Source organism: Apus apus, chromosome 4, assembly GCF_020740795.1.
Source record: "Apus apus isolate bApuApu2 chromosome 4, bApuApu2.pri.cur, whole genome shotgun sequence".
Lineage (NCBI taxonomy): Eukaryota > Metazoa > Chordata > Aves > Apodiformes > Apodidae > Apus > Apus apus.
In genome coordinates, this window is record NC_067285.1 from 41,426,315 (window position 1) to 41,567,998 (window position 141,684).

Sequence of the window (141,684 nt, forward strand, 5' to 3'; positions counted from 1 at the left end):
GCATTTTGCTGGAGCTTTTTGAGACCTCTTTCAACACCAACAGGAGGCTTAACAACCCGAATTCCCTGCAGCAGAGAACCTTCCATCCTCTGCTTCTGTAAGCCACGGGCCATTAAGAGTCTCCACTCACTCAGAAGCTCCCCAAAGCAGTCTCCCCAAGAAACTGCACCAGCTTTAAGCAGCATTCTATTATTTTTTTTTTATTATATTGGGTTTTTTTATCCTGACCACCCCCATCCAGACGGCTCGACACACAGCCTTGCCTGGTGAAAGGTGATGCTGACATCAGCCATCTCTCAGCCTCACCAGCCCTGAGACACCCCTGCACGGCACCGCAGTGCTTTGATGGAGCTCTCCTCCCAGCACCCTTCCTTTGTGGGGGGGGGGGAAAAGAAGGCCCTCCCCGTTAGGATGGAAGTAAAGAAGCTGTCTCTCACGTTCTCTTTCTCAAAGCAAACCCTCGGCGCTGCACGGCTGGCAAGACGACAGGCACACCGAGCCACCGAGCCTCGGGAAGCAGAGCCGGGTTTATTTCCTTTCTCCAAGCTCTTCCTCGACTTTTTAAACCCTCGCTAGCGAGAATATGTGTCACCTTGCCCGAGGGACGAAGGACGCGGGGATTTTTCTGCTCCCGACCGGGGGAGAACGACGCGGGGGCCCCTAAAAGTAACGCGAGGAAGCAGCCCGGGGAAGGCAAAAAAAAAAAAACCCAACCCTTTGCTGTCAGGACTTTTTACAACGAAATATCGGCTGCTCGACTTTTTGGTTTTGAAAGGAAAAGAAAAAAAAAAAAGAAAGAAAAGAAAAAGAAAAAAACCCCACCCACACACACAAAAAAAAAAAGAAAAAAAAAAGAAAAGAAAAAAAAAACCCAAAACACAACCAATCCAAACCCCAACAACCTGATCAACGCACCCGGAGGCGGAGTGCCTCTGGTTTCCACAGCAACCGAGGGCCCGGCAATGGCATTCCCGGGAGAAAGAGGGGGGGGGGAAGGGGGATGAGGGGGGAAGGGGGATGAGGGGGGGGGCGGGTGGGAAACGGGACTGGGGAACAAAAGCGGCGGGGGCTGCGGGGCAGCGCGGGGGGGGTCCCGCCCCACGGCAAGCCGAGGGAGAGGGGCTGCCCAGACAGAAGACGAGCCGCGGATCAGCTCCTCCTTTCCCTTTCCCCACCACCCCCCAGCGCCAGCCCCCCCGGGGGAGCAGGGAAACCGGGAGAGGGGGCCCCCCTCACCCCCCCACCAAAACCCGTTGCCCCCCGCACTCACCCCACAGCAGGGTGAGCGGCTGCGCCCGCGGCACCAGGCTGAGCGCGTAGACGGCGCCGAGGTGCAGCAGCCCCATCAGCACCACGTTCCGCCAGACGATGGGCTGCCCCCCGCCCGCCTCGCCGCCCGCCGCCCGCCGGGACGCGGACATGGCGCTAAGGGCGGCGGCGGCCCGCGGGCAGCGGGGCCGGGTGGCGGAGAGGAGCCAGCGGGCCCCGCCGCTTCATCTGTTGCTGCCTCCCGCTCCCGCAGCTCCAGCGCCCGCACCGCGGCGGGGGCCGGGCCGGGGACGGGGCCCCGCTTAAGCCGCAGCCAATGACCGCCCGGCCCCGCCTCGGCACCGCGCCCGCCCCGCAGCCCCGCGGGGCCCCGCAGCAGCCCCGGGGCAGCTGCCCCGCCACGTCCCGTCCGGGCGCGGGGCCGAAGGGAGGGGAGCGGGGGGTGGAGGGGCAGCCCCGCCGGCCGGGTTTCGGGGGGGGGGGGGCTGCGGGTGAGGGGAGGGTGGGATGGCAAAGAGGTTGGGGTTTGGAAGGGCCGGAGGAAAAGATGACGCCGGTGACACGGGAGGAGCAGGCGTTCAGGAGGTAGTTAATGAAGTTTATCTGACTGGGAGCAACACGGTGGGCATTGAAAAGACAAGGAAAACAAAACAAAACAAAAGATGGCAGGGTTTTCACCCGGAATTAAGAGCGTGACATAGTTTTTGTCTACTCCATCCCACCACTGTGGTTTTAGTGTTCAGATCACAGAATCGTGGAACCGTTCAGGTCGGGAAAGCCCCCGGGGATCCCCGAGTCCAACCATCATCCCTACTCTACCCAGTTCTCCCCTAAACCATCTCCACCAACACCACATCCAAACGACCCTTCAACACATCGAGGGATGGTGACTCCACCACCTCCCTGGGCAGCCTGTTCCAGTGTCTAACCACTCTTGCTGTGGAAAAATTGTTCCTACTGTCCAGTCTAAACCTGCCCTGTTGCAGCTTGAAGCCATTCCCTCTTGCTCTCTCTAGAAAAGCAGCATGTTCAGATGTTCAGCTGGAGTGTCCTGTCTTGTCCCCCCCCACGGCCTCCTTCTCCAGGCTGATGCAGGAGAGGAAGGACCCTCAGGATGCCATGGTGGGGTTTGTTATGGGCAAGTTCACCCGTGTCAAAAGGATGACCCAGATCCACGGAGGAGTGGCAGGCAGAAAGTAGTTCACTGTTACTGAGGTGCCTCACCAGCTTACAGAGCAGGGAGTATCTTGCACGAGCCGTGTATGGAGGGGTTAAGTCATTAGGTGGGAACCACGGGCTGAGTTCAGATAAAATGTCCACCCGTGGTGTATTGTGTTTGGTTTTGAATGTTTCTGGGAGGACAGGAGGAAAGGAGGGAGCTGCACAGGCATTTCAGCAGGCTGGCAGGGGCTGGTTCCTCCATGATTTATAGACCCCAATGTCTTCCCATCGCTGCACCAGGACTGCAGAAGGGGGGCTATCTGACTTGTCCTGTGCTTGCCTGCTCTGACTTCCTCTCCGAGCCCAAGGTCAACCTTTAGGCTAAGCTCAAGCGTACCTACTACCAATTTAATACAATGATATTTGCTTTCCTTTTAGGACCCTCAGAGTGACAGACCTGTCAGGGTTGGAAGGGACCTCTAGAGATCATCTAGTCCAACTCCCTGCTAAAGCAGGATGGCCCAGAACACATTCCACAGGGCTGCATCCAGGGGAGTCTCGAATATCTCCAGAGAAGGGGACTCCACAACCTCCCTGGGCAGCCTGCTCCAACCCTCACCATAAACAAGTTTTTCCTCATATTTAAATGGCACTTCCCATGTTCCAGCTTGTGCCTGTTGCCCCTCGTCCTGTGACTAGGAACTACTGAGCAGAGTCTGGCTCCATCCTCCTTGTCCCCACCCTTCAGATACTTACAGGCATTAATAAGGTCTCCCCTCAGCCTTCTCTTCTCCACGCTAGAGAGTCCCAATGACAATAAAAGTATATGTTTAGGCAGCTGATTTTCTTCCCGGGTAGAAACTTGGAATGAGATGAATGGTTGTCTATAGAGCACTGATGATACTAATATTTGCATTAAGGTTCCGTCTAAGATGCCTTATGGTAATGGAAGCATCAGCTGGGGCTGGCAGACACATGGGGAACTGGCACTGACCAGTGGAGGTGGCTCAGATGTGCTCGCAGGCACATGCAAGCGTGGGACTCCCCCTGGGACAGAGAGCATGCCTTTCTGACCCTGGCTGAAATGCTGCACCAGGCTGCTTAACCTGGTTAGGCACAGGCTTCAAGTATTACTTTGGTGCACCCTGCAAGTGAACGCACGTCCTCTTGCAGCCTTGCCAGCCCGAGAGGGCTCGTCCATCATCTGCGCTGAGGTGAGAAATGCTGCCCCTGACAGGAATCTGTGAATATCTCACTGGCAAACTCCTACTGCTGACAGGAACAGGCGCCTCCGTGCCACGAAGACACTTCTCTTTTGGTGGGAGGAAGGAGGTGGCAGGTTACTCTCCACCAACACAACCGTGTGTCAGATAATGCAAGAACAGGGGGCAAAGACCTACATCTTGTGGGGCTTCTCATTTCAATTGAAAACATCACGGGCTTGCAGGGATCCAGTGCCACTGCTGGAATTAGGTAACTGCCCCACAGAGAAAGCATGTTTTTATTTCTTGCTTTGCAAGGGCAGCACAGGGGGGATCCACTCACACTTGTGACTGGACCGTGCCTGTTGTGCCGTGCTCTGAGGGGCAGGGTCTGGGCAGACAGCAGCACCTTGTCGGGGTGATGCCTGTCCCACCAAAAAGCTGTCCTGCCAACTGAGATGAGGCCTTACTGCGGTGAATTAGGCTGGGGAGGGGTATCTCAAGCTGAGGCTGCAGAAAGGCTTTGCAATGCCTTACGACAAAAAGTTTTGCTGTTGTTTTTTTTAATCGGAAAGGTCTAAACATTTAGCAAAAAACCCCCTGAGCTCAGATGTTGGTGTCGCTCCAGAATTTACATGTCCTTCCTGAGGTCTTTGACCTGAATGTGTGACCCTCAGAAAGTTCAGAGGGAGTCTCTTGCCAGAGGCTGAGAATCACAGAAGCATCATGGTTGGAAAGGACCTGTTGTGGCTTTGGGCCTAACACGACAACAAAGAACCCTGGGGTGGGGAGGAGGAGCCAGCAGGCCCAGGTCAAAAAACCCAACTAGGATCTCGTAGGTTGAGACAAAGGACAAGGAAGGTTCTTCACAGATTAAGGTCATGGGCAAAACAGACTCAACTTGGGGAAATATAATAATTAAACACTAATCAAACACACCCAGGACACAGACACACACAGAGCAGGGCTTGCATATGTTACCCCCACCCCTCCCTTCTTCCCACCCAAATCACTTTGTTCCTGGTTTCTCTCCCTCCTTCCCCCCAGCAGCACAGGGGGATGGGGATGGGGTTTAGGGTCAGTTCACAGGCTGGTGGGTCCTGCTGCTCCTTCCTCCTCAGGGAGAAGGATTCCTCACAGTCCTGCCCCGCTTCCCCACGGGAGACAGTCCCTTCCCAACCCCTCTGCCATCAGCCCCTTCCGTGAGATGTGATCCCTCAGGAGCTGCTCACAGAGTCACTGCTGCTCCGGGAACAGCCACCTCCCCTGCTGTGGGGTCCTCCACGGCTGCAAGTCCAAGTCCACAAGCAGCAAATCCAAGTCCACCCTTCCTGGCGCCTTCAGGGAACGTTCCACCACGGTCCTCCATGGATGCAGGGGCACAGCTGCCATCTCGCTACAGGCTGCAGGGGAACTTCTCCTTCTCCTTCACCTTCTTCCTCACCAACCACCAGCATCACTCTGCCTTTCCAGCTCAGCTCCTTCTCCTGCTCGCTCTGCTCAGCTCTTACCTCAGTTCTTTTGTACTTTAATCACTGAGGCGCATCCATTGTCCCTCTGATGGCTCCTCGGCTGGGTTTGCATCAGGGGAAGCTTCTCAGCTTCTTGCCAGAGCCACCCCTGTGGCCCTTTCCCCCTGCTGCCAAAAACCCGGCAAAACAAACCACAACCTCCAAGGTCACCAAGTCCACCAACACACACAAAAAACCCCCACCAACCCTTGACTTCGGCCACTAGAATATGTCCTGAAGTACCAAATCTACACGGTTTTTAAACACCTCCAGGGATAGTGGCTCCACCACCTCCCTGGACAGGCTGTTCCAGGACCCTTTCAGTACAGAAATTCTTCCTAATATCTCAATCTAAACCTCCCCGGCTGCAACTTCAGGCCCGTTTCCTCTGGTCCTGTCATTATTCACCTGGGAGAAGAGGGGATGGTGTGGTAGGGGAGGGCTGGCAGGCACCAGGTCACCCCCACCCCAAAAGGACACAGCCCTGGACCCACAAGGAGAGGGGGTTTACAAGAGATACTGGCACAAAGCACATTAGTCTGCTGCGCTAATGAACTACTGCACTACCCTCCTGAGGCAGGTGAATCAGCAGAGAGTCTAGAATTAAACCCAAGATCGTTCCTGATAGATTTTAAACATTGTTCTGGAAATCTCCACCCAGAAGAAAGGAAGAGGGTGGCAGTGATAAAAGGCAGTGACCAGCTCATGAGAACACAGGTACCATTTTAGTGCCACTGCTGCCTGTTACCATCACATTTCAGTGCAGAGCTATTGAAAACGTTGACCAAAGTGGCCATTTTCTTAATTTTCTCTTGCCGTGACAAATGAAGCCATGGCCTCAGCTCAAATGGAGGCCTTCAGTGGTAAAGAAGTAAACAAAGCCTAAAACGTCAGGGGGACGAGAAACATGTGCTCAGTGTCTATGTATGGAAATGTCTCCTGTGTACATGGCAAAGAAGCTGAACAGGGTTGCCAGGAAGTCTCCCCTGGGCTGTCCAGGCAGGCATGGACTTACTGGTGAAGCCAGCTGTAGTTGCCTTCTTATGGTGCTGCTTAATAAATTCTCTCTTGATTAGAGTCTCTTCTGGCTAACTTGCAGCTCTAAAGCATGTAGGAATTTTAGCTTTTCCTGAGCAAGGGTTGCATTAAATGGATCCATACATCCTGCCTGGCCATTTTGTGGGAAAATAACTAAGTAATGTAGAATGTTGTGGTTATTTTGTGCAAGATGTGCTCTGTGTGTGTATATATATATACATACACACACACACACACACACTCACACACAGGAGTTAAAGCTGCAGTCAGAGGGGCAGACCATTAGTGCCAGAGCCAGCACTGGGCAAGGACACCCTGCAGGAACCAGGCCTTGAGGAAGGCAATTCATCAAGAGGTTCAGAGGGTGTCTCATGTAAAACACCAACTTGGCAGAGACCTGAGGTGTGTGTGGATAATTGGGCCTAAGGAATGCAGGAGGTGATAAAGAAGAACCAGAATCAAGAAGACTGACAGCTAAGCCAGTCTGGGGCAGTTGGAGCTGTAGAACTTGTGATATTGTGTCCTTTAGGTGAACGTATATAATACTAAAAATCATATCTGTAGGTCAAAAAGACCCCTGCCCAGGTGAAGACCCTTCCCCTGAGGGTGCAGGATAGCAGAAATAGTGATGTAACCATCTGATAACTCTGTGTAAATCACTAACCAATCACTATAAGGAGGATGGACTTGGGAGCTTGCTAACTTGACAGTTTTGTGTATAAATCTGTCATGGAAAATCATGTTGGGTGTGCTTGATTTGTGGGGAGGCACCAAGCACCCAGCTTTGTACAAACCTGCAATAAAAACCAGTGTCTCCTCCCTAAACATAGTCTCTTTGTCTGGGTTTTGGGAGCCAGCTTGAAATGGTAACCATTTGGTGGCTTATCTGTCTGATCTGCAGGACCAGCAGAGGAAATAAATGTGGGAACAAATAACTCAGCATACAGCAAGTCAAGGCTGGGAGATTACCCTGAGCTTCTCCATCTAAGATTGGACGTGCTGAAACTGTCCCTGGTGTCAGCACATGATTATACTCCTCAGTATACCCTGACAGTGGCCTTGGCTCTGGTTCCAAGGCTTTTTTTTGCCTTCTCCAGCCAGGCTAATGACACAGTGGGGCTTTGTGCTGCTGAAGCAAAGGACCAGCATGGTGGTGAGGGTGAGAAGGAAGCTGAAAGGAGCCTGCAGGACTCAGGGAGCAGTGCCACTGCTCTGCCAGCTGTCTCTGCCATCCTTCCCAAAACATGCTCCTTCCTTCCCCCCCGTGTTTTCTGGGGGAAACAGCTATGCCAGCAACAGCCCCCCTCCCTTCTCTTTCAATAGCCCAGCCAGTCTAGCACATGAAAACACAGTTATTAAACAGTAAACCCACATTCCCAAGCTGTGTGTTAGGGAGCTGTGTCATCAAGATAGGCACAACAGGGGACAAATCTGATGTAAACATTGCACAGGCCAGAAATGCAGCAGAGATTACAAGAAAATCTCCAGCCTTCATGTCGGATGCTGACCTTGGATTTCTGCCAGCACAAAGGAGGTAAATCCATGTCAGAGCTTCACGGGTAGAAAAATGTTTTCACTGAAGTACCTAACTGAGATGTTCTGCCCATAGTTAGCCTGCTCTGCAGTGCTGACCCTGTCACATCCCACCTGCTTGCTTCAGCAGCAGGAGAGAGGCATGAACAGGTACAGGCTGGGTGGAGAATGGATTGAGGGCAGCCCTGAGGAGAAGGACCTGGGGGTGAAGGTGGAGGAGAAGCTCAACATGAGCCGGCACCGTGCGCTGGAGCCCAGAAACCAACCCTGTCCTGGGCTGCAGCACCAGCAGCGTGGGCAGCAGGGCCAGGGAGGGGATTGTCCCCTCTGCTCTGCTCTGGTGAGACCCCACCTGGAGTGCTGTGTCCAGCTCTGGAGCCCCCAACACAAGAAGGACATGGAGCTCCTGGAGAGAGTCCAGAGGAGGCCATGAAGATGATCAGAGGGCTGGAGCAGCTCTGCTCTGGAGACAGGCTGGGAGAGTTGGGGTGTTCAGCCTGGAGAAGAGAAGGCTCCAGGGAGACCTTAGAGCACCTTCCAGTGCCTGAAGGGCTCCAGGAAAGCTGGGGAAGGACTTTTGGCAAGGGCTTGTAGTGAGAGGACAAGGGGGAATGGATTAAAACTGGAAGAGGGGAGATGGAGGTGAGACATCTGGAGGAAATTCTTTGCTGTGAGGGTGGTGAGACCCTGGCCCAGGTTGCCCAGGGAAGCTGTGGCTGCCCCATCCCTGGCAGTGTTGAAGGTCAGGTTGGATGGGGCTCTGAGCAACCTGGTCTGGTGGGAGGTGTCCCTGTGCATGCAGGGGGGTTGGAACTGCATGATCTTTAAGGTCCCTTCTAACTCAAACCATTCCATAATTACTGCCCTTTCCCACAACCTCTCCTATTGGTGCCTTTGCATGGATGGTGACACCTGAAGTAGCAAGACCCCTCCTCGTGCCAGGTGCTGTTGGCCAGCACCCACATTGCTGCAGGTTACATATCTGAATTTCCTTCTATCCCTTTTTACTACATACGTAGCCTTGATGGGAGCACAGAGGAGTAACTTGGTTGGTGTTAATGCTGTGATATGAATCTCTTCTCACCCAGTGAGATAAAAATTAGGCTATTTCGGGCCAAATTCCTTTACCAGCATAAACTGGCACAGCTTTATTGCCTTCTGTAAACATCAGATGGGTGGTTAATTGCTTGGCATTCCTTGGAAATATGAACAGATGGCAATATAACTGATTAACTATTATTCATCTCAGCTGCTCTCATAAGTCACAGATTTTCACATTCACTCTCCTTGTCTTCTTGGGGAGTGCAGTTTTCCAGGCATGAGCTCCTGAGGACAGCCATGGCACAGGACAGCCTTCCACTAAGGGAGAAGAGTGAGACAACTCCATTTCTGATGTACAGTGTCCCAGGCTGGTGGGAGGGGATTCTCTCCCTTTACTCAGCTCTTGTGAGACCCCACCTGCAGCACTGTGTCCAGTTCTAGGGCCTCCAACACCAGGACATGGAGAACCTGGAGGGTGTCCAGAGAAGGCCATGAAGATGATCAGAGGGCTGGAGGAGCAGCTCTGCTCTGGAGACAGGATGAAAGAGTTGGGGTGTACTGCCTGGAGAAGAGAAGGCTCCAGGGAGACCTTAGAGCAGCTTCCAGTGCCTGAAGGGGCTCCAGGAAAGCTGGGGAAGGACTTTTGGCAAGGGCTTGTAGTGAAAGGACAAGGGGGAACGGATTAAAACTGGAAGAGGGGAGACTGAGGTGAGACATGAGGAGGAAATTCTTGAGTGTGAGGGTGGTGACACCCTGGCCCAGGTTGACCAGGGAAGTTATGGAAGCCCCATCCCTGGCAGTGTTGAAGGGCAGGTTGGATGGGGCTTGTGCAGCCTGGGCTGGTGGGAGGTGTCCCTGCCCATGCAGGGGGGTTGGAACTGGATGATCTTGAAGGTCACTTCCAACTCCTACCATTGAATCATTCTGTGAAATAACGCAGAGTTTTATGCCACCCATACAGATATTTTGTGTGTGAAAACAAGGTGCAAATTGTTTTTTGCAGCCCCCTGGACCTGGAGATTCTGCCTCTGCTGCCCTGCACCCCGTGGGGAAGACTTGCTGCTCTGCTACTGCTGCCCAGGAGCAACAGGGGTCAAGTGAGTTTCACAGCACACGGTCCTTTCCTGTGGCACAGCTGGAGGTGACTCTAAGTTTAGAAGATTTGACACAGTGTGCCATGAACAGCAAGAATGTCTAGGAGGAACAGCATTTCAAAGAACTGTCCAGGCTTAAAAAAAAAAAAAGGCAGTTTTGTCTGAAAACCACCTAAAATATCCATGCCTGGGGAATGTAGATTTGGCAATACATGCTGCAAGAAGTTATTATAACTAACAGTGCAAATTACTGCTGAATGTTGTGACTTGATCTGATGAAATGACAGATTTGTCAGGCAAAACAGTTCTCACACCTAAGACACAACAGAAACACCCCACTGTACTCCAGGTTCACAGTATTCAAGTTGCACTTTCAAGGCATGTTTTAATAAATTAACTTTTATTGAAAATATCACATTAGCCTTTATTTTGCTTATTTGCCCCAGTGCAAAACGAAGCTATTTAACATGAAAATTATAATAGAACTACAAGCAGCTTCATAAAATGAAAGACCAAATACACTTATAATACAATCTGATGTATAAGGAATTGTGGGGTGGAAGGGAATAAATCTTGTTTTAGGGTCTGATACAACAACCATCTTGTTTTAACACGTCTCTCTGTTATTAAAAAGCCACATGTTCAGCAGTATAACATGCATCTAAAAATTGACAATACGGGGCATCATCCATTAAATATACTATTTGTAGACAAGAATCTTAAGGGACGGGGACAAGATTAAAATAAAAAGCACCAGGGCTCCACAGCCCTCTGGGAACAAGGGGTTTTGCAGGGAGAGTGTCATGCCATTTGTCAGCAGCCGACCCCGCCATGCCGTGAGGACTGGAATTTGGTCCATCTCCTGCAAGCTGGCTGTAGAAATGCACTTTGGAGGAGCAGCCCCAGGGGGACTTCAGACACCCAGCTTGTTGGCCTGGGTGAGGACAACTTTCAGCACAGGCATGAAGGCAGAGGTCTCGCTGAAGTTGCTGGTGCTGACAATGTGCGTGTGGATGTTCAGACCTTCCTGGTAGTTGCGGGTCTCGATGCTCTTCACCATGTTGTGCAAGCCACTGATGATGGCTGGAGAGAGCTGCAAGGAAGCCAGGCAAGAAACTCAGCAGAGAGAAAAACCAGCACAGACAGTAGAAAAAAACCTGAAATCTTAAAGTGTAAGGCCCTCAGGGAGGTGCAGCAACTGACTCCTGTCTTTAAAAGGCAGCCATCCTCAGGGCTCCACAACACTGGGAACAGTCACTGGAATTCTAACTTCAACCAGGACATACCTTCCCTGCAGGACTGCAAAGCCTTCACTGGCAGCCCCTGGATGCAATTCCCTGAGGTGGGAGACCTGCAGTGAGACTGTGGCACAGGGAAAACCTTCTGAGCTTTGATGCCTTTGGGGTGAAGTTACTTGCTCAGCAAAAATGGCCTGACAATGAGAGGCTTAGATCTCTCTTAATCCTAAAATACTAAGAGATCCAGGCCCAGTATATTCTGCCTCAGACCTCCTGGAAGGATTTGGAAAAACGCTTGAAGGAGCTGGGAATGTTTAGTTTGAGGAAGAGGAGGCTGAGGGGAGACCTCATCAGTCTCTGCAACTGCCTGAAAGGTCATTGTAGAGAGGTTGGTGCTGGTCTCTTCTCACAGGTCATTAGCCACAGAACAAGAGGGAATGGCTTCAAGCTGCAACAGGGCAGGTTTAGACTGGACAGTAGGAAATTTTTTTCCACAGCCAAGAGTGGTTAGACACTGGAATAGGCTGCCCAGGGAGGTGGTGGAGTCACCATCCCTGGATGTGTTGAAGGGTCGTCTGGATGTGGTGTTGGTGGAGATGGTTTAGGGGAGAACTTGGCAGAGTAGGGATGATGGTTGGACTCGGGGATCCCCAGGGGCTTTTCCGACCTGAATGGTTCTGTGATTCTATGATCTACCTTCCATTCAAGTCTGTGGGCCTCCAATATCTAAAGCTTCTGTTTTGCTTTGTTTGTTTTGTTTTTTTTTTTTACTCCAGGCTGTTTGCTTCTCACTTGCTGGGAGTGGGGGAACTTGATATGTTGGCCTCTTCTGCCAGCAGCTGGGGACAGAGACCCCTCCTCTTAATGCAGTCACCCAGTGCCTGCTGAAAGAAGCTCTGCTCTTGGGCTCAGCCTGGTCCCTGCACAGCACCAGGAAGCTCTTTACATGTCCCCAAAACACTGTCAAGTCTGCACAGGCAGTTGGGGCCACAAGTTACTTCTGGGAAATGCATGGAAACATAGGGAAGGATTTCAAGCATGCTTCCAAAGAAAGAACAAGCACCTGCTACATCCTGCAGAGGGGTTCACAACACCCATCAAGTTCTTCCCCATACCTACAATGTTTCATGGGGGTGAAGAAGAAAAAAACAGCACTTACTGTCTGTTCCCTAAGTTTGTCATATAGAAACTCCAGGCGTTTATTTGCATCATCTAGTTTCCTCTTGGTTTGCTGCAAGAGAGCACATTTGAAGAGTGGTTTTGATGACACCACACTGATCTGATACCATTGCAAAAAGGTCCACAAAGCACATGAAATGCCTTTTCTTAGCCTCTTCCTAACCCATAATTTGAGTCCTTTGCTCTGTAATTTTCTCTCCTCAAAGCCTACAGCCACAGCTGCTAGAGAAATACATTTTTAATCCACTTTTTTAAAAAAACAGCTACAGAAATGGAAGATTTCAAGCCAGAAAAATAAAACAGTAATCAAGCACCAAGGTTACAACTATAGAAGCACAAAAAAGAGTGGGCAACAGCAGTAGAAATGGCATTAATGCATAAGAGTAAGGGAACTTCTTCCTAAATCAGTATGCATATCCATCCATCTTCACTTAGAAGAGTGCCATTTCTCCTGGCAACTGGATAAGTTGACCTGGATTAAATAATTGCCCAGAGAGAAAACAACAAATCCAATGGGAATGCTCCAGCTCAGGGGTGAAGACAGACTAGTGGTTGCCTGCTGTGCTAAAAACTAGAGAAACCTGTTTGGATGGCAAAGGGTATTAAGGAAAACACAGCACATGGATCTCATGTGGAAAATACTTAGCAGTACTTATGTTGTCAAGGAACCAAGACAAGTAAGGAAAAAGTACCCTGGGAGGGGCAGATAAACTGGCTTATTCTTTTGGACTGGCTCAAATCTCTCAGATCCATGACTTTGGAACTATTTTAATTTCCCAGATGGCCAGTTAGGGCAAAGAGGAATAACTGGTGTTTAATAAACAGCAAGACATCTCTCCAGCCACAGGAGATCAGGTGGAAGAAGTGCAAACTGCTCATTCTCTTCCCTCTTTGCTTCCTGTTCCCATTTTCCCCTTCAGAAAGTAATAACTGAAGAGCTCTGCATTGTAAGAGGAAGCTAAGCTCATGTCCAGGGAACGTCTCCACAGCAATGACCTGACATCAGGAGGGGCAGCCCTTTGTGGAGGTTGCACAGTTTTTATTTAGTTCTTTAAAAAACTATACTGCAAGAGGCTGTGATGTCTAGCTGTGCTGCAGGCACCAGTGCATTCCCCCAAATACAGGGAGGCCTGTGGGGACACTGCAGAGACCTACCGGGTCAGAGGCAGACAGCAGGCACCTCTGGATAAGAGCTTCAAATGTGGTCTTCAGAATCAGGTGCTCCTCAGGGATGGGCTTCTTGGTTATCTTCTCTGTTGGCAGTGCCTGCACATGCTGAGACACAGAGAACAGGTGAGGCTTTTCCAGGTCACTGTGATCCCATGCTCTTTTCAACTCAACCAAGTGGCATCATTAGCCAGCTTGACACAACTCCTATTTCTTCCCTGTGGATGTGTGGAGGTGACACGATCAGCATCTGCTGTCCCGCCAGCTGGGACACTGCAGAAGGAAGCAGCTTGTTGGTCCATGCTGCCTAGACTATTAACTGCAAAGAGGCAGTGTCTAGGTGGAGATGGCAGTAGCAAAAGGCCAACAGGGTACAAAACTAATGCCTTCACAACCCTGCAGTACACTTGGAGGCCAAGAGGATCCCAGCCAGCAAAGCTCTGCTGGGAATTGTGCAACACCTGGCCTGTTACCTGGATGGCATTCCCAATGGGGGCCCCAGGGGCTCCCTCTGTGCTGGGCTTGGAAGCAGCAGGTGGCAGGATGCAGGACCCCAGGGGCTGGGGAGCAGGAGGGTAGCCCCCCTGCAGCACGGGCTGCCCTGCAGGCTGGTGGGAAGGCTGGAAGCTGGGAGTGCCTGCGGATGGTGCCGGAGCCGGAGGCATCTGGGACTGTGGATCCACCAGGGGGTTCATGATGGGGGAGGTGATGGGAACAGGAGGCAGGAAGTTATCAGGGACCTGGGGAAAAAAAACAAACAAACAGTGCATTTATGCTGCTGTGGCTGCCACAGGCAGAGTACAAGCCCCTGCTCCTACAGACTTCCCAACCCACAGCGACCGAGAGCCCCACCAAGCTGAGCCCCCAGGATATAGACATCAGAGGGGCAGGCAGCACAGGATTCCACTCTGGCTAAACAGTCCCATTCCACTGGATGCAGCTGCAGAGTGAGAAGTGCTCTGGGGCAGTAACACCCTCCAGAGTTTCCAGTCCTGTGTGCTCTGACTGTCCTCCTGCCCAGGAGGCAGGAGCAGTCTGCCCAGCCTGTCCCCAGCCACGAGAGCTGAGTGCAGCCACCTCAAATCACAGCCACTCTCCCTCTGCCAAGGTTCAGCAGAGCAGCTCTAAGAGAAGAAGAGTTGCACTAGTGAAAACTAACCCCCACCTAACATCTACTCTTACTACTGAGTCATTCTATTTACATTTTTGTCTCCCACTTTCAAGGGCTCATTTTTGTCCACTCATTACGTAGGACAGATAGCAACACACACCAATAAAGCTTCTAAAAACCTTTAAAGCTTCTGGAAAACCTATTTGGACCAAAATTTTAAGTGCATTTCAGATTCTTCCCTAAGCATCTGCCAGTCTTTACACAGGGGGGTTTTCAGGAACATGTTTTAGAGGAAAGAAGCTACAAGATGAGATACTGGTCTCTGCTGCAAATCATACAGGAATAAAATGCAGTAATAAAATGAATCACAGCAATAAACTTTTGAGTGGTGGCTAAGTTCTGAGTCAGGGTGGAGAACAGTTGGCAAATCAGGCTGTGGCTTGAAATGCCAGATGGTTCTTCTATTTTACAACAGCCCATAGTCTCCTAAGCCTCAGACAGTGGACATAAGGGAAACAAACACAGGGACACTGCTGACAGAGGTTTGCTCCAGGCTCAGAGAACAGTGGATGACAGTGACTGCTGTGGAGATACACAAGGCTACAGCAGCACCAGGGGATGAAAAGGCTCAGTCTGCTCTGGGGCAACTGTCCCCAGTTATTCTGTCCTGCTGCAATCTCAATCTCTTTTACAAAACTATGTTTTCTCCATCAGCAAAATTGCCTTCCTCTCAGCAGATCTCTTGGGGGTCAGACCTTTAATCAGGATAAAAAGCTTTCAGCTCCAGCTGAAAGTCAGTAACCTATAAAGCTGAAATCAGTAATCTATAACAATCTTCACAGCCTCATCATTTCATCGCAGTATCATCTCCTGTAAAATTCATCTGCTTTACTGCAGCTGAAAACAAGTCTCAGGTACTTTCTTCCTTCAAACCAGGACCAGTGTTGTTATAACAACCACAACTTGAGCAAAAAAGCCACCATCTCTTTGGAGGATTAAATATTTTGAGAGAGAATGCACACTGGAGAGGCATAAAGACCATTTCTGCTCACAAGGTGCAGCTTTTGTTTGCTGCTAACCCTTCCTTTTTTCTTCTTCCACCAACCAGTTTCCCAGGAGCAGCATAAGTGGCTGCTTTTCAAGTGGTCAGCACTCAATTGTGTCAAGACAGGATTTCCTAGAATACCTTCTTTTTGGCAGCTCTGTTCAAGGCAGGAGGGTCATTCCAGCCATTCTGAGGCCCTGGGAAAGAAAGAAAACAGGCCGTAAGTATCTCAGAGGAGGGTAGTGATGCTTTCCTGAGCTCAGCTGGGCCAGCTCCCCACTATGGCTCTACTGGCAGAGCCTGCCCTCAGCTGTCTGCTCTTCTGCCCTTCCCTGGGGGGATCAGAACAGCTCCTGTGCCAGCCAGAGCCTCCCAACACACCAGCCATCAGGCCCTTCAGGCTCTGTACCCACTGCACAGGCCTGGCATCTCAACCAACTGTTCTCAAGTTTGACAAGAGGTTCAACCCTTTTTATTTTTTTAATGCATCATTAACATGTTATTGCAGGAAAACAAAAACACCACAACAACCCACAACAACTCTGAGAGGACATGCCCTTTGAAAAGGCAGGCAGCTGCTCAGTGTGCCCAAACCACAGCTCTGCTACACACTGTGCAAGTCAAGATAGAAAGGAGAACCTGTATTGAACTTTTTTTCTTCTCATGGTCACCATAAGATTATTACACACGTTAATCAGCAGCAGAGGTGTCAGAAGCTGTGGGTGAATAACACCATGAAGCTGCATCCATCTCCCAGGGGCTGCTCCTGCAGCTGTGGAGTGTGATGGATGCACACATGGCAGTTAAGACATTCCCCAGCAACACAACACAGAAGAAGGAATAAGAGGCAACAGAAGCCTTAACCATTTCAGGCCACATTCACCCAGCCACCCTGGAGACACCAGAGAGCCATAAAACCAGGTTTCCCCTGCCAGCTACAGCAGGTTTATGGGTGCTGTGTGCCCCAAAGGCAGCTGGAAGGTGGCAATATCTAGCTTTTTGCACCTAGGGCAATTTGTTTGAAACTGGAAGAAGCACAGAGGATATCTGAGCTGATTCCCTCTGAGTCCAGTTCTGTATCAAACTTTCTGTCCTTCCCAGAAAGCATGATCTGTGCAGCTCCAAGATTGGTCTCCCAAAGCCCACATTATTGCATTAGAAACAGATCCCCATGTCATCACAGAGTGTTGGAATCACAGCATTATATCTCAGCAATACCACAGCCTCACGGAGTAATTAGGATTTGCTGCAGAAAGCCACAAAAAGCCAACAAAACCAAATATTTGCTCAATGGACTTTTTCACCACAGTATTTTTTTTTTCACTTAGCAGAAGAATTCACTAGCAGAAGAATTCAACTTAACATCACTGCAGAAGAATTCAGCTTAACATCACTGCATTTAGCTCAAATTTCACTTGCTCCCCAACTTCTATGGAAACAAGTTTCACATCCAGAGCATGTTAAAAGGGGTAAACAATTTTAAGCCCTTTTCTCATCTTCTCTCTCTTTAACCAAAGGCCATCTCCCAACAGCCATGTGCCCCAGGGGCTCCTCTGTTCCTCCCTATCCAGAAACCCCCAGATGATTTCTGATACAGGAAGTCTTAACTTCTGCAGTGCAAATTGTGGAAACATGTTAAGAAAAATCCCCTCAATTGTTACTGCTGGTAATTTCCTGGAATAACCTGCTTTAAAAAAGGAAAAGCAACATTTGTTCCTGTGGTTAAAAACTCCAGATACCTTGTTATTTGTTGAAATTACAGAATTAAAAATCAATTTAAAAGCTAATTAGCAAACAGCATCACAGGTCATGTTCTCTGCAGAACACGACCATTACTGATGGCTGTTCCATGTCATTCCATGTATAGTGGCTGTGATTATTTTCAGGTGAGGTGGTACCTAGATCCTCTGCGAAGGTAGAGGCCTGGTCTTGAGCTGGGAGGCTTTCTGCAGATAAAATGCAAAGAGAACTAAAATACTTCCTTTGAACATAAAAGCCATTTTTTTGGTTTTGTCTAATGTCTTTATTACCCATTTAGTTTCACTAAGCACCAGAAGTCAGGGAAAAAAAAAAAACCCACTTAATTACAACACCAGCCTAGAGACAAGTCAGTTGTTCAGACCACCCTGTGGAATTGCTTTTGCCTGCCTGAGCCTGTTGCTCCTTCCATGCAGTGGATCATGTTTCTAGTTGCTTCTAACCAATGTTGCAGAGTTCTGGCCCATTTTCTTATCTCTTCCTGTGTTCTCAATTTCTTTTCTTACCAGCCAGACTAATTAGAGCACCATTGTTTTTTCACTCCTGAAAGCTTTTCAGGAGATGTTTAAAATACTTTATTTCAAAGGGGACATCAAGGGGCACACTTTTAACTGCATCCAGCCCAGCAAAAAAAAAAACTCAACCAAACAACTGAACAGTATGTTCACACAGCAGCTTTTTGGCCATCTGAAAAGACACATTGCCTGCTCAGAATAAGCAACAAATCCAAGTGGCAAAACACAGCCAAAAAAGCCTTTGCCTTTTCAAGGAGAAGGGAAACACTGGGGATGAGAACTCCAGTCCCTGGAGTTGGGTCTGATGCTCTTAAGAGTTCTGGTGCAAACCCTTCCCTTGGCTAAGAATTGCTCTATCACCATTTCAAACAAGACTCAACTCTGAAAATTAAAACTCCATTGAAAGCAGGTTCACAGATCTATCACAAAACAAACAGGGACAGGTTGAAAATGAAATTAAATGTGGGCTTTTCTTGCTTCCTGGAGCTCCAAGCACAGCTTAACATGCTGATGCTACTATACATATCTGCAAAACCAGAAGATCTTATTAGCACCCTTCCTTTTCTTTAAGGGCATCTTTAAATCCAAGCCAGTCAAAGCAAAGTGCTTTTCAAGACTTGAAACCTGAGATACTTTTCCTTCCTCCCCTACCCCTGCCTTTAAATGAATCAGTTTTGCAAAGTGAAACATGATGTTCCCAGCTGAGATCATCCCCACCCTTCAAAGCCAAGATCAGCATCACTATCCACCCTGCACTGGAACATGGAGTTACAGGCAAGATCTACTTCTGGCTGCAGATTTCTGTGGTTCTGTGGGATCACACACTCAGGCATCCTTCACTAAGCAATGTGGCTACTCTGGAAAATGTGTTGGTGGTGAAGCCTATTAAGCATGTAAATGACAGTGTACAAGGCAAGGGTTTTTTTCCTTATTTATATATGTTGTTTGGAAGAGCGTAATCTAAAAATTGGAAGAGGTCAAGAACATGCTCTTCAGACACCTCTTATCTTTTCCCCACATCTCTCCAGCTGCAGGCAGCAGCTCACAGGCATGAGCCATCTGGCCTCTCCCTGCCCTGGAGTTCAGCTCTGCACTTCAGCCACAGGCTGGTGTTTCCCAGGCATCAAGAGATGATGCCCAAGTTTGTGTTCCTGAAAGTCTGACACTTTGCACTGGCTGCCTTCTCACCTCACAGCTGCTGTGAGGAACACAAGCAGCAAAAACACAAGCTCTCATAAAGTTTTATAAAAAGTCTAGTAAGGACAACCTTTAATTCCGAAAGGAAACCTGGCAAGGCCATGCAGGTAACAGCTGCTTCAATTCCCCTTATATTAAATGACAGACAAGATCATAGAATCATCATAGAAGGGTTTGAGTTGGAAGGAATTGTAAAGATCAGCTAATTCCAACATCTCTACCATGGCCAGGGACACCTCCCACCAGACCAGGTTGCTCAGAGCCCCATCCAACCTGCCCTTCAACACTGCCAGGGACAGGGCTTCCACAGCTTCCCTGGGCAACCTGGGCCAGGGTCTCACCACCCTCACACTCAAGAATTTCCTCCTCATGTCTCACCTCAATTTCCCCTCTTCCAGTTTTAATCCATTCCCCCTTGTCCTCTCACTACAAGCCCTTGTCCCAAGCCCCTCCCCAGCTTTCCTGGAGCCCCTTCAGGCACTGGAAGGTGCTCTAAGGTCTCCCTGGAGCCTTCTCTTCTCCAGGCTGAACAGCCCCAACTCTCCCAGCCTGTCTCCAGAGCAGAGCTGCTCCAGCCCTCTGATGATCTCCGTGGCCCACCTGTCTCTATAGATCCCACAGTTCCATAAACTGCCTGGTATTGTCACTCATGTCTGTGCTTTCTACTGTCCAGAGCTTCACCCACTGTCACCTCATTGTTCACACAAGGAACTTGGCATATGACAGATCTGAAGTGCCTGCCAGTGACACAAGCAGAGTAATTAAATGCTTAACAAAGAACAATTTCCCTGTTCCTTGCATTTATCTGGAGGTGCAGAATCTATGCTGTCTACATTATAATGTGCTGCTCCACATCCCAGATCTAAAGCCCTATCCAACACCTCTTCCTCTGTCCTATTTAATAATTCCTCTGGCTTAGAGATCCAAGTTTGACATGTCCTGTAACATGGGGTTAGGAGAGGTCACAGTACAGCATCTGCAAGAACAGAGGACGTGAAATCTGGCTGCAGGATGAAGGGAAAAGGCCTCTTCACCCCTGGCAGCCACCCAACACCAGCCCTCCCTACTTTGCACAGAGGAAAGACCAATTGCCTGCAAAAGATGAGCATGTGTGTGTGAAGGTAATGCCTTGAGAGGTGTGAGCTCCCAGCCTCACACATGCCAGAAGCACCTACTCATAGGATTGCTGCAGCCAAGACAAAGGCAAAAAATGTGCCTTTCCTGCACTACATCACCCCTAACAGACTTTTAAATAAAGAGAGGGAGTCACTGAGGGGTTCTCCGGGCTGTCAAGCAGAGTCAACACCCCTGGAACATCCTTCTGTTGCTCAGATCTGGTCCTTGACTCTTCAGCTGGACCACCTAGCTATGTATGTTTATGGCCAGGTTTAGGAAAGAACCTCTCATACTTCCTGCATTGCCTGATGCATGCAAAGTTGCTATTTCACAGGCTGCTGAGAGACAGGTTTGTTACCACAAGCAAGCTCACTGTCCCACAGTTTAATCCAGACAAGTCACAAGGAGACCCTGAGCCCCATCTCAGTGCATGCTCTCTCACCATGCATGCTCAAACATGCTCTTATGTGTCAGCCACTCGTGCATGCTTGATATTAATATCTTCAGGAAAGATACATCTCAAAGCATTTCTAAACCCCTTCTGATGATCTTTCAAGGCCTCCACAGCTACAGTAAATTCCATCGCCTCAAGTGGTTAGGAAAAAAATAAGGGAAGTGAGCTGATGTCACAGGAAATGCCTGAATTCAGAATGTTGCCAGTCTTGGGCTTGAAATACCACTCTCAAACCAGGGATGCAGGGGAAAAAAACCAGAAAAAACACATTTGCAAAATTTTCGGTGAGAAGTGGGATCATCTCTGCAGTCATTAGGAAAACTTGGCTCATTTTTGTATTTTGCTCTCCAGCCACACAGCAGGTCCTGGTGTCAGGCTGACAAGGTTACAAACTGTGCCACCATCCAGCCACAGCCCATGACAGGCTCACAAGTGTAGCACCCAGCCTTGGACAAGACATAAAGCTCTGTGTTTGTGACAAGGTCTGGTTGGCAAGAGAAACAACGACTGCACAGGGAAGCTGGTGTGGTTTAGAAATGCTTTGAATTCACTTCCAAGCACAAGCAAACTCTTTATGGAGAGGTTCATGAGAGGAAGGTGCATGTTTAACTGAGTAATAAAGCAACCCCCCACCCCCAGCCTGTACCCCCATCCAAGTGCAGACCTGTTCTCTGGGATGCAGGAAGGTCACTGGCTGCAGGCAGAGTACCTGTTGGTCCAGTAGGCAACGCATAAGCCACAGAAGTTGCTGGAGGTCCTGGCCTGCCATGCTGAAAGGATGCACCAGAAGGAGGGAGAGGGAAGGAAGAGGTGGGATTCAGGCTTGTTGGGGAGGGTTGAGGCTGTCTGGGGTAGAGTGGGGAGGGCACAGAGTGAGCAGGAGCAGTGGGTGGGTAGGGAGGGGTGGTGTTAGGGGCAGGGTTTGGGTAAGAGGCTGAAGCAGGGACAGTGACAGGCTGCTGAGGCTGATAGAGAGCTGGTCCCCCTGTTCCACAAGAGTACTGCTGTGTGGCCTGATATGCTACAAACAGGGAGAAAAGACATTCAGTGAGAGAATTCATAACAAAGGAGCAGGTTTCCTCTGCCTCTGCTTCCTTCTCCACCTGACTCTCCTCTCTTCCCACCCTTTCCCCTTCCAAACCACTTACCTGGCTCCCACAACTCTACTCTGCCTGCACTTGCAGGACTGCTCAACACCTCAGCCTGTGCCACTGGGAGTGTGGAGGCAGGGACAGGACTGTCTTGGCTGTCAGAAGTCCCACTGACACTTGGGGCAGGGACTCTGCTGCTCTGGTTTGGTTTTTTTTGACTACTGCAACCCTGACAGTGTCTCTCAGGGAAGGGAAACTCCTGTCCCAGGTTTGCACAAAGGGAAAACCTAAGCCAAAGAAGTGAATGGCAGCCTCTGGAAGTGAATGTAAGCCTTTCACTGCAGGTCCTGCAGCTGAACTCCACTGGAAATGGCAGGAAGATGTGCAGGAGGAGGTTTAGCTTGGACATTAGGTAGAGGTTCTTCACCCAGAGCACTGGAATGGGCTCCCCAGGGAAGCAGTAATGGCATAGAACCTGACAGTATTCAAGAAACATTTGGGCAACACCCTCAGGAACATGGTGTTCTGGGGCAGGAGTTGGACTTGGTGATCCAGGCTGTCTGAGGAGGTGGTTTAGCCACCATCCCTGGAGATATCTAAGCAGACAGATGTGGTGTCAGGGGACAGGGTTTAGTGGTGGACGCTGCAGAGTTAGGGTGGTGGTTGGACTCAGTGATCTTGAAGGTCTTTTCCAACCACAATGATCCTGTGATACTGCCTCTTCTCTGCCCATCTACATTAATTTTTTCTTCCTTGGTGCCTGTACTTTCAGTCCCCTGCTTTGAGTGTGTCAGTGCCCTGCCCCCTTTCTCACACCCCTCTACTACTGCTCATATCTCCTCATCCCCTTTCCCATCTTTATGGAGTCCCAGTGGGAAATGGATGGCCCAGCCACACACAGATGAGTCAGGCCCCTCCTTGCCAGGCCCACGCTGCTTCTCCAGGACTCACACTGAGGTGTTTCTGACCCCAGCACACCCTTAGGAAGGGACAACTGAGGAGTGAGTCTCAGAGCTGCGGGCTGACCCCTTCCCAGCTGAGGGAAGAGTGCCCGTCGTCTGGACCCCACCAAGAAATGACAATCCTCAGGAGCTTCTTTCCTCCCCCAAGAAATGCAGGACTGGCTTGGTCTGAACCTTCCCAACCCCAAGGAGGGGACTGGCTATCCCCAGGTAGAGAGGCTGGATAGGAGGGACAGGGGAGCTGCTGCTACTCACTCTGTGCATACACGGGGCGGGCCCCTGCTGGGGGGTACATGCTGTAACTGGAAGAGGTGGCTTGCTGGGGTGGCATACTGGGATTGACAGCAGCTGGCATCACAAACCCTGGAGGAGGCGGGTTGTCTCCCTGTGGAGAAAAAGAAACAAAAAAGGTTGCAGGAAAAAGGGTAGGGGGAGATAGGATTTAGTACTGCAACAGAACCGTAACAACATGATCAGAGGGTGTTTCCAGGCCTGAAACCACTTTCCCTGGCAGAGCCACCAGCACAGGGGCAAATGCCTCCAACCACCCCAGCGCCTTAGCAGTGTAACACTGAAAGCACAGCCTGTATGTGCAAGGACTTCAGCAGCAGCAGAGCAGCACACACCTTGCTGCACAAGGAAGAGGTCCCTGCCAGTGCTGCCTGCTATTCAGGCAGCCCGAGAGCACCACGCCATCCACAGCTTTCAACTGAACAGCTTCATCATTCATTCTGAAGCTTGGAATTTCCATGGCAAAGAGGAAAAGGTATCATCCCACTTCAAATATTCCAGTGTGGGGCAAGGGTTGGGAGGGCTCAGGTCATACTGAGCTCCTACCTCAAGGCTTTCCAGAGCCCCTCGTCTGGGCGTTGGTGGAAAAAATCAAGTGGTAACATGAAACACAAAGGAGCAAAACCTGAGCACAGAGGGAAGCTGCTCCTTTCACCTATCTGTAGCAGACTGTGTCAAGCACACAGACTACACCAGGGGAATATATACTGGGGTGGAGCAGGGGCTCAGAGAGGAATAATGAAGGTTATACCTGTGAGTCAGAGGGACAGCCTGCAGGAGGATGTCTGGGAAGGGCAGTAGGAGTTTTGTTACTCCAGGTAGTGACAGTAGGGGCAATTCTAACCTGAATTGAACAAAGAAATACCAATCATGGAAAAAAACCACCATTAAAAAGTCTAAAGGGCTTCACAAAATGCTAAGCAAAAAAGTGAACACAAAAAGGTTTACATGCTGGCACTTGTAACACAGCCATAAAATCTCAGAGGGAGAAGAAAAAGTGTATCTGAGACAGATGAAATCTCTGTGCACTGGAGCCAAAGTGAACTGCAGAGTGAAGACAAAGCACAGCAGAAAGGCACTTGCAATAGGCTGTGGAGTGAGTGCAGTGTTACACGTGGGAGTGAGCTGGGTCTGCCTCTTTCACCACATGTTCCTACTGCAGAAGCTCCCCCCAGGCTACTACATGACACCAAGCATCACTAATCACAGCTGGAAACCCCAAGTTCCACGTTCAATTCAAACATGCTGCCTCACACAAGAGCAGTCTGTTTTATTCAACTCTTGCCCGTGTCAACTTCATGCTAATTGTTTCCCATCTCCCACAGCCTATCTTCCTTCTCTATCTTCCTGTCTCCTACTCTGTCTTCTTTCCTGGTCACTCCAAAGCCCTTTGAGCTCCACACCACCTCTACTACCTTTCTGACAGGACAGAAATCAACAACCCCTGATGCCTGTGACATCCCACAGCCCTGAGCAAGGAGAGGGTGTGCTGCCCAGCACTGGAATGTACAGCTGGGGTCAGGAGCTTGACACCCCACCTGAGCACAGGCAGAGGGAAAGCTGTGGCACTCCAGTCCTGGCTGGCTCAGCTGGCTATCAGTCTACCAGTTTCTAACCCTGCACAGTGCTGGGCTAATGGTGCAGTCAGCCACACAACCACCAGTGTTCATGTCTGCATAACTCATCACTGGAGTAATCTAAAAGACTTTTCCATCCCCTTCCATGCCTGGTCCTTTTCAGATGAAAAAGAAGGTTCAAAAGCCTAGGCTGAAAGGAAATCAAGCTTGAAGAACATGTTGCTATTTAGGACAGCAATTAAACAAAAGCTGCCTCAAGCCCGAATGAGTTCTGTGTATGAACTTTCTTAACAGGAAACCAAACAAAACAAGTGTCCTTAGTGTCAAATGTGTTATTTCTTTCCATTCTGCTTCATCAGTATACCACTGGGCACTTGTCTGACATGGCACCTGTCCTCTTCAAACCCTTCCTGATGAGGATGAGATCCTTGGAAAGCCAAGTACACAGCAGGTAACCTACTTGAAGTGTGTTCATGGGGTTATGATACACCTGGCCTCATTAACAAGCAGGCCTTGCTTAAATAATAGCTTGAGGCATTCCTGAAGCAGTGGGAGAAAGAGGAAACTCTGGTTTCAAATGCATTGCTAAGATCACACCATGTAAAGGGCACCTGCTGTTTCTCACAGTCTAACTGAAAACTTGCAGCATTGCTTCTCAAGGCAATTCATGGGTTGCAAGGAGGAAGGTCAAAGACAAAGGGAAGAACAGCAGAGTTAATTATTGACAATGATGCATTTAAAATCATGTGCAATGGCATTAGCAAGGTAAGCTTGTATGAACAGGAAGAAGGCTTTGTCCCTTCTGAAATCTACCTGGTTAGATAGGCAAAGATACCTGGAGAGAGGGCCAAGGCACACACAACATTTGCTGTCAGCAGGAAGAGAACAAAACCCTACTCATCCCCACTCTTCAGCCTGCCTTCCTTCCTGCTCCCATTTTTCTGGCAGGCAGTGCTTGGAGGGCAGCACTTCCCAAGACATGGCTCTGCTTGTGCTCATCTCCTCTGTGTGAGAACACCTGCTGCACCAACACAACTCCACTCTCAGAAAAGCCCAGCCATGAAGAGCAGGGCAAAATGAGCTCTGGTGCTGTGCTGAGGGATTAGAATCACAGACTGGTTTGGGCTGGAAAGGACCTTCAAGATCATCCAGTTCCAACCAGACCAGGTTGCTCAGAGCCCCATCCAACCTGCCCTTCAACACTTCCAGGGATGGGGCTTCCACATCCTCCCTGGGCAACCCGAGCCAGGGTCTCACCACCCTCACAGGAAAGAACTTTTTCCTAATGTCCAAGCTGGTGCTCTTTAAGCATGCAGACAGCCAGGGCTGCCCACTGCACCACATTCCAGTGATGGCCACTGTGGGCTGATGGAGCATGGTTCTCAGGCTAGAGATAAAACTAGGGCACCTGCCTCCTCCATTTCTCCTCTTCATCTCTGCAGAGCCTCCAGCTCCCTTATTATTCCCATACTCACTTGGCCTTTTCTTCTGGCACAACTCACTCTCAGGCCAGGCCTGCCTCCCTGATCCTGTGGCACCCCCTGCCCGTGCTTCTTCTGCCCCCCTCCACCCAGCTGGGAAGGTATTTTCCTTGTAGGCTGTACCCACAACTGCTCTCAGTTTGTCATTGCCCCTGGTCAGCAACTTCTGTAGCCAACATCAGAGCTGGGGGGAGGAAATAATCAGCACCAGAAAAAACTGCTGAGCAGCATGAGCAAGACCCAAGGCTGGGATGACATGAGGGACTAGGAGAGCACCAACAGAAAAATCCTGCAGCACTCTTCCCACACAGTCATTCCCTGGCACTGAGAGCACCTTCTCAAACAAAGAGGGAAAACACCTGATCTTCAGAAGGAGACTGCTTGGCAAGCTGTTTCAACACATTTCCAGTCAAGAAATAAAGCAGGCATCTGCACTGATTGAGAAGCAGCACCCATGACTTGCACCACCAGGCTCTGGGCAGAGGAATGTCACACAACCCCAGATCAGATTGAGAAAGGAGAAAAATTCCTCTGTCCATCCAGAACTCAAGCACCATATTCCTCCCTGACTGCCAAAACCCACTTACCTGTTGGTAGTACTGCTGGGCTGGAGCCTGGGGCACTTGCAGCTGTCCAGCCATGGGACCAGCTTGTCCTTTGGGCATGGGCTGTCTTCCAGATGGTGCCTTGAGGGCCTCCTGTTCCACCAGGAGCTCCCCCTGGGCTCTGCAAAGCCTGTCCCGCAGCTGCACGATGTTTGGCTGCAACCAGAAAGAGACAGCAAAGGAAGGTTAACTGCACTGCCTGTCACTCAGGGCATCACCACCAGAGACTGACTGGAACACACTGGTGAGCTCTCTCTTTCTCAGAAGCCTGTTCTGCTTTATTGTCTGGAGCAAGTCTTTTCTGCCTGACACGTGGGGCTGTTGGAACCACCTTACGTGTCCGTGCCTCCCATCTTGGTCTGCATCGTTTTCAAGTCAGTCTGTCTACAAATGCCAGCTGATGGAAGATGAGAAATCAGAAGAAAACAACCAACCAAGTGTCAAGGAACAGGCAGGAGAAGAGCAGGTTTGAGACCATCTAAGAACGTGAAGGTGAACAAGTCCATGAGACCTGATGAAATACATCCAGGGATCCTGGGGGAACTGGCTGATGAAGTCGCAAAGCCACTGTCCATTGTATTTGACAAGTCATGGCAGCCTGAAGAAGTTGCCACTGACTGGAAAAGGGGAAACATCCTCATTTTCAAGAAGGAAAAAAAGGAAGACCCAGGGAACTACAAGCCAGTAGTGAGTCAGTCAGTCTCACCTCTGTGCCTGGCCAGATCACAGGGCAGATCCTCCTGAAGGCACTGCTAAGGCACATGGAAAATGAGGAAGTAGTCAGTGGCAACAAACAGGGCTTTACCAAGGGCAAGTCATGCCTGACTAATTTGGTGGCCTTTTACCATGGGGTCACAGCATCAGTGAACAAGAGGAGAGCAACTGACATCATCTACCTGGACCTGTGCAAAGCTTTTGACACTGTCCTGCACAACATCCTGGTCACTAAATTGGAGCGAGATGGATTCAATGGATGGACCACTCGGTAGAGAGGAATTGTCTGGACAGTCACACTCAAGAGTTGTGGTCAATGGATCCATGTCCAAGCGGAGACCAAGGTCCAAGGGTCAGTACTGGGACTGGTGCTGTTTAACATCTTTGTCAGTGACACGGACAGTGGAGCTGAGGGCACCCTCAGCAAGTTGGCTAGTGACACCAAAGTGTGCTGCAAGGTTGACATGCTGGAGGAAAGGAGGCCATGCAGAGGGACCTGGGCAGGCTGGAGAGGTGGGCCCATGCCAGCCTCATGACGTTCAACAAGAGCAAGGTCCTGCACCCGGGTTGGCGCAACCCCAGGAACAAATACAGGCTGGGGGAAGAATGGCTGGAGAGCAGGCTGAGGAGAAGGACTTGGGGGTGGGAGTTGATGAGAAGCTCAACATGAGCCACCAGTGAGCACTGGAGTCCAGAGAGCCAGTTGTGTCCTGGGCTGCATCAAAAGAAGTGTGGCCAGCAGGGCCAGGGAGGGGATTCTGCCTCTCTGCTCTGGTGAGACCCCACTTGGGAGTACTATGTCACTCTGGAGACCTCAGCACAGGAATGGCAGAGCTCCTGGAGTGAGTCCAGAGGAGGCCATAAAGATAATGAGAGGACTGGAGCAGCTCTGCTCTAGCAGAGAGAGTTGGGGTGTTCAGCCTGGAGAAGAGAAGGCTCCAGGGAGACCTTAGAGCACCTTCCAGTGCCTGAAGGGGCTCCAGGAAAGCTGGAGAGGGGCTTGGGACATGGGGGGACAAGGGGGAATGGATTAAAACTGGAAGAGGGGAGACTGAAGTTAGGAAGAAATTGAGTGTGAAGGTGGTGAGACTCTGGCGCAGGTTGCCCAGGGAAGCTGTGGCTGCCCCATCCCTGGCAGTGTTGAAGGGCAGGTTGGATGGGGCTTGGAGCAACCTGGGCTGGTGGGAGGTGTCCCTGGCCATGCAGGAGGGTTGGAGTGAGATGATTTCTAAGGTCCTTTCCAACACCAACCTACAATTCTATGTTTCACCTTCTTGGAGGAGGGACAGCTGCCCCTTAGGCAGTCACTGGCTTCAAGGACAAGGGTGTGAAATAAGACAGAAGAACAAGGTCATGTACACTCTGCCAGTTCAGAGAGGCCAACACATGGAGAGGGGAAACAGCTGGACCATCACATGCATTTCAAATGGCAGCCCTACTGGCTAACTGCACCACGCAGAGACCTTTGCTCAAAATACACCTGTTGCTACACAGAAAGGGAGTATAAAACCCTGAAGGCCCCGTACCTGGTTGGTGTTTGCAGGGAGGAAGGTCAAAGCTGCAGCAATGCTGCCCTGGGCAGCCAGGAGGTTGGCATACTGGCTCATCTTCTCAGCCAAAAGTGCCCCCACAGCATTGGGGTCCACAGCCTGGGTGAGCTGCACAGCTTTGCGCAGGATTACGACCTTCTCTATTAAATCCTGGACAAGAAAACAACAACAACCCACAAATGAGAACACCAGGGTGTAGCAGGCCCTGGCTGATGACTGCTGTGGAGGGCTGTTCCTCAGGGCAGCCCTGCAGAAGCTCTCCCACTCAATGGGAAACCCAAGCCAAGCGCAGGTTTCCTGGACAGCTGCACCAAAAGCACCCTTCTCCTGGCAGGAGACATGACAGAACAGCAACCACACACCAATTGGCTTCTAACAGCAAAGCCAGCAGCACATCAGGTGGAGTTCAAAGCCAGAACAACTGTTTGTATTGACCCAAGCCCTGAGAGTGAACAGAAAACACAATGCCCATCACCACTACCAGTGCTGAGGTGCTGCATGTTTGTTTGTACCATTTTCTCAGTTCGTAACCATCCTAATTAAATGGATCTAACAACTCCCTTGGGAGAGTTGTCCATGGTTTTCTGGTTGTTGCTGCAAAGATGGTTTTCCTGATATTCCCCAGGAATACTCCCTATCTTGCCTTCCTTGCACATCCTCAAATATCAGAGCTGATCTGGGTTGGGTTTCTTCCTAGTGCTAAGCTACACTTAGCAGGAACATTACAGGAACATTTTCTGGTAAGTTTTCTCATGTTTTTCTGACTCTCCCTATATTATATTGGAAGATACTACAAATCTTCATTTGCCATTCTTCTTTAAAATCTTGTGACAGATTCAATGCCAGTATATGACACACAGGATTTTAACCATGTATCACTAATAAGACTGTTCACTGACAGCTCAATAATCCAGTTTTGGTTTCACCCAACAAATCAGCACTTCATAAAAGTCAAGTAAAAAAAATAAGAGAACAAACAGAGTTTCATCAGTTCCACATCACAGAAAACAAGCAGCCTCATTATGACTCCAGCAGTATTTTTCAATTTCAGTATCCAAGAGAGCAAAGGAATTCAACCAAAATACAAGTTTAAACTGAAGGTAAATCTGTAAATGAAACCCTTATAAGCAAGAGACTGGAACATAATTGTGATTAATTAAAAAATTGAGAGAGTTAATAACGTGAAACAAAACTCACATATACTCCAGTTCCTTGAGTTAACTAAACAAGAGACTCACAGCACTGCCAGGAAATATTACTTTTAGTACCTTCTAAAGGTGGTCCTTCAAAGGAATGATGGAAGAAACTAAGATTATAGTATAAAGTAAATTATTTCACAATTGTTTCATCTCACTGTCATCAAACCTATTCCCCCAGGATACTTGCTATTTGCCACACATTTCACTGCTGGAAACACATTCACTATGTGCAACACCCTGGAGAAAGCTCTCATGAGAGCCTTCATACAGTTTTCTTTCCAGATCTAACTAATTTATTAGACTTCTTCCCCTGAACACCTAAACCACTCTTCCAAAAAGCAAAAACGTTTAAGTATTCCTCTACTGCAAAAGATGCAGGCATTCAAATCCCCTTCTTTACACTGAGCCCTACAGCTACCTTTTTCCACAAGAAGCTTATTAAAATGACTGTCTGAAGGCCAGAGCAGACATGAAGGCCATTGTGATCCACAACAAATCTTCCAGGATAATATTTGTGTTACTTCTACAGAAGCCACCCATTCCAGAAGGTATCCTGAGATTCATGCTGCTATCAGACAGCACTGAAGATGTACACTAGACCATTTAAACACCAAATGGTTGCAGTGTGTTACTTCCAAAATCTCTCTTAACAGAATTACCAACCTGAAGGGACAAGGGGCTGTTTCCATCCTGAGCTTTGGTCCAACAAGCAACAAGTTTCTCCACATTGCCAGCACAAATGTAACAGAGACAAGCCTGTGTCTGCAGAAGGCTGTCTCCCTCACTCTCCAGCCTGTTACCCAAGAGATCTAGGAAAAACATCAACAAAGATGCTGGTGAGTCACTTCTGTGATCCCTCTACCGCTGCCTAGGCTGGTGAAGCCTGTTGGGTCTCAGCTCAGCACAGTGAGGAGGCACATTGCCTCTGGGCTCCATTGCTACAGAGATACTTTGGTGTCCAGCACAGATTATCTCCAAAGGGCACTTCAGAGACAGTCAGCATCATGGCAGCAGGGGCTTGTCCAACTCCTGCCAGACTGAGATGTGTCAGAGGGGACTGCTGACGTGACAAAACACTAGGGTTGGTTTCTCCCCTCTGCCACTTGCTTTTTGCAGTCCCTTAATTCAGGGAGCTGAGAGTCCCATGGCCAAAGTACTGTGACCAACCAAGCCATGACCCTGTTCTGGGCTGGCATGTGCTAAAGGGAGTCACACAGCTCCAAGACACTGTGGTTCGTGGCACAGGGCTGTTGGGCACACAGCTACTGGCAATAGAGCTACCCTGTGAGTTCAGTCCAGCCAGGGGTCTGCCACACAGCACACGAGGCCAGTCGGGCTAAAGGCTTGAGAAAGAGGACTCCTCCAAGAAGCCAAAACTGCTCTTGGGGAAGAAGAGCAAAGCACCTCCCTGGAGCACTTCTCCCTGTGTCCCATGCACAAGCACTCCAGGAGACCAGTTCCTTGGCTGACACACCTGTCACATCAACATCACAGTTACCCATCTGGAAACAGTAAGGGAACAGCAGCTGTTCACTACACAGGCAATACAAGGACAAAGCTGCTGAGAAGGATCTGGGTCCTGCGCCCAGAAAATCAGAGAAGATAGAAGGAACACATCACCCCAGGGATTCCTCTCCTCTGCAACAGCACTGAAGAACTGTATTATCCATCAAAGCAGCTAGTGAGGTATTACCATAGTTTCCTGAGAAGAGAACAACTGTGGCCAAGTGTAGTTTTGCTGTAGGTGGGATAAACGACACCAGTCTGTCAAGCGTCCTTACCACAAAGGGCTGCAAACTCATCTGGCCTGGCATAAGTGAGCACAGCAGCCAAAGCCTCCCTCCAGTTCTGCAGGTCACAAGACTGTACAATCTCTTTCCAGTTCTTCGTTACCACTGCAGTGATGAGCTAGACAAGGAGAGAAACCACAGTTAAGAGCTTTGTAGGATTTCCATTGTTGTTTAGGATACAGTAAAATCGGTGTCTATTCAAGTGTACGTGTCCCTCTGCATCCAGGGTCACAGCTGATCATAGAGCTACAGTCTGGTTTGGGTTGGAAGGGACCTTCAAGATCATCTAGTCCCAACCCCCTGCATGGGCAGGGACACCTCCCACCAGACCAGGTTGCTCAGAGCCCCATCCAACCTGCCCTTCAACACTGCCAGGGACGGGGCTTCCACAGCTTCCCTGGGCAACCTGGGCCAGGGTCTCACCACCCTCACACTCAAGAACTTCCTCCTAATGTCTCACCTCAATCTCCCCTCTTCCACTTTAAAGTCATTCCCCCTTGTCCTCTCACTACATGTCAAGAGTCCCTCCCCAGCTACTGCCTTACTGTGTTGTCCCTCCAGCAGATGTTGGGGTGGTTGAAATCCCCCATGAGGACCAGGGCCTGTGAAAGCAAAGCTGCTCCTACCTGTCTACAGAGGGCCTCATCCTCTTGGGTCATCCTGGTCTGGTGGCCTGGAACCCCCCTCATTCTGAGATCACCTGTCCCTGTCTTCCCTTTAATCCTGACCCACAAGCTCTCCATCAGCTCTTCATCCATCTCCAGGTGGAGCTCCATGGACACCAGTGGGTCACTGATGTGGAGGGTGACACCCCTTCCTCTTCTCCCCTGCCTGTCCTTCCCAACAAGCTTGGACTCATCCCTTCCCCTGCTCCAGCTGTAGGAGTCATCCCACCTTGTCTCAGTGATGCCAGAACAGCCTAGACCTGCAGATGCTGCAGTGCAACTCAGTTGCACAGGAGCACATTTTACTTCTAAAGAAGTTCAGTGAAAGCCACAAAACCAGCTCAGGTAACAGAGATGGGCCAATTATTCTTGCTACAAAGCACACAAAAAAAAGAATGCACAAACCTCTGCAAGCTGGGATTGCTACAGGTGGTTTTCAGCCCAAAGATGTTCCAGCACAAAAGATGTTTTTTGCAGACAAAGACAGCATGCTAAGTAATTAGCTATAAATCTTCTACACAATGCTTAGCAAGGGGTATGAATTTTGCTTGTCAAATCACCCATGCACACAGGCTGCCTGTCCACAAGCCCTCAGAACCAAATTCCAGTTTCTTCTGTCTCAAACTCTACCTCCAGATATTTTGCTCCACACAAAAGACAGACTTGGCAGCTGTGCTGCAACTTAGTGAACAAAGTCCTTGTTATGCCAAGACTTCAAGCTCAGAAACAGCTGAACAAACATTAAGTGTGCAGTTTGGGTCCAGGAAATAAAAAAACACACCTGAACAAAAGAAAGGTCCTAGCCACAAGCTCCACAGTCCCTTTTTAGCACAGGAACAGAGAACTGCTCAGGTCACCATAAGAATACCTTTTCCCAAAGGATGAACTTCAGTGATTTCCCACACAACTACAAAACTCTCCTTCCTCTGATTAGACCAGTGGCAAGAAAGGAGCTGGGGGCAGGAGAAAGAATCCTGCAGAGTCTTAACATTTGAGATTTTCCTCTTTTCACTTGTCCACCAGCAAAATCCCACTTACAGACCCTAGCCTGTGGTGCTGCATATGCTCTAACTCACCAGGTGACTGTGCTTTGTGGCCTTCAGTCCTGATCCAGGAAAGCACTTAAGCACATGCCCATTTTACAGGCTGCCTCCTGCTACTGTGTAACACACTCTTCTTTGACAATAGACAGCTAAAAAGTGACCACGAGCAACTTTCTCCCCTCCTCTATAAGTGGCCATCCTTGCCAAACCAATTGTTCTGTGCTCTTTTCAAGTCACTTCTCCTGCTTCCCCCTCCTGTTGCTACCTTCTTATGTCCAAGAAGAAAGGGCTGAATGAGCAGCATAAGAATCCCTAGCTTTACAAAAAGCTGCAAAGAATAACCAGCTGGCCATAGCACACTTCCTCCTAGACAACAGATCAGTCTCCCCTGGGCACACTCTTCTGTGCATGCAGAAGCATCAGCAAAACCTGCTAAGACTGATCACAGAACCATAAAACAGTTTGGGTTGGAAGGGACCTTAAAAGATCATCTAGTCCTAACCCCCCTGCATGGGCAGGGACACCTCCCACCAGACCAGGTTGCTCCAACCTGCCCTTGAACACTTCCAGGGATGGGGCAGCCACAGCTTCCCTGGGCAACCTGCGCCAGGGTCTCACCACCCTCATACTAAAGAATTTCCTCCAAATGTCTCACTTCAATCTCTCCTCTTCCAGTTTTAATCCATTCCCCGTTGTCCTTTCACTACAAGCCCTTGTGAACAGCACCTCCCCAGCTTTCCTGGAGCCCCTTTAGGCACTGGAAGGTGCTCTAAGGTCTCCCTGGAGCCTTCTCCAGGCTGAGAAAGCCCAGCTCCATCAGCCTGTCTCTGGAGCAGAACTCCTCCAGCCCTCTTATAATTTCCATGGCCCTTCTCTGGACTCTCTTCAGGAGCTCCATGTCCTTCCTGTTTTGGGGGCTCCAGAACTGGACACAGTACTCCAGATGGGGAGGCAGAAATGAACATAGTGCCACTGGCACTGATCATGGCTCACGTGCAACCCTTGAAAAATGTGCTAAGATAAGCTGAATTGTGTGCTGCTTAAGATATTTATCAGTGAGAATCTACTAGTGTATATGAAAGTCAGACACTGGAGACAAGGTAAAGAAGACTCTTCTTGTGTACTGATATCCTGGCAGCATTGTTTTCCTCTCCTTAACAATGGATTAAAAAAGAATAACAGAAATCCTTCTGCTCCAAGATCTTGTGGATGACTTGAATACTTAGTAGCGTCTCACAGAAATAAACATACGAAATGGCAAGACAACTTGGGAGGTGAAAAAGGGACTTGCCAAAGGCCTACATGCATGTTGTATCATAACTGAAAAACAAACAAACCAACCACCCAAAAAACAACATACCCTGGTAATTTTGCTCTGCATCCTAGCAAAGTACTTGTCCTGTGTCCTAGAAAGCAGGTCCTGCCCGCCTGCGATGGCCAGGATGATGGCATCGGCCATGCGGTTATCGTGCAAGCACAGATCCACTGCACTCTCAAAGTTCCCCATCAGCAAGGCCTGGGTAATCAAACCATCCACATCTGCAACAAGAGAGCAGGGCATCTTCAAACCACGGCACAGAAGTCACCTCAATATGACAACTGCAGGTGATGTTGTTCAACCACACAGCAGAGCTCCGCGCTCCTGGCAAAGCAGCTCGCTCCAGGCCTACAGGGATTTCATCCTGCCAGGGATGCTCAAGTTCATTTCCAGACTCTGGCACACTATGGTCACAGCCACATCAGGTGGGGCACTGCCAAGCATCACTTACCTGGCTGCAGAACACCATGCTAGAGGTCTAAGTGACCTCTGAAACGGCCACCCTGCATACACAGTCCCAGAAATGAAGTCTAACCTGCACAGGGAGTCAATGGCTGCTGTGTTATTCAAGATCCCTTGGGAATTTCTGTACAAAAAGTGATATTAGCACCCCATGCCTGATCAGGTGTGTATTCTTTTGTACCAGAAACGTCCCAGAGTAACTGCATTTCACCAATGGGGTAGACAAGTGCTACATACTTCCTTTCCTTCCCTAAGATGATGCATTTTCAAGTGCCTCGAGACTGCTGTGAAATTAATGGAGTTAGAGGCAAGTCAGGATAACCCTTCACAATCCATGCAGAAATTGCCTTCTCACTGGAACACTAACTAGTATCAACATCAGAACTGAGAAGTATCAGCAGATAGAATGAAATCATGATGAAGGTCTTTTTTACCTCCACTAACAGAGATATTAAATGTCTTCTTTGCAGATTTCAAATCTTCCGTTTCTTGTATATGGTCCTTCATCCCCTGAGAGGAAGGAAAAGCATCATTGTTGAGATTGTGTAAGCACTTGGAATATACACACACACACATTTAAAAAAATACAGCTGTTGCATTACAAGTGAGTATCATAGAATCATTAAGGTCAGAAGAGATCTTCAAGATCATTGAGTCCAACCACAATCCAGCTACCACAACCACTAAACTATGTCCTGAAGGGCCACATCTAAATGCTTCTTCAACACCTCCGGGGATGGTGCCTACACCACCTCCTTGAGCAGCCCATTCCAATGCCTCACCACTCTTTCAGGAAAGAAAATTTCCCTAATATCCAACCTAAACCTCTCCTGGCACAGCTTACACCAATTTCCTCTCATCCTATCACTAAAAATAGATCCTCACACTACCAGTTGCCAAGGAGATGGAGATCATTAACTTAGAAGGAAGGAGTATCCCTGTCATTTGTTAGAACACTGTCAGCACAGGATAACCAATTTCCCCCAGTGCCTGCACAAAGGCACCTCTTCAGCACACCAAGGAAGGCTTGGGCTTATCAAAGGTGCATGGAAACATGCTATGATAAAATCCTTGTTCTGACAGACCAGAGTGGGCCATTTTATAAAATGGATGCCAAGGGGAAAAAAGCACTGGAAGCCCCAAATTTCTACCTACCAGGGAAGCTTTATATAAGCATACATGTATACCTAGAGATCACAAACAGCTGCAACCAGATGCCAGGATCCTGGGTACTGACTTGCATAAGCAATTGTACACACAACCCCCTCAAAGCAAAACAGCCACAGAATCAGAAACCTTCTCCCTTCCCTCCTCTTTCAACTTCAACCCTCACAAAAAAAAGTCTACCATACTGCTACCTAGGCTTCACTTTGCTCCACTAAGACTTTCAGCTCATCCTTGAAACTCTCTGCCCTAGGCATACACCCTAGGTAAGCAAAACACATGAATACGTGCTTAATTTTCCACACAGAAGTTCAGTGTGGCTCACTGTGGTGCTCTGGCAACCATCAATTTTCACAGCACAGCCTACAAGCACAGAAATGGTCCCCCAAGCTGCCTCCTCTGTCATAAGCCAGTGCACTAGCACGTGCAGTGGGAGTCCTAGAGTCTGCTGCACACCCTGCTTATCTGTGAAATTGTACTTCAGAGGATGAAGAGCAAGTACACAGTTTACCAAGAGCAGGCATTTAGGATGGGGAGGCAAATCTGAAAGAAGCTGGATCTTTGTCTTGGGAAAGAAGGCAGCATCTGGAAAATTATGCTGTCAGATAATGCAAGATAAATATTTGGTATGAGTTGAGAGCATGCTGATTCCTGGAAGAGTCACATGTGCCCATCCAGTGGCTTCAGGACCACCTCAATTTACCACGCGTGCTGGTAGCTTGCCCCTCTGCAAAGATCTACACCTAGAAACAGGGCAGGAATAAGCTGACAGCTTTTTGATAATCAGCCAGAGGGAGGGAAGAAAGTTAGGAGGAAAGGAAGAAGGAAAAAGGGGGGGGGAAAAAAAGGAATACATTAGAGCTGTGGCAGGAAATCATTTAGTACACCATGTTAGGGAAACTCCAGAGTGAAAATTACAGCAGAATAAAGTCCTTGAGGCTGGTGCCAACTGGACTGTCAAAAAATGAGCTTCTTCATTGTCACCAAAACCTATTCACATGAAAATCCCAAGCAACTTAACAGCCCACATTTTACTCATTTTAAGTAACTCCTTGTATTTCTCTATATCCCCAGCACCAGGAAAAGCCAACAAAAGAAAACACTCGTAATAGTAACAACGTAAATACCCAGGAGGTCATCAGGGTTAGTCTAGAGGGTGACAAATACCTCTCCCAAGAACTGCTCCTCTGTAGCAGGGCCTTCATCCCCCTCGTTCAGCACAGATTCATCAGAAGCCTTTGGCAGAGAGAAGATGCCATAAAAAAAAAAAGCCAGCAAAAGAGGAAGACACAGTTAGTAGAGCACAGCCCCCTTCCCACTAACCATGGCCAGAATCAGGCTGCAGATCAGAAATGCACTGGTAATATATGCTTGAGTATGACCCACATGGCAAGAGCCTCTCCATTCCCTTGCTCTTTGTCATGACACAACAACCTTGTGCTGTCCTCACCTTAGCTGCCTGAAAACATGCAGCAAAAACTCTTCTTCCCCATTAGGCAAGTACAGATGACACCCAAAATGTCCACTGCCACAAGAGCAATGCAGTCCCCCCACTGCAGACTCAGGCCATTGCAAGTACAATGGGCAATGCCTGAGCTGAATTGATCCCTCTTCCTGGCACATCTTAGAGAAACACACTCATTCCTGCTTTTTTTGAAGCCTGGGGAAGGTGCTGTTTTTCAAACCAGCTGCCAGGCAGTAAGGCTCTGTCCTACCTCACAGGCAGCACCAAGTGTCAGAGTGAGCAAGACACAGGCTGAAAAAAGAAAAGATGGAGGGACATCATGGAGACCCTGCACTAAAGCCTGTAGCCAAGAGCCCTTCATTGGGAATGGAAAAAATTCTTCTCACTTTGCACATGAAGAGGGCATTATAAAGCTAATCACCAAGCTGCACACCTGTGTTTGCTTACCTCTCCCACGCCAGCATCTGCAAGACCCTCTTTATTCATAGTGGATGTAATCTAGGAAAGAATCACAATTTCAGTGACCTTTTATTTTAGAGAGGCATAATACCTGTCACTCATCTGTCAGACTACAAAACTGGCATGTGGAGCTAATATGTTGCTTACAGAACAGTTGACATGAAACTTAGGCCATCTCCTTTCCCAGCCTGGCTATGTCTCTTGCACCTCAAGCTCCAATGGGTACAACAGCTACTTTAAGCCTTTAAACCTTGAATTGTTAACTCAAGAGCCTCAAACTTCACTAGAGCTGATGGAAACCAGAGTAATAAAAATAGTGCAAGAGCATGCAAAACAAGACACCATCTGCTCTGCTTGGGGAAAATGAAGTCATGACAATCCTTGTGGAGGAGGAAGCCTGTCAGAAAGCTGTGGTTTCAAGCACAGCAGTCAGATGGCTGTGGGCTAAGATCTTCCAGGGTATGGAAGAGTTTAAATACTCAGCTTTTACTCCTTTGCAAAGAAAATAATGACTCCAGATTCAATCAGGGCCCTCAAAGACACAGATTCAATGTACAGAGTTTTGAATATATGCAGAAAATAGATTAGTTTGGCATCTGGGAGCCTGGGTTTCCTTATGCTGCTCATTTTATCTACTGCTTTTAGTATGGCACTCTTTATTTTGCCCTTGTAGTCTGCTTTTCACTAAAAACTGAGCTAAATGGCTGGATTAACTTTTTCTTTTTTTATTTTAGTTTACAACAGAAAGAAGAAATCTAGGACTTGACTTACATAAGACAATCACAGGTTTTAAGATAATCAAAACTAAACCACCATGTTCTTAACAGCTTATTCCAAGAAGCTGAAAACTTGTGATCCTTTTTTACATACCAGTAACGTGAATAACAAGTGGCTTTGTGAGTTTATCACAAAATATAGTTAACAGCTACATGAAAACATGGCCTAGCAGCTTCCCAAATCTCTTCCTCAAATACTGAAACAATGGGGTAGAGGCCCAGCACTTCAGGCCACTCAATCCAGCTATGTCCATTTTCCCAGCTACTCTCCAAGCACAAGGCCTATCAAACCCTGAGCAACAGCAGCAGTCCTAGGGGCAAATAACTATATCAATCACACAAGGCATCTTCATTTATGGCAGCTCTCTGCAGCTACAGCCATTAGTAAAGCATTTAACACAAGCATGGCTTCTAGGTACATTTACCTTCTTCCTCAGATCATCCTTCTTGTATCCCAAGAGCCCGAGGTATTTAATACGTGTATCTTCTTCAAAGTTTGCCTTTACAGAAACAAAAGTTTTAAGAATATATTGCAGTTCACCATTTTTCATTTTCTTCCTCACTGGCTTTTTACTTGATTGGTACAAATGACTCAGTGAGAGCTCCTGACTATGGAGACTGAGTATAATCAAGGTAACTGAAAAGGTCTTCAGTGACTTGGGCACCCAAGGCTCAAATCTGGTTATTGTAGGTGAAGAATCTGCTTATCTGCTTCACTGTGAAACCTCTCAGTGTTCACAGAGAGCAGTGAAAAGCACATCTGAGGCTGTCCCAAAGCTTTATCTCTTTTCCCCAGCGCCCTGTACAAAAATACAGATGTAAAAAAACCACAGGATACCTGCCCCCCAAGCCTTGGCTTCTGCCATGATTTCCCACAAACACCCCTGGTCCTGAGGACCCTCTTTCTTCTGATGGGTCACCTCCAACAACAGGGCCTATGGGCACTATTCCCACAGCCTACACACTTTTGGTTCCCAGGATCTCTTCTGCTAGAACACTGCAATGAGCAGAAGGAACCATTTCTGCACTGTCTTTCCAACTCAAGAGGGGATCTCCTGAGCTGCTGTTATCTTGTTACCTTTAAGAAGGCCCACACATTTTTCTCAAAGTCAGCTGGGGCCATGTCAATTTTCTTCTGGCAGTAGCTGACAAAGCCTTCAGACTGCACAGCCTCCTGCAGCTGGTTGGAGCGGGCCAGGAATTCCTCCTCCGTAACCACCTGGCTCACATAGACAAGGTGATGCTGCTGCTGCTGCTCCATGCCTGGCTGCTGCTGAGACTTGGCATGCTCAAATGTAACCAGCTTGCCTCCAAACTAGAATTGAGGCACACATGCAGGATGTAAGAACACAAATACAGACTGCAGAGTACATAAAAAGCATGCTTCTACACGTGTGTACAAGATTTTATACAGTGCTTCTTGCCCAATGGAGAAACATTCCTAACATCAAGTCCTTGATTTCTTTTTTTTTTTCCTTCACTCCATAGTTAGATGCATGTAAGGCTGGATAAGTGGGTGCACATTTCATAAGACTGATGAGCAAAGTTACTGCTGTGCCTCTTTTTTCTCAGGAAACTGTGAGCTGGAGCTGTGGGTCCATATAGTGCTCAGCACAAATGGACTATCTCATGATATTGCACTGTAATTACCAAAGAAACATATGCACCATTAAATAAATGCTCCAGCATGACGTCTACCTCACTCTTGGCAGGCTGTGTAAAAGTTAAAAGCCTACAGAGAAATGGCCAGTAGGTTGTGTCATCATTTGGAGCGCAGTGAAATCAACAGAAGACAAAAAAAATAGAAGGGGGCTTATAATACTGCTTCATTCTATAACTCAAAGTTAACTTACACAGGCCAGATCGATAAATTACACAGTCAGCATTCCAAAAAGCACAAAGCCTAGCCAAGAAAAAGACTGACAGCTGGGTCCTGGCAAACCAGAACAAATAAAGGAACAAACACTACTGTAAAATGACACATCAGTGTCTAGACAACATCACTTCTCTTTGAGGAGGAAGAAACCTGCATTTAATTTGTGTATCAGATTGTGAGTAAGCAGACATATGATGCTGAGAAGCGAGCCAAGAAATCCATTTCAAGAGGACAGGCTAAAATATTCAGGATTCTTTCCTGAGAAATGGTTTGTAGGTCTGGAAAATAAGCCAAATGTGGAGCCAAACAGCAGATAACTCTGCTTTCTCAAAAGCACAACCTTGCCGCCCTCTCAGCTGGCTCCTCTGCACATCAACCAGCCATGGAGGAGTCCAGCCATGTGCTGCTACAGCAACTCCTGCTACCTCGATCAGAGCTGAACTGAGTATTCTTCAACACAGTGATTCACTTAATAGCTTCAAACTGCACTCAGTTCTCAGATACTTGCCCAGTTTGGTCCTGTTTCCCCCTCTGCAACCTATATCTGTTTACTACAAAGCACTGCATAGAAATGAAACAAAGCCCCAGTCCTCTAACCAAGAGAAAAGTGCCTGTAGGCAAAACAACTCATTATTGTTTCCTCATCCCAGGGATCTCTGTCACACATTTGCTGGCTTGCTGTCCCAAAAGCCCAGTCTGGAAGCTACAGCAAGCATCTCCTGCCATGACAAGAAACAGGAAGTTCTCCCAAGGTGGAGCACAATGTTGAACTCTTTTCTGCCTCCAGTGTTGTGCAGGTTGCACTAGTATCTCCCTCCCTGCCTGGCCAACCATGCCCTGCCTTGTCTCCTGCTTACCGAGAACGACGCTCCCACAGGTCGCCGGATCCATTTGGGTGGTTTCTTCAGGGGCAAAACAACTCTCTGTGGGGTGGTCTGCTGAGGAAGCTGCAGGGGTGGGAGGGGCTGTCCTGTACCAAACGGATCAAGGTTCCCAAAAGATGATGAAAGCTTTGATGAAAAAAAGGGGGCAAGGAGGGAAAAAAAGTTACATATCTACAATAAACTGAATATAAGCATTTATTTGCTTAAGACTGGTACTCCTGCAAGCAGGGCTACAGACAGCCACTGAGGACTTCCTGGGAGCCCATGTTTCTTTCCTCCCACCTTTCTGTCCATATGCTTAGCTGAATATTTCTCAATACCTGGTCAACTTGCTTCTGCCTCAAGCCATCTGTGCTGCCTCCCATGATGGAGTAAATGCTGATTCGCCCATCAAATGAAGCTGCAGACAAGACAGCAGGGTTCCGAGGACACCACTGGATATCAAAGCACCACTGTGTGTTGGTGGGCAACTCATACAGCACCTGGGCAACAAAAAACAAGTCCAGTGAATCAGGGCTTTTATGAAGCATCACACTGAACAGCAGCAGTTCTCCTGCCTGCCCAGAGATTGGTCTGCAGGACAAACTACACAGGCAGGGTATGTCTGGGCTGTCCCACTGCAAGCTGCTGCTGTTCATCACAGAATCACAGAGGGGTTTGGGTTGGAATCATCTAGATCCAACCCATCTGCATGGGCAGGGACACCTCCCACCAGACCAGGTTGCTCAGAGCCCCATCCAACCCACCCTTGAACACTTCCAAGGACGGGGTATTCACAACTTCCCTGGACAACCTGGGCCAGTGTCTCACCAGTTGTACTGAGTCACTTGTCAGTCTCGCCCTCCTGCTGAAGCCAAGCAAGCCTACCCATTCAGGACTATGTGTAGGGCACAGGAAATCATAACACCAGGTCATGAACGAATCCTCTTTTTATGGGCAAATCTCTAAGAAAAAAGGCTCCATGTGCTGACTGCATACCAGTGCTTTGCTTCAGGAAGGCAGCAGCTGATCTAGAGAACATTTCCATCACAGCAGAAGCTACAGATTTGCTCCCAAGTGCATTTTAGTTTCCCCTTTTCAAGTGCCTCCTTCCATGTCTTGTATCTCACAGGCTTACGGAGGCACAACTGACCAAGCTCACCCCTCCTATTAACCCCACTAGAGACCTACAAAAAAATAGGCCCAGCTTCACCTGCCCAAAAGAGGAAGATAACTGGAAGAGAATTCAGAACCACAAACAACTCAGACGTCCTGCACCATGCAGCAGGCTGCTCCAGGCTGCTATCCATGGCAACACAGAGTCAGCAGGCAGTGGGGGCCAGCTGAACATCAACTCTGTCTCCTCAGTTTTAGCACAGGTCATCCTCAGGGAGCCAGCCTGAAAGCCATGGTAGGCACCTAATCAGGTCAGAAATTGCTTCCCTGGTGCTACTATGCTTGCTCAATTCAGAACTAGTCTTGGTATTTCTATACACAACATGAAGATGTGTCCATGTGGGAAACTGTTCTTTTCTTCCAAAGTAAGGGGTTTTTTTTCAAGAAAACTGGTCAAGTTAAAATCTGCACTCTGGACAGACAGCCTCTCCTGCCCTGGAACATAAAAGCCCACCATTTATGCAGCAGACATTTAGGTAGGAAGTAAGTAACATTAAGTGGGGTCATTCTTATCCCTTACAATGAGCAGGGACCTCATTAGCAGGAGAGAAGCAGAAAGGACAAACATGTAATATTTGCAACGCTAGGAAGGAAACCTGCACCACCAGGACAAGCTCAGAAGGTGACATGCACCAAACACAAGTACATGGGATAGAGAGAAACATCCCACAGAAGCATCATTCCCAGGAATGCAGGCACACCAACACCTGCTTTGCACATGTCACTGTGCCACCCCTGAGCAGATTTTTAAGCAGTGTGAATACAATACCTCGCCTGTGTTAGGGTTGGAGCAGACAATTTTAGCATCCTTCCCACAGCTGAGTAGCAGCTCTGAATCTGCCATATTCCAAGCAATGGCCAATATGCCCCTGCATGAAAAGTCACAACACAAATGGTGAGAAATAAAGCACGTTCATAAGCTGAGTTTCTGCATGAGCTGAGCATTCCACCACCTAATGCCCAGCCCAGCCCATCCTTTTACAAGAGAAGTTTTTCAGTCTTATCAGCACTTTATTTACTGAAATAGATGCTTTCTGTTTTCTGTATGAATAAGTATAAAGGTGTAGCCATTGTACCTGAAAATTAAGTGCTCCAGTCATGCAGGAGAACCTGGACACCAGTGTAACAAAATGGTTTGTTTGCCTGCAGTACCATTAACATACTGTGTGAAAACATGTAGCTAAGGTCAGTGACTACAAAGTTTGTCAGCTCCTTTTAATTAGCAGGAGATTCAAGTCAGCAGGACCACTGGCAGCAGTTTTAGTAGAGGCTGCAACACAAACTTACTGCTGTTCTCTCTTCCCTCAAATCAAATGCTGTTTTTGGGCAATAAGGAAGTTTCACTAACAACTGAGGAGCAACAAGAATTTAACAGAATCTTGCCTTGTACCTGAATTTAAGGCATTTTGGGGACTGAGGGGCAGAGAGACTGTACATGTCCACATGTGAAGATGTGCCCAGGTGCACCTTCAAGCTATTATTCAGGAAGAATTAACTACAATACTAGTGCTTTGCACCTCAGCTCCTCTTCCAAAAAAGCACAGAAAGAAACTAGAAACTTCAGTGTTTCAGCATGATCGTGTGTGTTGTTTTTCCTTGGGGGGTGGTGAGGGGGAGAGGGAGCAGAGGGACAGACAGGGCAGTTCCTTCAAACCAGAAGGCCCCCCAAAAGGCAAGTCTTTCAGGTCAAGGGGCTGGCTAGTCAGCAAGCCAGCATGTAACACTGCCTGCTGCTGCAATCGCTGCCTCCACAAGGAACTGAGCCACTGAACCACTGCTTAGTGGTATGAAGAAGCTGAAATGCAGTGACAAAGAGGGCAAACACTGTGGAGCAGCAGGCTACCTGAGACTCATACCTTGTGTGGCTTTCTAGAACACGAAGTGGTGAGGAAGCAAATCTCAGGTCCCACATCTGGATCACAGGCAACCTGTCATCCTCCGAAGCCAAAACCATCTGGGTAGCAACATCAGGGTGCCAAGCCAGGCCTGAGCAGTGCATCTGAGGGGCAACATGGAGCCACAACGTAAAACAACTTCAGCAGCAGTAAAGGACAAAGGACAAATATGTCTGCCTGCACAGGAAAACATGGTTGTGACACAACTTGCAACAGTTTCTGGGCACTCTTTCTGACTGCATTCCGATAGGGATACCCCCAGTTTTCAGAATGAGGAGACCTGTAGCTCGTTTCCCAAGGTCCTCTCTCAAAGAGATAACTTTGAGCTGTCTTGTTCACAGTTCTATGTCTTACATTAAAACTGTAAAGCCCCCTGTAGAAACCTTTTTCTCTAGTATTTTTGATATTTTAACAAAAGCAACCACTAGGCAGATGTTATTGCAATGTGAACACTGACATCACTGGACTACAAGCACATGATGAAGACCACCTACTGAGCTGATTGTGATGTTAGGCAACAAATGCATATAACAGTGACACAGTTTACCAGATTCATAGCACAGTAACCAAGCAGCTACTTGGTTTTGAACTCTTCAAAGTTTTCTAGAGCAATATTCAAATTAAAATAGATAGAATTATACCAATATGCTACTCTCCACAGGCTGCTCTTCACATTTACACTGCCTGAGGAGCAGACATGGTGGCTGTAGCTACACAAGGCAGTGTCCTTGTGTCCCCCACTCCTGTGGTGCTCTCTATCACAGATCATGATTTCTCCAAACTTAGCTGCAGCCTGCCCCTGTTTCCACACCCAGACCAGCAAGAGCTCAGACCCCAGCTCCATCAGTCACCTGTTCTGCCAGGGCTCAGCCCTTGTGCTTATCCCACCTGTGATGCCAAGAAGGAAGCCCCCTCTGCCCATGCACTAAGTCATCATGCCACCTGCTCTGCAAAACTAAATGTGCTCACCCAGAGTACATCAGCTGCAACCCCATCTCTTCAGTAAACAAAACCAGGTAATTTCTGACTAACTGAATATACGTATTTCTGTGGTAGCCACTCCTCCCCAAGCCTGTAGCACTGCTGGGTGTTGTTGTGGCCCAAGTGCAGGACCTGACATTTTGGCCTTACTGAAACTCATGGCATTGGCCTTGGCCCATGGATAAAGCCTGCCTAGATCCCTCTGCAGAGCCTCCCTGCCCTCAGGCAGATCAACACTTCCACCCAGCTTAAGTGTCACCTGCACATTTACTAAGGGTGCACTCTGTCTCCTTCTCTATATCATCAATAAAGACATTCAACAGGACTGGCTCCAGCACTAAGCCCCAGGGAACAGCCCTAGTGACCAGCTCCCAACTGGATTTAGCCCCAGTCAGCACAGCTCTTTGGACCCATCATCCAACCAGTTTTTAACCCCACAAAGCGTGTGCCCATTCAAGCCACAAGCAGCCAAAAGTTTCTCTAGGAGAATGCTGTGGGAAACCATGTGCTATCACCTGTCCCACAAGCCAAGAGGCTCTCCCCATCTCCCCACAAGCACTCAGGCAGCTGCACGAGCACCAACTTACCCGGTTATTGTGGTCGCTGACTTTGATGATGGGCTCATTCTTCCTGAGATCCCACACGGTGGCTCGGCCACTCGGGCTGGCAGATGCCAGGATGTGCTGGACTTGCCTGTTCCAGGCGATGCAGCTGATGTCCTCAAGAGGCTGTTGCACACACAGAAAACAGCCTGTCACCAGCTTTCCAAATCGAAGACTCAAAACCTGTTATTTTCAGAACTTGCTACATGACCCATCTGCTAGGAGACTCCCCCGAGGCACTGCACAGGTGCTCACACTCTAGGGTGGAATACCTGAAAACTCTGATTTACAAGCTGCTAGTATTTCTCTAATATCTGCATCTTCTGCTTTACACACACTGGTCACTTGAAGACTAAGCACAACTGTTTTCAAAACCAGAGAATTACTCCATGAAAGTATAACCAGGTATTTGAACTGCTCTTTTGCCTTGGATAATTAGGTTTTGACTTACAAAAATGTTTGCTTGGAAGAATTTTGTGAGTCTTTATATTCCCTCCCAACTGCTACCTTAAGTCTGAGAATTAAAAGCAATGTCAGCCCAGTCCTCGTTGCACTGTTGTTTCAAGTTGTAAATTAAGCATCTGAACTGAAAAGACTTCCCAGCCTAAAAAATTACTATTAAACATAAAAACTCTTACACAGGGATCTTTAACTCAGGTGAGTGTCCTCCAAAATGCTCAGATGATAATAAACAACTCAAACTAAACAAAGTAACCAGACCCTCAGAGTTTAAACTAAAAGTCTTTAAATTGAATCCCATTCACTTCTAATCCCATTTCCTCTCTTGGCTGCCCCCAAATTATCACGCAGTAATAAATCCATCCTCTAGTAACCACAAACTTCTTGTACAGTTTTTTAGCAGCTACAGAAAGGTACAGGCATTGAAACAACTTCCTCCCATTCTTCCATCTCTTGCACAAAGTCCAAAAGGCTATTGTTTTTCCCCCAGAGATCTTTAAGAGAGACAAGCTTAAACACTGGCCCTGAAGGACAGCAATTAAACACTCCCTGAAACCCATGGAGGTAACTGCCAAACCTACTGCCTCATCTTCTGACTTCTCAGTAGCTGCTTTTTATCTTCCTCCTATTTTCCTCAATCTGAACCTTCACAGTCTTCTTTCATGCACGCAGTGAAACATGCAGAGCTAGACTAGAAAACATGCAATGGTTATGGATACTTGAGAGGTGCTGTAACCTGGGAGGCTCACCTCATTCTTACTTGTTGCTCGATAAAACGCAACATTTCTCAAAGACTAAGGGGATACTTGAGCTATCCCTGGCCAAATGCCATTTAAAAAAAGGAAACAAAATCCCACCACATGAAGGAATGAATCAACTGCTTGTGCAGCCAGGCAGAACTGCAGGTCTGTTGTGAATCAACACGACTGCACATCCAGGGCTGCTGCATGGGAAGCAGAGCAAACCACTCACTGCACGTGCACGCTTGGACTTAAAAGGCACAGCCAGAAAAAAGGACTGCAGGGGCTAGAAAAGCAGCATCATCCAGTCACCCTTGTAGGGAACAGGTCATAAAGTCACAGCTAGACACAGTGTGGCAAAACTGTGCTGCCACTACTGCCTTCCTTCCAAAAGCCTTCACTGAAAGCTACCTATGCTGCCCCTCAGTGACTACCTTCCTTAAGGACATGGGCTCCTGCTTGGATGCTCTGAGTTGAAGGCATGTCACAAGGCAAAAAACATCCCAAACCCCACAGTCTAATAAGCATGTTACAAAAAATAAGTACTGCTAGAAGGCTTATTTTTGTTGGCTTTTGGGATAGCCATTGGAGAATAACATGCAGAAAGAGATTTTAATAAAATAGAGATAATTAATATAGAGAGATATATAATATGTATTAATACATTATACTATATTAATATAGAGATATAAAATATAGAGATAATTAATATATATAATTAATAAATAATAGAGAGATCTGCTTCAGGATCCTGAAGATCCTTTCAGACTGCATCTAACATCGCCAGAAATGTAGCTCATCGTTAAGTATAATTAACTGCTACCCAAGTAGATTTCAAAAGGCTTTCCCCCCACCCCAGCCTTTAAAAAAACCCAACAACCTTTGAAACTGTAGGATTAAGTGAGCTCTCAACTTCAGCGACATGCATAGTTGTCATCAGTCTGCTCTGCAGCATTAAACAAACAAAGCCAGTACCTGTGTCTTCACTCCAGGTGTCATTGGTGTGGCAAAATTGTTCAGGTCCCAGATATAGATTTCAGACTCATTAGCACCAGAGGCCACCAGATTAGTCTGTAAGACAGATTAGTAGATGTTAAGACTGTTCTCAGCACCAGCTTTCACAGTGTCAGCTGCTGGGAGGCATCAGACAGATGGGACCACGCTCGTTTCTGCTCAGGGTGCAGCCTTGGGCTCACACAGAGCAGCTTAGGGAAAACAGCAAGTATTTTTGAGATTGTAGGCAAGATGGAGTTAATTTGAACAGTCCATATACTGCCTTAGACTGGCATGCCAAGACAAAAACCCCTGTTTTGTAGAGTGCTCCTCCAGTGCATGCCAAATACATCCCCAGGCTGGTGAAAAGCAAGTCCTTATTCCATAATGGGCAAGAATGGAAATGAAGTGATTCAGAGAGGACACAAGGAACACAGGCCTTGCTGAAAGCAGGCGTGTAGAGACAGAAGTGCACTTAGGAAACAAAGTCAACTGAATTCTCACACAGCTGGTGGTTAACAAGGCAAAAACAACCCACTGTATCTAAGGAGGCAGCAAACACTCCTTAGTGATGGAGGAAAGCTGTCTGGTTTTGAGAGCTCTTCGGCTAGAGAAGCCACATCCCCATGTTCCCTGTTGTCTCCTCTTTCTAAATAACAAAACTTAGTTGTCTGGAAGAATGATCCTACCCAGCCCCCAAAAGAGATACTTAAAATCTCATGTCAAAGGAAGCATGAGTGACAGCACCTAAATATTCCTTGTGTGGCAAGAAAAAAATTAGCACAGTACACAGGTGCTAAAAAAGGAGACTGGCTAGTAACACCACAGGAGACCACCTCTACAGGCAAGCAGAGTTAAAAAGACCCACAACGTAAACTGAGTAAGGGAAGGAATGAACCAGACATCTTAAACTCTGTCATTCCTCATCCTGAAATGCCAGGAACAGGACAGATTTTTCCTTAATAAAGGACTCAAACACTGCATTCAGTTCACGCTTTTCAGGGGAAGTGAAGGAACAGAAACATTTAGGGTTACAAGTTAAGACAGGCCACTTGTCTATGCCAGTATGGCATGAAGAAGAGCAGAAAACCAACCTGGAACATGTTGACGTCGAGTGCTCTTACTGGTCCTGTGTGCTTGTCCTTCTGAGCAATTATTACTTCAGTGTCTCCAGCCATGATCTTGGCTGGGTCATACAGAATGACATTTCCATTTTCACCCCCAGCAATCAGGACTCCACAGACTCTCTCACCCGAGGTCACGCTGTGCGGCCCCCAGATCAGCTTGTGGTACCTGCAAGACACAGAGGTCCCCACTGTCTACAACCATCCACCACCAGGCTCCACATTTTGCCCACCCCAGCTCAAGTTCCAGCCCTGCTGCTAACTGAGCAGATGTGTCAGAAAAGCTCTGCCTGCGTTTCTCCTTAAGAATATGTCTCCCTACTTGAAAGCCCTTCCATCAGAAACACAACAGTCACCCAAATGCAGCACAACCAGCAACATCTCATCTCCCAGCTGCAAGTACAGGCTTTATGTAACTTTATTTCTATTTAAATGTAAAGCTTTAAAAATGGCAGAAGAGGAATTACAACTTATTCCCTTCCTTATAAGCGAACACTAAAACCTGAATAATAAATAGACTGTGTATACTTTTTAGTACTGACTAAACCTTGTGAATGGCTTACTTAGCAGTTAATTTTACAAATGGCTGTGAACTGTTCTGACCACATGGTGTTAAGGCAGGATGTGAACATCATGAAACTTTGTTTTCCTTGCAGAGAAATAGCTAAGTCAGGAACACAAACAGATTCATAAGAGTACATGGAGAAACAAGTTTTCTTAGGCCTCTGTGTATTGCTGTAGTCTTGAGGAAAGTACTGAAAGCTGTTTTTATACTGCTAAGTTATGTAAATCTCCTTAAAATTTTCTTTGTAATACTAGGAACAAATTTGTTTTGAATAGTTGTATTATTTACAAAGCAGTAACAAGGTACTATGTAGTTATGTTTTACAATATTGTGTTCCTTGTGTCCAAATGAAGAGGTATTGTAGGATGATTAAATAAGAAAGCTAACTATTCACTGCTTCAGTGCAGTAACTAATCTAGGAGATCCTGGTCTAGCAGGGGGGTTGGACTAGATGGTCTTCAGAGGTCCCTTCCACCCCTCACCACTCTGTGGCTCTGCAATCTTGAGCTCACCTTTGCAAAACAGGAGTAATCAAAGTAAGGACTCTAAGCCCATCCAATCACAGCCTGGAGGTAAACCTTTGCTGTTTGTTAGCAACTCTCCATACAAGAGAAAAAAAAGTAGAAGTAGAAAAATTCCACATCTGTGCTTCTGGATGTGCATTTCATCTGCTGCACTGGAGGCTCAGCAAGTAGCTTATGCACATCACAGACGTGTGTCTTGGACCACAATCTATTTTCCAGGCTAAATCAAGAGGAATGAAACATACTTCCAGAAATGAAGTATTTTCACACCACTGTGTCCACCTGCAGATACTCAAATTGCCTTCAACTCCAAGAACTGCTGCATAAACCGAACAACATTCCTGTGCATTCAGCCATGCAAAGAATGAAATTCTTCTACTTAAAAAGACACCCTCCCCTTATCTCTTCTGCAAGCAGAGAGCAAACCCACATAAACTGGAAGGTGGCAAAGAGTTAATTTAGCATTCACTGTGTTACTAATAGTTTTATTATTTCTGGACAACCTTCATGTAATTTCTTTAAATCCCTGCAATGTCAAGATGATAAAATACATCATGCAGACAGGCAGAAAAAGAGAATACACTGGGAGAGAAATACTAGAACAGCCAAGTGCTCAGTCTCCTGGTACAGTGTTCAGATTTCAGAGAGCCTTTACCAAAGGACAAAGGTGCAAATGGATATTGGTCTGTGATATCAGACAGACCATTTCCCCGGGTATGATTTTTAAACTCCTGCACCTAACAACACAAGGTTATGAGATATGGAATAACTGACAAGAGTTGTCCAGGCCCTAGTATTACAGCACCTACAAGATTAAACAGTACTTCAGATAATGCCAAAAAAAGGCAGAAAACGCTGAGGAACAAAATTTAAAAAAACAAACAAACTAGGAGTTAACTGTGGAGTTCCTTTCCTCTTGTCCTTTGCTCTTGCCAAGATAATGTGTGGCTCTAAAAAACTTGCAATGCAACACTTGCCTTGAAGGACAATTAACAAAGCTTGTTGCAGATTTATCTTCTGTGGGTTTAATCACCCAGACATTTTCACTTGCTGCAAATCAAACTAAAGCTTGACTGCTACCTGGAGCACTTATCTTTAATAAATAAATGAATAACCAACCTCCTTTATAACACATGTTGTGGGGTAAAATAAAATTCTAGTGTTGCTCACCAAGGGAAGGACGTTCAAAGTGTACTTTCCAAATACTTTCCTGGCTATAAGAAGTGTTTTTTGAAATTCAGTAAGCAAGATGTCACTTGGCAAGCCTTGAAAAATCTGTCACAGTTAAAACAAGGCAACTGTAAAATGTCAAACATTACATCCCATTCTAAGAAGGTCAACAGGAATCAGCTATAACCCTAGTGCAGGGCATTAAACAAAGACTGTGGCTGGTTCTCCCACCTACTAAACCTCAGACAACTGCAGGGCAGAGATTGTGAGCTGCCCACCAGCCCAACTGCTCTGCCAGCCCAAGTAATCACCACAAAGCTGACAGGGCACAAAGCCAGCAGCCTAACACCTCATGCTTCCTCCTGCACAAGCTACCATCACCATTATTCACCCGAATCAGGAGGGCATCCTTAAGTGGGCTCACAAGTCCCTGCAAATGCAAACAATTTCTACCCCTCTGAAATTGTTTACAGGCAACACTTCAGCCCTAGGCAATCAGCAAAATGCATTTGGTCAAGACCTTTAGGAAACAGATGTAGGTCCTTAGGTCTTGAAGTTCCACTTTTAGAACAGACAATGAAGACTCAAGTCAAATCAATTTCTACTCATGACAGAGGTGGGGGAGATGGCAATTGCTCCCCTGGAAGTATCAAATCCTCATCTGAACCTACTGACTTAATGCTGCAATTGCCTGCACCTCCAGTAATGCCATTCTGGGTCACCAGGGGAAAGAGTGCTTATCACAGAGTGGTGGAGGTTGGAAGGGACCCCTGGAGATCATCTAGTCCAAACCCCCTGCTAGAGCAGGATCAACCAAAGGCAGATCACACAGCAATACATGCAAGGGGGTTCTGCGTATTTCCAGAGATGGAGACTCCACAACCTTCCTGGGCAGCTTGTCCCAGTGCTCTGCCACCCTCAAAGTAAAGCAATTCCTCCCATGCTTAGATGGAGCTCCCTATGTTCAAGTTTGTGCCTGTTACATCTTATCCTGTCACCTGTCATCACTGAAAAAAGACTGTCCCCAACCTCCTGCCAGGGCAGAGTAGAGGGGGGAGGAGAACCCTCCTCAACCTGCTGGTCACACTCTTCCTAATGTATCTCAGGATGGCAATGGCCCTACTGGCAACAAGGCCACAATTGTGGCTCATGGTCAGCCTGTCGTTCACCAGGTCTTCTTCCCCAGAGCTGCTTTCCAGCACATCAGCCCCCAACCTGTACTGATACATGGTTTTCTGCCTCCCCAGCTGCAGGACTTTACATTTGCCTTTGTTGAACCTCATTAGGTTCTTCTCTTCCCAGCTCTCCAGCCCGTCCAGGTCACACTGGATGGCAGCACAGCCCTCTGGAGTGTCAGCCACCTCTCTGCTTTGTGTCATCAGGTCATTGGTGAATATATTGAACAGGGCTGAACCCAGCACTGACGCCTGGAGAACACCTGTTATGGCCATCCAACTCAACTCTGTGCCACTCATTACAACCCTCTGAGTTCTGTCTTCCAGCCAATTTTTAATCCACTCCACTGTCCACTCGTCTAACTCACATCTTCTAAGCCTGCCTATGAGGATGCTGTGGGAGACCATGCTGAAACCCTTGCTGAAGTCAAGGCAGACCACATCCACTGCCCTCCCTTCATCTATCCATCCAGTCATGCCGTTCTAGAAGGCTAATCAGGTTAGTCATACACATCTTCCCCTTGATGAATCCATGTTGACTACTTCTGATAACCTTCTTTTCCTCCACATGCTTTGAGATGACGCCCAGAATGAGCTGTGTCGTCATTTTCCCAGGGATAGAGGTGAGGCTGACTGGCCTGTTGTTTCCTGGGTCTTCCCTCTTGCCCTTTTTGAAGACTGGAATGCCAGTGGCTTTCCTACAGTCCTAAGGCACCTCATCCTGTTCTCCAGGACCTTACAAAGATGATGGACAGTGGCCCAGCAATGACTGCTACCAGTTCCCTCAGCACTTGAAGGTGTATCCCATCAGGACCCATGGACTTGTAGATAACCAGTTTACTTAACTGATCTCTAAGTTGATCCTCGTCAACCAAGGGAAAGTCTTCCTTTGCCCAGACTTCCTCTGTTTCCTCCAAAGTCTGGGAGTCTTGAGGGCTGGCCTGAGCAGTTAAGACTGAAGCAAAGAAGGCATTCAGTTACTGTGCCTTCTCTGCCACTGTGTCACCTGCCTCCTTCGACAGCAGGCTCACATCTTCCCTGGTTTTCATTTTGCCTCAGATATACTTGAAGAAACCCTTCCTGTTGACCTTGACATGCCTTGCCAGGTTTCATTCCAAGGAGGCCTTGGCTTTTCTCATTTCACCCCTGCATATTCTGACAGCATTCTTGTCGTTTTCCAAAGTGGTCAGTCCCTTCCTTCACATCCTGTAAACGTCCTTCTTCCACTTGAGCTTTTTCAGAAGCTCCCTGCTCAACCACAGGCCTCCTCATTCCCTTGTCTCATTTCTTGCTCTTAAGGATACATCAATCCTGAGCTTGGAGGAAGTGGTATTTGAGTATCAACCAGGTCTCTTGAGCCCCCCTAACTTCCAGAGCCCTAACCCGTGGGATTTCTCCAAGCAGTTTCTTGAAGAGGTCAAAATTGGCCCTCTTGAAGTCCAAGGTTGCAATCCTACTTCTTGTTTCGTGCAGAGTACCCACGATCCTGAACTCCACCATCTCATGATCGCTACAGCCAAGGCTGCCCCCAACCTTAATGTCCTCCACCAGTCCCCCTACTCTACCCACAGGAGCATTTTGCACTTCCATTACGTTGTTTCAGCTCAGTCACGACCAGTGGCAGTCACTGGACCAGCCACCAGAGGGCTGCTACAAGTGCTGCTGACATGAAAACTAGGGCACTCTGACGCTAGCAATATTTATTTGGGCAAGCAAAGACCTAAGTGGAGTTGTACAGTCAGGAACTTGGCTCCCCAGCAGCAAGGTGAGGTACGATACTACACACCCAACATGACCCAGTTTGGTTATGTTACAGGAGTCTCCCTGAAATGCTTAAATACAGACAGGAGGGGGCAACGTGAAAAGTTACGACTGCATTTCCATCATTTCACCTTTCCTTCTGCTTTCTGGAAAATCCCAGAGGTTCCCGAAGATAAACAGTCTGCATACACATCTGAACCTACCATCCAACGTCAGATTTTCTAGGTTTATATCAAAGCATGAGCTGCTGGCAACTCCTTCGAGTCCATGCTCGCTACCTTCACAGTGACACCTCACTGTCCCACAACATCTGTGTGAGCCTTCACCCTTTAGTGCTGAACTTCTGCTCACCTCCTGAACAACTGCAGACAAAACTCACCACGTGGCCTTTTCACATGCACCATATGTAACAGTTCCACAGCCATTACTTTTCCCTTACAACTCCACTGCTTACCTGTGAGAGGAGGAGAAGGTGGCACAGGACTTCATATCCAACAAAGGGTCTGCTAAGTCCAACTCAAATATTTCCAGAGAAGCACTTGTGCTGAAGGTTGCATCCAGCTGCTGAGCTGAGGTACCTGCAAAGAAGTGTGCTCAGCAGTGAGAGGGCCACGATACACACAAGAGCAACTGCAAAGGCAGCACAAGCAGGGGCAAAGAAGCACTATCTGTGCAAAAAGGACCCTGAAAGGGGCTCAGGGCTTTGTTTCTCCCCATGATTTCCCCTCACGGGCTTTCTTAGCCTGTATGAGCAGCTAAAGCTTTGGGCAAGTACCTCTCTCCCCTCTCCCTTATCACAGAAAACGATCAAAGTCACAAATGAGCAGCAAGAGACGGTGAACTAGTGGTTAGCATTGCTGTCACCTCACCCTGGCAGAAAAAAAAGAGGATCTTTGCTGTGACTTGCAGAACACAAAGCGTGACTACACGCACAGCACAACAGAGTCACACTAAAGCCACGGCACCACATGCCCTGCTCCAGCCTCCAGGACACCAAATAACTCCTACAACTTTCTCTTAGAACCCCTTCATGCCAGCCAGCACACATAGCCTGAGGCCTGCTGGCAGGTGCTTCCCAGAAACTCACCTGTGGCCAGGTAAATGGGGTGCTGCTGGGCAGGGCTCCACGCCTGCATGGCAGTACGACCGATTTCTTTCAGCTTCATTTCGCTAAAACCAGAAAAAAAGAGACAAGAAAGGAAAGGCTTAAATGGAGCACGGGGAGACTGCCCTGCCCTGGGGAACTCAGCAGCTGCATCGGGACTTGGCAGAAGCAGCAAGAACGATCATTTTCCTGAAGATATTCATAGAATCATAGAATCATAGGGGTTGGAAGGGACCTCGAAAGATCATCTAGTCCAACCCCCATTGCCAGAGCAGGGTCACCTGGAGTACATCACACAGGAAGGCGTCCAGGCGGGTTTTGAATGTTTCCAGAGAAGGAGACTCCACAACCTCTCTGGGCAGCCTGTTCCAGTGCTCTGTCACTCTCACAGTAAAAAAAATTTTTCTGATATTGACCTTAAACCTCCTGTGCTCCAATTTGTATCCATTACTCCTTGTCCTATCACTGGTCATCACTGAGAAAAGCTTAACTCCATCTTCTTGACACTCACCCTTTACGTATTTGTAAACATTGATGAGGTCACCCCTCAGTCTCCTTTTCTCCAAGCTCAAGAGACCCAGCTCCCTCAGCCTTTCCTCATCAGGGAGATGTTCCACTCCCTTCCAGACACCTCAGCCAGCCCCTCCGGAGCACATCCAGAGGGAATAATTCCGCCTCGGAAGAGCGACGTGGACGCGCAGAGGGAACCGACAGCCGCCCAACGGGGTCAGGACCCAGGAAAACGTGGGGAAAGCTTCAACCGCTCCACAACCCACCCCCTGGCTCCGGCAGCACCAAGGCACACACCGGGCACCCCGCAGCAGCCTCCAGCCTCACCTCAGGGAACGGGGGAGCCCTCGTTAGACCCTCGCAGCCAACAACCCTCGGCAGCCGGTCGGCTCAGGAGAACGAAAAACTCCCTAAGAAAAAAACAAACAAACAAACAAAAACCCTTCACCCTCTCATTTTTCAGGTATGACTTCAAAACCCTGAGGGAGTTCCCCCCCCCCCCCTCCCCTCCCTCCCTCCCGCCTCGGGAACACCGTGCGGGTCGGCGGCCTGGTGGAAGGAAAACCCGACTTTTCCTGCCAGGAACCGAAGGGAAAAAAGTTGGGAAGGAAGGGTTCCCGCTCCTCCGTCCCGCCGCTCACCCCTCCGTCCCGGGCCCGCTCCAACGTGGCAGCCGCAGCAGCCCCGCCCCGCACCCCGCGGCGCGGGTTTCCGGGCGCGCCCCGCGCCTTCCGGGCGGGGACGGCGGCGGCTCCGCCTGTCGCGGGGCGGGAAGCCGGGCGGTGCGGGGCGGTGCGGGGCTGGGGGCGGCTGCGGGCTCTCTCCTCCTGCGGGGTGCTCAGCTCTGGGTCCTGAAGGAGAGAGGGAGACAAGGCGTGAGGAGCGGCCGTCCCGCGGGGGGTTGGAGGAATAAAAGGCTGGGGGGGGGGGTGTGTTTGTTGGGGGGGGGGGTGCGGGTTTTTGGGGCGGCCTGTCCTCCTCAGCTCAACAGCAGTAATCACGGCGTGCTTGTCATGATGTGAACAGCAGTGAGGCTCATCATCGGACAGGGGCCAGGCCCACGAGGAGGGGCGGTGGGCTCCTCCAGTCCCGAGGAAAAGCGCCCCGAAACGCGCGACTTTATCGACGCGCCCGCTCCCCCGAGCCGCGATGGGGGGGGGGGGGGGGGTGTGTGTGCTCGGGGAGCGGCTCACGGCTTGAGGGGGGGGCACCTCCAAGCGCCCCCCGACCCACCTCTACAGGGCAAGGGAAGCGCAGCCCCGGTTCCGCGGCCGCTCAGCGGGCAGACGCCGAGCCCGGGGCTGGCCCAGCCCCAGAGCGCGGCTGCAGCTCCCGCCTCCTCGGGACCGGGCGCCCCGCACCAGCAGCCGCCGCCGCGTCCCCCCGCATCCTGTGCCCACGCAGCGCGGCCCCCGGCCCGCAGGCAGCACGCGGCGGGGAGAGGGGGACGCGGCTCCCGGCCCCGCTATATATGGGGCTGGCGGCGCGGTGGCCATTGGCCGCCAGGATCGCCGCTCGCCATTGGCCCTGCCCGCCTCTGCCGCCCTGCCCGGTTGGCTCCGCGATCCTCTGCCTGCGGAGGCGGAACCGCGGAGCCCCGGGGAGGAGGAGGAGGAGGAGGAGGAGGAGGAGGAGGAGGAGGAGGAGGAGGAGGAGGAGGAGGGCGGGCGGGGTCCGGGCAGCGGTGCGGGGCGGGGGCTGCGGGGCGGCCATGACGCGGAGCTGCTCGGCGCTGGGCTGCACCGCCCGCGACACCGGGCGCAGCCGGGAGCGCGGCATCTCCTTCCACCAGTGAGTGCGACGGGCCCCCGCAACCCCCCGGAGCCCGTCCTGGCGGGACCCCTCCTTCCTTCCTGCCTTCCTTCCTTCCTTCACCTGCCTCCTCCTTCTCTTCCCTCTCCCGTCTGCCGCAGGTTCCCGGTGGACGCCGCGCAGCGCCGCGAGTGGATCCGCGCCGTCAACCGCGTGGACCCGCGGAGCCGTCAGGCCTGGAAGCCCGGCCCCGGGGCCATCCTGTGTTCCCGGCACTTCGCCGAGACCGATTTCGAGCGCTACGGCTTGCGGAGGAAGCTGCGGCGAGGGGCCGTGCCCTCCCGCTTCCCCCAGCCGGTGCGTGCGGGGGGGAACGGCCGCGCTCCCCTCCCGGCCCCGAGCCGCCCCGCTCGGCGCTCACCTCCCCTCTCCCCTCCCCGGTAGGAGCCGCCGGGCCCCGGCCGCGGGAGCGGAGCCCCCGCCCGAGCTCTGAAGCAGCCTGTCCCCAGCCAGCCCGCCGGGGTCACCGCCGGAGACCACAACTACAGCCTGCACGGGCAGCGGGAGGCAGGGTCCCCGCGGGGCACCCCCGAGCAGCAGCTGCCGCCGGCCCCCGCAGCCTGCCCCGCGCACCCGGGGCTGGCAGGGGTCCTGCGGGAGCTGGTGGAGAAGCAGCGGATCGCTGAGGAAACCGTGTGTTTGCTGCGGGCCCAGTTTGCAGGTACGGGGGCTGTACTGTCTCGGCTTGGTTTGGGCTAAAGGAGTTGGGGTTGTTCGGTCTGGGGAAGAGAAGGCTCCAGGGAGACCTTAGAGCACCTTCCAGGGCCTGAAGGGGCTCCAGGAAAGCTGGGGAGGAGCTTGGGACAAGGGCAGGGAGGGAGAGGACAAGGGGGAATGGATTAAAACTGGAAGAGGGGAAATTGAGGTTGGACATGAGGAGGAAATTCTTGAGTGTGAGGGTGGTGGGACCCTGGCCCAGGTTGCCCAGGGAAGCTGTGGCTGCCCCATCCCTGGCAGTGTTGAAGGGCAGGTTGGATGGGGCTTGGAGCAACCTTGCCTGGTGGGAGGTGTCCCTGCCCATGCAGGGGGGTTGGAACCTGAGGATCTTTAAGGTCCCTTCCAACCTTAACCATTCTGTGGTGTTGGTTATCCTTGACTGATAGATTCCTGGTCCAATGCTGTCATGCTTGTGATTTGTAGGTCCAGAATACAACTTCCAATCCTGAAAAATTTAATGACTCGAGTGCTCAGGTCAGACCTGTAACCAAGGTTATTAAATCCAGCCTTGCCACCATTGAGCTGATGGATGACTCAAGAATCTATCTATCTAGGAAAACCTTGCCTTTTGTGCTGCCCAGAAGCAAGCTCTGTTAACATTAGTAATGTAACCTGAATATGCCATTTCAAATTGCAGAGTCAACCGTGTTTCCTGTTACATCAGTTTTGAGGCAGGGAGCACCCAAATATATGACAGTCTTTATTCAAAGCAGTGGGATGACATTAGATAGGACAAGAGGGAAGGACATGTTGGGTACTTGGCCTCAGACAGCATGCTAGGGCACACATTCCCTGGCCACTGCCCATCCCTGGGAAGAGGTGAGGCATGGTGACAGTACTGCTCAGCTGTACACTTCACACCAGGCTTCAGGACTAAGTGGTTTCCACAGGCTGCCCTCTTGCCTCTCATTCAGCAATGTGGTTGTATTGTGCATCCCTCTTTTAAGTTATCAGCCATTTATTTGCTTCACTGAAGATGACCTCTTGTCTGTGTTGTGTTTTTTTTTTTTTTTAAGCAGATTTGCCTTGTGACTTGCACAGTTGGAGGCAGATGTCAGAATACTCACCAGAAATGAGGCAATTTGCTTGTATTCTCCACCTCTACCATATTAAGGCCTACGATTACCTACGGAAGATTTTCCCCCTCCCTCATCCTTACAGCCTGACAACGCAAGTTTTTGTTCATTCATTGATTCATTCTGAATGTACTTCCAGGAACTCATGCTGAAATAGGTGTAACAGATCTGTCCTGAAAACATTAGTAGGATGAAAGCATAGTAGTTTTTCCCTGCTCTGCTGTTTCAGTAACAGAAGTAGAGTGGGAAGCAAATGTAAAGAAATACTGATACTCCTCATCTTAGAGAGCTGGTATGTGTTGATGCATGTGGGTCACAGCATGAGAATAGCACATGCCTCACAATAACAACTTGAGAAGGAGTATGGAGTTTGCTCAGTATCCCCAGATGAGTACAAGTGTAAGAAAAGCTACATTTCAGGGCCTCAGCTGCTGCAAGGTCTACATGTGTTTTCCTGTTCATAGGGGAGCATGGAGGGATAACAAAAAGCAGAGGTGCTTTACCATATGGTGCCTGTGATGTGCAGGGTAGACTTGTGAGAGGGAAGGGATGAGCCAGATAGTGGAAGAAAGGACAAATGCCAGTCATCTTTAAAAGCAGCAGCAGGAGGCAGTGCTAGGGGAGCAAGTGCCAGGACTCCACCCACAGCCAAAACCCAGTGAGGAGAGGTGGGCAGGAGTGTCAGTAAAGGAGATCAAAACCAGTAAGACTAAACATGGAAAACTTTGGGACTGTTTTCTGGAAAAGGCAAAGTCGAGAACAGGAAAACATACAGCAGGTAGACTAGAGCTTTGGTTTTTCTCCCCTTGCCCCACAAGGACTCTGGAGCTTTGGTTTTTCTCCCTTTGACCTACAAGGACTCTGGAGCTTTGGTTTTTCTCCCCTTGCCCCACAAGGACTCTGGGAGGTCAGTGAATCTTGACAAGTGTGTGTTTCAAAGTTACAGAAGGGAGATAATTCTGTATCGCATCACTCAGTTGTGTAACCCGTTGCAAGGAGTTACATGGGCTCAAAATTTACTACCTGAAGACCCAGTAACAGGCAGTGAAGTTGTAAAAGCACACAAAAGCTGAAGAAGCTCACTCTCCCCCTGCAGGGTTTGAGTCTCAGACTCCAGTAGTGCAGTTGGAGGATGCCCAGCAGATACATACAACGTCCATGCCAGAGTGTGGGGAGGCCTCACACAGCTTCTTGCAAAGAATCTGCGCACAGGGGTGCCAAGGAGGTAGTAAACAGAGTGTACTGAGGAGAACAGCATTCCATATGGGCTGCTGAGGCTTTCACATCTTCCAGACTGGATTAAGATGAAGTGTGGAGAAAGCCAGTTGGGAAAGAGAGCAGCCTGGTGTTACTGGCCCTCTGCATAGCCCCATTTGCACTTTTGTGTATGTTTGGGTTTTTTTGTGGTTTGTTTTTTTTCTGTTTTTTTCCCCTGTTGTTCTGGTCTCCTGTACACTGGAAAGGCAGGAGCTGCCTTGTTACTTCCTTCCATGGTCAGTACTTTTGCTTGGCTTCCCATCAGGAGAGCATGAAAAGAGAAACTCAGACTCCACATGAAGAAAGGCAGGGCTGCTTGGTTTAGACTGTCAGAGCCTGCTTTACAACTCCAGACATGGCTGACCATGTCCCTAAGTGCTAAAAGATGCTGACTGGTGCTTCAGTTCTCTCAGGATCACATCTCCTAATTCCATCCTCCACTTTTTTCCAGTTGGCTGTCTAATAATGAGGCTACTGCAGGCTTCAGCAATGCCATTTTTCTCCGCCTTCAGGAGAAGGTGGAGAGAGGGGAAGAGGCCTACTGGTCCTGTGCCCTGATGATACAAGACATGTCCCTGGAGAAGCAGCAACAGTGGGACCCACAGACCAAGTGCCTGACAGGCTATGTTAACTTGGGAGCAGGTGTTCTTGATGCTGATGAAGCTCCCCTGGCCTCAGAAGCCATTATCATCATGGCAGTTGGCATCTCAAGCCCCTGGACAGCTCCACTGGGCTACTTCTTGGTGAACAGAACAACTGGCCACTTCCTTGCTCAGCTGCTTCGTCAGACCATCAATAAGCTGAACCACGTGGGCATCAAGGTGCTGGCTGTGACATCAGGTGCCACTGCGCAGGGTGCCGAGACTGCCAGAGCTCTGGGGATCAGGATAGACCCCAGAAGGATTCAGTGCACTTTCCAGCATCCACCTGGCTCTGCTCACAGCATCACGTACTTCTTTGACACTTGCCATGCACTCCAGCTGGTAAAGAATGCTCTGCAGTGCTTCCAGAAGATCAAGTGGCTCAGTGACATGGTGCGGTGGCAGCATGTGGTGGAGCTGGCGGCTTTGCAGGAGCAGAGGGTGTTAAAGCCACCCAGTCCCCAGTCAGGCAGACCTGTGAGTGAGGAGACTTATCACCTGAAGATCAACCTTGCTACTCAGTTGTTCAGTGAGGGTGTTGCTGATGCGCTGGAACACCTCCAGGAGCTGGGCTTGGCCTCCTTCCAGGACTGCAAGGGTACTGTTAAGTTTGTTCGTTTGATGAGCCGTCTGTGTGACATGTTTCATGGCAGAGGTCGCTATAGAAGGGGACTGAGGGAGCCTTTGTTAGCTGGAAATCACACCAAAATAAACCGTCTCTTTAATGAGGCCAAAAGGTGCTTCACCACCTTAACAGACTCTATGGGGAGATGCATCATTAAGAGCAAACGCAAACTAGGCTTTTTTAGTTTCTTGCTCAATGCCAAAAGCCTCAAGTGGCTTTACACCAACCACCTGTCTCCAGAAGGCACTCGCTCCCCCCACCTCCTGACCTGTTCCTTCAGCCTTGACCCATTGGAGCTGTTCCTCAGGGCCCTCCAGGAAGCCTGTGGCAGCAGCAGGAGCCCCACCTGCACTGCCTTCCAGGCTGCTTATCACAAACTTCTGGCCAGCTACAGCCTGCTGCCGGGCTCCCCACACAGCCATGGAAGCTCCTTGGACCTATCCCTGTCTCGTAGGAGAGACCTGACCCTTGGCAGTGTTCGTGCTCAGCATCTCCCAGCTGGTGGGAGGACAGGAGGAGCAGAGTGCCCCTGCTGTGCAGGCTTTCCTTGGCGCAGCTCTGCGCTGAGCGAGGCGCTGACAGACATGTCACTGAGCGCACGGGGCATGGCCTGGGCTGCGGGCCTCGTTGCTGAGCAGTTGGCCTCTGCCTTGCCATGCCAGGCTTGTCTTGCTTCCCTCTTTCAGGCAGATGAGAGCAGGCCAAGGTGTGGGTCAGTGCTTTACATAAAAAAGTCGGGTGGAGTGAGTCTGCCCTCGGCGAGCGTCTACCACTTGACAAGCGTTTCGGAAAAGGTCCTAAACTGGTATCGCAAAGTAGGAGATAGCAACAAAAAGCCCAAGCTATGGCACTTGTATCTGGCACAGGAGGTCTGCCAAGAGCTTCTGGGAGAAAGTCCCCTCTTCCCCACCCTCACGGACCATTTACTTGATGGGGAGTTGTGTGTCAACAATCACTACACTGTCTTAGTCAAGGAAATAACACAACGTTACTTAAACATCAGAACAAACCCTGCCAAACACCTGAACTTGAAACACCATTGTGGAAAGCACAGATGGAAGAGACTGAAGGGAAAAACAATGGTTTCTGTTACCACTGGCTAAGCTGTCAGTGAAGCCAAACCCACATGGGGTCATGAGCACTGGTTGCTGTTCCAAGGATGGCTGTCCCCTGCCAAGGCTCAGTGATGGCCAGTTCTAGGCAACACCTGTGAGGAAATGATGTTGTGTCTTCCCATGGTTTATCCAACAAAAATGGTGTTGGAAAGTGCTGATGTGCTGGGCCACTGCAAACCATCTGATCAGAGTTTGGCTGAGCAAAGCAAGGAAGTTCATCTGATCTTGTGTTCCATCTAGCAATTCTGCAGAGCAGCCACATGTTTAATGAGGCTCACGTGGCAGGTCAGGGTGAGCGACAGTTGCTCAAGAAGCCTGGTAGGGGACCCTGCACAGTGTCTCCTGGAAGTGCGGGGTGGCTTAGTGCTGTTAGTGCTCTTGCCAGGAAGAAACCATGCCTCTTCCACATGGCTGGGGGAGAACACGTGTGCTGGCAAGCAGATCTGCTTTAAAGAAGCAGGGGACAAGAAAGGTTGCGAAGCTTTTTCTTGAAAATAAAGATGTGAAAATGGCTTTCAAGTTGTTCACAAGCTCCACTCCTCCATGCCTCATCAAACAGCTAAACAAGCTGTTTAAGTCTAGCTCCCCTGGAAGGATCCAGCTGTGACCAGGCTGTTGTGCCCAGCAGCACCAACATGCTCCTTTTCAGGCAGGAGCCCCAAGTACCAGCAGAGGGGTATGCTGCACCAGGGCGAGTGTTTCAGGTCCTGCTGGGTCACCCACTCAGCTGTGCTACATGGCCCCCTCCTCTCAGAGCTGGCATGTGTCCTGCAGCCCAAGGCAGGAGGCAGTCTCCTTTTCAGATGTAGTTTTCACTGATTACTTCACTCATAGATGTGATGCCACCATGTAGGACTGGCTTCTTCAGTCAGTTCATTCCTGAGGTAAGGAAGCTGCCTCGGTTTGCAGTGAGTTACCTGGAGTAGCAAAGTTTGGCATAACTGCTACTAAATGGCTTCCCTTTCCCATGCAGAACAGCAGCTGCATCTATGGAGATGGAAAGCAACTATTTCCAACAAAACTCTGGCTGGTGGGAGATGGAATGAAAAATGGTGATCCACTGTGTCCAAGGCCAGGAATAATACTGCAGGTGCCATTCTGCCTACCAGTGATCTGACAGAACTTTTCCTGGTCAGTTTGAGTTACTTCTTCTCCCTGTAGTCTTAATCATGGTGGGAGCAAAGCTACTGCACTCAGTTCTTCAAGCTCTGCTTTGAAAGCAGCTGCACCACAGACCTTCATGAGATCTCTGCTGGGAGTAGCAAACTAAAACCTCTAGACTTTTTTCCCCAGTCCAAACAGCCATGTAAGTAGCCACATTGAAGTTGTCACTGCTATGGAGGCAATTGTAGCTAAGAGAGATTCTGCAGGAAACATTTCTCTCCCATATCTCCATGATTTTTAGGACACTGGCAAAATGCAGGTGAAATCCCCGTGGTAGATAGGTTGCACTCACCTGATGTCAAAACATTTGCATTGGCTAAACCTCCACTTCCAGTAAGAACTGAGCCATAGAGAACAGGCATTTCCTTGCTGTGCATTTAGATGGGGCTCTGAGCAACCTGGTCTGGTGGGAGATGTCCCTGCCCATGCAGGGGGGTTGGCTCTAGATGATCTTGAAGGTCCCTTCCAACCCAAACCATTCCATGTTATTTTTTCATCTGGACATAAACCTGCTGCCAACTCCTTGTTCACATCTGAGGGAGCTTTTCTTACTCGATTCATATTGAGCCTTCTCTTTGCACAAGACCCCCTGGCTGCTGGAGTGAAGTTGTGAAGATGGCAAGTCTGCTGCACACAGGGCTTCCCAATCTTGGCATTTTTCATGGGCTTTGGACAGTTGCTGCCCATGGGTGAGCAGACAGACACACACACAGCTGCCCAGGCAGGCTGATGGCAGGCTCTGCATTCCCATGGCTGAACTGCCTGTATCCACAGCCACCACAGTTCACAAATCCATTTGCAATTCACTGAAGTACTGATGACAAAGGTTTTCAAGAGGCATTGAGACAGTTTTACAGGGTTTGATAGGATGACACTGGAGCAAAAGCACATGGCTAGAAAACAGTCTGGCAGTTAGCTAATTAACAAAGCTATCCAATATTGTAAGAAAGCTTGACAATTGTTAAAGGAAGCCTGTCCTACCAATTGCCATTATTTTCAAACAACACATACCTGCTGTTGCCTACCACAGACCCTGCTGGCTATACTGGCACAGCAGGACCTGTCAGGTTTCAGTGCAACTTGTCAGGATTCACAACTCCACAACTGCAACCAAGGGATTTCCTTTTCCACTGCACCACGGTGTTTTGAACACAGCTTTCTCTTCCCAGCAACTCCTCTCTCTCTGAAACACCCTCAACTCCGGCTGGTACCACGCTCTTTGTGAGGTCCCTACAAACTCACTCTTTAGTCACCTTGAGCACCTTATTCCTTCTCTCAATCCTCTCCTATAGCCTGAAGTACCCAGCAGCCTCCTCTCAGGGCAGCTGGTGTGCTAGGGGGGAAAACCTCAGCCCAGGAAACAAGTGTCACCCACTCAACATACTAACAACACTCCAAAGACTCACCGAGCATTCCTTGGACACTACTTTCCACAAGCTGCTAAAAAGCCCCAAACCTGGATGTTAAAATAAAACTAGGTTTTACTCTGCAGAAACAAACCACAAGCTCTCAGCTGGCTTGTATTCCTGAATGAAACCAAGTAAGGCAGCTTTGCCAGAGTTGCTCACCAAGTGCCCCAAGAGAGGCAGAAAAAGAGAGAAATGCCCCAAGAACAAAATGCACTGCACACTGCTAACAAGCAGTCTGGGGCCCCCAGCAAAGCTTTGCCTCCAAGTTTTGCCCAAGGTCCTCAAGCTCTGTGCAGCACCCTGCTGTCTTGAAGGGTGCTGCACAATGTCTTTCTGCTCAGTCTAACTTGTCCAGCCAGTGAATGCGAAAAAAAAAACAAACCAACAACAATCCTATGCCTTCTCATTAAAAAGTTTAAAATAAACTTTAAGTTATAAGTTATAAATATAACTTTTATAAGTTATAAACTTTTAAAATAAATTTTTAATTATTGGCATCATTTAAAAAGTTGCCTCTTAACAGGCTTTTCCACGGTGCAGTAGGAAGAAAAGTAAAGCTGCTGAACATTGACAGAAGCAAGTAGGTGTACAGGTAACATTTGGTACTGTCAAACTGATTTCATTTCCCATCACACGCCATATAGGCTGCCAGTACACATGAACACAATAGGAAAAATAAGGAAAAGCACTTCACAGCAAGGCAAGCTGAAATTTTCTCTTCATAAAAAGGTCTCCATAGCAAGGGGTGGGGATAGCAAACATTTACATCCAAGTCAAGGCCAGGCTGGACGGGGCTTGGAGCAACCATGGAGCCTCCCATGGCAGGAGGTTGGACTTGATGATCTTTAAGTTCCCTTCCAACCCAAACAAGTCTGGGATTCTATTAAATGAAATCAAGAAATAATCAGGTGGGATCAGCTCCCTGGTGCTGGCTTGGCTGACACCTGGCCCTTCATGAGCTGTACCACAACGTGCCATGAATTGCTCTGCATGACAACACACCTGTAACCCAGGGTTTCTCTCTGGTGGGATTCTTATACTGAAAACCCAAGCCAGGACCTGCATCAGAAGAAGGGCTAGTGTTAATAGAATTATTTTGATATTTCAATAAAAATCTTTTCTGTTTGTCAGTGCTGAAGGAAAGGACTGGAAAAAAAAAAAATAGCAGTTACAGAATAGTATAAAGGTTTATTTTTCTTTGTGATTTATCTGACTGTTTTATTTGTACAATATAGAAAAGTGTATTCTTTGAATAAGTCTAGTAAATATAAATTTAATTTTTCTACTTTCAGATGTAAACAGAACTAGAAAATGAACCCTTGCCCCATTCCCAATTATTTCTATGTAACTGGATGAACTTGACTGTAAATCTTGTCCAGCAGTTTGATGCAAATGGCTAAGAAGTACAAAAAACAATTCACACATTCTACACCAGGGAGAGAGGAATCCAAGCTTAGTATTTGGGAAAGCTTGTTCAAAACAAAGTAGAAGAACTAAAAGCTTTTGATTGCACCTTCAAAGTCTTTACAAGCAAAATATTCTCAAACAATGCCATCATACATAATTACAACTGTAATCTATATTTCACAAGTGTTTTTGCACACTGTATATAAATACACATCACAAAAGGTGCAATTTAGAGTAAGACATGGAATATATACAAAATTAACATGGATTGAAGTCTAAACAAAAGAAGGCATATTGCAATCTGTTGGAAAAATAACATAAGTAGGTATTACTTTATTCACTTACACTAATTTACATTTATACAAAATCTTACTGGACATACTATATTAGGTCACTAGAAGTAAACTGAATATCAGCACTATTTACACGTAAAGTTACTGCACTTTTTTAGTAAATCCAAGTCCTAATTATATTTTTAAAATGGCATTTGATTACACGAGAGGTGTATTCCCTTTTCAGAGATTTGCAGAGGCATAATTGCCACTTAGGCTCAGGGAAATGTTAATAGCAGACTGGGCCCTTCAGGCAGTGACTGGCAGCTCAAACCCTGCCTGCAGTGGCCACTCGAGGGGCCCACCACTGCTGCTGGCCACCTCCTAGGCCCTAGGCACACCTGAGGCATTTTGAGGAGGCACCAGAAAAGGGTGAAGGAAAAAGGGCCTTCTGCTCAATGCACAGGACTGGGGTGAAGACAGGAGTGGAAGTGTCTTCCCATGCTATTGCCATCACATCTATAGGCACTTAGCTTAGCTGCTGGTTTGCCTAGCCTCCACCTTTCCCCAGCCTGGCCCTTCTAGAAAACCCAGAGGAAGAGCTCTGCTGCATTTCTCTGTATGTAGTTTTACACAAGGAATACAAAATCCCTTTTGGAGAAACCCAGCTAGTTCGTGCTGCTGTGAGACATACTAAAAATGCCTGTGATTAAACATGGTTATTGACTTTTATGGGTAGGTAAGTAACCTGCCAGGTTAATTTTGCAGTGTTCCACTATCAAAAAATGTCATCTGAGATGGCCTGTAACAAACACTGAAAAAATGCCCTGCCCTTGTCTACACACAGCTAGAGTTGATTCCTGCTGCCCCCTGCTCTGTGTAAAATGATCTGTGCATCTCTTCTGGTAGCAATCCTGATTCTGAACTAGCACCTTCTCACAGCCATTCCAAACACCACCAAAGCAAACTTACACCAAGTAAATTGGTAACATACAGGGAAGCATCATCCTGAAGACCTACAACCAGGTAAACACGATCCCTACCTGTGTTTGCAAATTGATTCAGATGCAGATTGTCCTGAGTCCTCATTAAGACAACAATGGTTCCGCTGTCTCCTGTGACCTCAGCTTCTCAGACTTAAGAGGTGTCCAGCATTACAGCTCAATCCTAGAAAACACAGCAGGCTGCACAGCCCTACCTCCAGTGCGAGATGAAACTGCTGCAGACCTCTGAGAAACCAAGCTTCATCTAAGCCCCAGCATCCTCCTCTTGCAGTCTGAGCTAGTGCTGCACAATGGGCAGACAGTCCGGCCTTGTGGCAGGGCTGCCCTGCCTCACTTCTGTCTTGCCTTTCAAGCTTCAGCTTCAGAAACATCCAAGTTCTCAGCCATGTTCCTAACAAAAAAAAATCCCATTCCTTCCATTTCCCTCTCAACTCCTTGGCCCCACTCCAGCAAAATTCTCCACCACTTGCCCAATGCTAAATCCACAAGCAACCCCTCTGACCTTCTTGCTTGGGTTTTTCAGTGCTCTGTGCATTAAAGGAAGGTGCTGTGTCCTAGATACAAGGATTACCTTGCACTTAGATGCTCCTTTTTACACACTTACTTTCAGAACTATCTTGGATACACTGATCTTCTTACGGGCCTGTCACCAAAAGTGTCACCTGGCTGTTGGCATCACCCTTGTTTTCCTGTATGCACAAAATGATGCAACTCCAGACGCTGTAAATAATATATATATAATAATAATTTATATATGCCCTTCAGGCAATTCTTCTGGGGGAAAGGGAAGAACACATCTAATGTTTAAAAAACGCAAGGTAAAAGCTGTACATCAGGAAGAATTGACCTTTATGCATTGTCTGAAGTAGAAGAGGATTTAGCTAAGATTTAAAAGGCTCTACATCTTGTTATAAAAGATTTTCTTCTCTCAATCTTATGCGGGGGCAATTTACATCAAGCACCAAATTAACAAATACCATTCAATCCTCTCTGCCAAACCAAAGTGTCCCTGTGCCTTAAGTGTTCTGTTCAGTCTGCTTTGTTGTGCTCCAGTCAGCAGTTCATGGCACAGGGGTCACTTTTGGACTTCCCTGCAGAGTTAATAACTCTCATCAAACAGCGTCCGAACTCCTCCAGGATCATGCGCTCGGCTGCAGCTCGGGACTTGCCCGTCTTCTCCGCTTGCTCCGCCTGGGCGAGCAGGCATTCGCAGGTTGCATCAGCTACCTCCTTGGTTACAAAGGTAAAGGGCAGCCTGAAACACAGAAAAGACCCCTTCACACTCAGCAGAAGCACACCATGCACCTCGCAGGGCTTTTCTGTAGGACGAAGACTGACGAGATGTTGAGATCTCGCCTATCCCGCTAGACACCTGCCTGGAAACAACCAACACAGAGGGCACAGGCCACAGCTACAGTCAAACAAACTGGTGGGCCCATTGTGCTTTGGTGCTTGCCTCCACTGATGTACATTTTGAAATAGACTTGGAAATCACAAAATGATCTGGAGATCATCGAGTCCAACCCCCCTGCCAGAGCAGGATCCCCTAGAGCAGATCACACAGGAAAACATCCAGACAGGTTTTGAAAGTCTTCAGAGAAGAAGACTCCACAACCTTTCTGGGCAGCCTGTCCCAGGGCTCCATCATCCTCACAGTAAAGAAGTTTCTCCTCATGTTGAGATGGAACTTCCTGTGTTCTAGTTCTTGTCCATTGTCCCCTCGTCCTATCCCAGGGCATCACTGAAAAGAGACCGGCCCCTTCTTCTTGACACCCACCCTTCAGATATTTAGAGACATTAATGAGATTCCCTCTCAGTCTTCTCCAAACACCCAGGTACATACAGCAACCTGAAAGGTGGGGATTGGTCTGTTCAGTAAAGCTACAAGGGATAGGACAAGAGGTCATGGCCTCAAGTTGCACTAGGGGAAGTTTTGATTGGATGTCAGGAAGAATTTCTTCACTGAAAAGGTTCTCAGGCATTGGGACAGGCAGTGGTGGAGTCACCATCCCTGGAGATACTTAAGAGTCAGATAGTTATGGTACTTAGGGATATGGTTTAGTGAAGGAGTAGTCAGTGTTCGGTTGAGGGTTGGACTCTGTGATCTTGAAGGTCTTTTCCAACCAAGGTGACTTCAGCTTTTACTGTAAGGGCAGTTCAAGGGTTACATCCTCTCAGTAAATGGGACACTTGTACTTCATGCTTTCTATAAGCACATGGACAACCATGAGAAGACAACACTTGAACACAGATAAGCTTGGCACACCTGAGGTTCCACAGGGAGCACAGTTGTGTGAACAAAAAGCTCCATTTGCCTGAGTGCTCCTGCTCCTACACCTTACACAGATAACACCCAAAGATGACAGGGACATCCCTGTCACATACATCAGAAAAAAACCAAACACATGTTAAAAGCAACTGAAACATGGTACTGCATTGACTTACTTCCCACCACCACTGCTGAGTGCTGGTGTTGGCCTTGTCAGCAGATCTGAGATCTGGGAAGATAACTTGGTCTTTGCAGCAGTCTGCTGCTGGACCCTAACTTCTGCAGCGTCTGCTAAATGCATCAGTGTCTTTCGCTCTGGGCTTTCTTCAAAATTTTTACAGCCAATGCATTTGCATATGGAAGAACACATGATTTTTGCCTGAAAGAAACAAAAAAACCATGAGAAACCTGTCGCAACCTTGACCCCCCTTATGACAAGTCACAATGGAAAGGAGATCTTGTTCTCATCTCTTACCAGTCAACCCCTAGAAGAAAACCCCGAGTTTTCTCTCTAAACTCTCACCTCAAACTGGGATGCCTTCCCAAAAGGTACACTTGAACCACATGCAAACCAATGGTTTCCCACTCACAGCTTTCTTCACCAACCTACTTGTTCCTCTGGAATTAAGTGGTTGAGCTATGAGAGAGGTCAGCCTCCCACTCTCCCTACACCCACAGACCGAGCAGTTATCTGATGAAACAACTTCCGATTTTGCCTTCCACAGATGTATCCTATCCCAGAGCATCTGTGGGATGCTGCCTCAACTCCTCCTAGGGACCTGGTGCAGTAGGCTTCTTAAGGAAATACTCCTCTTTGGTAAAGGACAAATCCAAGCCAAAGTTCAAAGTTGCTACACGATTGAAAATTAAACTTAGACAACAGAAGTGATCAATGTTGCCATAAACACGGCTTTCTACGTACTAACTGCTGGAAGAAGAGATGACATGATAGCAACAGAAAACATCATAACAATCTGAAGAAGGGACAAAGCAAAACAAAGAAGTCGCAGCCAGTACCTTGAAGATGAGATAATGCTTCGTACCTCGTAACACTCGCAGTAGTTTTTCAGACATCCTGAGCGTTTACAGTTGCACCCTTTGCTGTGTCTCCGGTCTGATTCTCCTTCCTTTCCTTTCCCAATTTTGGGCTTGAAGGCTTCAGGGTTTCTGTCAAGGCAGGCCTGTCAATGCAGACCCAAAGGGTCAGTCACTGCATGCGGGGAGCAGAACTCAGAGGTGCAATAAGAGAACTCAAGCCTTGCACACAGGGTAGGAGATCAGGGCACTACACACCCACTCTGCCCTGTGTCACAGCTTCAGAAGACACAAGCCAAATGACTTTCATGCCCAGGGCAGGGGAAGAGGCCCCTCACCTTTATTGCTTTTTGCCTATCATTTTCATGGTCCAGGTTGTTATAACAATTTGTGCAGTTGCAGTTATTGCAGAATTCACCATTTGCAAAACAATCACAATACCTGAAACAGAAGATGCAGAAGGTTTGTGAACGTAACCGTGACATTAGCACTAGTGCTGATAACAAGAGCAGAAGTTCCTAGTCTAGTGATGTGAACATGCACCACATGTCATCCCTAAGCTCATCTCCACGTGTACAAGTGGTATCAGCCTCACTGCAAACCTTAAACTCTCAAGTGCAGGTCTAGTTGCTGTCTGAAATCACAGGTATAGCTTAAGGGTGTTGGTCTGAGATGATGGTCACGTAGCACTGGTCCCCACAGCAGCAAATGAAGCCTGTGAAACTTTTCTAGGTTGACTTCTGGGTGGCTGACCCACCTAATGAGGGCCACTTCATAGCAAGCTCTTGACCCAGCCAATTCAAGTAAGCCTTCAGGAGGTCTGATACAGCCAAAACAGAAGGTAAGCAATTGGATTGCCAATCAAGAGGCAAACTGACTAACACAGCAATGAGCCTTTGTTGTTTAGTTTTGCTCCTAAGCTGGGGGTTGGAACTAAATGATCTTTAAGGTCACTTCCCACCCATTCTATGATTCTGTGATGAACTGAGGCAGAGTTCACCACAGCAGGAATGGAAGAATAGAAAAGGAATAACAAGGGGTACACCTCATAGGCTTTGAAGCACAGGTACCCAGAGAAAGGATCTGAATGAGGATAAAGCTTTAGTTAGCCGATTTTTTAAAGGGACAAGTATGTGAATAAAAAGCAGCAAAACAGACAAGAAAAGCCAATAATTGCCATTCCTCTTATATACCTCTGTTACTGTTACCTCCCACCAAAGCCAAGCTCTCACCATCTCACACATCAGATACAGGGAAGCACCACATTCATCCCCAGCTCAGACATGGCTTTGGGCTACAAGAAACTCTGGCATATTTCAGTGCTTCCAATACCATCTCCAGCTATAGCTAATGGAAACTGCTGATGCTCTTCAGTTGCTTTTAAAATGCTGCTGGGAATGCACATTGATTTTTAGGAGCTTAAACCCCTTCCAAAACTGGCTTCCTGTGCCCTGCCCAGGGTAACACTACAGGAACTGATCGGGGTTGCCCAGGAATCCACTATAACCCCTCACCTTGTTGAATTGCATTGTGTTGACTTTTAGCATCCTGAATGGTTCCAGGGACAACCTACAGCCAAAAGCTTTTACAACCTGCAATTGCTTTCCTGTCTACCCTGTTTAAAATTCAGTAGTGGAATGGTTTTAGTTCCCAAAACAAACTGCCACCATCAATCCAGAGCATCAGTGAGCAACAACTTCTGCGAGTTCTTTTCTTTGGAGAACAGGGTATGTGCTCACCTTCAACATTCATTTGGAAAAATCAACTCTCTTTCCAGAAGGGAGAAACTTCTACTAGTGAGAAAGCATCTTTTCCAGAGTGAATTAACCATTTGCTCTGCACCGATGCTCTGCACCTTAAGATATAATTACAGTTTTCTCCCAAATCAGCATTCTGAAGGTGCAAAGCATCACCAATGATGTTATTATTCTCCCAGAATTTCAAGCACCAAAGACTAAACTAAGTAGAAAACCTTAAGCATGAAGCATGAATTTGGCATTATGAAGTCAGTCATACACGCTGTAGAACATCAGAAAAACACAGCTACACATCCTCCTGTTTACCACATCATCTCTGCAACAGACAATTTTGAGGCTGGGAAACACAGGGCACACCTCCCCACATTACACCTAAAGCAGCCGAAGCTGAAAAGTTTAAACACTCTTTTTAACAAGTTCAGATACTGTTGCATCACTTTCCCTTTGAGAAGCACACCACCAATTTCCTCTTCATTGTCTAGAATTCAGGGAATCACAGATTAATTTCAGTATCTCCTCATGCTATTGTCCCCAAAGTGGTACACCTCAAATTAAAGAAACATAGCAACTCCTCAACTGAAAATGCTTTAATGTCAAATTCTTACAAAGACACTGAAAGGAATAAAAAAACATCTAATGAGGGTAAAAGCAAGACTCAGACCTACAAGTGAAGGATCACTTGTCTATTCAGTCATTTAAGAAGAGTTACACAACCCAATTTCTCTGAAGTACTTGATCCAGCATGGTGTTACTGATGTGCTTCACCGCAGTAGAGATGCTCACTGATGGCAAAATGGGATGTCCTCTCGCTGATAGCAACAGCACAACTACAGCTGCTGAGTGGAATTCACCCCAGCATGCAACCAGGCTGCAAAGTTAGAAATTTATGCACTGGTAGGGGCCATATATCTCACAGGAGTTGCAAAATGACACAGGCACTACAACATCTCCACCGACATCAACTGCAACCTGAAATTAGCACCTAGACGTAATGTTTCCCATGTGCTTAAAAACAGTATATACTGAAACTTGCCACAAATTTGGGATGTTAAAAGTAAGGCTTACCAAAAACAAACAAAAAAAAGGCCCAGACCAAGCTGTACTTACAATTTCAAACACAGAGACTTAGTACAATTGCAAGGCTTCCTTGGACGGTTTGCAGATTCAGAAGGAATTATTCTGTGGGGAGGAAAAAGGTTTTGAAATAAATGCACACTGTTTTATCAGTTTCTTCCTATTTTAAATTCAACTAAATAGCTCATAATAAGAACTTTAAAAAACCACAACCCTTTATATTCCCTTTGCATTAGGTTTTTGCCTGGCTACTTTTAAGTCACTATCATATATAGTGCCTTTATATAGTGCCTTTCCAGCCCAGAAAGAGCTGGAATATTTGCTGCACATCTGCTTGCATGCCTGAAGTAGAAATGAGCCAGAAGAAAAAAAGCTTGAAGCATCACAACTGAAAACTGGAATCAGGGAAAACTTCCACAGAACATCTCTACATGCAGAGGGAATAGATTTTCACACAACATGATTGTGCTTTTCATTTTGTTCCAGTTGGAATTAAACAAAGCTCATGGAATATTGGAAAAGCAAACCAGAACAAGGTATTCAGTTTATAGATAAATTTATCAGACACAGTCTGCTCTTAAAATTTGAATTTGGTGTCACTGATCACTTTTGATAGGATTTGTTCCATCGCTATCCAGCAATTTCTGCATGTAATAGCAGGGAGATTAAATCAAACCCATTCATTTGGATAGCTGCATCAGGATTTGGGATTAGTTTGCATCAGTTGAGGTTGCCACAACAAAAAGCACCTTACAATTTCCAGCAAACAATGACACAAAAGGACAGTGCAGAACAGCTAAGCCTGCTAGACTCCAAAGGGAGAACAAAACATTAGCCATGATTTTCATGGTCAAAAGAAAAATACAAGAATGAAAAAAAAAAAAGCCTCCATTTTGGGCTTTAGATTCATTTTGCTGGCTGGATTTCTGCATGTACTAAGCATCTGGCTCTTAAATCATCTAGCACTTCTTTCCAGGAATGTTGAGAAACAGCCACGGCCTGTAGCTCCCAGGTGCTGATGGAAAATGAGGAATGAACAACAAGGAGCTTTCAGGTCAACTTCCTGCTACACAAGTTCAAAGAACAGAAAGGAAAACACAGCCTTGATCAAGAGACTGGCTCCATTATCAGACAGATCCATGTCCTTTAGTCAGAGGTAATAACCACACCACAGTGTACTTGGTTTTCTGGGAAAATCCCCCAAACCAAACACAACACCCCAGCTCCCACCCCTCCTTATAATGGGACTGAAAAATGAGGCTCATTCAGCAGCCTATAATGCAGGGTCTTTTGGTTTGGTTTGGTTTGCAGGACACTCACCCATTGAATGGTAGCCGTGCTTGGGACTGGATACTAGATGTCCCTGTAAACCCCGTGTTGCTTGCTATAGATACATAGGATGATTGTTGGAGCTAACAAAACAAGAATGTTAATACATAACATAAATAAAGTACACATAAGAGGATGTGTAGCTAGTATTTTAATTAGCTTCTTAGGTACTGTTATAAAAAATAATATGCTTTTAAGCAGAGTTTTGGGCATTTGTAGAACTTGGACCCAGCCTCCTGCCTACATACTTGGCATAGAAACATTATTCTAGATATTTTTGCTCTCTGCTCAGTGTCTACAGAGACCACACCAAGACTACACACAGCAAAGTTCAGACTACAAACAGTTCAAGCTCCTAAAATCAAGCTAATTTTCCCCCTTCTTCCCCTAGTACAGCAGGATTGTTTCCTGCACAAATTACTTCAGTAGCTTCCTTAATACACAAGCCATGTATTAGGATAAAATAAATAATTCAAGCAAGTACAATGTTTTACATTCCAGCTTCTTTGCATATGTTGACCCACAGCTTGTTTTTCATATTAAAAAACCAAAACCTCATAATAAGTTGTCAAATGACACAGTTTTGGGCTACCTTCTTCTGTATTATCTGTGTGCAGCCATTTTTTCCTGCTGGGACAGGTTGGCACATAAGGTGTGGACCTACTGGGGCCTGGTCGAAGGAGACAGATTTTATCCTGAACACAAAACCTTTGAGGGGAGGTCCAGCAAAGGGTATTACTTAGCTTAAGTTAAGATTTGTGGAAACGGACTGGAAGGACACAGTAAGAGTCTTCAGGCTCAAACAACAGCTATGACAACACCAGAAGGGAACCAGAAGTGAAGCTGGTACCAGTATTGCCACGAGCTGAGAGTCCTTGTTTGCACGGGTAGGCTGGTTAGTCTCCAGCAGAATCTTTAATTTGTTCTCCTTTTATTCTGAATGTTGAGCAGATAATGGCAAGAAACAAAAACAACTATTCTCTAGACCCGGGTTGGTGTGACCAGTACACCCTCCTCCTGACCCCTTGTAACATGGTGAGCATAACCAGCACCAATTTACAGTGCAAGCAGCCTTTCTCTGTGACCCAGCAGGTCACATATTTCTTTCCTTTTGCCCTCATTATCACACCCAGAAAGTCCTGTAGAGCAAGCAGACCAGCCAACCAGATTTCTTCTTCCCCTCAAGATTCCCAGGCAGCAGGCTGAGTACTCCCTTCCCTCCTGGCCATGAAGGTCTCAGGCATCCAGACAACCAGGTCTGTCACAGACCAGGGAACCCACAGAGCACCATCAAATCAAAACATTAGTTAAAAGTCCTAAGTGAGGAACTTGGACCAGAACTGCTGCTGGACAGTGGAACTCGTGACCACCTGGTAGCCAGGGACACCTCCAGTGGCATCTGCTTTCTCCGAGGACTCAGTGACTCTCATTCTTTTAGATGATTTTCAAGTCTGTCAATATAACAATCATCATCTAAAACAAATCATGGATTAACATCTGACCCAACTAGCAGAGGATCCAGGTGATTAGAAATGGTAAAGTTAAGTTGTATTATAAATTCTGTACCACGCTCTTGATTCTGCTTCTAGAAATCCTGTGATATTCTGATTATAAACTTTATGCTATGCTAATAAAAAAAACCTGTTAAAAAAACCAAAGCTTTAACAGCAACTGTGATTCAGTGCTGTTACCACTTTGCCAGTGATCCCTAAAAGAAACTGTTTGTCCTCTTAGTGTTAGGTGACAGCTGGGGAACAAGAAGAACCTGTAAGAGGAAGGCAGTATGTTCCACAACAGCACCACTTGCTTATTTATCTCTGTGTTAACACCATACCTGTGTGACATACTGAGCTGGAAGGACTGCATAACCAACGTTTCCTGTGCCAGGTGCTGGTGCCAGTACAGTGCCTGGTGGGAGGTTGGTGAGGTTGGGCTGGATCTGTGGCAGTGGAGTGGCTGGCATGATAAGTCTTTGTTGGGGCTGACTGGTAGTAACTATCTGGGAAGTTGGGTTGATGGGTTTGGGCACTACCTGGAGAGAAAAGAGACCTTTATGAAATTGCTGGTTTGTTGATTCAGAATGCACTTCTATTAATAGAACATTTCATTACAGTGCTGAAACTGGGCTTTTTCTTCTTTTTCCACCCACCCAAAAGAGTCAGGAATGTATCTTTTAAATTTAGCTCACCTGTTTCACAGTCTGTGCTGGCACTATGGGAACAGACATCCGCACTGGGGTCGCGTTCACCACCACGGGCTTGGCTAGTAGCAAGAAACAACAGCACATCAACACACCTTATTCCCTCCAAGTCCACAGCAGTGGACTTCAGGGTAGAAAAAAAAAAACACAAACCACCACAACTTGCAATATTTTATTCCATCTCAATTCCAGAAAGCATGGAGAGAAACCCAGCAGGAATATCTGGTGCTTCTAAAGCATTTTACGTGGAAGGATCTTCATGTTGCAGGAGTTCTGGCAATATGTTTATGGGCTGTCCTGGCTTCCCAGTTTTCATACTGAGGATCAGGAACTTGCCACAAGTCACCCACAAAGCTGGTAAGTTAAGGAAAGCAACTGAAATGCTCCAAGGATTCAAGCCCAACTACAGAGCAACATGACACAGAGAAGAATTTCCACATACAAACCAGAGGTATCAGTAGAATAGGAAATTTATGAGTCTACCACAAAACCAAGTATATCTGGCAGTCTTGGTAGATCTCTTATGTACTCATTTTAATCCTGACAAAACAAACAAGAAAAGGAACTCAAGCAAAACTTTCTCCAGGCAATAAATACATTAGCACCAGCACTTACCCTGCTGAAGAGGCTGCGTATTCGTGCTGGGATTTTGACTGGCCGATTGGGTTGAACTATTGGCTGTTGTGGCAGTAACCAGTCTGACATAATGGAACTTGCTTCCAGGTACCTGAATCTGCTGAACATTAGGTGCAGTTGCCAAGGGAATAATTGTCTTGAATTGAGATGTACCCACTCCTCCTACAGTAATGGTCTGCACTGCTGATTTCACAGCCTGTTAAGCCAACACAGACAGCACAAAGTCACTTGTACAAAGGCAGAAAGAACATCTGAGTGTTCATTCCTCAATTTGTTAGTGAGCAACCTTTTAATCCAGTCACATCCTTGAGAAGCAAGTCAGCTATTCCCATTTTTGCTTTCAGAAGTAAAACAGATGGGAAAAAATGTAATGCCTCTCAACAGCTCAGAACCCAGTTCCATGTTCAATGGTCTACACCAGAGTACACTAGTTAGGGTGACTGAGTCCACCTCCCCAGACACAACACCTACCAGTTTGTATTAAAAAATCAGGCCATGAACATACACAGAAATACTCCTACTAATAAAAACACATGGTAAGAACTTGCTGAACTGTTTGTGCTGGACTGCAGCATGATTTCTCTGTGTGTACAAATATGTCCTGTTAAGACAGCTTGCGATGAATACACAGAATTCACTGTGCAGCCCTTGAGAAGGAAATGGATCAGTCCATTAACTGACAGCTGAAGAGAGGAGAAAAAGGACACAAGCTGAGAAATGAAAGCAGCAAGAACAATGGAGAACAGCAAACCAATTAAGAAAAAAAGCAAAAAGGGGAAAGAAAGGCAGTTCAGGAGATCCGTGCTACCTCACAGCCGGAATAACAGCATATCCAGAACTTAAGACTTCATCTTTCCACTTTGTCTCAAACTACAAACTGGTAAAAAGAGTTTATTTTACTTATACAGATTCATACAACTAGAGGTTTTTAATAAGGGTCCCTTTTTCCAGTCTTGCTGACAACCTCAACTTCTCTTGGAGCTCAGCTTTTTATTTTCAGTATCTTTTAATAGCAATATTCAACATATCATTGACCTTGTCATTAAGTTTTAGTATTACATTTGGTCAATAGTATTTTCCCAGCTCCCCAGGTTTCACCAACTACACAGATGAAATCTCCATTTGCACGTATTTCAGTGGAAATAGAAGCCTTGCCTTTTAAAATAAGGTGTTTTCTTGGGGCTTTTTCAATACACTGAAACCTCACTGACCCAGAGCAATTCAAAAGCAGCACTATCTTGCAGGCACAGCCACAGCCTCAGTGTTATCACAGGGAGGCCAGCATGGGCAAAGTTCCTTCTAGCACACACATTAGTGGCTGCCATCCAAGGACGACTGGGAAAATTATAAAATTCAAGTGACAGGTCTTCTCAGGGCATGTTCTTGAGCCCAGTGAAGACAGATGACACCCTCATGTCCTGTCAGATGGCTTTGAATCAGGACTCACTATGCATACCACACAGCCACCTCAGTTTTGTCACTTAGGGTGCTTGTATTAGTGACTTAATCTTTTAACAAGTGCTTCAAAAAGACCATTTTGCCAGTTTCACACTGAAAAAAAAATTATTTTCTAATCATGCTGGTGTCCATGTCCCCATATTAGCATTCCAGTTACCACCTGGATTGGTAAGAAGAGACTGGTAAAATATGTCTGAGTCTCTGGTCCTGTGCTGTACATGCAGCTGTGTCCACTTCCTGCTATATCTCATTATTTACACTCATATGCATCTCTTCATGTTTACCAAAACAGGAATGCAGACATGAAGATAGAAAAAGATTCACCTAAGATTACAACAGAGGAAAAAATTTTGTAAGAAAGGTCATTTTTGTCTCACAAATCAATTTATCAAACTGAATTTATTTTCCATTATTATAGGAAACACTGACATTTGACTAGAAATGAGACCATGAAATTAATTCCTAATTCTGTAGGTCTCAGACCACAGTGTCTTACTTATGCAGACTTTCACCAGAAGAATATGAACTCCACTGTTGCAGACCTCAGAAACACCTGGAAAGCAGCCCTAGCCAGTGGTATAGAAAGACCAGTAAAAGAGAAAGAATCACCCAAGAAACCCTTCCCCATGTCACAGGGAGCCTTTCAGATGATCTGGGAGGTTCAGTATATAGAAATGAGAGCTTGCACCAGGTGGGGCTTTCCAGGTTGGAAAGCTGCCTTCCAACAGCATGTCCTTGCATGGGTTTGCACCTCTCAACTGAAGAAGTATGTGCTCCTCAGGACCATGTTTTTGCCAATTCTGAGGCCAACACCACGACAAGAACACCTCGGGACTGGCCACTGCCAATCAACGCTCCAGTTTCATGCAAGGGATGAGACAGAGACACACCAGAAGACACAGGAAAGTCAGTCTGTACCTGGGCAGTTGTGTGGTTGACTATAGCCTTCCCAGGGGAGGAGGGTGCTGACTGCTGCACTGTGAGGATCTGCTGTCCTAACGCTACATTCAGGGGGACGCCCACTGTCTTCTGGGGGGAGCTGGGAGGCTGGGAGGCCACTGACACCACTGTTAGCTGCTTGGCAAAACAAAGAACCAGTTTACATCTCTGAGCAAGATAAAAGACCCTCTACAAACACATTCCTCCCCTCATGAGAGCACAGTTCTCCACTACTACAACGAGGTCTTTCTGTCAAGAAGGGTGCTGTATTTAATCACAACTCACACGGGTCCCACCATGCAAGAGAACCATAAAGACATGTTAGAAACTTCAAGGCACTGCTGGTTTCCAGCACCAAAAGGCCCCTGAAGAAATCCAGCACTGCTGCTTTGGTTTGTTTTGTTTATTTTTAAGGAAAGCAGCCCTCTGAAGCCAAAGCACTGTCAAGATGGATTGTCTGAATAACAGCTGTATAACTGGCTCCATAACTTTTGCATCATAAATGGGAACTTACAAGGAGAGCTGTAGAAAGGAAAAAGAAAAAGGTAATCTCACCTTACACTAGTGATTCAGACAACATAAAAGAGCATCAGTATTTTCCAATCTACTTTCCAGATTCCCATAGAGATCCAGTCTTCTGGCTGCATTTCTGCAGAATGCAGCATTTGAATGCTCTACTCTACCTGCACCCCTCTGCCAGGGTTGCTTTTCTACTTTTTGTTCTGAACTTCCTTCTTTATGGTCTAAGAAAACTAATTTGAAAAACTGTTTGCTTTCCAAAGATACTTAGAATTACCTACAGTAAGATTTAAGGAGTTTTTTCACCCCCACTCATTGCTAATTTTGATTCTAGGTCTAGTTTTTTTTATACTTCTTCCTCATGTTGCTTCCCTCACTAATAATTCTCAAATCCAAGTCCTTTACTCCATTTGTATAACATTACATAGCTAAGACCAAAGAGAATTCTTTATTCTTATGCTAGTTTTTACACCTATTTAGTTTGCATGCACTGTGCATCTCGCCCTGCTCCCCAAGCTCCTCCTTTCTCCAGAAATTTTCCTCTTCTCATGACAGTTTTATCAAGTCTAAAATACAAGCATCACCATGACACGTGTGTGTGAAGGATCACTGCAAATCTCATTTACTTCAGATGTGATTAGGGAAAACTGAATTATTTATGCAATACAAGCAATGGTTAATAAGTGCTGACCTATTAACATCACTGAAGTCTCCTCTGAACCAGTCTGTTGATGCTTTATGAAAGCATTAAAAAAGACTGTTGGAGCACTTGGCTAAGACAGAAGAGCTTCTCTCAGAATGGATGCTTAGGGAATGGCAAGAAATGGCAGGAATGGGAAACTAATGCAGCAATGCACATTTACTTAAAACCACAGTAATGGACCCAATTGCAAAAACATCTAGCTTAGGCCATGACTGCAGAGCAGTATGATGTGCAGCGGAGACTCTGGAGAGGCAGGATCTAGCCTGAAGACAGAGAGAGCTCCATTCAGACCAGTGTGCTGGAGAGAGAAGGCTGCAGTCAGAATCAGGTCCTTACCTTATTAGGAGATTTAAGTGGTGAAATAGCTATTTTATTGGGTGTCTGTTGGGTTGTTGTAGTCAAAGATGATCCAATGACTCCACTCTCAGAGATGGTTATTGTCTTTGGTGGTGTTCCTGGAGCAGACTGTGAAAGAACCTTACCTATAAACAATGAAGACACCATCAGCTGAAGTTACCTCTGTTTAGATGAACTTTCTTTAGATGAACTTTTAAAGCAGTTTTCTGTGCATATTGTGCAATTGATGCCTGCTTCTGTGAGTGTATTACCTGGTAGGAAGGACATTGGCAAACCCTAAGTTAGATGTAGCAATAAAATAACTGGCATTATTGCAAATAAAAAAAATCAGTTCACTCTGGCTTAAAAAACCTGAAATGTACATGGAGTTTTCTGCGACCTTCATCTGAAGATTCTTAAAAGCAGCACCCTAAGGCATGGAGTTCTCCAACACACCTGTGCTGAGCACAAACACCCAACCACGTGGCAGCTTCCTAGGAACTCCATGGGCTGCTGCGAATGTACAGAATGGTCAGGGTTGGAAGGGAGCTCTGGAGATCATCTAGTCCAACCCCCCTGCCAGAGCAGGATCCCTTAGAGCAGATCACACAGGAACACGTCCAGGTGGGTTTGGAATGTCTCCAGGGATGAAGACTCCACAGCCTCCCTGGGCAGCTTCTTCCAGTGCTCTGGTATCCTCAGAGTAAACAAATATGGTCTCATATTCAGGTTAAACCTCCTGTGTTCCAGTTTGTGCCCCTTGCCCCTTGTCCTGTCCCTGGATGCCCCTGAGAAGAGTCTGGCCCCATCCTCCTGACACCCCCTGGAGATATTTAGAAGCATTGATGAGCTCCCCCCTCAGCCTCCTTTTCTCCAAGCTGAACAGCCCCAGCTCTCTCAGCCTTCTCATAACAGGCCAGATGCTCCAGTCCCTTCAGCATCTGAGTGACCCTGTGCTGGCCTCTCTCCAGTAGTTCCTTGACCTTCTGGAACTGGGGAGCCCAGAGCTGCACACAGGGCTCCAGGTGAGGCCTCCCCAGGGCAGAGGAGAGGGGTAGGAGAACCTCCTTGACCTGCTGGCCACTCTTCTTGATGTCACCCAGGGTGGCTTTGGCCTTCTTGGCTGCCAGGGCACATTGCTGGCTCAGGGTCAGCCTGTTGTCCACCAGGCCTCCCAGGTCTTTTCCCCCAGAGCTGCTCTCCAGCAGGTCACCTATAACCTGTACTGGTGCATGGGGTTGTTCTTCCCCAGATGCAAGACTCTACACTTGCCCTTGTGCATCTTGGGGGGGAGGGGGCTTTCTTTTCAAACCTCAGACCTGTGTTACAGTGATCAGAAAGAGGTGTTTGGTCTGTCTACGATCAACTCTAAGTTGTTTTTTTTCTCCTGTGTTGGTGGTTGTTGTTTTTTCACTGCCTGACAGAATATTTGACACTCCCGTGAAAATACAGGGGGTGCTGTAACTCTACAAACTGTTTTTACAACAGCAAAAAAGGTTAAACATCAAAACCAGCAGCTCCAAATAATGAAACCAGTCTTCAGAATATTGAAAAACTTCCAGAGTGGAAAACAGTTGTGATTTGGTTTGTTTTTTTTCCCCATACTTGTAAGTTACTTTCCAAAGAGTCCTTGACCACTGAGCTTTCCTTTGCTGCACTTTAGCTAAGACTAATTTCTGCCACAACTTCTGTCACCCACTTATTAAAATCAGAAACAAAGCAACAAACACCAGCATAACTTCTGCATCCAAACCCAACTAGTGGCAGAACAATTAAGTCAACTGGAACTAACAAAAAAACCCATCATGCTCATGGAAAGGTTCCCTCCCCAGAGGTGTATGTGCTCTAAAATAGCCTTCACTTTTGTGCAGCCCAAGTAACAGCATAGATAGTTGCCAGCAGCTGCTAAAGCCACATGTGACCTGGAAAAGGTCAGTTTGTGGGAATTTTACCAGCTACAATATTCAGTGGTTGCAATTTTTTTTTTTTCCCTGGCAACAGTTTTCCTTTTCTCACTACATCCACTCTGCACTCCTTGCCATCAGCTTCCTAAACAGCACCTGGCTGCTCATATTGACAAGTCTTTCAAACTCAGAAACCTCAGTTTGCAGGATTTCCCCTGGCAATGAAAGACTTTTCAGATTCATTAAAACAGGCACACAAAAAAATCACAACACACAAGTGTTAGACCTTCCCCAAAACGATGGCAGTCCCTTCAAGCTAGCAAGTTATCTGGCTGTTTGGGAGGGTGAAGAAAGGCAGATGTTTAAAAAGATTTGCCTCTCAAAGAATTGTCTTCACCTCCCAGTGATGCTTCTCTCATAGGCTCAGGGACAGGTACTCTTAATTCTCAAACATATTGATTTAAAAGGTGGAAATCCTTTGATCTTATAACATCTGTGTTTGTCAATATTGTGTAGCTATGTTTTGATTTGGATATTTCCTTACATTCTGGAGGCAGCAAATGTAAAACCATGCTCTTTTCTTTCTGGTTCCTTCCTGTTTACCAGTTTTCATGTACTGCCAAATGAAAAAGTCATGCAGCTCCAAGTGGCTCTTTTGGAGTTTTTAAGGGGTTTGGGTTGCATGTTTTTGCTTGGTGTTCATTATTTTATGAACACACAAACAACTTAACTCAAATATTTATAAACCTAGCAGTCTTCTTATTCACAGGTTCTTTCATTTTTTTAAAAGGGCACACAGATTTGTTTTCCAAAGAGAAACTATTTCTTATTTGCCTTAACCACTTTCTTGGACTCTTCTGTGATGCTTATTTTTGAAGTAGGTGAGCTACTTAACAAAACCAATACAGCTTTATTAACTTTTTGCACTCAAACCTTTTTCCTGTTATTTGCACATTTAAGTCCAACTACAGGCAGATAAAAGCAACACAAGAGCATGTGTCTCTCTTCCCCCTGTGGATATATATAGCACATCTACAAATACTTAGTTTCCTTTTCTCTGGCTGTGAGGCCTACTTTTCCTACTCCTCAGAATCCAGAAAAGCAAAAGCATCTTACAGTAAAACAATCAAACCCTTCAATTACAAAGGTAAATAAAGTGTAAAAGTTCCAACAACTATAATTATTTGCTTCTACCCATAAAATTCCCTGCTTTTTTTTTTTTTAATTGCTGGAGGTACTTCAGAGACCACAGTAAAATCAAGACAAAGATTTCCACAATCACCATCCCTTTGAAGATCCTTCAAAATTGCTAAAGCAAAACAATTCAAAAGTAGTACAACCTGCAATGACTGGTGACACTTGAGTGGTCTGCCCTGTAATAGCTTTGCTATTAATTGGTTTTGCAAAGATCAGCTTGGTGATCACTGGGCCAGAAGTTGGAGTTCGGGTCTTCTTTGCAATCTGAAAGGTGGAAGAAAATAAAATTTAAATTAACTTGACTATTTTGGATCTAAACTGTTGTATTGTTAAGTACCTTAGCAAATAAGAAGGGTAATACTCACATAATTAGAAGAATTACTGCTTATCATGCATTTCACCTCCATTTCTCACTATGGAGAGAACTAGGATATCATCCATGCCACTTTAGAAAACCAGCCACCAAAGCAGGATAGCCAAACCCCTTGTCTTCAAGATGCTGGTATATCTAGCATGCCATTGGTTTAGATAAAAATGCTAAAACTAAATGCACAACTCTTGATAGCTGAAGCTTTAAAAGAAGTTACTTCTTTTTCAGCCAACCGGGACAAAACTTGTTCCTCAAGTGATTTGGCTAGACTGAAGAGAGAGCTTTGGCTGGAACATAGGAAAAAGAGTTTATGGCTCTGGGAAGAAGGGGCAGGCAACTCAGGAGGACACCAAAGATGTCATTAGGCTACGCAGGGAGAAATTACATGGGTATGGTTGGCTTTCTGAGCTGCAAATGCACACTGCTCGCTCATGTTGAGCTTCTCATCAATCAGCATCCTCAAGTCCTTCTCAAGGCTGTTGTCAATCAGCCCACTAAACTGGAAGACAGGGACAGAGAGTGGAATGGACTCCCAGAATGCAAGGAGAAATGGTTAGTAACCTGGTACATCACTTAGACACAAACAAGTCTATGGGGCTGATGTGATCCCCCAAGGGGTACTGAAGGAGCCGGCAGAATTTATCACCAAGTCACTTTCTATGCCTTTATCCAACAGCCTTGGAAAACCAGGGAGGTCCCAACTGACTGGAGGTGAGCAAACGTGACCTTCATCTACAAGAGGGGCCAGCAGGAGGATCCAGGGAACTACAGGCCTGTCAGCCTGACCTCAGTGCCAAGGAAGGTTATGGAGCAGATCATCTTGTGTGCCATCATGCCACACAGAGAACAAGGTGATCAGGCTCCACGAGCATGGGTTTATGAAAGGCAGGTCCTTCTTGACAAACCTGATCTCCTTCTATGACAAGGTGACCTGCTTAGTGGATGAGGGAAAGACTGTGAATGTAGTTTACCTGGACTTTAGCAAAGCCTTTGACTGTGTTCCCCACAGCATTCTCCTGGAGAAACTGGCCTAGACTGGGTTACACTTTGCTGAGTAAAAAGCTGACAGGATGGTCAGGACCAAAGGATTGTGGTGAACGGAGTTAAAACCACTTGGCAGCTGCTCACAAATGGTGTTTCCCCCGGGCTCAGTGCCAGGATCAGTTCTCTTTAATACCGTCATCAATGATCGGGACAAGGGGATCAAGTGCAACCTCAGAAAGTTTGCAAGAGACAAGCTGGGCAGGAATGTTGATCTGCTTGAGGATATAAAGGCTCTTTAGAGGGACCTGGATAGGCTGGATCGATGGACCAAGGCCAAGTGTATGAGATTCATAGGATGTTTTCTGTTGGAAGGGACCTGTAGATGTGACGCTTAAGGACATGACTTAGCGTGGACTTGGCAATGCAGGGTTAACAGCTGGACTTGATGATCCTAAAGGTCTTTTCCAACCAAAATGATTCTAAGATCTTCCCTGAGTTCAGGTGAGCACACTGGAAGGCACACTGAAACCCTTACACTTCCTTTTCCCACAGGTCAGGTCCATAATGCCTCTTCCCCACCACACAGACCAAGCCACATCCCATGGGCACCAGCCACCAACTCCAGGAATACCAGAGAGGCATGACACTAGCATCCACATGGGGAGTCACTTCTTCAAGGTGCAGAAACACCTTTGTTACTCAAGCAGCTAACTGGAGAAATCTCACTGATGTGCAAACATACCAAGACAACAGCTACTTTGAACAGCCTGAGAAAATTGTGAGTGCTTAAATGAAGCAACTGAGTAGGCTGGATGCTCTCGTTTCCTACACAAAACCCTATTTATAGAATTTGCTGACTGAAAACACCTCCTTAACAGTTGCACAGCACCAAAACATTTGAAGAATTCAGCAGGACATCACAAATTCCCCAGCTGCCCTGCCAAGAGCCCACCTGAGGCTGTTTCAGCTCTCAGCAACACACTCATGGCATAGCTGGGGAAGCTGGAGCCCCCCAGCCTCCCATGGAAAGCAAACACTGCCTCTGCATGCCCGAGCTGTGCCCAGCCAAGGGAAGCCAGCAAGGAGCAGCTCTGACACCAGGCAGTACCAGAAAAAAGCCTCCTTTAAAGGAAGCCAAATGCTGCCCCAGAGTCAAGTTCAAGTGCTCCTCAGAGGAAACCTCCACCTCAGATCATTGGCCCATTTGGGTAATTTGCCCAAATATGCTGCACTCAGGTCATATTAGCTGCTTTAAAGGTGGCACACAATAGTTAAAGCTTAAATGAAGCAGAGAAAAAAAAAAAACACAAAAAACCAAAAAACCCTTCTTTTTTTGGAGATACATTAACTAAAACCTTGAAACGTGAAATTGTATGAAGAAGAAAGCTTCATTCACAGCTCAGTTTACAAATTTAACACAAAGCCATTTTAACATTTCAAGGACTCAGCTCTATTAGCACTCATAGTTGATAAGCAGATATTTAGTAATTTTTTTTTGGTAAATTTGCACACACTGAAAATTCTGACAAATTCTCCACATTTCATTGTCTTGGTTTGAATTTCCATTCTGCTCAAAGAAATCTGCCATAAGGTATTATTGCCAGTCAACTGTTATTGCTTTTACTCTCTGAAGTGAGGGCAAAGTCTGGCTCAGAATGTGATCAACATCCAGCAGGAACAGCCAGCTCTGGACAACAGCAGTTGTTTCCCAGTAACAGTCTATGAATCTGCTTAAATGACTTACATCAGTAAGTGTAAAATCATAGCTACCTGTTAACATGAGGTATTTCAGGAAAAAAATAATGTAAAAAGCACAAAATAACTCATCAACACTGCTTCCCTCAGACTCAACGTCCAATAACCTCAAATGGCCCCTGCTTTTTGGGTGAACTGTTCACCTACCAAGAAGGTTCAACAAACAAGTGAATCTCCTCAAGGCCTGCAAAACATGGCAAAGCTCAAATGGTAATGTTATAACAGGTGAGGTGCAGCCCTTGACCCCCAAATGCTGGCAATGCACTCCTGTCCTTAGCTGTTGCCAGGTGAGCCTTTCTGAGGTTTCTGCCACTGGAGCTGGTGACCCCAGCCACCTGTAAGAGCCTTCTAAGCATCTGTGGGAAACTCACTTCCCATTTCAGTATAGCTTGGCGAAGCCAGAGAGTCAAAATGACAGACCACCCCTTTGATGCTTCAGAAACAGAAACAGCAATTTCTCTGGAGCCCTCTGCCATTTACCAATCACAAGAAGCTTAATATTATTCCCCTAACTAAACTAAGCATCCTCTCTGCAAGTTACTTGGAATCAGACTGCAAAAATATTTCCTGGGGCAACAAGCTCTTCCACAAGAAAAGGATTGTACTCAGAAGCACACACCAACCTTTTTGCTGCTACAGAAGTGCTTTATCTGCAACCATCTTTAAATAAAGGGTGAATTTGTTTCTTCCTAAGCCCTCTCATCTAAACAAGACAACCTAGCAAGTTCCTACAGCTGGACTTGGTTTTCAACTGTCCAGCTGTGTCCTGTTCATACACAAAAAGGCAAATGTTTACCTTGCATTTACTGCTGGGTTGAATATCCACAATCAGCTACCACAAAGGAGCTAGCATACTATAAATCCACTCCCTAGATGACCTCATGAGAGCTTGTCCACATGTAGCCACACCCTATGTAATCTGTATTTGGCATAAGAAAAATCAAGGATTCTAGAAATAGGACAACAATGTACTTCAAAGATGAAGCTGAGCTAGAAATAGGAGTTTGCTCCGAGGCTGGGGAGTGCATGAAGTCACTTTTCCATGATGAGATGAAGCCACAATGATGGCTTATGAGTTTTCATGCCATGGCAGCAGTGATGCTACAGACACACAAGTTTAGCTGCTAAAATGCAGAGACAGTTACCAGATCAAGACAAGTTCCAGTTAGACTAGTTTAGTGACAGCAATGGCAATGGCTCTGGACGTTTGGTTGAGTCATCTGCAAAGCCAAGCTCCTGCTCAATGCCCTTGGACTCAGGTAGTACACCAGCAGGCACATCACTCTTTTTAAGGCTGTACACAGGCAGGAGCCACAGGCTGGAAGCAGATGCACTTGCCCACTAGTTTTGTCAACACATCCAGAGCAGTGGTTTCAACTAAATTAGGATGAGCTGCCAAGGGACAGGAATAAACCTCTGGATATAGATGGAGCCCAAGGTCCTGCCATACCTCTAAAATGGCAATCAGAGAGGAAGCTAGATTCTAAGGAACATTTTGCTCAACTGTATTACTTTCTCAGGTGCTGAGATTTCGAATGACACAAGTAGATTACTGCAAGGCTAATTGAGTTTCCTCTTATGACCTGCAAAAGCTCCTTTGATGATCAAAATGTAAGAACTGAAGAGAGCTCTTTGTCTTTGCATCTCATCTTTGACCAATTCACTTTTCAGAACCAAGTCAAAATGCTGTGCTGCTCTGCATCTGAAATACCTGATTCACAAAGCCATAAGAGAAGTTATGCAAGATCCCTGGGAGGCAGGGAAGCATTCATAGCTTCCTTTTCCACCTACTGAAAGGTTAAGAGGCTTGTTCAGGATGATGGGGTAAATGGATGACTTCATTTTCTAAGCCAAGGACTCAAAGTGTAGCTTACCTTCCCTGTTATTCATCACAGGGTAGAACATAGATCTCCTGCCTAGCCTCATATATTCCTCTGACACCAGTAATTTCCTAAAGGGAAAAGCACTGTCTGGGAAGTGCTAATATAATCATTTTGCCTGCAGCCTGGGTACTTCTAACCAACTGAACATGGCCTTCTTGCTTTTCATCTCTACATCCTTCTGTCCTCATATGAAAAAGGAATGCCAGGAGTTAACAATTGCATCTGTTTTGAAAGTAGAAGGAAAGTTTCAATAAAAAGACGACAACAAGAACAACAAAATTACTCAAACTGCAATTAACTAGGTTTACACAAGTCCATTGTGTATTCAAACAGCTTTTACTAAGGAACCGGTTGCATCCCTAATGACAATTAGGGATTAGCAGAGGTCAATTGCCAAGTCACTGTATCTCAGTCACTGATGGCACAGGTCACCTCATGCAAGCAGAAGCACGTCACAGGTAAGTCATTCTCCTCACTTTCCTCTGTCACTTGGCAGTAACTGAAGCCAAATAATAGGAACTGATCCACTCTTAAAATGTTCCTATGCTCAGTCAAGAGCAGAGTGTTTTGAAAAGCTTTGACAACTACATAATTAATGATCAAGGTACAAAACCAAAAGTCAATACAGAAACATCTTAAGGGACACCTCCCACTAGACAAGGTTCCTCAAAGCCTCATCCAACTTGTCCTTGAATACTTCCAGGGAGGGGGCATCCACAATTTCCCTGGGCAGCCTGTGCCAGTGTCTCACCACCCTCACACTCCAGAATTGCTCCTTAACATTTAACATAAACCTACCTCCTTCCAGCTTAAAACTGTTACCCTTTGTACTTGAGTTGTTCACATTTGCTTGCCATGAAATACTGGTCAGGGGATGTCCCATTGGGCTGATAACATGCTTAAACATTTGCAATTTTTCATATGCAGCAAATTACTTTTTATTAGCAGAGTTTAATTACATTCAGACTATAAAATATTTTTCCATCATAACCTGCATCAAGTTCTACTTTACCTTCACTTTCATGAAGTCTTATTTCTGCCTCCCTGTTAACTAGAGTGAAGTCACTCACAGAGTTCTGCCACGTACCAGATGAAAATCTGACCCTTTGTGTCATAAGCCAAGTCTTTTCAACATTTTCAGATCCCAGCAGATTCTGTGGTTTCAAATAATCAAGATCTGTCCCAGAGAGCAGGAACAAGACCTTAAAGTGTCCAGCCTACAACACCATCTTGTCTATCTACATCAAACAACAAGCTTAACTATACTTCAGGCAGACAAGATATACCTTTTTATTCTTTTTCAAATGCTGGAAAATGTTTTTCAGGGACATTATTTAAACAAAGTAAACTTAATAGGCAGAATCTACCCTTCCCTAAATGAGTAAAGCAGATACACATTGAATAAAAATCAGGCACGTAGAGTTCCATTCAGTCTTCCTGAAAACGTGTAGAATTTATTTTTACAAAATGAAAACAATGGGAAAATTCTCTTCAGTGTACTCAATTTTAATAGCTCAGTTTCCCTAAGCCAAATCTCTCAAATACTGTTTCTAGAGAGCAGCTAGAGGTAAAGGGCATAAAATGTCAAATGCATCCACAGATGAAAGCATGGGTTAAAAGCAGCATTGCATTGCTTTTAGTATAAATGCAAGGGCTGAAAGCAACCATGTGTCAATCAGGGAAAGAAACGGGCAACAGCTGCAGCAACAAAACTGTTGTTAAGATGTTTCACCAGCATAACTCACTTTACCTGTACTGTTTTTAACTGCTGGGTCTGCAAAACAGAAGGCTGGGCCGCAGTGTTTATCAGTTGACTTCCTTGCGTCAAAGCTGAGACACCAACCACAGGTTTCACTTCTGACCGACCTCCAAAGACAACTTTGATCTGCTGGCCTTGCACTTTGGAGTCTCCACCTTGGGCCTGGGATGTGGCCTTCTGTGCCTGTGGGAGCTGGCTGTGGGGTAATGCTAAAACAATAGGCTGGCCAGACTTGCCCAAAGTTGTTACAATTAGCTTTTGCCCATCCGGCTTAATACTCTGGTTGCCTATTTTAATGTCGGCAGTCTTGTTCAGAATAATCTGATTGGCTGATATTGTGACAGGGGTCTGAGCACCGAGTTTGTGGAGGCCACTTGGAAAGGCAGGCTTGACCACTGCATTCGCATCAGTTTTGGGGGCTGTGGTGTTCACTGCCACATCTCCTGAGTGGTTGCTGAGTGCAGTAACGGATTCGGTGGCGACTGTGACCGTCGTTGTAGCCAAGGAGTCACTGGTGGAGCTTATGCTCACTATTTCTTCCAGTTCTGTTTCCATGGGAATAGAATCTCCCATCGGTGACGACACTATAACTGCCTCAATGCTGTCATCTTCTACCAGAGTTATACCCGTGTCCATTATTTCCTCAGGGAGCAAGCTGTTGACTTCTGCTGAAACCACCTCCATTTTAGCAGTTGTGGCAGTGATGACAGGAGCAGGTACTGCAATAATATTTTAAAAAGTTACTGGCTTCCAGAAAACATACATTTTCAAAGCTTTATCAATAACATTACCAAAGAAAATACATGAGCAGAAGTTTTTTCAGACTGAAGCTCAAGTGCATGCACAGGAAGGATACAATGAAAAAATTGTTATCAAAACATAACACATTAAGCTGATTTGACTCTCAGAATTTATATCAAACCTCTTCAACATCATCCATGGAAGTCAAATCAAGGCACTGACTTACTGTGGATTACCAGTCCACTCTTGACAACACAGTACAAAAAGAAGTACTGTTTCCCCAGTACATCTTGTTCACAGATATTTAAGCTTACTAAAATATAAAGCAAGACTTAAACAGCTTTAAAAACCCAACAGATCATAATGGCTTTCCTCATACACGTCAATATTGATTAGCAGGTTGTCTCAAGAGACTTGTTATCCACACCAGGTGTAAGAAGGGTTCATTTTTGCCAAAACCTCATTTTAGAAATCTCAGAAAAAGAGCCAGCTGTCTCTTGATGGGTATTAACAAACCCACAAGCTCCATCAACAGCCCACATATCCCAGGACCAAGCCAAAGCCCTTCATTCCAAGATGAACAGGTAATTCCTCTATGCTGACCATGAAAAGAGCAGCTGAATATTTTCTTCCTCAATATTCACAAGGAAACAATGCTCAAATTCATCAATAATTTGAAATGCATTTTAAACACAAAGAATACCTGTGAGAAAACAGAAATTTTTAAGCTGACTAATAAGAGTAATTCAAATAAAAAACTCACTACAGTGAGATTCATAGCCAGAGTCACTTCTCACTGGAGAAACCTTGAAGATTGCTGAAAACAGTAATATCTACCATTCCCACCAAAACTGACATGGAGGCTGAAAACAGATCAGCTTAATAAACCATATTCCCCACTTGCTGACCCCACCAGGATGCTTGGGCACTGGACAGGCAAGCACACTGCACAGGTGTGTGTACACACTCTTGAGTACTCATTATAAGCTCACAAGGACAGGATCATTGTAAATTCAGTTTCCTACTCGCCAGGAAAAGCAGAGCTGAGCTATTCATACTAAGCAACATTCATAATTAGGGAACAATGCCACTAAAAACACTAACCAAATGCTGAAGTGACATGGATTCCTCCCAAGACATTGTGATTCCATTTTGCACAGCAGTTACCCACAGATCAGTGGCATTTTACCCATCAGGTAGAAGGATGGGAAAAAAATCCCTGCTATAAGCTACTTAGTTTCCATGCTGAGCTCAGGAGGCTGTGCTGGAGCAGTCCATGGATGTCCTGACTGTGAAGGGTGGCACCCTGATTCCCCTCACCTCCAGAGTACAAGCCATAATCCAACTGCCATGGTACTTTAGAAGCCCAAGCTATGCAAGAACTTGTTCAGATGACTGACAGTCACACAGCTCATTTATTGGCAGGCATTTAGAGATACTAAGTCACCTGATGTCACTGCCAGAAATACCTCCTTTAGGAAGCATTTCTTCCAAAGTTCAGCTTACAGTGATGCCAGCCCTGGGGACTAGCATGGGTCAGAACAGCTTCCTCCTAAGGACACATCAGTAACAGTATTGCATTGCTGTCTTGGAAGTCCAACTGGTTACCACCAGACAAGGCTACACAAAAATAGGAGGAGTAAAAGGTAGCTGTTCCAGCTCATGTTAAGGCCACTAGTGCTCCTCCTCAGCTGTGTTGCTTTACTGTCTCCTCATCAACCTGCATGGGCTTCTCTTACATCTTAAACCTCCAAACTATTTCAGACAAAAAAAACACCACCCCAATCATCCTTTTCTACACTGACAAGCACAAGGGGCTTGGAGCACAAGTTTGACTCCTAGGGTCAACCATGATCCAAATAATGATTGTCTCCATGTTCAAAAAGGAGGGGCCTCTGTACAATAGGTATGAGGCTCTGGATGTGGAAAGCCAGTCAAAGGGTGATGGTCCATCTACACCAGAGGTGTTGCCCACGTCAGAAAAGCCAACTGCCCATATCACAACCCCCAGGAAGACAAGACAGGTTATAGTTGTAGGCAATTCCCTTCCAAGGGAAACAGAGAATGCAGTATGACAGACCCTCAGGGAATTCTGCTGCCTCCCTGGCGCCCGGGTTAAGGACACTAGGAAGCTTCCTAGGCTAGTGCAGCCCTTGGACTATCACCCATTACTTATCTTCCATATGGGTGGCAATGAAGCCCAAGCGTGACCAAAAGAGACTTCAGGGCCTTGAGACAGTTGGTGAGAAAAGCTAGGGCACAGGTTATTTTTCCTTTCTATTAATACCTGCTTCCATGTCACCACCACAATTGTGGATTTTTTGATAGTGGGATGGTCTACATGGCACCAGGCTTGCTGGCATTGAATGGGATTTAGCTTTCTCAAAGTGTAAGAAGAGGTTCTTTGCCTAGGAGCTTGTAGGGCTCATTGACAGAGCTCTAAACTAGGCTTGAAGGGGAAAGGTAAAAATAACAGGCTTCCTTGTGACAACCTGTGGGATGACATGACTAGATTAGAGAGACAGGGTGCTAACAAAAGCCCTCAACCTGCTAACTGGAGATGTGCTGGATATACTGGAGCACACAAAGTCTTAGAGAAGAGCAAAGGGCTCCTGATGTAATAGAAGCCAACAGGGAAGCATCAGAGAAATATCTCAAAGGAATCTGAGCCAGTAAGTCAGCTTCACTGGGGGCCTAACTTAAATGTCTCTATGCAAATGTCTGTGACATGGGGAATAAACAAGATGAGTGAGGGATGTGCACATGCCTGCAGGGATCTTACTGGTATCATGGAGATGTGGTGGGATGACTCCTATGACTTGAGTGTTGGAATAGACAGACACAGGCTCTTTAGAAAGAAGAGACAAGGGAGGAGGGGGTGCCACCCTCTACATCAATGACCTGTTGGGGTCCACAGAGCTCCACCTGGGTATGGCTGAGAACTTATGGGTCAGGATTGAAGGGAGGGCAGGGACAGGGGATATTATAGTAGAGGCTTGCTACAGGCCACCAGACAAGGAAAACAGAGTAAATGGGGCCCTTGATAGACAGATAGGAGTAACCTCACACAAGCCCTGGTCCTCATGCAGGACTTAAACCACCCCAGTATCTGCTGGAAGGAAAACACAGCAAGGCATCAACAATTCAGGAGGTTCCTAGAATTCATGGATGACAACTTCCTTCTCCAAATGATAGAGGAGCCAATGAGGAGAGGTGCTATGCTGGACATAGCTCTTGCCAACAAGGAGGGGCTGGTGGGGAATGTGAAGCTCAAGGGCAGCCTTAGCTGCAGTGACCATGAGATGGTGGAATTCAAAATTCTTAGGGCAACAAGACAGGTGCACATCAAGCTCACTACCCCGGACTTCAGGAGAGCAGACTTTGGCCTCTTCAGGTGTCTGCTTGGTAGAGTACCATGAGATAAATCCCTGAAAGCAAAAGAAGCACAGAAGAGCTGGTTAATATTCAAGGATCATCTCCAAGCTCAGCAGCAATGCATTTCAACAAAGAACAAACAACAGGAGGCTCGCATGGATGAACACAGAGCTCCTGGCCAAACTCAGACATAAAAGGGAAGCCTAGAGAGGGTGGAGGTATAAACCAGTAGCCTTGGAGGAACACAGAGAAATTGTCTGAGTAACCAAGGATCAGGTTAGGAAAGCCTAAACACTGAACAGGGACACGAAGGGCTACTAGAAAAGCTTCTACATGGGTACCAAAAGGAAGACTAGAGAAAATGTAGAAGGAAATGGGAGACTGTCAGTCTATCAGACTGGGAATTCCACAAAAATTTTAGTATCAGATTACTACGTAATTCTACCCTACAAAATAATGGCCATACACCTAATTTAAAGGTCAAGAAGAAATTAATTGATGAAGACTTGTTTAGAAAAAGCCTGTCCCAACATAGCTCAGGACACCCAACCAGCTAAATGCACATCAAAAAATAGGGACTCAAGTATATAAACATCAGTTTTGGAGCAAAGACTTTGAGAAGTGCTGACTACTGTTAGGAGGAGGACAGGGACAAAAGCTCAACTTGAATGAACCAGTTCTGATCACCTTACCTGTAGTACAAACCTTTATACTCAATATTCACAAATAAGAATAGAAATATATATGTCAGAAATGGTAAAGAGGATTTATAAGGAAGAGGATAAAGAAAGCAAATGTTGGCAAAAAAATATAGAACTGACAGGTACCTGTGATCTTGGATCTATTTTTTCTTTTTCCATCATTAGTGTGTCAGAGCAGAATCTTTCAGAAACTAACACTGTTTAAGTGTGGAGATCAACTTCTGTCACTAAAACATGCAAAGCAGCAACATTAAACATAAAAATCCAAAGAATCAATGAAGCACATTGGTCTGCTAACAAGTAAACAAAATGCAAGTTATAACAATGCCTGCATTTTACAGTGACTAACTGCATCTTATTCCTTCTCTAGAAACGCCCCCATTTCACCAAGATAAGAATAGCTCACCCTCCTGTCTGCAAGCATGAGCAGTTGCAGCACTTAGATGAAGATTTGTTACAAAAGCATCAGCAAGGCTATGTACTGCAAGGAAAACTGTTCAGAAATTCAGATTACTCAGAAAGAAGGCTGCCAAGACCAGCTTTGCAGGATGTCCTGGGATAGGGCGGCACATGAGCAAGTTCATGGGAATGAAGCAGAGGAGCAAGGGACTTATCACCATTTGTGGCCCCACGAGCTGCCCCCTTCACAGAATCACAGAATGGTTGGGCTTGGAAAGGACCTCTGGAGATCACTGAGTCCAACCCCCCTGCCAGAGCAGGATCAACCAAGGGCAGGTCACACAGAAAACACATCCAGATGTGTCTTGAAAGTCTCCAGAAGATACTCCACAAATTCTCTGGGCAGCCTGTTGCAGTGCTCCTCTGTCTTCTCTTCTCCAGACTAAACAGCTCTAGGTCTCTCAGCCTTTACCTAGACAGGCCTTCCAGTCCTTTAATCATCCTTGTAGCCCACTGCTGGACTCAAGTAAATCCCTCTCCCTCTTGAACCCCTTGCTGTTTTCTTATCAGTACACAGCACAGGCCTAGCAGTGCTCAGTCATGGGAAGAGTCTGCTAAAACTTGACAGGTTTAAGAACCTTGGCCTCGAGTCACTGACAATGTTAATTTGGAAAGAATTCTTCAAATGTCACTTTCACCAGAAAACAGAGAAATCAAAACAGTAACAGGTTTTGTGTGAGGACGTATCTCAAAGTGCTAAAAACCCCCAGCCCAAACCGAAAAGCTTCATAAATTAATTAAATCAAATATAGCACCTAAAATAGCAGGCATTCTCTTGGGATCAGTAAAACTGCTGCTGCATGCTAAGCAGATGCTAACTGAGTCCGAGTATCTTTGCCAGACATAGCAGCTAGTAGTTCTTTAAAGCTGAGATAGATGCACACACTAAGTGTGAAATGATTAAGAGCCAGCAAGGACAAATACTTGACTTTCTGAGGTAGGAACTGCAAAAACCCTCTGAAAGAAGAAAGAAGAGGAATGATGAAATGCCACCAGAAATCCATACCCTCAAGAGGTCACCACTAGGGTGATTGTCCAGGAGACAAATCATGTGGACATGTCTAGCACATGTGAAACTAGATACCATATCACTAACCACAAGCTGGAAATATGACCATACATTCATTACTACCATTCTATTCTTGAGAGATCTAATGGAGAAAACAGGATTGCAAGTCCCAAAAAACATAAAACCAGAATCCTTGCAATAAGGGCCTTACGAGTGCCTGCAGACACCCTTGGTGCATCAAAATGCCAAGTCTTTTCCAAAAAATCAATAAAGTTAAGAAGATATTATCAGCTTTTAAGAGAATCAAGGTGTATGCCTAATATGTGAAGTGGAAGAACAACAATAGTTGCAGCAGCATCTCTCAAGGGATTAACTAAGCTAGCTGGCAGTCAATGAGGCTGGAAACTAGGGTCACATGAATGGCAGAAAAGTAATAGTGAATAACCTAACAAGTGATTGTTCATGGCAAGTACAAGGGACTCTAAACACAAGTGTAGGGGAAACCCCAGAAGCAAACAGTATCACCAGCTCACCAGTACAAAAGCCTAACATCTGACATCTCCCTTGCTGAGAAAAGATGTGACAGCATCACCAAATAAAGGTGGAGCTGGGGACTGTCAGTAGACTAAGGCTCAGATTTGAGGATTTTTAAAATGCAAAAATCCCACAATAGTCACAAGAAGTTATATTCATAAAATCAACACATTTCCTAAATGTAAATGTTTAACATTTTAATTTATTTCACTCCTATATCCACTCATTTGACTAAAGGCAGGAGGAAGCAGGGGAAACACAGAAGGGATGACTTATGTGAAAAGCATGAGATGCTGCCAGCAAACTGCAATCAGATTTTATGTGCTTAAATGCTTTTCAGATTTTCCAGCTTCTACTTATCTGCCCTCTCCAGTAGTGGTGATATGTAAGGATGCTGGGCTGGAAAAAATCCCTTTCTTCCTTTTAATACTTAGAGATTAAACAGTTTAAAATTACCAAGCCTCAAGTAGATGGAAGCTGCCACAAAAGATGGATCCAAGTAAGATCCAGTGGGAACGCTGCAGTTTCAATTCCTCTTCCCAATCTTCCAGCTTTGAAATGGAGGGAAGAAAAAAGCATCTTGCAATTATTCAACCACAGAACAGTTCCTAAGCTCTCTATGCTGCTGTCAATACTTCAAATATTGAGAACGATAGTTAAATCACAGTGAGCCAAAAGAAAAAAGTAAGATCAGAGAAACTTGCAGGTCATGTTCCTTCTAGGCACACCACAAAAAATAATCATCTTCTACCTGTTTTCAAAAATTCATGTCCTATTGTCTTCAAAACCAAAACGCTTTACCAACATATTGATATGAAATATACTGCCTTCACCATAAAAAATATTGAGTTGAACATACTCAGAGGTTCAGAAGCAACACACACAACGTGACCACAAGTTCTTCCTTCACCACAATCACTATTACAAATCTACTTTAAGAAGCAGGTATCCTGTGATCTGTAGCTGTTTTTTTCACATGAGAACTCTCATGTGTAAGGAATCACACCATGCTACCAGAGCAATTAGATTATACACACCAATTAGAAATTTTACAATCAACAATATAAATTTTACACCAATAGAATTTTACAATCAACCTAAGAATGACCCTTGATATGACAAAAATACAATACCTGACCAAAAAATCTGGAAGCCAGAGAGAAAAGAGGAAAAAAACCCACAACTAAGCTTTTGATTAAAACAGCACATAGAAACTGTAAATGATTCAATTACATTACACAAACATGTCAGCTCACTGCTTGCTAAGAAATCAGCATTTTATAACACACATTAACACTGCCCTTTTCACCACAAGAATAAAATATATAAACATACCATCGACTACATTTCACACAAAAGATCAATTTTTCACCCTGAGGACAGTCAAACATTGGAATAATCTCCCAAAGGAAGTGGCGGATTCCCCCACATTTGACAGTTTTAAGTCTCAGCCTGGCAGGGTGCTGAGCCAGCTCATGTAAATTATAGAGGTACCTGGAAAGATTGGACCAGATGATCCTTGACGTCCCTTCCAACCTGGCATTCTATGATTCTATGATTTCAAATACGCTTTTCTATCCCAATCTTCAAATCAACACTTCCAGTGTTTGCTATTTATGGATCACAGAAAGCAAAAAACTTGCTCGTCATTCTGAAGAAGCACCAGGATCAACAAGCTGATGGATCAGTCTGTTCCTGGAGAACTATTTGGTGCCCTTTAAGGGTCTAATCCTCACCAGTGCACTGAGGAGTAAAAGCACTCCTATCATGCAAATGCTGCCTGCCCATCTTATAGTGCAATGCTCTGCACAAGGAAATAAACATCAGGATATGTATATTTTTCAACTTATTGGCATGTCCAGGCTAAGAAGGCAGAAACAGAGAAGTAATTAGCATAGCCATTTCTGCTCTGATTACCAACACGTGCATGCTGTCAACCACACTAAGTTATTCCATACACATGTGTACAACCTCCTTTTCTCTTAAAAAGGAGAGCTGAAGGTTGCTTTATCATGGAGAGGTTAAAGTTTTCAACACTGCATATTTAGCACACCTCACTTAACAGCAGCTTTCCAGCAAAGAACTGGAAAACAGCATTCATTGCAGCAGAACACTTCAAAACAGTTCCGTTTGCTTTCTGGAGTTGGAAACAATGTTCTGCTTTCAAGCAGAGTTTTATGCAAACTACCAATAAAATAGAAACAAAAAAAAAATCAGAACACTTCCCTTCACCCTTCCCTTGGTTTGCATGCCCGTTTCAGTCACAGTCACAACATACACTAGCACCAAGCCTGAAAAACAAAACTGCAGAGGTCTTCTTGTGATCATAAGACACATTCTGAAGGTGTTCACTGCCATCAACAGTCCAACATTTGGGTTTGTAGATTCCAGGACCTTTACATCTAACGAAGCATTCCCAGTTTCATGCTCTATGCAAACTTCGTGGTGAGACCAAAAGAAAAAACACCTCAAATAACTTAAAACTTTTATTTTCTGCAGTGTTTAGAAGGCCAAAATTAAAGAATGACAAATCTGGAGTTAAAATGAACATACGTGTAGTAAGATTAGCTTGACTGAAAAAGAACCCCACGACAAACATGAAGAGAACTTGTTACCAGGCCTCAGAAACACAGATTTCCATCTTTTAAACGTATCTTGAAATAAAGGTCTTGCTTTCCAAATTCTGGACACCTCTTTAATATGGGGCTACAGAAGAATTCAGAACAGAGAGTGGTATCACACCAAGAACACTCTTAAAAAAGAACAAGCATGAAAACTTCTATCAGGGGCTCCATACTGAATTCCCCACAGACCTTCACCAGGTGGGCACCTTTGAAGGTTAGGCTCACTGCCAGCAATTTCAGCAAAAGTGCATTTTAGTGCTATGTTTATGAGTAAAGGTTCATCAAAACAGAGCTGTAACCTACCCGTGTTACTGTGACTTGGCAGACCAGGCAGTGCCATGACATTACACCTATACTTCAGCAGCACTACCCAGTGAGAAGATACAATACATGAAGTTTATTCTAACCGAAACAAAATCCACACCCAACGCTAGTTCCACTGGGTTATTTAGCTTCCAAGATTATGCTAACATGGCACAGAACAGCATTTTGTCCTAAAAACATAATTCCTTATGTGTCTCAATATGATGGTTTTTTTCGAAGTTAGAAGAACACAGATGAAAACTAGATAAAAATCTAAGACCATAAACTGCAACGTTCTCAGGCTAGTGCTGTCAACATGTGGACAGCACTGAAAGCTGTTATGGCCACTAGTTCTTTTTAAACTTAGCCTAGAAATCTAAGTTGGCTTTCTTCATTTTTCAGTCTAACAGGGCATTGAAAGAAAAGCAAAAACAGCTCTACAGTTATATTGCAGTTGATTCACCTAAAAACATGTTTCTAGCTGAAGATCTCAGTGGCTCTACCAGCCTTAAATATGACAACACTTAACAGGGACAGAATATATCACAGAAGGACTGAGCTGAAGAGAAATAGCTCACCTGCAGGCAAACCATGGCTTGGTGTATATGCCAAAAACAGTATTACCTCCTCCCTGCCACTTCCATCTCTAGATAAAGCATCTCTGTGTTCCTTTTGGGGAAAACTTAGGTAACCTGGACTGTGCAATAGCTGACTGGCTTTTGTGGAACAAAATTCCACATTAACATTTGGAGTCAAGAGAACAACTCCATAGAGAAATGGGAAATTCAGTGACATCCTCATCTCTGCTCCAGAACCACGTAGGCCACTTCAAATACAGTCTTCTCTGACCTCTGAAGTCTCATCATAACACAAAAGGTTGAAGAGCTTCTGCAACACAAACTGGTAAGTTTCATTAGGTGTATATGAGAAAGCCAACAGTTAAGCTGACTAGGACCTCACATTATCTCTCATCTTTTCATTAACCTGTAAGCAAGAAAGCTCAGTCCCTGGAGATGCTTTATTCCAGACAGCATACCAAGGCCACCTGGAAAGAAGAGTTCTTCATATGCACCCTTTGTGCTGCTCAATAAATGCCTTTCTGTCCTAACAGGATACCCTTCCCAATTCGACTTCTGTGACAAACATGCTCTAGTTGGACAAGTCACCACTACACTGTCTGAGCTGAAACAGATCATAGAATCATAGAATCATAGAATCCTAGGGGTTGGAAGGGACCTCGAAAGATCATCTAATCCAACCCCCCTGCCAGAGCAGGGTCACCTAGAGTACATCTCACAGGAAGGCGTCCAGGCGGGTTTTGAATGTCTCCAGCGAAGGAGACTCCACAACCTCTCTGGGCAGCCTGTTCCAGTGCTCTGTCACTCTTACAGTAAAAAAAATTTTCCTGATATTCATCTTAAACCTCCTATGCTCCAACTTGTATCCATTACTCCTTGTCCTATCACTGGTCTTCACTGAAAAAAGCTTAACTCCATCGTCTTGACACTCACCCTTTACATATTTGTAAACATTGATGAGGTCCCCCCTCAGTCTCCTTTTCTCCAAACTAAAGAGACCCAGCTCCCTCAGCCTTTCCTCATCAGGGAGATGTTCCACTCCCTTAATCATCCTTGTGGCTCAGCGCTGGACTCTTTCGAGCACTTCCCTGTCCTTCTTGAACTGAGGGGCCCAGAACTGGACACAATATTCCAGATGTGGCCTCACCAATGCAGAATAGAGGGGGAGGAGAACCTCTCTTGACCTACTAATAGAAATCCAGAGATCCAGAAGGTTCATCTCACTCTCAGAATTCAAAAGAGAAGAAACAATTATATGCAAAGCCTTAACTATGTTTTTCCATAGAGAAAATATAGTTCTAATGTTATCTCACAAGACCACCCAGATCCCTCTTTACTACATCTACGACAACTTTGTATACACAATATAAGGTTTTGCCAACTGTCAATTTCTAATTTTCAGGGTTGGAGATTAACAGTGTTTTTATCCATGATGGGACCTTGAAGCTGACCTGGAGCTTCAGCAGGTTACCTGCTGTGACTCAGCTGCCCAGGTCGTTTGCTGCTTTAAACCATCACATACTCACAGTGAGCTGTACACACCTGAACCAGAGTATCTCAGCACCCCAGTAAATTGCCCCAGACTCCAGCTCAGGACATGCACCCAAACAGCTCTATGTCAAACTATACAGACTATCAAAACCAACTGAACAACAGCAATATAACTTACCAGTGATTAGAGGATGAGTTTTCGTAAAATTGTATAGCATCTGCATTGTTAAGGGTAGTCTAGATTCTTACCAGCTGGACAACTAAGAGAACTCTCTTCAAAGGACAAAGCTTATTTTGCAGTCATAAACAAATACTAGAAGAAGCAAGTGTAACAACTTATGATAACAAAGAATCCAGGACAAGAAGCTTACCAAAGCTTTCTATTCAACCTGTGTCCTCTTGCTGACAGCACCAAAACTCGCCTTCCTGTTCAGAGAGAATGAGTTCTTATTTTTTTCCCCCACTCATTCCAGCACCAACAGTAAAAATTCACAGGTAGCCTCCCTCTCATGTTTTCTGCTTCTCTCCTGGAAGAATCCATAGCTCATATACAATTATTCCTTTTTTTTTCCTTCACATGAAACAGAACCTTTGCTAATATTATTGCAGGTGCTAAATCGACTACACCTTTGTTGGTTCCTCTGCTGCAGCCAGTCTGCAGCACTGGCATCAGAACTATTATTCACAAGTGGAAAAATCCTACTCTTCATTTACTGTTCCAGACACTAGCCCAGCGAACAGAAGAAACTTATTCCAAGAAACAATTACATACACTACATAAAAACACAAGGCTCATAGTTGCCACAGATTCTTGACTCGTGCAAGGGACACACAACACCTTCCTACACAAGCTGCAGTTAACAAAGTGAACTTGTATGCTTAAGTTGATTTCAAAGGGAGAAAAAAACAACGTAGAGGAACAAATAATTTTGTTGGCTCATTTTATAACCAAAACAAAATAAAGAACATGTGCTTTCATTTCCTTGTTTGCTGTGTTCTCCCATTCCTTTTTTTGCCAAGAACATACAAGAACACATCAACTATTCTGGGCAACTGAAATTCAACAACACCAAAAAACTAGGAAATGCTGTTTAGAAACTCTTGAAACTGGACATGTTTTCTCTTATTTGCTAGAGAAGTCTTCACAGAAGCATCTGGATACCCAAGATTCATTCTGTACTGTTGGCCTATTACCAAATGAAAGACCACAATTGCATGACCTCATTGAACCGTAACTCTCCTAATTAATTGCCATCCATTTCAATAATGGATAAGATAGTGTCACTCATTTTGTACATTCCTCATTTTTTCTTCTCTGACATTAGATTTTGTCTCTCAAATGTCAAGGTTTGTTTTGTTGTAAATCAAAGAATCACAAAGTCACTCAGCACTGCATTTTTCCAATAGAAAGGCTAGCTTACTGAGCTGGAGACTGCTTCCAAAAAAATGCATGTAATGAAACCAAATAAAGATTAATCCATAAAAAAGCTATAAGTAATAAAAATAAGAGAGAAAATGAATCACCTAAGCCTGCAAACTCATTATGTTTGCATATGTAGCAGCAGAGCGAAAGCAAATCATTTTAACACAGTAACAAAATATCCATGTGGAAAATAGACAAAATATCCATTCCCTTTCTCTTCTCTACAAAAGATACAAAAGCCATTTGGCTGCATGATCCCCAGAGTAACATGGCTCTAGATTTATCAAATACCATACCAATGGCCAACTATAGCAAGGAAAAAAACCCCAATTGTCCTCCTTATCAAATGCTGAATACATAACTATTTTAAGTATCCAGGTTTTTTTCATCTGTTACAAGGAATAAGAAGAACACACCAGGTGGTCTTCACCACAAATTTAACTGTCTATAGTTGTAAAATTCAAAATAATAGTTCCCAAGACAACCATACTCAAACAACACAAACCATTCCCTTCCCATTACTCCACATTCTATTAAGTGAACACTCCCTATGTGAAGCACCATAAATACAACTGTGTGCAGCACATCAAAATGGGCAAGGTACACAAATTAGCAATTCCTCTGTGTTTAAAGTACCAGTTATCAACAGTGATATGGACATGAGAGTTTAATATTACACAGCTAAGGTTTTTGGGTGGAGCTTTTCTTCATGGTTAGAAAGATTTAAGTTCATGTCACCACTGTCATGCTTAACAAAGGTGCTATCAGTGTGTTTTATTTTTTCTTATGGCTGGTGAAAAAAGCAACCAAACCAATCAACCACTTGCCCACATACCAGTTATATGGAGATGCTTCTTCCCTTGGCAAGCTCTGGGTAATTTAAGCTTTCATTAGAATTTTAAAAGGAAAACAAACAGCTAAACAACCTCATCTGTCAACAAACCAGTAATTACATAGTAATATAACAAGCATCTGCTACAATTTTTTAGGATTGACTATGAAAAGCATCCAAGCAACATCACTGTTGCACTGTTATTTCAAATAGTATCCTTTGCTACTTTGACCACTGTGTGTCCACCACCAGCCCCATATTTACATCCAATTTCCTGTGTGTATTAAGGCAGCACTATTGCTAAAGCTCTCCTGTCCTCCCTTGGCATCTGTCTGTTCTTTTCCATACAAACACTTTCCCTCCTCCTCGTGCTAGCAAGCGTTTGTGTAGCTTCAAGGGCAGCCCAGGTGAAGAAAGCAAGCTGGGTTAAAGCAAGTCATCAAAACCAAACTGTGGGCTGTCACAGCCCTGCCTTCTCCACGCTACGGATGCTGCTGTTCAAGCCAAGATGAACATTACTTCACAGAGTAGTGAGCAAATTTTGGTGAGTCAGTGTGTTGAGACAGGTCAAACTCCATAAGCACCAAAATGGCACTAAGGACTCGCACCACAGCCAGCAATTCTGCTGGGTCAGGGGGGTAGGGAGACTCAGGAGCCTCCTTCCCCTCCCAACTTGCCATTTATACTCCCTGTACAGAGTGAAGGTGAAAAGTGCAACCAAGTCTTTCATGGGTGCCAACACACTGGACTATCTCAGGTCATTCTGTAGATTCTCTCCAACCTAGAACAAAAACCAGGTTAGTTTTCCTGCAGATTAGTCTTTAAACTGTGATCTACATGTAGGTGCTTAAGTTCTTACACAGCACAAGGGGAAAGCATGGAAAGAAAGGTGTCAGGGCAGAACAGAGCCATCTTCATCACCAGCAAAAGAGCAGTAAGTGCTAATGAGATGACAATATGCACAGCCACATCCTCTCCCAAGTAAGTGGGAAAGCAACACTTATTAAAGGCCTCAAAAGCAAGTAATAAATTATAAAAGCTGTCAGGAAAGTTTGGCCCAGACACTATAATATTAAAAACTAGCTACATTTTAAAACAGAAAGCTTCCACTTGTTTTGCAGATTGTGTCTCCTGCTTCATTCAAATATTTGAAGAACAGATTAAGCTATGAAGGCAGACCCAAGACCACTTTTTGAGAAAAAGGTTATAAAAAAACCCAAAATACCCTGAAAAACTTTTCACAGGAATGACAAGATTCATGGAAAGACGTTTCTACAACATTCTTCAAATAGGTTCCTTGAGTCCATAGCAGAAATGCCTGTTATTCCAAAGGAAGAAGAAAAAGAACCCAGCCAGGCCATTGAGGTGGGAATTGGATACGTGCCTGGAATCCATACAACAGATCACAGTAGAGCCCAGATCTGAGGACATAACCCTCATGTGGGTATCAACCCGCTCAGTTGCAGAAATCAGCTTGTGAAGGGTAAAAAAAAAAGGTTGGAAGAGCTAAGAAGCCACTAATCAACATCAGGCCCTGGAGCCTGAGAAACCTGAATCTCTCAGATCATGTAGCTAAGCATCCCCATCATTGATCAAAGGATTCTTCCAGCAGCCTTTCTATCCCTCTTGTGCAAGAAAAATTTCCAGGTTTTCTCATGCTGTCAAGTGAGTAAGCTTCCTCACAGGCTGTACTGAAAGCCAAGTGCTGCTTACTCCTTTTCCAAACAACTGAAGAAACCAAGCTACTCAAAAGCAAAGCCTAACAAAATACAAAGCCTTGAATCAAACATTCAAGAAACATTTTACACTTTTATTGGGAGCTGCTGCAGCTAAGAACTAAAAACCAGGCGACAACCACTGAGTTTGTCTCCCAGGTACTTGCTGTGAATTCCACCATTGTAGTACACAAACTTTGCAGGACTTCAGGATGTGCTTCCTAACAACATACCTCTAATGCACAGGAGGGAACCGAAACACAAACAGACCACAAGACAGGTAAGGATGCACAGTTTGTTGCCAAAGCAGAAATCCAGACACACAGCCTCAACCTACTTGACTTTCTCCCCTTCCCCAGGAGATAATTTTCAAAGGAGCCTAAGGCAGAAGAATCCAAGGGGCTTTGTTTTTTCAAAACCCAAAACAAAAGTATCAACACAGGAGACAGCAATGTCTCTGAGGCTGAAATCTGACAGAACTCTTCATGACAACACATCAAGTTTGTCCGGGCTTAGCAGATGCTCAACTTGAAGCCAGCTAAAGTTTTTTTGACCATTCTAGCTGAAAAGTTTGGAGCTTTCAGTTACAAACTATCTGAGCTGGGACACCACAGAAGTATAGGCAAACCAAAAACCAGCAAATAGCTCTTCCTATAGAATCTGAACTATCAACTTTGCATAACAAACTTGAGAGATTTACCAGATCACAACAAGCACGAAGTAACTTTTTAACCCATTAGAGAAACCAGGCTCTATTTTCTAACATGCTCTCCAAGCCAGAGAGCTGGCTCTATAGAACACCACAGCCATACATCTCTCTGTAGGTTGACACAAGTCTGTACAAGGCACGTAACCAACAGTTACCACTTGCTGACACGTAGGTAAGCTGGATATCTTGGGGAATAAAAAAACCAATGAGTCTAACACATGTTAATTTACAAAGGGATTCCCCTAAGAGAGGAAATACTCAGCTGATAACTGGCTATTCTTCTGGCATCCACTAGGCCAAAAAGCTATTTTGAATAAGCTAACCACACACAGAAGGCATGGCCTGTTATTGCTTGTTGCGTGTAAACATTGCCAAGAAGACTCCAAATAGCTTTGCTGCCTTCAGTATTTCCTGCAGGAACTGTAACTTATTTCAAGCTCAGGAGGATGAACCTAACGAAACATCACTCGGATGTCAGCTCTTCCTCCACTCGGCATCTTAAAGCCGAGAGCTCTCCTCCCGCTCACACGATGGGCACTACCACGGGCTCCCGGCGCTGCAGCGCTGCCCAGACCTCCAACATCAAACCTTACGTAATTAGCACCCGACGTGCTTCCAAGTCGAGCCCCTCAGTAATTAACAGCACCTTCTGAGCGCCGGTACAAGCTCGCCGGGAGCCGGGGCCACCGAGAGAGGAGCCGGGACTGTCCCAGAAGACGGGCCAGCACAAGGAGCTCGGGGGGCCGGGGCCGCCAGCAGCACCGGGAAGGCACCGGCGGGTTGGGGAAGCGTGGAAAGCAGCCGGCGCCGCCTCCAGAGCATCCCCACGGACCCCCGGCAACGCGTCCTCACCCCCCGGACCAGGCGAGACGCGGCCCCCGCCACCTCCTCGGGCGACAAGCCCGGTCCCCTCGGGAGACTCGCACCTCGGGGCCGGGCGATGAAGGAGCTTCCCGGGCCTAACCCGGCCACCAACCCGCGGGGCCGTCCCAAGAGCCGGGCCCCAAGCGGCGCCAGGCCCGAGCCAGCCCAGCCCCCAAGCGGCCGCGACCCCCGGCACCGCCGGCAACGGCCTCCCCGCCGCGGCCGTTACCGCTGCGCGCCCCCCGGAGCGCGGGGCCGGGCGGCAGCCGCCGGGCTCCGCCAGCGGCCGGATTTCGAAAGATCCGCCATCTTCACCCCGTCACCGCCGCCCCCCGCGGCCCGCCCCCGCCGCACCTGTCCCCGCCGCACCTCCCCGCCTCCCCCCCCCCCCAACCCGCACCGCTGCCCGCCCGCCCGCCGCAGGGGAACCGGCGGGTCCCCCCGCGGAGCCCAGCTCCGAGGAGGAGGAAGCCTCGCCGCCGCCCGGCCCCCCCCCTCCCCCCCCCGCGTTGTGTTCCCCAAGGGCTCCTCTGCCGCTCCGGCCGCGGCTGGGCAGGGGTGACGAGACCCCGCACCCCGAGCGGGCACCCCCGGCGGCGGGGCCCCCGGAACGCCTGTCCCCGCAGCCCCGCCGCGCTCCGGGAGCCCGCCCCGCCGCGGGGAGCGCGCCCAGCGGGGCCGGGCCTGTGCCTGCCCGCTGCCGGGCGGCTGTCAGCTCCCCCCGCCGCTCCCTCCCTCGCCCCGCCGCTCCCTCCCCGCTCGCAGCGCCGCGCCCGCACCCCCTTCTTCATCATCACCACCACCACCACCATCCTCATCCTCCTGCCGCCGCTTTCCCGCCCCTCACGCTCACCGGGCGGGCGAGTGCTCTTCTTCCTCCTCCTCCTCCTCCTTCTCCTCCGCCCCCGTCACGGCTGCCCGCGGCCCCGCCGGCCCCTTCCCGCGGCCGGGGCGCCGGGCGCGCCCGCCATCCGCCCGCCGCGTTTGTTCAAAATCACGCGCCCCGCGCCATTCCCCCGCCGCATCCCAGAATACTCCGCCGCCCTGGCAACCGCAGCGCCCGCCGCGCGCCGCCCCGCGCTTCCGGGCCCGCCTCATCCGCCTGCGGGGAGGAGGTGGCGGGGGGGAAACGCCCCGCTTCCGGGGGCCCCGCGCCGCGCTCCCCCGCGGCACAGGCACGGCCCTGCCCCGCACCGGCTTCTATACGTTCATGCGGAGGGGTTTCTATACGTTGGGGGGCGTGGGAGGGGCACGAGCTTTATCCCCGCGGAGGGGGAGAGCGGGGGGGGGCGGCGGGGAGGGGATAAAGCTCCCCGCCGCGTGACGTCACCGCGCTGCCGGCCGCTCTAGCCCGCCGGCGGCCTCGCTCTATGGTCGGAGGAGGCCGGTGGGGACGGGAAGATGGCGGCGGCGGCGCGGCAGGAGCTGGCGCAGCTGATGAGCTCCAGCGGCTCCCACAAGGACCTGGCTGGCAAGTGAGTCCTGGCGCCGGCTTCCCGCCGCCCGAGGGGGTGACGGTGGTGGAGGGCGGGATAAAATGTGATGGTGGGGGGAGGGGGGGAGAGGGGGGGGGGGGGGCTGCCGGCCTCTAGGCCGGCGAGGCGGGTCTTTGCCCCGCGGCCGCGAATAACTTTAAAAAATATATATAAATAAATAGTGGTTTATCTCGTTATTCTGTTATTTTTTTTTTTAAAGTCGTTTTTCGTTTTTAAGCGTGGCTTGCTCCGCGCCGGGGGTTTCTCAGCGCGGGGCCTTGGCCTCCCCTGCCGCCCTCCCTCACCCAGCCCCTGCCCGCACCCAGCCCCTGCCCGCACCCAGCCCCTGCCCGCACCCAGCCCCTGCCCGCACCCAGCCCCTGCCCGCACCCAGCCCCTGCCCGCACCCAGCCCCTGCCCGCACCCAGCCCCTGCCCGCACCCAGCCCCTGCCCGCACCCAGCCCCTGCCCGCACCCAGCCCCTGCCCTCACGGCTGGGGCGTTCCTCTCCTTCCTCTGCTGTAGAGGACCTCTTCAACCCCATTATTATCGCCATGAGCAGTAATTATTTTCATGAAGTGGGGGTATTCCGGGGGGCAGAGCTTGGGGTCTGCTCTTCTCACGGCCCGACGTGTGACATAGGTTGGTTTTTTTTTTTTCCTCTTGGCCCAGGGTTCAGCCCCCCAGATTATCCCTCAGTCAACTGGAATTCTTCAAGCCTCAGGCCCAGTTGCTCGTTTTTTCTAGAGGCGTCGCTTCCCCTGTAGCAGTTTCATGTAAAAACATTGGAAGTGATCCTCTGAAAATCTGTCTTCAGTGGGAATGTAGGGCTGAATTGTTATTGTGAATGTAGGACTAAATCGTTACTGAGTACACTGAGGTTGTGGCCTAGGCAAAGGTTAACTGGAATTGTTATTTTTGCAGGAATAAGCACTAAAAATGCATAGCCTGTGCTGTGATCATGTCAAGTGGTCATAACATACTATTTACTTCCCACTCCCAATGCTTATTGAAGATGGCATTTTGAACATTTGGCTATTAATCTTAATCCACGAGCAATGCAGTTTTCATTCCTTTTTCTGTGCACTACCCTAGGGATGTGATATGTATTTTTTTTTTTTTTTAGCCTTTAGAGTTGCACGTGTGTTCACAGTTAACAAAGTGATGATCAGTGATATCTGACAGTCTAGTCCTGGGGTTTAAAAAGAGCCAGATACCAATTCCAGGTGAATGTTCCTGACATTTGAGCACAAACGCTTTGGAAAATGGCCACCTCATGAGTACAGAAAATCTTAGTAGGGCTCTGGCATGGAAAATAAGCAGAGAAACAGAACTTTTTGGTGAGAAAATGTGCCCTGTGAGTGACGTTTTAATTATTGTTCTTTTTAAATCTGTGGACAGGTATCGCCAAATATTGGAAAAAGCCATTCAGCTGTCGGGTGTAGAACAACTTGAAGCTTTGAAAGCTTTTGTAGAAGCAAGTAAGTCCAACTGGGAGAATTGGTTGCACACTGAGCAAAGGCCAGAGGTCTGTGGGATTGCATATTTGTTAGCTTGATGTGAGGCTATGTAAATGCATGATGGTTTGGTCCTACTGGAAGTTGAACAGCTAGAAGACTTGTGTCCTCGCCACATTCAGAAGTTAGGCAGAATGGACTTGTAAGCTTTGTAAGTTATTTTAGCTTTCTGACCTGTCAGTGTGAAGTGTTGGAAGGTGAACACATCAGATAGTCTCTGCTGAGAGCTAAAATTGCTACTGGATGCCCAAGTGTATTCAAACTAGCAATCCCCTTCTTCCTCTGGCTTAAGGTAGCTGGAAAAACTGTCAACAAGAAGTACTTAGGAGTTTTTTTGTGTTGTGTTGGATGTTTGACTTGTTGAATGCCTCAGTTTCAGCAACTGAGAAGAGTGATTCAGAACGAAACATCTCTCTAAACTAAAAATCATAGTAAGAAGTTCTTTGCCAGCTGCCAGGGGTTGGAACTGTGGTGGCCTCTAGTGTAAACAACCTGTTTCTGAGAGAAAAAAGGTCACCTCTTAAAGAAAAAAAAAAGGCAACCCATCTCATGGATACAAATTTAGAAACTTGACACATTAACATTTACTATAAAAGCAAGTGATCACTCCCAGAGAAGGCACTGACAAGCGTTGTGTCCACCTTGTGTTTTTCTTCCTGTGTCTCTGAACCAGTGGTGAATGAGAATGTCAGTCTAGTGATTTCACGTCAGCTACTGACAGATTTCTGTACCCACCTTCCCAGTCTTCCTGACAGCACGGCCAAAGAAATTTACCACTTCACCTTGGAAAAGATACAGCCTAGAGTTATCTCGTTTGAAGAGCAGGTGAGAGATCCATAACAAGGGGGTTTTGGGTTGTGGCCTTGGCTTTGGGGTTTCTTTCCCTTATCTGCTGAGTATTTCAAGTCTTTGAAAAAAGCTGTTCAAAACAGGTATTCCTATTTAAGTGTCCATTTTTGCATTCCTGTGCATGCAAAACCTGAGTTAAATGCAGAGAGTATCTATGGCTGTGTGAAGAATACAGACTTTGTCTCTTCATCAGGATGCTGGGCATGTCATTCCTCTGCTGTCCAAAAATGGCTTCTTATAATGAAACAATACTTGAGCTACTGGAGGTTCTGTCCAGAAACAGACTGGTATTTAGTGTATTGCATTTTACCCAACTAATGGAACAGGCAGGTGATGTAAAGGTCTTTGTGTGTAGTTTAGTCATAATAATTTTACCAGGAAGTCCCATTTCTAGTTAACTACTGAATGTGCCACAGTCCTTTTTCAGTTCAGTTCTTGGTTTTGTTGTGTATTTGCCATCATCTGAGAGGAAGATGATTATATTAAGGTGTTTATATTAAAACAGAAGATGTTTATCTTGAAAGCCTTTAGGATCTAGTATTTGAGAAGAAAAGCTAGGCAGTTTCTGTCATGATTTGTATTTGCTTCTCTTGATCTTTTGTTTTATTCTGTCTTAACTGAACATGCTTGTCTTCATGTTATGATTATGTCAAAGTTAAATCAAGACATGAGATGATGATGTTGTGGTTTTTTTTAACCACACTTCTGCTTGTAAAACCCGGATTATAAGCACTGATATTTTAGCTGCTGACAGCTGCTCTACAATGGAGAATTTTCTACGTTAGGATCTGATCCTAGTTCATTCAGACCTCACAGGCATGACATGAGATATAACTGCAAGAAGTAGCTTGTGAATCTTGGTGCTCCAGTTCTTGAAAGCCTTGTTTCATCTTCTTAGAAGCTTGATGAAAGGTTTCTGCTTACCCTGAAGATAGCCCTTTTTTTAATCTTCTCACAAGCTTCAGTGGAAATGCTTCAAACCAGCACTCATCATTAATAAGCTTGATCCAGGAGACACCCACACAGGAGTCCTCATGTGGGAAGATTGCATGCATGCAGGTTGCTGCTGGGTTATCTGTTGAGGGAATTCATGAACAAGAACAAGTGCTGTGAGAGTAAATACAGAACCCTTCCATTTTTATAGCATTTGCTATTGTTTTCATTGCTGTTTAGGTGGCTTCCATCAGGCAACATCTTGCATCAATCTATGAGAAGGAAGAAGACTGGAGAAATGCAGCACAAGTATTGGTGGGCATCCCTTTGGAAACAGGACAGAAGTAAGTAGTGTGCTAGATAGACACAGTTCTGCACTGTTAAATGTATTTGTTCCCTTTGTATTTGACTAGACCAGCAAGTGAGAATTTTGAGGTTTCATATTTTCCCAGAGTTTCAGTAGCTCAGGTCAGAACTACTGCCAGATGGCAAAATAATAGCTTGATGACTGTACATTTAATTAAACAGTTTAGTAGGTCAAAATATTAGGTTAGAAGTTTTGAACTATTTATTAGTCTTGTTGATAAACAGCCTTTTTTGGTAGTGTTTGACAGATGATTAGAGTGCACATTTGTGTCTTGGTGGAGGTTATTATTTCTACTGGTGTTTGTAGGAGCCAGTTCTATGTTGGCATTCTTCTCAAATTTCCCTACCCTGAATGGAGATTACTAATTTTGGTAGTAGGGAAGAAGAAAGCAGGGTAAAGCAAATGCTGCCACGTGCTTGAGAATCATCATATATGTTTAGAACAGCTAAGAGCAAGGGTAATTGTGGAGCAACTCTGAGCACTTGTTTTTCTGTTTCTCTGCAGACAATACAATGTAGATTATAAACTGGAGACCTACCTGAAAATTGCCAGGCTGTATCTGGAGGATGATGATCCAGTTCAAGCAGAAGCTTATATTAATAGAGCTTCCCTGCTTCAGAATGAATCAACAAATGAGCAGCTGCAAATCCATTATAAGGTTGTCTAACTTGCTTTATTGCTTTCTCTTTCTAAAGGGAGATGATTCCACATGGAGATGTTTTTATGCAGTGCCACTTAAACTTTCAGGATGGGAAAGGAGACAAAGGGAAAAGCTCCTAAATGTTTTTGGGAGTTTAAGAGTCACATCTTAGCAGTAATTAAACTGCTCCTTCCTTTTAAGTCTGTAAAGGGTCTTTCAATGCCATCTTTACTGTTTGAAGGTATAGCTTTAACTTCAAAACATCTGAAATACTGTTGGAAATACTCCTTCCACCTTTGCCTGTAAATCTAAGAGGGGGAAAAAATCACATCCAATATTAGGGACAACAGAAGGCCCCGCTCAACAGTAATTAAATAATACATCCCATTCATAAAAGTAGCTTTAAGTCTCAGGTAGGAAAGTAACTTCTGACCTTTTGCTTATTTGGGGGTTTACTGTGTACCTAGTTCATACACTAATTTCTCAAACCGTTTTAGTTTGAGCAGTGATACAGTGTGACAGTACCAATCAATTGGGGTAGTATTTAAAATTCTAGAACACAAAGCAGATGTGGCATGAGCTGTAATTCAGGGTATGGAGGGTTTGGTTTGTTGGGTTTCCCTTTTGGTTTTTTCTCCCCCCCTGCTATGTTTGCAAGTGGAAATATTTTCTGTAAGCATTAGAAAAGCACAAAGCAAGGGAGTGAAGAGAGATGAGAACCTGTGCTGAAAGGGAAAAGCTGTCAGTGTCAGTAGTGAAGGGGGAGCTTGCATAAGGACGTTATCAGCTGTACAACATTTCATTTACTTAGTTTCTGGCATTCAGACGTTTGCAGTGCTCAACATGTGAATAGTACTGGGAAATGCCCTTTCAGTTGCTTCCCATGATACTTCAGCAAGGGCTTTACAAGTCAAGATGATAATTCCAAGACACCAATTTTCCTAGGATGCAGTAGAGCAAGATTTATGTGAGCAGTCTCTTCGTAGTGTGCTAGTTTATACTCATCTACATTATGCAGCCACTCCTGTTTTCTTCTTCTGAGACCTACTTTCTTTCCAGGTTTGCTATGCTCGAGTTCTTGATTACAGAAGGAAGTTCATTGAGGCTGCCCAGAGGTACAACGAGCTCTCCTATAAGAGCATAGTCCACGAAACTGAGCGACTGGAGGCACTGAAACATGCTTTGCATTGTACTATTTTGGCATCAGCAGGTAAAACATGCCTGATGTTATTGTACAAAAATCCCCAGATTGGTATTTTACATTCCCTGAACCAAGTCAGCTCGTGCCTTACTTTTGGGGAGGTATCTTGTCACTAAGATGTGGGGAGGAATCCAGAATTGGGAACACAGTGTGTCAAAAGATGGTACTTTCTGGCTTTTCCCTCTGAATACTTAATGCCTTGGTGATGATTTATGAGGATTCTTCCTGGCTCTCCCAGGACAGCAGCGTTCTCGCATGCTTGCTACACTCTTCAAGGATGAGAGATGCCAACAACTTGCAGCCTATGGGATCCTGGAGAAAATGTATCTGGACAGAATTATCCGTGGAAATCAACTGCAAGAGTTTGCAGCGATGCTGATGCCTCACCAGAAAGCAACCACAGCTGATGGTACCTAGTTCTCTAAGTCATCCTCACACTAAGTGTTCATCCACGGGAGTTAGATTTGCCCGATGCAGTCAAGAAGTGTGATGGAAAAGAATTGAGTATAGCTTCTGTTACCCTCTTAAAATTATTTCCCAGCATGTTAGCCTCATGAGTGTAGTTTACTAGTAAAGCTTCTTAGCCATACTTCCTCCTTCTGAGTGGATATTCATGTTTTAAAATACTCTTACAGAAGATATCGAAGTTTTTTCTGTCCGTGCACAGTGACAACCTCCCAGTCTCTGTCCTTTTGAGCTTCTCAGGTTCTAAGGCAGTGTTATAAATAGGATCCCTAGAAACATGTGACATGCATCTAGGCTGTAGATGGTCTGATACGCTTATTTGAAGTGCTTCCTGGCTTGCCGGGAAGGTGACAGGGAGGGGATGACTTGGACCTCATACTGTCTCCAAAATGTTTTCTGATCCATCTCAGTGACATCTTAGTAACTGTGTTCTTCCTGGGACCTCCAACAGTGGCAAATAATGTGAAATAATGACTTCACTAGAATCCTAAACACACTTGTCTCAATTTTCTAAAGTAGAAAAATATTGAAGTGGAAAAAATACATAAGCATGAAATACCTCTTAATCAGAAAAACCTTCTTAGTGAACAATACTCGTTGATTAAGGACAGATAAACAACTGTGTAATAGCAGAGGTTAAAGGTACTTAGTAAAAAAGAACTGCAGTCCTTTGCTTGGGTCCATATGTTGTTTATTCATAACCTGTACTGTTTGTATAAGTTAAATAATGCAGGTTAGTTGGTATTTAATAATGTTCTTCAACTAGAGGTTAAGGGGCGAATTAGTTAAACTGTTAAAACAGGAAGATTAGAATTAGAAATCAGATGAGTTTATCACCATACAAGCACAGAAAGAGAGAGGTTAATTGTATCCCCACAGAGCTATAATGAATTTTAAAAATAAGCAATGGTCTTTCCATGTGGCAAGCTAGGAACTGGTCACATGTCCATCCACATGTTGAGTGTTGTAGCAAAACCAAGGACTCCACTTGATTATTCCAGAAAATAAATAGAAGGGTTTGAGCTGCTTGTCTTATGATGAGCCACGTGCCATCCAGTTCTTTTTGTTCACTCTCTTCTGTGCAGCATCTCAACCTTGCTGTACAACATAAACCAAGTATTTCAGTCTCACAGTAATGCTTTTTTTTCCCCTCTCACCTAATCCCTAAGGTTCCAGCATCCTGGACAGAGCTGTTATTGAACACAACTTACTATCTGCAAGCAAACTTTACAACAACATTACTTTTGAAGAGCTTGGAGCATTACTAGAGATTCCTGCAGCTAAGGTATCAGTTTTCTATATCTTCTGTAAAAACAAGGAGTGTCAGAGACATGAGAAAACAGCTGTGGGAAATACTAGGAAAATGTGTTCAATATTAGGAAATAATTGTGAATATTCCATATTATAAGGAAGATTAAGGATCTCACACATCTTATGAAAAGGGAAGGTACATGATGTGAAATAAACAATAATGGAGTTGGGTGCCACTGTTGCCTGTAGGTTCCCACCCCCCAATGTGTGGAGAGGTTGCAAAAGCCTATGAGGACTAAGAAGTCTTAAAACATCTTTCAGAAGCTAATATCTTTCTCTCTTGATTTCAGGCAGAAAAGATAGCTTCTCAGATGATAACTGAGGGTCGCATGAATGGCTTCATCGATCAGATTGATGGAATTGTTCACTTTGAGAGTAAGTTCGACCATACTAATTTATTATTATTATTATTTTTAGCACCAGTCAGACAGCTTTTTGAGTTGTTGCCTTCCAGGGTGAGGAAATGAAGTTTCTTACCGTTTTAGCATCATCTGAAGTGAACTTGCTGTATTTTGCTGTGGCCAGGAGGTGGCAGAGCTTGCCTTCATGGAGGATCACGGTTCAACCACCCTCCCTGCTCTGCACTCTCTTAACCCGCAGACAAGTGTGGTTTTACTACATCGGTCTCCTAGTAGGAAGAGGTTCACCAGGAAGTTCTCTGTTCAAAACTACCTTGCAACGCAGGAGTTAGGCTTGTAACAGACAGCCAAAATCGTTGTAGCTTTTGAATACAGAAGCTAGCATGATGTAGCTGCAAGGAAGGCTTCCTCTGCAAGGTAGTGAGGGCAGTGGCAGAAGAAAAGTTTGCAGAAGAAAAGGTAAGGGAATTGCTAAGACTTACTTGGTTTTGTGTGGGTTGGGGATTTTTTTTTAATTGTTTTTGTTTGTTTTTCAGCTCGTGAAGCTTTGCCAACCTGGGATAAGCAGATTCAGTCCCTGTGTTTCCAGGTTAACAACCTGCTGGAGAAGATAAGTCAGACAGCCCCAGAATGGACAGCTCAGGCAATGGAGGCCCAGATGGCTCAGTGACTGCAGCCATTGTCTGAATGGAGGCAATAAACTGCCTGCTGTGCTGGAAGAAGAGAACTGAGTAGGACTGAGAACCAAATGAAGAACTCACCTTTATTTCCCCACCTTCTGCTCTCACTCTGTTTTAGAACACAATTAGGTTATACAATGTTTGGTTTGACAGCCCCACAGTTTCCTGAGCACAGAGTGATGCTGTTGCTGCCTCTACATTGTTCTCTCTTGTACTCTGCTGTCCTGAAAGCTGTGGTTTCCAAGTAGAAGAAGCTGAGCTGTAATGTCTGAAGGAAGCTTTGGTTTTGGTTTATTTAATTTAATTTTTTTCCACTGTATTGCTATAGCTTTGTAGCACATTATTTCTATGATGCTTGTCCTGCTGTGAAAATGTAAGTGCCATTTTCTTTTAGTTGTAATAAAGGCTGGAATGAGCCACTTGGTTTAAGTGTTGCTGAGACCTTTTTTTTTTCTTAAGCAGTAACTTGAAATAAGTTGTATTTTTTGGAATTGTTAGTTTTAGCCCCTGAGAATGTTAAATGAAAACCAGGTTTTTTCCCTCCTCTGTTTATAAAATACAAGTCTGAAATCTTAACTGAAGGAAACACTGACCTTTCTTTTGCATTGATGCAGCAGGGCACAGAGATGTCTGTGCTGAGGGATGGGGTGAAAAAGAGTGTTCCTAAGAGAGGTTGTTGCACTAATACTGTAAATGATGAGAACATAGCACAGGCCAAGTAAGGTAAGCCAAGCATGCTCTTTGTTTTATTTTCTAGGTCAGCCTGAATTGGTAATTTCACAGATGTATCCATAGTGGTTTTTTGGAACTGCAGGTGTAACGAGAGACTCTGATAGGTAGGGATTCTGCACTACAGAAGATGAAACGCTTCCTGAAACTAGAGTGGCTGGAGAACATTGTGCAGATGATTTCTGTAATGAGGCTCAGGGAGGAGGTAAAGGTGTTGTGATAAGCAAGACCAGCTTGAAATGCTTATGCATAGCAACCAAGTCACAAAGTGGCCCTTCTGTTATGGATCAGTCTGGAGTTGTGCATTCTTTTACCATCCTTATGATCTGCCAGATGAAAGAGCTTTATTGTGCCATTTGCTGGAGAGGTTTTCACTGAGAGCTCTTCTGGTAATGGAGAGACAAAGAGTTTCATCAGTAGTTGTTCCTGTCCAGAGGTTACGTTTTAGTTTGAGATGATCTTGTCTGGGTTGTAATTCCAGCTTTTATGTTAATCACCTTAGCTCCTTTTTAATTTCAGACAAGTAATAATACTGGTAACGTGTTTTCAGTCTATGTTCATCCTAGCCTTTTGCCTCAAAAACTGGAGGATATTGATGTCTTCTGGAGTCAAAGGTTTTGGCTTAATCCATAACTCTAATGCCTTGATTTTTGTTTTGCCCTTTTGTTTTTTTTTTGTGTTTATGCATTTAGATTTGTGGTGCTGTTAGATTTTTAGACAAGCTTGGAGCCTCCTGAAGAGTGGTTCATCCATAAATAGGATGGGCTTCTGTCAGTCTGGTGGGTCTTATTTCTGAGTCCCAAAACAACTGGCCGAGTAAGTTCTCATGGCTCCCAGTTGGTAGTATGCTTTAATTTCTTTGGGAGAGGTGAAGTGGTGACAGAGCAGCTGTGGGTGCAGGACAGAGCTGCCCACCCCTTGTCAAGTTTACTGTAAAAGAGCAGAGGTGGAAGATCTTCCAGATCCTTATTACAGATGGAGGTTGGGTGGCTGTTGTCCTTCAGTGTGAGCTGACTTAGTCCGGTGTAAGAGTCTCTGTCTAACAAGGTTGGTGTCTGGCACTCTGGACACTCACCTCCAGTACCCACAAGTGTCATCTGCCTTGCTGAACAGCCTCCTGCATTAACTACTGACCCAGCAGAGGTAGATAATGTATTGGCTGCAGGAGAGACACTGGTATTTCAGCAGATGGCAGTAAAACCCATGCTGACCACCAGCAAGTCCTGAGGGCACTGTACACATCTTTGCTGTACTCCTTTTTCCATGTGAGTGGTGTCAGAACTCAGAGCTGGCTTGGGTTAATCATTGGATAGTTTCTTTTCTTTCCAGATGACCCTTTTTGCCTCTCAATACTTCCAGTTACTTTAAGGGCTACTATTGTATCAAAACATTGAGGCAACAGTGCAAGACAGTTAAGAGGCACAGTATCTAATTAGCAATTATTTGACTAGTATTCTAATCTAGTATCAGCAGAAAAAGTTTACCACACAAAAAGTTGTGATTGAGCTTTTAATCAGTTCATTGTAGTGCAGAGACTTGATCATAATTAAAATAAACTTCAATGACATGGTAAATTCATTTCCTTAACTAGCCTTGCCATTGCAGCTTGAGCTTTGTAGTGTAACCCTGATAAACAGCTGTTCTACAGAGGATCAGACATCCTGCCTCGTTTCTTTGGAGGAGGTTCATTGTTTGCCTGGCTTATCCCCTAGGCTTTGACTTCATTTGTATTCTCTTTTGCTCTGGAATACTTCAGTGACCCATGAAACTGATGTTACTTTGGGATTTGAGGATAAGTTGGACTCACAAGCTCTTATCTGTTGTGTCCTACAGGGAAATGAATTCATGGTTTTGCAGTAGCAACAGTTCAGCCCTATTGCAACAAAATATTCAGTGCCTAGAGTTCACTCATCTCAGTGTTGCAATCTTGGAGGAAAAAGACAATTTCAGAACCATCAAAATATGAAAGCAACAGTTGTAGAGGAAGCCACCATTTCCCAAACAAAAGCAAACTAGGATTTTCTTAGTACTGGAACTGACAGGAAAGAGACAGCAGCCTGGCAATTTTATATTTGCTATTTGTAAGTAACTTATTTATCTTCCTTTTTTTTTTTCTTTTTAAAAAAGTGAAACATTTAGTGATAGCAGCGTTCACAGAATTTAAATAGACATAGCTACTCTTTTTTTGCATTGCTGCTGTTGATGTGTAAAAAACATGACAAATATTTGAGTCTTCAGAGGCTTTTATGCTTTGTTGTCTCCAGTCTTTGGGAGACTGTTCACTCAATTGTATGTCTACCCACATAGCTTGGATCCAAGCAACTTCATAGAATCACAGAATGGTTTGGGTTGGAAGGGACCTTAAAAATCACCTAGTTCCAATCCCCCTGCATGGGCAGGGACACCTCCCACCAGACCAGGTTGCTCCAAGCTCCATCCAACCTGCCCTTCAACACTGCCAGGGATGGGGCAGCCACAGGCCCCTTTCCTGGGCAACCTGGGCCAGGGTCTCACCACCCTCACACTCAAGAATTTCCTCCTCATGTCTCACCTAAATCCCCCCTCTTCCAGTTTTAATCCATTCCCCCTTGTCCTCTCACTACAAGCCCTTGTCCGAAGTCCCTCCCCAGCTTTCCTGGAGCCCCTTCAGGCACTGGAAGGTGCTCTAAGGTCTCCCTGGAGCCTTCTCTTCTCCAGGCTGAACACCCCAACTCTTTCATCCTGTCTCCAGAGCAGAGCTGCTCCAGCCCTCTGATCATCTTCATGGCCTCCTCTGGACTCTCTCCAGGAGCTCCATGTCCTTATGTTCGGGACTCCAAATCTGGACACAGCACTCCAGGTGGTGTCTCCCCAGAGCAGAGCAGAGGGGACAATCCCCTCCCTGGCCCTGCTGCCCACGCTGCTGGTGCTGCAGCCCAGGACAGGGTTGGTTTCTGGGCTCCAGCGCACGGTGCCGGCTCATGTTGAGCTTCTCCTCCACCATCAGCCCCAGGTCCTCCTCAGGGCTGCTCTCATTTCATTCTCCATTTGTGCCTGGGGTCACCCCAGCCCAGCTGCAGGACCTTGCACTTGGCCTTTGCTGAACTTTATGAGGTTGGCATGGGCCCACCTCTCCAGCCTGTCAAGGTCCCTCTGGGTGGCCTCCCTTCCCTCCTGTGTGTCAACCACACCACACAGCTTGGTGTACTTTTCTTTAACTGCTCACAGGCACAAAACTGAGTTGGATGACAAGGCAAACGTTCCTCAAGAAAGGAATCCATTAGGTTTCAGGATGTCAGGCTCAGGGTAAGAAGCACACCACTGCTCTTTCAGATCATTTTATAGCAGCAAGTACTTGCTATGAAATGGAATTCTTTAATACAGGAAAGAACACAAGAGGGCATGCAGACTTGCTATACTTAGTACACTTCATCTAGATTCATAGAAAGGTGTCTTGTTTCAAGGCACCTTGCAACTAATGCTCAGTAAGAAACTGTCAAGTGAGTTTAGACCCAATTGTGATGCTATTCTTCACTATGCAAGTGTTTTGGACGTTTTAGTCCATCTGTATCAGAAAAGGAAGAGCAGAGTGCTGATATAAATGGTGTTCCTTTTTAAGGCTGGAGGAGGATATTTTGACCATGTATTTTCAAATGAAATTTCTTGTAATTTGTTTGAAGTGGTACTGGCTGAGATTTTTCTCTCCCTTCAAGAGAAATGTGGACATAGTCACTATTAGTCTGGAGCCTGTTGGGGTTTTTTTCTTGCTTGTCTTTTCCCCAAGGGATGTTTTTTCCCCAAGGGATGCTTTTTCCTTGGGAGCATGCCCCTTCCAGATGGAGGGGTGCTGTTTATACCATTCATATGTGTGCCCATTTGGGGCATTTGCTGCTTCACTCTGCTACTGAAGGAAGAAGGAAGTTCTAAAACGTTCTAACAGGGTGTGTTCACAGCTGCATTGTGAAGTATCCCTCTCCCTGTGGGCCAGGGGTGGCTTTTGGAAAGCAATAAACAGGTCCACTGAACATTTCTGAGAGGAGAAACCCAGGGGACCAACTCTAGCCTCAAAACCAAGAGGACCTTTGGTGATCAGCTAACAGAAGAGGTGAACACGGTGCTAACCTCACTGAGCCCACCTCCCGTTGCTGGCCCGAGTATCATTTCCCCTGCAGGTAGGGCCTGCTCTAATGCAGGAGCCAAAACGAGCAACTGCCCACTAGAGGGAGAGGGAAGCACACAGAACCAGTGTAGAATCACAGAATGGTTAAGGTTGGAAGGGACCTTAAAGATCATCAGGTTCCCACTTTCCTGCCACGAGCAGGGACACCTCCCACCAGATCAAGCTGCACAAGCCTCATCCAACCTGGCCTTGAACACCTCCAGGGATGGGGCAGCCACAGCCTCCCTGGGCAACCTGTTCCAGTGCCTTCCTGCCCTCATAGTGAAGAATTTCTTCCTGATGTCTAACTTAAATCTCCCTTCTTTCAGTTTAAAACCATTACCCCTGGTCCTGTCACTACACTCTCTGGTGTAAAGACTCTCCCCATCTTTCCTGCAGGTTCATGCAGAGGCCTCAGCTCTTTTGGAAGACTACCAGCACATCTCCAGTTTTGTTTTATTATTGTGTTCATCTGTAGCAAGCACAAAAGAGCAAATTTATCAGCCTCTGGGCTTTTTTAGATTTCTGAGCATGTATCTGTCATCAAAGCACATTACAAAGCTTGCTTCCCCCACGCTTGGCTTAGGTTGGACTTCTGTACTTCAATTAATGGGTCACTTGGTACCAGAAAGTTTTCCTTCAACCAGAGGACAAAAAATTACAAGAATAGGACGTAACTCAGAAGGAGGGAGTAAACATTAACACTGGTCTTTGTAGACTGATTCCAAACAATACATAATATACTTTTAAGTATAATGTGGGACTGAACTTGGGATTCATGAGGTCTTAGTGGTTTTACAATACTTTTTTCAATAAAAGCTTAGTACACTGAATTGCATGGATCTAGTAAAATGGAATTTATGAAGAAACCTGCAAACAATGTAAGTCATCAGTTAGGGAGACAACACCCATGGAAATCCCTCACTCTCTCTTCTTTAAAGGATATAGAATTTGCTTTACACATGATTAATGACTTCTCTATGAAATCATGTTTTAATTGCCTGTAGTATTTACTACTCAAACTGTTAGTCATGGCAAAAAAGAATCCCAAAGCAAAAAAAAAAAAAAAAAAAAGGAAAAAATAAGACTAAGAATATTATAATTAAAAAAAGGGCAGTCAGCCTTGATTGATTCTTAGTGTGTGTACATCAATTTTATTACAACAGCATAAACTTGAAATTATGACCATTTAACTAAGAAAGAAACAAACCAAAACCAAAAGGACAAGAGCACACCTGGAAAACAGTTTTGGTTTTGGTATTTTTTTAGCACAATCTTAAAAACCCAACCTGGTCAGCTCATCCAGCAGGTAGGCTTTCTGTGCTGTGTAGCCAAAATTTTTTTGTTGCCCGAGTAACCAGGCATATTCCTATCAAACTTAAAAAAAAAAATAATTCATTGGAAAAATAAGAATATATATTCAAGTAGCCTAGAGTTTTATTGCCAGCTATGAATGCTTTTTTTGCTATTTCAGATGTTGTTAAACTCTAGTCACTTAATACAAAATCCAAAATGTAGAAAAGTTGGATATGTATCTAGAACATGCTACTTTTATGTGCTGCATACTAATAAACCAACAATATTTGTAATTGTATTCTACCTCCCTATTCTACTAATTATTAATCTAAACCAAATGCCTGTAAATGAGCTCTTCCTCTTATAACCAGACTCAGTTTTTCTCAGCTGTTAAACACTATTTTCAAAACCTCACCTCACACAGTGTAGCAACCTTAGCAAGAGTTTATTACTTGAAAAAACTGTAGCTTTATTCAACTTTTGTTATATTTTAAACTATAACAATATAACCACCTCTTTAAAGCCTATAAAATCATAACATGATGTAAACAGGCTTTAGAACAACTTTTTTGAGTCTTTCTCCAGTTTCTTTTAACTGATGTACCCCTCCTAGTCAGTGCCTTGGCTGTGGGCCCAAATACACTAAGTTTATATAAACTTGCAATGTAGGGTAGGTAGAACTTTGCTTAGATTGGTTAGTCTGCTCTTTTTTTTTCTGTTTTAGAAAGAGAGTAATTATATTTGGGGTTTTCAAAGTATATCTTTCATTATTTTCTTAGGGATTTTTATGTCCCTGGAAGCTACTTGGTAATTTTTTCTAAAACTATAGAAATTTTATTTTTTTTTCCCTCTCTCTTTGTATTGTTTCTTATATTGCCAAGTTGTTTTTCTTAAGGGAGGGGAAGATCTGAATCTGGAGCATATTATGGTGGAGCTTCAATGCTGAATAGCTTTAGGTTTGCTCTTAGCTTCCTGCATCTTTATCAGTGTGTTCACTAGGTTTGTGAGAGAACTGGTAATATGCCAGTGATAGGTCTGTACATGAGAAAGGGAGGTCTGCAAGATGAGTTTGTACGTAATGAGGAAAGGTCTAAATTATTCAACTTAATACACTTTAAAAATAATTTCTGTAAAGAAGGGTTTATTTTATCAAGTGTGCTGAGTTGATTCAAGTGCACTTGAATCACACTGTTAGCCTGAAATGATGCAGTAAGCTAGTTAGCCATGTGTCTCACAAGCCATGTGGCTTCTGCTAAACTTTTATATTGAAGACCAAGTAAAACTATGGTTTTAAAAAATATATTCAGCATTTGCTGATTGAGGAAAGCTGGTATTAAGAGAAGTGGGACCATGTGAACCTCATGAGATGCAACAAGGCTAAGTGTAAGGTCCTGCACCTGGATAGGGACAATCATGGTTATCAATACGGGCTGGGGGATGAGGTAATAGAGAGCAGCCCTGGGAAAAGAGACTTGGTGCTGGTTGATGAGAAGTTCCATAGAAGCCAACAATGTGCACTTGCAGCCCAGAGAATCAATCACATCCTAGGCTGTGTCACCAGCAGTGTGGGCAGCAGGGCCAGGGAGGGGATTCTGCCCCTCTACTCTGCTCTGGTGAGACCCCACCTGCAGCACTGTGTCCAGATTTGGAGCCCTCAGCATGAGAAGGACCTGGAGCTCCTGGTGAGAGCCCAGAGGAGGCCACAAAGATGATCAGAGGGCTGGAGCAGCTCTGCTCTGGAGACAGGCTGGGAGAGTTGGGGCTGTTCAGCCTGGAGAAGAGAAGGCTCCAGGAGACCTTAGAGCACCTTCCAGTGCCTGAAGGGGCTCCAGGAAAGCTGGGGAGAGGCTTTTGACAGGGGCTTCTAGTGAGAGGACAAGGGCAATGGTCTTAAACTAGAGCAGGGTAGATTTAGATTAGACATTAGAAAGGAGCTCTTTACAGTGAGGGTGGTGAAGCACTGGGACAGGTTGCCCAGAGAGGTGCTGGAGGCCCCATCCCTGGAGAGATTCAAGGTCAGGCTTGACCAGGCTCTGAGCAATCTGATCTAGTTAAAAAGATCCCTGTGCACTGCAGGAAGGTTGGACTAGATGACCTTTCAAGGTCCCTTCCAACCCAATGCATTCTATGGTATCTGAGTACCTCCTACTTTTTGGGTCTAATACATTTCACTGCTGCTCTGACTTCACTTTTAAAACATGCACTGTGGCTACACACCTGAGCACCATTAAAGCATCAAGTAATGATTTGCAGCAATTGCTTCTGGGTGGTTTTAACAGCCAGGAAGTTTAAAGACCACATTCTCCAGCATGTGCTGCTTAGATGAAACTCATTCTACGTATAGATGGGCCTAGTTAGTTCCTGCACTAACTGTAAAATCAGAAGGAAATGGTAAGTTACAGTATTATGTAACTGTTTCAGATGATGGGAAAGCACTACCAGCTACCTGTAAAATACATTTAATACTTATATTAATTTATATAACTATTTGCTCTGAAGAATGGGGAATAGTAATTTTTTATAGTTTTTACTGCCTTCTTTTGCTATGCTGGGTGAGGCATTTGATTGTGACTACTCAGGCTCTGGTATTATAAGGAATAATATGCTAAGTTTTTTTATTCTTTGAACTGGCATATTTATTAACTGGAAGGAGATAATTGTGGTTATGTGTTTCTGCTTTATATTAATGGATAAAAACAGGGAGGAACAGTTTGAGAGTTTTTTAGGTACCACTGTCTTTGTAAGATGTTTTGCCCTTTGAATGTTCTCCAGGCTTGCGTTGTTTCTTTTTGTGTCCTCTTTGAAAGTGAAGTATATCCTAAGGGACAAGTCCTATTGCTCCCTAGGTGAGCTGCCAGGCCTCTTGCAAAGGTGTGTGTATTCTGTAATCATAGAGACTCAGGATTAAGAAAAATTGTGGGTTAAAAAGGGAGAATTCATGGATTTTCCCCTGGAAATGGAAAATGGTGTGCTTGTCCAATGAAGTGCTTGTGTGTTCTCACTTGTGTTGTCTTACTTTGTTCACATCCCTTCTGCAGCAGTTGGGGATCTTAAAGCACTGAAATGTTGATATTTGTGCTTTAAAAGAGATGTTCAAGCAGTGGGGCACTATAGCAAAGTGTTGTCAAACTGGTTTTGAAAAAGGCAAATGCCTTTTAGGGAGGACCTGAGGAATTTATGCTACTGAGTTCTTTGGGAAGTCCCTAGAGTGGCTGAGTTAGCTTTGCATTTTTTTCCATAGAAAACATGTTTAAATAAACTAGGGTGAGAGATGCAGTAGCAAATGGGTAGGAGTTGAAAACGTGCAGCTGTAATGAGAAAACAAACAACAGTTCTTAGCAGCAGTGATTAAGCTCTAGAACTGTTAAGGGGAAAAGGTTCCATTATTCAGTTTTCTTGAAACCCAGATTGGCTGCTTTGATGGAAAGTGGCTTTTTGAATCTACAAAGTGATTTGAAGATCAAAAGATGTGTACCTTACTGATTTCTGCACAGCAGGTATGCTGCAGGTTTTAACTTTTTTTATTCTGTGATGTTTGTATTGGAGGCAGAGCAGCATCAGAAATACATGGTCAGAAAACAAAGCATGGAAGCTCATCAAGTAGTTAACTTCTGGGTCTGAGTGGAAGATGACATTTCATTTTTCAGTAAGGTGATTATACCTCATCCAAAAGTTTGAATGTAACTAAATCAATCCATGTTTACATTCCTCTGTCTAAAAGTGATTTCACAGTTGCTAGTTTTTCGCTGGTCAAGGAAGTCTGTGGGGCAGGGAGACAAGAGGTACCTGCCCTCTGAAGGAGGGTGGTGGATGGGTTTTTGTGGGAAGACATGTGGTATCCTAAACAAATGGGGCATTGTGAGCAATGTGGAGGTTAGACCTTCTGGAAAGAAGCTATTATCTCCTTGTTAAGAACAGACATAGTGTTGGGTACAGGTGTTGCAAGGAGTTAAGCAGCCTTAGTGAACACAGGTCCCAGGTGATGCCCTGGAAGGTTTTGTCATGTTCAGCTGGTACCAAGTATGGATGTGGCAGTGGCATTAGGTTCCAGGCTAAGGAGATGAAAGGCAAGAGGGGCCAGGTGGAAGTCAGTCCCAGGTGTGCTTGTGCCAGGAGTCTGGCAAATAGGTGCATCCTCCAGCAGTGGTGGGATGTATTCCTCTGGTTAGAGATGGGATCATTCGTGTTGTTCTTGCTTTCCTCCGCTGGTGGTTAGTGTGCTGGGTTGGTGTGGTGGGTTTTCGGTAGCAGGGGAGGGGCCCCAGGGGTGGCTCCTGTGAGGAGCTGAAAAGCTCCCCCAGCTCCAAACCAGCTGGGCCAAAGCTGAGCAATTAGAGACATAATGGGTGCGACTGGTTCATTAGCATATGAAAGGACTGAGGTAGGACCTGAGAGCAGAGGAGTCGAGGCAGAAAGTTGGTGAGAGCAGTGCTGGAGTGGAGATCCAGTGGTTGGTGGGGGAGAAGGGAAGGAAAAATTGGGAACAAAGTAATTTGGGCCTGAGAAGAAGGGAGGGTGGGGTAAAGTATTTAAGCGCTTTGCTTTGTCTGTGACCTGTTTGGGTTTGATTAGTGATTAATTTATATTTTTTTCCTCAAGTTGAGTTTGTTTTCCCTGTGACCGTAATTGCTGAGTGAAGCCTCCTTGTCTCGATCCAGGAGCTTCTGGTTGGTCTTTGTCTTCCCCATCCCACAGTGTGTGTGTGGGGTTGGGGGTGGGAGGGAGTAAGTGGTCGGGGGGGTTGGTTCTTCCTTGTGGGTTAGGCTCAAACCACAACAGACAGCTACATCTGTGGAAGATGGGCCTCAGAAAATAATTTCCTTGTTGAGAATGTGGTCTGAGTTGCCTCTCACAGGAAAGTCACAGAACATGGGTGAGAAGCCAATAATCATCGTGCCTTGCCTGCTAGTGAGGACTAATGGGTAATACTGGCATCTTATATTAGTGCTGATAAGTGACAGAGCTGGATATTTGGGGAAAATGAAAAGGCAGGTAGGTGATTTTCCAGTCGGTCTTCCGTACCTTGCACATATGTGGGCCTGTTGTTTGTAGAATGGTGGGGTTGTTCAGAAATGCCTTCTTATGTCAGCTACAGCCTGTGGCATTGGGCTTAACAGACCTGGTTTTGCTCTGGTCTTGCTTTTGATGCATTGTGACCATTAATATCTCATTGTCAAGCTGCTGCATGCACCAGCCTGTGCTGAGGAATCCTCCTGCAGCTCATGGGGCAGTCAGCTTGTGGCTGTTGCTGATAGGAGGAGGTGTGGCAGAAAACTGTTTGGCTTCTGTTGAAGGGTTATTACAAACCCACCCATCCATCCTGCTCTCACACCAGGCACTGGGGATGTTCTGGTTGTTCTGGTACTGTTCACTAGTACACAGCAATCAATTCTTAAGCTGCTGGGGCTAGCAGCCCCAAAAATCCTTGCATTTTTACTAATATATTGGTGCAAAGTCCCCTTGTACTTGGCTGGATTGATTTTTTTTTTTTTTTTTTTTTTTTTTTTCCCTGAGAGGACCACAAAGTCAACCTGGAATTGCTGCAAGTTAGATGCAGTATGTGAGAAGGGAGTCTGTTGTCTCCCATCCCAAGGGTGTCAGGAATTAAACATGGATTCTGTTTCACAGCAGACATAAGTAGGTTGTAGTGAGTGTACAGGCTGTTAGCACCTGCACATCTCATGCAGGTAACCAGTCTTACTGTTCTTCTACAGTGAGCACGGACACTTCATGCAATTTGAAGTCAGCATTGTTCAGTAAATTTAATACAAGTCAGAATAGCTTTCTGAGCTAGTTATTACAGACTCTGCACATAAAGAAACCTGTCTGGGGGAGCTGAAAAGTGAGCCTTAGCTTCTAATTGAAAGGTGTTTTTTTTAAAGCTAATTCTTTTGGAATACCTTCCAAAGTGGACATTTGATTAAAAACAAAATTCAGAACTATGAAATGAGGCCACCAGGGATAAAGAAAATGATACTGTGCAGAGCAAGAGTTTTTCTGTAATTGACTATTTGTTCTCATGGTGGTGACCAGAGGTTTTCACAATGGGTAGCCCTGCATTACAGGCAGTTGCATCTCCTGTCCTTAAGTCAGTGAATTTGTTCAGGTCCTTTGCTGCTGGACACAGATGACAATGGATGTACTCAGATTTGCCTCTGTCAGGTGAATAGTCTTTTGTGGAAACAGTTGTTAGTTTTGGGTGTTCACCTACCTTTTTGTATCGTAGGTACAGTTATAAACTCTCCTTTGACCATCCTGTCAAGCAGTGTCTGGGACATGTGCCCTGGATGGGCTGGTAGCTCAGCATGCTATGCTTCACCCAGTGGCAATCATGGACTTGTAAGGAAGTTCCAGAGCTCTACAGATGTGCAAGGGTAACTTAGCCTTTGTTCCCCAGGAGTAGCCCAGGACAAGGAGACAAGCCAGCTAGAGTTAGTAGAACTGTACTTCTGGAAGCTGGTGCTGCATAAAAAGGAGGCATGTTTTGGCATAGTTTCCACAGAAGTGTGTCCATATGGGCCTAATTCTGAGCAAGTCAGTGAGTACTGAATGAAATGGATCACAAGAGAGAAGCACGTGCAGAAGAAGCTAGCTAGGAAACCAAGTGAAAATACCCTGTTAGATTACCCAGTAGTACAACCAATGGCTGCTGTAAAATGGCAACAGTTTTAGCACCTAAAATGTTCTCTGAGCTACATGTGATTAAAAAGTTACTTTTTAAACTGAGCAGTCGTTTTGGGGCATGTCTTCAAGAGTCGGTTATGTGCAGTATTGTTCTAGCTTCTGGTAACAGCTTTTATTTACTGCTGTGCATGGGATATGTTTTATTCATGTTTTCCATGCCGATGGTTTTCTGTTTGCTGGCAGTGGCTGCTAGGCATGGTGACCCGGAGAGCCACCTAATGCCTAAACAGCATCTCCACACCTGTGGGCTTGAAACACCTGAGTAGTTTTCCTTCACGAGCAGCTGCAACTCACAGTGGAAGTTTCCCCTGCAAGGGGAAAGGCTGTGTCTGCAGGACACAGCAGGCTGCTCTTGCACCTTACTCTGTCCATCAGACAGTGACCCCCGTGGGACCTGCAAGAGGAAGCATGAGAGGAAGCTCTGCCAACCCTGACTGCAAGGCACTTTCTCAGGGTTTTGCCTTGTGACAGTCAGATGGCAGAACAGAGATCTCTTCCAAGCTGATGTTCACCTGCCTTGTCCGTGCTGCAAAGAGCTTTGTACTGTAAGCACATCCAAGCTGCTTAGCCAAGATAAGCATGACAGAACAGACTGCGCTGAATTGAGGTTATACCTGACCTCTTGTAGGCTCTTGGTTCAACTCAGTTAAGGCTGGCCTTTGTGTTTCTTGATTGTCTTGTCATCATTAGTTTGTGCATGGTTAGTAGGGGCTTTAGTTGCTTGGAAATGTACAAGCTGCCTTCTCCAAGGATCACTGTGGCTTTATGGCAGTTGGTTGGTAAAGGGCTGAATCAGGTCAGCACAAGCCCTTCTGAAAGCAGCAAGAACAGAGCACAGCACAGGGGGATATGCTTCAGAGTGGGTGACCATTTCTCTAGAGAACATCCTGGGGTTATGAGCTTTTACAAAGTACTCCCAGATTGCGTTGCTTCCTGCTACCAGCAGTTCACGTGCTTTGCAGGAGCTGAACTCCTTTCTCATAAGTGACAGTAGGAACCTGCTCAAGGAAGGGTTCTCTCCCGGCCTTCCTTCCTCTTGAACTCTTTTTTTTTTTTTTTTTTTTTGTGTTCCTCCAGCACTGATCTGCTGCCATAGGACGTGAATGCTGGCTGTAGGACACTTGGCAAGTGCCTGACAATTACTAACTGTCACAATGTTGATGTCCTCTGCAGCTGGGCTCCTTTGCTGCTCCTAATCTCTGCTGAAATGCTTTAAGCTCCTAAAGACACACAGTGATTCACAGTGGTGTCATGTTTTATTTTAAGTATTAACATAGAGTATTAACCATCATCACACTGTGGGCACAAGAGCCTCCAGGCTTGTGCATTAGGGAGTCTTAGGAAGAGCTTGGAGGCTGCTGAGCTCTGAGACTACAAAAAGCCTTTCTTAAACCTAGTAAATGAAGAGTTTCTTTAAAAACTGGTTTCTCTTCTATCAGAGGTCTTGCTCTGGTGTTTTTTGTGAATGTCTGCATATAGCATGTTAGCCAGAGATATATTTTTAAGATGAAAAATGCCCTACAGGCATTTATCTAGCATTGGAGGGCAAACTGTTGAATTATGCTTGTCCCTGGTGGCATTTTCTGGATTTAAAATGCCTCAGAGGAAGGCTTGTGAGAAGGCTCAGCCAGAGTGATTCTGTTCCAATACCTGGAGGCAGAAATTAGTCTTGGCTCTTCCATTACTTTCTTTTTAGGAAAGAATAAGCAGCAATGTATGTCTAAGATCTGTCTAGACAAGAAAACCTATAAAACACAGCCAAGAGTTATGTAAAAGTTTAGGCTCCCTTGGGGGTTTGAATTTTTCAGGCTCATTAGATTAGGAGCCTAATCCTGGAAGGAGAAGCCTGAAGCTGTGATGAAAGGCCACAGAAGGCTCTTGCATGTCCAGGCAAATGAGTGACAAGTAGTACTTCTTGGGGGGAAATGTAACCCCATCCAAAACCTTCTTAATGCCAGTCATTCACACCTTGTAGTTCACAAATGAGTTAATACTAATCCACCTAAATTTTATTTCCCAGTACCAGAGAGGACAGCCAAATGTGAGTTGTCCCAGACCATCTTAGTGTGGCCAGCAAGATAGTTGGGGCTTGTCATACAGTGTTGTCTGTGGCACTGTGTGGATAACTAATCATCCAGTTTCCTGTAGCTGAAAAACATCAGAGGATAGTAGTCCACCTTGTAAGATGCATAGGACATGTCATGCCCAGGAGAGGGCTGGTTTTCCTACTTGGCTATGGAAGAAGACAACATGCCTTGTATGTTACATGCTTCCATCACCTTTAGGCAGCATTCATTGGGCAGGACAAATGGATTTAGAGCACTGTCCCTGGGCTCTGTTCAGCCCCACGATCCCCAAGTTTAACTGTTCCTCTGAGAATTCTATTCGGATCACTTCAGCTGGTTAATACTCTTCTGTAGAGAATAAAATGAGCCACAGATGTGCTCACGTTAATGGAAAACATAGTTGTGTTGATGGTAACAGAAGCAGTGTAATTGACATGTGACACTACTTTAGTGTTGCTTCTTCAAACTAAAAGGGGAAAAAAGCTAGTTTATAGATGTCAAGACAGAGATAATGGAACCAAGTTATTTCTCCTCTTGTCTGAGAATGATTTTCTGGGGTTGTCCTTAGGCATTCCTTTAACTTGTGAGTACTAACCATTTTCTTGGCAATGCTTCCTCTGTTCTCAGAGCTTGCACTCTGGCAGATGGAAAGCTGCCCTTTGATCTGGGCCAGACACAGCTACAGTGTAGCTCATGCACGGACTGAAGGATCAGGACTGAACTGACATGGGGCTACCAGGCCCATGGGCAGAGGGTGTGGGTAGACATCCCAAGTGGGGCTGGTCAGGGCCACTAAGGCCTCTCAATTCACTCAAGGACCCTGGCAAGTCTCACCAACAGGGTGCAGTCCTCTCCTGGGAAGGAACAACTCCATGCATCTGTCTGGGTCAGGGGCTGACCTGCTGGAAAGCAGCCCTGAGGAGAGGGATCTTGGAGTCCTCATAGAATGTAAGTTAACCATGATCCAGCATCGTGCCCTTGTGGTCAATGGAATCCTGGGACGCATTAGGAAGAGTGTGGCCAGTAGGGGAAGGGAGTCCACCCTCCCACTCGACTCTGCCCTCGTGAGGCCACATCTGGAATACTGTGTTCAATCCTGGGCTCCCGAGTGCAAGAGAGAGAAGGAGCTAGTGGAAAGAGTCCAGTGGAGGGCAACAAAGATGGGGGATTGGAGCATCTCCCTGATGACAAAGGCTGAGAGAGCTGGGACTGTTCAGTCTGGAGAAGAGAAGGCTGAGGGGAGAACTTATTAATGCCTGTAAGGGTCTGAAGGGTGGGGGCAAGGAGGATGGAGCCAGACTCTGCTCAGTAGTTCCCAATGACAGGACGAGGGGCAACAGGCACAAGCTGGAACATGGGAAATATGAGGAAAAACTGCTTTACTAGGAGGGTGACAGAGCACTGGAACAGGCTGCCCAGGGAGGTTTGTGGAGCCTCCTTCTCTGAGGCCATTCCAAAGCCACCTGGATGCAGTCCTGTGGGATGTGCTCTGGGCCATCCTGCTTTAGCAGGGAGTTGGACTAGATGATCTCTAGAGGTCCCTTCCAACCCTGACAGGTCTGTGAACTTTCACAGCCAGTTAACCTACTGGAATAAAGCTGCTTCAGCCAAGTAGCTGTGGTGGTGTTTTTTTTTCTTCTCTCTTGAGATGGCTGGCTCTGGCTGGCTCATTGCAGCTATCTTCTTTTCTATGCTGCAATGTGACTAGTAAAAAACAGTTGAATGTTACTGATATGGTGCTATCAGTCTTCTAAGAAAGAGTGCAGCAAAGGAAACCAGCTTCTGTGTGCCTGTTGATGTGTATCAGCCTTGTTGTCTGCACTTTTGGGAAGCAGCCACGCTGCTAGATGCTGCTCCTCAAACCAAATTTGCTTCATGTTCAGTCCCTAGTTCTCGGTTAGTTTCCTGTGGCTGCAGGAGCATCAGGTAGATGGTTCATCTTCAGGGACCAGTGGAGAAAATGCTTTCTCTTCAATGCATAGTTTCATAAATCACGTGTGCAGTGATGTCATACATTAGTGCTCAGTGCTTCCCAGGACTGTGCTTTAGTGCAAGTAAGTTTTGATAAAGAACGTTGGTCCTTCCAGATGACATAAATATACTTCCTGCCTTCAGATGTTGAGTGATGGAGCTTGACAAGAGGACTGACAGTGTCAGAGCTGAGAAGTGCTGCTTTGAGGGAGCAGTATAGAAAATCTACAAAACCTAGCCTGAAGCAAGTGCTCATTTTCAGCTGAAATCTTCCCTTATCAAAGGGAAGATGGAAGATGCATAACAGGCTTTGATCTCTGGCTGTGAGCTAAGCTGTCTCCGGGTGTGTGTGGGGCAACGTTAATACAAATTTTGTTATACAGTAGCAATAGGAAACTATCTTCTTACTGTAACACAGACTTCCCTTGAGTGATGAGGATGACTTGGGACAGCTGTAATACAGATGGTGGCTGGGTATGTCAGAATCATAGAATGGTTTGAGTTGGAAGGAACATTAAAAATCGCCTAGTTCCAACCCCCCTGCATGGGCAGGGACACATCCTGCTAGACCAGGTTGCTCCAAGCCCCAACCTGCCCTTGAACGCTTCCAGGGATGGAGTCTCCACAGCTTCCCTGGGCAACCTGTAGTATTTTGGAATTAAGGTTTTGTTTTACTTCAAGAAATGATCTCGGTGCTTGTAGCTGGAGAAACTGTTGTGTTATTCTTTCAAAATGTGCCACAGCTATTGCCTATGATGGAGGAAAGCAGAACAGAGCTGATGGAAATTGAGCCATAAAAAGGGCATGAAGACAGGCTGAGGCCAATCCCTCTTCTCTTGTACCTTCCATCAAGTGCACAGGCTTAATAATTACCTAGATATAGGATAAATTGATGGAATTGTCACTGCTAGAGCTGGGGCTGCACAGAATGATTCAGTGAGCCTTCAACACTTAGGCTGTCTAAATGCCATGGGTGGAGCAGGGAAATAAATTCACAGGGAACTGGAAAGTGAGCCAGATAGATCAGTGATGTGTCTGAAATTCCATGTGTTTGAGGGGAGAATTTGTGCTGGTGGGGCACATGATTCCAGGTACATGCTTGAGACACAGATCAGTGACTTTGTTGACATGTGTGGGAATCCCACCCAGCACAAAGCCCTGTGCTTACAAGGGCCAGGGGTCTTGGGCTTCTCCTTTAGATGTTAACTATGAAACTTCCCCTGTTCATACCATACTGATCCTGATCCCAGGGATCTTGCAGCCATAGGTTGGAATGGAGGAATTCAAGCAAGGTAAAGGCTGTTTCTTAATGACCTGGTAGAAATGAAATGTCCTGCTCATTTTTATTACTTTTCTGTTAACCTAAATGTTGTTTACTGTCATGTTTTCTCAAGGTGCCTGCAAGGGAGTTGAGTAGGGACTGTCTCTGGCCCTTACAACAGCTACAAATCTCTTACACTGTACACAAGATGGATCTAAATACACATTTAGGTAAAATACATAACATGGCTGCTAGGCCATTTACGTTCACCAGTGGAAAGATTCTATTTCAAGACAGTGGTGAAATGTCAAGTGAATTATGGGTTTTGTCCACTTGTGAAAACAAATTGTATATTACATAATCTGAACCAGACCAGCTTTTAATGATGTGCTGTTTTGCTTTGATTTACTAGGCAGGTTATCTAGAGGACAAAACACAACTGTATTAAGTCTGGAATGACTTAAAGAGCAAACATTAGACCTAATATTTAATTTTTAACAAGCTACCATGGTTTTTCACTAGGCTTTCTTTCATCTTTTGCCTACAAGATTAACTCTTTTGTGGATTAGCATCAGCTTCTCAGTTTTAATTTTTTAACTATTAGTTATCAACCCTGTAGATGCTTTATATAGCTTAGACCCCAAGTTTTCTGAAGAAATAGATGTTACTTGAACTTGTCTTTGTGGGCTTTTGGCTTATTGACTTTTCTTCCTTGTGGAGATCTGAGACTGGCAAGTTAAGCTGGAGGCAGTTGGTGATTGAGTGAAATAAGTGCATCTCTGGGCTTGGGCAGGTCCAGGCTCTTCTCAGTGGTGTCCAGTGACAGGACAAGGGGCAGTGGGCACTAACTGGAACACAGGAGGTTTAACCTGAATATGAGAAAATATTTGTTTACTCTGAGGGTACCAGAGCACTGGAAGAAGCTGCCCAGGGAGGTTGTGGGGTCTCCATCCCTGGAGACATTCCCAACCTGTCTGGTTGTGTTCCTGTGTGATCTGCTCCAGGGGATCCTGCTCTCTAGCTAGGTCCCTTCCAACCCTGACCATTCTGTGATACTGTGGTGCTCAAGACCTGGTTGTTGGCTGCAGGGCATTATAGTAAAAACAGGCACAGCAGCTGCTAGGGAGTAGGTTGGCTGGGAGAGCAAGAGTGGTGATGCTGCTAGGCTTTAGTTTCTTGGTACTGCTGCCCAGAGGCAAGCCAAGACTAGGAACCACAGTCAGTGCTGCTGCTGGACATCTTTCACCTTACATTTTCTGAGGTATTAATCTGTCCTGTGTGGGGAAGCAGTGGAGTGCATCCTGCCTTAGAACCACTGCTGGAATGCCCACCCACAGCACCTGAGTGCCAGGTAGTTTGGCAAGGATAGGTCCTGGGCCTTTTGGGTATGGTCAGAGGCATTTGGGATGCAGAAGCAACCAGGACCAAGTATGAAGTTCCTTTCTATCCAAGTTGGAAAGCCATGGCAGTCTGGTCAAGTTCCCCCTGACTGGAAAAGGGGAAACATTTACCCCTCACATTTTCAAAATGGAAAACTACTGGCCAGTGAGTCTCCCCTCTGTGCCCAGCAAGATCATGAAGTAGTATCTCCTGAAAGAGAAAGGGGATCAGGGATGAGTGGCATTCCTGAGGGGCTGGTATTGGGACTGGTGGTTTTTAATGTCTTTGTCAGAGACATGGAAAGTGGAGCTGAGGGCACCCTAAGCAAGTTTGCTGGTGACACCAAGCTGTGTGGTGTGGCTGACACACTGGAGGGAAGGGAGGCCATCCAGAGGGACCTTGAGAGGTGGGCCCATGCCCCGCTTGTGCAGGTAATTTAGAAGGGCTGGATGGTGAGAAGTGCCATGTGGCTTGTTGGCATACGTTTTCCCTTTCCAAAATGATTAAAATAAGAGTCATGCAGCTTTTATAGCCAGAGTTTGAAACTGCAAAATAGCTCGTGTTGTAGGTACGAGAGTCTAGTGAGGCAAAGCCTGACACTGGTATGTGTGGAGCAGTGATCTGAGAGCCTGAGCTTCATCTCTCCAAAACAGGGTCTGCAAACCCAAGGCATGTACCGCAGTTACTGACCAGGTCTCAAGGCTGTAAGCAATGTCTGGAGTTGGGTGTTGTGTGCTTATCCTTGTTTTTGCTCAGAAGTGTTGTTATTACTGCCAAATGCAAGCACTGGGTTTGGCAGGGTGGTGACATTTAGTGGTGGAGTGCTGAAGTTCTTCATGTAACGAGCAGCCCTGAGGACAAGGTTTCCCTTGCAGCAGCTATGGATCCTGTGCTAATGTCTCAGCTGGACCACAGTCAGAATAGCTTGCAAAAGGAGAAGGGATTATCTATGGGAAGGGCACATGCCCTGCTGCTGGGAGAAGGTGGGTCAGACGAGTTGGGCAATTGAAGGTATTTCCAAAGAGAACAGATGATTAAATAATATATTAGAGGAGGGAAATGTCACAGTTCACATTCCTGCTAGGACAAGTTTGCATTGTTCTGTTAGTGTAAGTAATTTCTTTAGAGAAGTGGGAAAGGAGGCAGGAAAAATGTTGGCACCTAAGGGTATTTGCCCAAGGTTTTTTCCTCAGAGGTTGTGTCTTACGAGAGTGATTTTGATAAAGAAAAGGCTTTGTGCATTTTTCAAAGTGGGAAATGACCAAGCAGTTAACCCAACTTTGACTTCTAGAACTCACTCAGGTATGTGTTGCAAGCCTTAGTATTTTAGAAGGTTGGCTAATCAACTGCAGTATTTCTGTAAGCCTTTTCATCCTGTTTGGCTGTTCTGCTTGGGGAGACTTGTTAGTTTCTCCCTGAGTGTTAGCTAGAATACACTTCAAGGGCTTCATTGTTCATAAAGGAGTTGCATCAGTTTGGAAGGAGACATCTGTGGGCATGCTTATATCCAACAGGACAAGTATCCTAAAGAGAATGTGTCTTGTGGATATGTTCCCAGCAGTGCTCTGTGTCTGGCAGTTCTGCTGTTGGGACAATTGTATATGGGACAGGGCTTAGGAGATGTAAGTTCCTCTGACA

At 46.2% G+C, this 141,684-nt stretch overlaps 5 protein-coding genes across 20 annotated transcripts in view; 2 read left to right on the forward strand and 3 right to left on the reverse strand.

Moving 5' to 3' along the window:
* Positions 1-1,532, reverse strand: part of SCD5 (stearoyl-CoA desaturase 5) — a 35,954-nt gene extending 34,422 nt beyond the window's left edge. Inside the window, exon 1 of the mRNA XM_051618823.1 lies at positions 1,271-1,532. Within this exon, the coding sequence (XP_051474783.1) occupies positions 1,271-1,421 (151 nt within the window). The 5' untranslated portion in view covers positions 1,422-1,532. The remainder of the gene's footprint in view (positions 1-1,270) is intronic.
* Positions 1,533-10,230: 8,698 nt separating this feature from the next.
* SEC31A (SEC31 homolog A, COPII coat complex component) lies at positions 10,231-58,185 on the reverse strand. Of its 13 annotated transcripts, none has more exons than XM_051618764.1 (31): positions 57,994-58,185; positions 57,402-57,611; positions 57,088-57,170; positions 56,233-56,315; positions 55,600-55,723; positions 49,921-50,119; positions 48,809-48,904; positions 46,620-46,760; positions 45,013-45,155; positions 43,926-44,025; positions 42,322-42,483; positions 41,975-42,127; positions 40,320-40,556; positions 39,667-39,741; positions 38,454-38,504; positions 37,709-37,777; positions 35,812-35,887; positions 34,958-35,136; positions 31,881-32,007; positions 30,763-30,908; positions 28,877-29,050; positions 26,619-26,792; positions 23,725-23,817; positions 22,938-23,067; positions 21,339-21,650; positions 17,488-17,535; positions 15,731-15,786; positions 13,907-14,173; positions 13,422-13,541; positions 12,247-12,318; positions 10,231-10,942 (listed from the first exon to the last, which is right to left on the reverse strand). In XM_051618764.1, exons 4-31 carry the CDS (start codon positions 56,309-56,311, stop codon positions 10,763-10,765), a joined length of 3,783 nt encoding a protein of 1,260 aa, XP_051474724.1. In that variant the 5' UTR covers positions 56,312-56,315; positions 57,088-57,170; positions 57,402-57,611; positions 57,994-58,185; the 3' UTR covers positions 10,231-10,762. The 13 variants fall into 13 exon arrangements, with proteins under 13 accessions (XP_051474724.1, XP_051474723.1, XP_051474726.1 ...); XM_051618763.1 differs by having other exon boundaries at positions 21,294-21,650; XM_051618766.1 differs by lacking the exon at positions 37,709-37,777 and having other exon boundaries at positions 21,294-21,650.
* A 281-nt stretch (positions 58,186-58,466) lies between these two features.
* THAP9 (THAP domain containing 9) lies at positions 58,467-64,516 on the forward strand. The gene is made up of 6 exons (XM_051618268.1): positions 58,467-58,551; positions 58,674-58,869; positions 58,957-59,233; positions 60,309-60,514; positions 61,148-61,272; positions 62,074-64,516. Exons 1-6 carry the CDS (start codon positions 58,472-58,474, stop codon positions 63,989-63,991), a joined length of 2,802 nt encoding a protein of 933 aa, XP_051474228.1. The 5' UTR covers positions 58,467-58,471; the 3' UTR covers positions 63,992-64,516.
* A 3,497-nt stretch (positions 64,517-68,013) lies between these two features.
* LIN54 (lin-54 DREAM MuvB core complex component) lies at positions 68,014-111,763 on the reverse strand. Of its 4 annotated transcripts, none has more exons than XM_051618779.1 (14): positions 111,578-111,763; positions 93,358-94,085; positions 86,759-86,879; positions 83,515-83,660; positions 81,936-82,091; positions 79,539-79,755; positions 78,912-78,985; positions 78,558-78,755; positions 76,715-76,806; positions 75,428-75,499; positions 72,902-73,004; positions 72,572-72,709; positions 71,705-71,907; positions 68,014-70,514 (listed from the first exon to the last, which is right to left on the reverse strand). In XM_051618779.1, exons 2-14 carry the CDS (start codon positions 94,048-94,050, stop codon positions 70,313-70,315), a joined length of 2,415 nt encoding a protein of 804 aa, XP_051474739.1. In that variant the 5' UTR covers positions 94,051-94,085; positions 111,578-111,763; the 3' UTR covers positions 68,014-70,312. The 4 variants fall into 4 exon arrangements, with proteins under 4 accessions (XP_051474739.1, XP_051474741.1, XP_051474740.1 ...); XM_051618781.1 differs by lacking the exon at positions 111,578-111,763 and adding an exon at positions 105,553-105,621; XM_051618780.1 differs by lacking the exon at positions 111,578-111,763 and adding an exon at positions 100,642-100,747.
* Positions 111,764-112,026: 263 nt separating this feature from the next.
* COPS4 (COP9 signalosome subunit 4) lies at positions 112,027-120,950 on the forward strand. The gene is made up of 10 exons (XM_051618813.1): positions 112,027-112,199; positions 113,601-113,680; positions 114,390-114,541; positions 115,739-115,842; positions 116,370-116,523; positions 117,565-117,715; positions 117,945-118,115; positions 119,341-119,456; positions 119,773-119,857; positions 120,378-120,950. The coding sequence occupies exons 1-10, from the start codon at positions 112,126-112,128 to the stop codon at positions 120,509-120,511; spliced, it is 1,221 nt and encodes a 406-aa protein (XP_051474773.1). The 5' UTR covers positions 112,027-112,125; the 3' UTR covers positions 120,512-120,950.
* The last annotated feature ends 20,734 nt before the right edge of the window (positions 120,951-141,684 follow it).

Bases quoted from the DNA above. Each gene is read 5' to 3' on its own strand.
- SEC31A (XM_051618763.1), bottom strand. From the start codon at position 56,311: ATGAAGCTGAAAGAAATCGGTCGTACTGCCATGCAGGCGTGGAGCCCT. The intron at 42,128-42,321 runs GTATTGAGAAAT...TTTTCATCAAAG, and splicing joins GGCAGAAGCAAGTTGACCAG to CTTTCATCATCTTTTGGGAA. The intron at 12,319-13,421 runs GTAGGTCTCTGC...GCTCTCTTGCAG, and splicing joins TGCTGTCTGCCTCTGACCCG to CAAACCAAGAGGAAACTAGA.
- THAP9 (XM_051618268.1), top strand. From the start codon at position 58,472: ATGACGCGGAGCTGCTCGGCGCTGGGCTGCACCGCCCGCGACACCGGG. The intron at 58,552-58,673 runs GTGAGTGCGACG...CGTCTGCCGCAG, and splicing joins CGCGGCATCTCCTTCCACCA to GTTCCCGGTGGACGCCGCGC. The intron at 60,515-61,147 runs TGAAATAGGTGT...TACAGCAGGTAG, and splicing joins GTACTTCCAGGAACTCATGC to ACTAGAGCTTTGGTTTTTCT.
- LIN54 (XM_051618779.1), bottom strand. From the start codon at position 94,050: ATGGAGGTGGTTTCAGCAGAAGTCAACAGCTTGCTCCCTGAGGAAATA. The intron at 83,661-86,758 runs GTTGTACTACTT...CATTGTTTATAG, and splicing joins AGTGTCACCAGTCATTGCAG to GTAAGGTTCTTTCACAGTCT. The intron at 79,756-81,935 runs GTACAGACTGAC...TTGGCTTAACAG, and splicing joins TCAACCACACAACTGCCCAG to GCTGTGAAATCAGCAGTGCA.
- COPS4 (XM_051618813.1), top strand. From the start codon at position 112,126: ATGGCGGCGGCGGCGCGGCAGGAGCTGGCGCAGCTGATGAGCTCCAGC. The intron at 113,681-114,389 runs GTAAGTCCAACT...TCTCTGAACCAG, and splicing joins GAAAGCTTTTGTAGAAGCAA to TGGTGAATGAGAATGTCAGT. The intron at 116,524-117,564 runs GTTGTCTAACTT...CTTTCTTTCCAG, and splicing joins AGCTGCAAATCCATTATAAG to GTTTGCTATGCTCGAGTTCT.